At 46.8% G+C, this 143,327-nt stretch overlaps 1 protein-coding gene, 3 long non-coding RNA genes and 1 pseudogene across 5 annotated transcripts; 2 read left to right on the top strand and 3 right to left on the bottom strand.

The window, feature by feature from the left end:
* The first annotated feature begins 5,560 nt into the window (after positions 1-5,560).
* LOC116478981 (uncharacterized) lies at positions 5,561-71,018 on the top strand. Of its 2 annotated transcripts, XR_009212574.1 has the most exons (4): positions 5,561-5,828; positions 67,819-68,016; positions 68,248-68,358; positions 69,957-71,018. It is a non-coding gene; the product is annotated as an uncharacterized LOC116478981 (long non-coding RNA). The 2 variants fall into 2 exon arrangements; XR_004250906.1 differs by having other exon boundaries at positions 67,819-68,358.
* A 20,989-nt stretch (positions 71,019-92,007) lies between these two features.
* Positions 92,008-92,583, bottom strand: LOC116480768 (sperm surface protein Sp17-like; annotated as a pseudogene).
* A 15,583-nt stretch (positions 92,584-108,166) lies between these two features.
* ZNF503 (zinc finger protein 503) lies at positions 108,167-112,140 on the bottom strand. Its single transcript, XM_032140769.2, has 2 exons — positions 111,424-112,140; positions 108,167-110,694 (listed from the first exon to the last, which is right to left on the bottom strand). Exons 1-2 carry the CDS (start codon positions 111,718-111,720, stop codon positions 109,069-109,071), a joined length of 1,923 nt encoding a protein of 640 aa, XP_031996660.1. The 5' UTR covers positions 111,721-112,140; the 3' UTR covers positions 108,167-109,068.
* A 7,366-nt stretch (positions 112,141-119,506) lies between these two features.
* Positions 119,507-121,679, top strand: LOC131382997 (uncharacterized). Its single transcript, XR_009212645.1, has 3 exons — positions 119,507-119,794; positions 120,481-120,535; positions 120,643-121,679. It is a non-coding gene; the product is annotated as an uncharacterized LOC131382997 (long non-coding RNA).
* A 17,177-nt stretch (positions 121,680-138,856) lies between these two features.
* On the bottom strand, positions 138,857-142,498 carry LOC131382946 (uncharacterized). The gene is made up of 3 exons (XR_009212575.1): positions 142,421-142,498; positions 141,544-141,659; positions 138,857-140,416 (listed from the first exon to the last, which is right to left on the bottom strand). It is a non-coding gene; the product is annotated as an uncharacterized LOC131382946 (long non-coding RNA).
* Positions 142,499-143,327: the final 829 nt, after the last annotated feature.

Raw genomic sequence — 143,327 nt, forward strand, 5'->3', positions numbered from 1 at the left:
TCAGTTTAGAGATTCCTTCTATAGCATTTCTGGGAGCTAATCATCCAGCCTCTGCTTGAATATCTGTAGTGATGGGGAGAGCATTACCTTACAAAGGGATCATTTCAATTGTTGCATGGTTGAGATTGTCAAAAAGTTCTTAGATTGTGATAAAAACTGCTTCCCTATAAGCCCCTTTCATTGTCTCTGATTTTGCCTCTGATGAATCAGGACCAGATAAGCTAGAAGGAAACGTCCGCCCTTTAGTGCTAACCATGTGCCAGCCTGTGCCTGGGGGTTTCACAGCCATTTTGTGGAGAACAAGCATGTGTCAGGCCTCTCAGTGTTGATGGAGATGTCACTTTGCCATCCTGAAGTCTTTCTTCTTTTCCTCAAAGACTGAATTTCCTGACTGCTCATCACCTTTGCCTGTGTTACAGTTTCTCAGAATTCCTAAAACATCATTTGGACATGATGCTCTAGTCTAACCTAGCTCATCTTTTTAATTTTATTTTTTAAAGAAGCCACATCATGGCTGGGTGTAGTGGCTCAAGCCTGTAATTCCAGCAGTTTGGGAGGCTGAGGCAGGAGCATCTCTTGAGGCCAGGAGTTCGAGACCAGCCTGGCCAACATGGTGAAACCCCATCTCTACTAAAAATAGAAAAATTAGCCAGGCATGGTGATTTATGCCTGTAGTCCCAGCTACTTGGGAGACTGAGGGGGAAGATTGCTTGAGCCCAGGGGTTCGAGGCTGCAGTGAGCTGTGACTGCACCACCACATTCCAGCCTGGGCAACAAAGTGAGACCCTGTCTCAAAAAAATCCCCAAAAAACCTTATCACACAAGGCTAGCTCATCTTAAACTTGTAGTCAGCTGAAACCCTCCGATCATTTTTCACTGTAACTGCTGCTGCCCTGGTCTCTCCCATTGATCCAGGAATCTTGTCATCATACCAGGAGTAGGATAAGGATGAACATCCAGAGGTCAAGTTTTGGCCCGGAGAACTTCTGAGATTAAAATGTGTCTGAAGATTGGGACCTGTTGTCATGTCCAAGGTAGAGGGAGGAGTCAGCTGCAGCTCTGGCTTTCTGCTTGATGGCAGTGGGGGCAAGACAAACAGCTTCATTCAGAGGCTGTGAGGATCAACAGACACTTGCAGTACCCAGTACCTGTTCCTGTCTTGCTTGGGGATAGGCACAAACCACACGGACAGGGAAGTACCATTACTGACAGACTCAGAAGCTCAAGTGGTTTGGCCCTGGCCTGGAAATAGCTAGATCCATGCAGACTATTCAGACTGACTCCCTGGCATGAGGGGTGAGGTCACAGAGGGGACCATGGGGGAGGAGAGGATCAGAAAAGGCCATCACAGCCTTCCTTGTTCTCTGCCTCAGTGGGTTCTTATTCATGTACATATACATAAAAAGAGGGTAGAATCATGTGTTTATTTTAGGTGAATCCTCCTAAATTGACGTGTTCCCTGAACACAAGTCTGAGGGCTCTCTTTCACTGCAAGAGACAGAAAACAAACTAAACTTAGAGTAAGCAAGAAAGAGAATGCATTGACTCACTTGTTGGGAAGGCCGAGCATGGAGTGGGCTTCAGGTTTGACTAGATCTATGGACTGGAAAAAGGCATTGGGATTTGTCGTCATTTGCTGCTGCGATACATTGGCTTCTTCCAGATAGCAGCAGCCATGCTGCTAGAAGCTCTGGGGTCTTAGCCTTACTATACTCAATCTAAAAGGATTGAAGAGCATATCTCTTTTGGAATCAATATACAAAAATCCCAGAGAAGGACCCTGATTGGTCCGACATGGTTCACATGCCTATTCCTGGGCCAATCATTATTAGCAGGAAGATGGGATAGAATGATTGGCCAGGCCTGGGTCATACGTTTTTCCCAGTGGCCAGTGATTCCGCGGGCACCTAAGAGCAAGAAACAGGATACCCGGACCTCAGGGGACAGGCAAGTCCAGCAGTTTGGGAGGAGAAACAGAAGCTAAGCTGTCTTCTTGTGGTCTCCCTGGGATCTCGTGTCTGCTTCTTTTTGCCTGCCTCCTCGTTCTTCTGTTTCCCTGTGAACATTGGCTTTGGTATTTTTTTCTTCCTCAGCATGTATGTACATGGCTCAAAATGGCTGCCCCAGCCCCGAGCCCTTATGTGACTTTCAAGAGCTCCACACCACCTGTGGCTGAGTTCAGATGTTCAAGGAAGAGAGAATCCGATGGGTTGCAGGGATAGGTGTTAAATACTGGACCCATCAGTTGTGGCAAGGGTTAGGGATTTGTATTATATACACGGCTTCCGAGGTCTTCTTCCCCTTCAGCTGGCCTGTAGGGGCAGTTCGTTGGAGAAGGGGGCTGTGTGTGGGGCAGGCATTTCAGAACAAGATATCTTGCTGGTCCCAGGTGACCCAGAGAACAGCAAAGCATGGCACCATCCTGCCCTCAAGTAGCTTCAAGTCTAGCTGAGCAGGTGAGAGGCTCATCTGGGCCAGGGGTCATAGGACATCAGAGGAGGGCAAGGTCATTGTGGGCCAGGACAGGTGGAACAAGTTACCTGGAGCCAGTGGGAGTGCAGCTGGCCTTTCCAGGTAGGCAGGAAGGAAGGGACATGACCCTGTGCCATGTGGAGGAGACGTTGCCTCAGCAGATGCTCTTTTCTTCACACCTGAGCTAGCCCTGCTGAACAAATATGCAAATGGTTTGAAGTGTCCTGTCCATTAGCTTTTCCTCAGAGCATAAGCACTGGTCTTCCTGAGGCTTCTGTCTAACTTCCCACAACACCCTCTGTCCTTGGATTATCACAGAGTGCCCCCCTGTCCACTCACCATCTGTGTGTGTGTGTGTGTGTGTGTGTGCATGTGTGTGTGTGTAGGTTACGGGGAGTTTTTCATGATGTTTTGGAAAGTCAAGGAGTTTCTTCTCTCCTCAAAAGCCAAGAATGGAAAAAAAAAAATCTCCAAGAATAAAAGGAGGGAAAAATAACCCTTTGCATTTGGAGAATGTAAAGAGATCTGTAAGAACCCTAAGGTGGAGACTTCCGTTGTCATGCTGTGGTCCAGGAAAGTTCTGGACTTGCCCAAATTCTCATGGCTGGGACTAGAACCCTGGCTTTTACTGCCAGCCCAGGGCTCTTCCCTGAGCCCTCGGGGACAGTGGGCAGTGGGCCTGGCAGGGGTGGTCTGTATGTGACAGGACTAGGGGAATGCCTCACCATCACAAGGACTCAGTAGAGGCTCAATCCTAAAAACGCACCCGAAACCAAGTCCAGAGAGGATTTGGAGGCTCCGGGGAGGAGCTAAGAGGTTACCAGCATCTCCTTTGGGAAGGGGGTGAGAGTCCGTCCCACATGCCTTATCTGAGCAGATCTCATTTCCTGGTGGAGGAAAAGGAAGAGATCTTTGTGTTTCTCCTCTGTTTTTTCCCTTTCAGACAGACCAGACATCAGATCTCAGTCAGATAAATCTAGCTGAAACGAAAGGGGCCGAGGCTGGGGCTGGCACAAAGAAAAGGATCCCTTGCCAAAGTCACACAGGAAGACACTCCGAAAGACCCTCGCCCAAAGAAGAGGGCGGACAGGGTTCCCCTGGAGCTCCCTTTCCCTGAGGGACTGGCGTTCGACCTTCGATTCTTGTTCCACATGAGGTTTCATATAAGTGATTGTATTATTATTATTTTTTTGCATAGGTGAAAAGTCACAAATTATTAACGCTGAATTTCAAAGACTGCAGTCTTCTCACTCTGGGGTGGCATCTCTTCACTGTTCAGGCACGGGCAGCCTCACAGAACGGACGTGGCCCAGACCTCACTTGACCTCTGAGAGGCCCTGAAGGCAGTCGCGCAGGGGCAGGGGACAGGGCGGAGGGGGAGGACACTGAGCCGAGCGAGCGGGGAAGGAAGAGAGAGGAGGGGTGGGGAAGGAGAGGAGGGGCGGCGGGGAGCCCGGAGAGAAAGAAAGAGGGGAGACCCGGGAGAGGAAGAAGGGGAGGCCCGGGAGGGCGCGCGGAGGGGGTGTCAGCGAGGGGCCGCCTGTCAGGGTTCTATCTGCGCGATGATTGATGCGGGCCCGGGTTTTTCTGTCAGCCTGTCACGGCGCAGGAATGTTTAATGTTCTCATTATTGGTTACGCTGTTGTGTATATTTCTCTGTCAGCACCGCGGACCCAGCTGAACTGGCAGAGCACTTCAAAGGCCTACGGGTCATTCATCATCCCCATGACGCTCCGGCAAATGCTCAGCTTCAGCCCGCGCCAGGGATTTGTTATGACTTGCGAGCTGCCTGACAGACAGGGCCGCGGCGACCGGGAGGGGACGCGCGGGAGGCGGGCTCCGGGCCCTTCCTGTCACGCCGGGCCCGCGACTCCGACTCGGGGGGCAGGCGGCACGGCGCGGGGCGGGCCCGCCTGGGCGACCCCAGGGAGAGGTGGCGGGAGGAGGCAGGGGCGCGCCCCGTCGTGGGCCCCAGGGCGCCCCCACGCCTCTCCCTGCAGTCCCGCCCTCCTCCTCCCGGCGGGCAGCGGCCTCTCCCAAAGTTGTGCTGCAGACCCAGAGGTTGAGGGGGGGAAAAGCGAAACTTGCAACCGTCCAGGGCCAGGGAGGGGCGGGAGCTGGGAGCGAGAGCAGGAGAGTATCGGAGCTTTGTTTCCTTTCCCAGGCCGTGACATGATTAATCGTTTTCTTCTGATCTAATTTTGGAACATGAAAAACAGCACATTTGTCTTGAAGAAAAATGATGTGCCGAACTGCGCAGATGGAAATTTCGAGCAATGAGAAAGATTAAAGTGAAACCCCACTCCTTAGACCTAATCATGAGTTGTAGATTATTCTGTCGGCCCAGCCAGATGGTAGCTCTGATTCCACAGCCCCTTCTTATATTAATGAATACTCGACTGTTATATTTGACTTAGGTAAGTGAAATGTCTATCAGAGCTAATGGACTGCCAGCCAGCATAACACATGTTGTACCGCTAAGGGTCCTTCTGCATTTTTCATGTTTTATACTAATGTAGAACATTTTGTTTCCTACTGTTTTTCATCATTGTCACTGTTTGCTAAATATTTTCACATGGAAGGGGGGAGAGAGAGAGAGACAAACTCAGGAGGAAAAAGATCCCCCCTCCAAACTTGTGTCCAAAGCTAATTTCTTCCCGTTGGGCTTGGCTATAACTCTGCAAGTAAAACAGTCACCCCGAGCAATGCGTACAGGAACTCAATAGTAATGTGATTAAGTTCCTAGTCAACAAGACTACACTCGACTGTATGTTAACAAACCTAATTGTAGCCCCGTGGTGATAAATTGGGCCAGGGCCCTGGCTGCACATCTCTGAGGTCATGTCTAGGAGCGCTGTTTGACCCTCTTGTCTCAGGGAAGAGAATTGTCCTGGAGCGGGGTCCCTGTCTCAGCATGGTAGAGGGGCTGTTTTCTCCCTGACCTGGTTGTCCAGCCCCTGGGAGGATGGGTAGATGCCAGGAAGCATTTCAGAGCTGAAGGTCATTGGCATGAGAACTGGGCATTAGGATTTGCTGGAGGAGACCGGAAGGGCAGTGGCTTCTGAGCCATTGGCCCCTTTCACGTTGTGAGTGGCATCAGGATGCCTGAGAGGAGAGCATGCTGTTTCTGCTTCATTGGATCCATGCAGGTCTTGGAGGGTGGTGGCTCACTCTTTCTGGGCCAAGTAGAGGGTGGCTCAGACACTTCCCTTCCTCCAGGCTTCTCATCTGTAACTGGTGAAGCCCGGAAGAGCTTGTTGTTCAAGATGAAATCTTGTGTTACTTCTTTATGAAGGACTCCAGCCTGGTGGAGATGAATGAGTCCTGAAGATGGAATCGAAGCTGTTTGGGCACAAGTAAGCTGGAAGGGGTTGAGGGACATTTTCAAGGAGTGATGTCTTGAGAGAAAAATGGAAAGAAATCCACAGGCAGAAAAGAGATATCTAGATATGAAAACATGGGGCAGGGGGAGGGAGAGAGAGAAGAGAATGTGGAGAAAGAGAGAGACATAGAGGAGAGGACGTGTAGATACCAACAGAGGAGATGGCCCATGAACTCAGAGGAGGAACTCTCCTTGCCTCAGCCAAAGTGAGCTTCCTAAAAATGCCAATTTGACCCCTGCTGAAAATTCTCTCCTGGCTGTGATTTCTACGGGAGTCAGTTGCAATGTCTTGGCTGGGAATAGGTGACCCTCTCCATCTATCTCCAGCTTCTCTCTCCAGCCTTATCTCTCACTTATCCTCAACTGTGACCTTGCCCTTCTGCCACATGAGCCTTCTTAGGGTCCCCAAGAATGCCAGCCTCTTTCAGAACAGTGTGATTTTATCTGTGTCTATTTCTGTCTATCCTACTCTCCTGTATTCTTTCCCTGGCAAACTCCTACTCATCCTTCAAGACCCAGCTCTCAGGTCTCCTCCTCTGTGACATTTTCCTGACATTCCCAGGAGGCAGTATTCATCCTCTGACCCCCACCCCTGACTCTGGTCAGGCTGCATTGAAAAATGTCTGTGTTTGCAAGTCTCTTGCTCTACACCTTCCTTCCTCTACAGCTATTCCTCTGCTCATTCGTTTACTCATTCAAGAAATGTAAATTAAGAACCTACTATGTGACAGATATTGTTCTAGACACTGGGGATTTAGCAATGTACAAAATCCCCTGCCCTTCTGGAGGTGTATTTGTGGATTTCATTCATTTCAGTAGCTGTATTTGTGGATGTACTAATGAGGCTCTTTTATAGTAAGAAACAGAAACTTGCTCAGGCTAGCTCTAGAAATGGTTATTACTGTAAAATGGTGGCAATAAGGAAGGCAGAAAATCTCACAGAGACCCAAGAGCAGCTGCACAGCTGAGCTTCTCAGCTTCTGTAACTCGTTAATTGGCTCATTCATGGCCCTTGCTAGGCCCATGTCATTTAAGAAACTTTTTATTGTGATATGAAATACATACACAAAAGTGCATATATCACAAAAGTACAGCTCAATGAATTTTCACAAACTACAGCCCATAAAGAGGTCAAGAAACATAACATTCATTACCCCAGTACCTCCTATCCTCCTTTATTTCATTTTTAAGACAAATTCTCATCCCAGCTTCTCCCCAACTATTTACCATGTGATGTTTTATGTACAAGTTTTTATGTGGCCATGTTTTCAGTTCTTTTGGGTATATATGTAGGAGTGGGATTTCTGGCTCACTGCAACCTCCACCTCCCAGGTTCAAGTGATTCTCCTGTCTCAGGCTCCCAAGTAGCTGGGATTACGGATATGTGCCACCATGCCCAACTAATTTTGTGTTTTTAGTAGGCATGAGGTTTCACCATGTTGGTCAGGCTGGTCTCGAACTCCTGACCTCAGTTGATCCACCTGCCTCAGCCTCCCAAAGTGCTGGGATTACAGTTGTGAGTCACCATGCTCAGCCTTGTTTAACTTTTTGAATGTGATCTATTTGAAGTTAATTTCTGTGTATGGTATGAGGTAAGAGTTTAAGTTTATGTTTTGCATATGGATATCCAGTTGTCCCCCATAACTTTTTTTAAATCATGAATTTGCACAGGATTTTGTCAGGTGTTTTTTCTGCATTTACTGAGTGAGCTATTGAAATCTCTGAGTATTACTGTCGAATTATCTATTTCTCCTTTCAATTTCATGAGTTTTTGCTTTATGTATTTAGGGGTTCTGTTGTTCAGTGCATATATATTTATAATTGGTATTTCCTAATATATTTACAATTTTATGAAACATCCTTTGTCTCTAATTATCGGGGGAAATTCAGCCAGATATCGGGGAGAATTCACCCCCGATATTTCACGTGCTTTCTTTTCTATTTTCCTAAGCACTGGCCAGTTTGAGAAATAAAGGGACAGAGTATAAAAGAGAGAAATTTTAAAGCTGGGCATCCGGGGGAGACATCACATGTCGGTAGGTTCCGTGATGCCCCCCCGAGCAGTGAAACCAGCAAGTTTTTATTAGTGATTTTCAAAAGGGGAGGGAGTGTATGAATAGGGTGTGGGTCACAGAGATCAAGTGCTTCACAAGGTTATAGAATATCACAAGGCAAATGGAGGCAGGGCAAGATCACAGGACCACAGGACCGGGGTGAAATTAAAATTGCTAATGAAGTTTCGGGCACCATTGTCATTGATAACATCTTATCAGGAGACAGGGTTTGAGAGCAACCGGTCTGACCAAAATTTATTAGGCAGGAATTTCCTCATCCTAGTAAGCCTGGGAGTGCTATGGGAGACTGGGGCTTATTTCATCCCTACAGTCTCTAGCATAGAAGATGGCTACACCCAAGGGGCCATTTTAGATGCCCACCCTCAGGGGTGCATTCTCTTTCTCAGGGACATTCCTTGCTGAGAAAAAGAATGCAGCGATATTTCTCCCATTTGCTTTTGAAAGAAGAGAAATATGGCTCTGTTCCTCCTGGCTCACCGGCAGTCAGAGTTTAAGTTTATCTCTCTTGTTCCCTGAAACTTGCTGTTATCCTGTTCTTTATTTTATTTTATTTTATTTTATTTTTTTAAAGAAAATATATGCTTTTATTTTTCCGTGATTACAAACACAACTGAATATCAAATGCACAAAGTAAGAATTATACGGGGAAAAAAAATCAGATACGTTCATATACGTGTCACCATTTCAAGGCTATTTCCATCCAGAATAACCTTGGTTTGCCAGGGCCAATAGCAGAGGCGCTCCTCACATCCCAGACGATGGGCGGCTGGGCAGAGACACTCCTCACTTCCTAGATGGGGTGGCGGCCGGGCAGAGGCTGTAATCTTAGCACTTTGGGAGGTCAAGGCAGGCGGCTGGGAGGTGGAGGTTGTAGCGAGCCGAGATCACGCCACAGCACTCCAGCCTGGGCAACACTGAGCATTGAGTGCGTGAGACTCGATCTGTAATCCCAGCACTTCGGGAGGCCGAGGCGGGCAGATCACTTGAGGTCAGGAGTTGGAGACCAGCCTGGCCAACACGGCGAAACCCCATCTCCACCAAAAATACAAAAACCAGCCAGGCGTGGTGGTGTGCGCCTGCACTCCCAGGTATTCAGCAGGCCCAGGCAGGAGAATCAGGGGAGCCCGAGGCAGGGAGGTTGCAGTGAGCCGAGATCATGCCGCTGCACTCCAGCCTGGCAAGAAGAAGGAAGAAGAAGAAGGAAGAAGAAGAAGAAGAAGAAGGTGGTATTTTTTTTTTTCAAGGTGCCAGTTTCTTTTTCAAACACATTACAATTTGTGCATAAGTGTCCATGAAATCTTCACAATTTACGTTTAGAGATTGCAGTAAAGACAGGCATAAGAAATTATAAAAGTATTAATTTGGGGAACTAATAAATGTCCATGAAATCTTCACAATCCACGTTCTTCTGCCATGGCTTCAGCTGGTCCCTCTGTTCAGGGTCCCTGACTTCCTGCAACATCTAATAACTTTTCTTTCTTTCTTTTTTTTTTTTTTGAGACAGAGTCTCACTCTGTCACCCAGGCTGGAGTGCAATGGTGCGGTCTCAGTTCACTGCAACCTCCACCTCCCGGGTTCAAGTGATTCTCCTGCCTCAGCCTCCCGAGTAGCTGGGACTACAGACGCATGCCACTACACTCTGCTAATTTTTGTATTTTTAGTAGAGATGGGGCTTCATTATGTTGGCCAGGCTGATCTGGAACTCCTGACCTCATGATCCACCCCCCTGGGCCTCCCAAAGTGCTGGGATTAAAGGTGGGAGCCACCACACCTGGCCTCTCTAATAACATTTCTTATATTAAAATCTATTTTGTCTGATAGTAATATAGCCACTCTAGCTCTCTTATGGTTACTGTTTGCTTAGGATATCTCTTCCTATTTTTGTGTCTTGTTGACAGCATTTGGTTGGATCTTGCTTTTTCATCCAGTCTGACAATCTCTGCCTTTTGAATGTATATTTTAGTCTATTCCCTTTTTATGTGATTAATGATGTGGCTGGGTTAACACCTGCCATTTTTCTTTTCTTTTCTTTTTTTGAGACAGAGCCTTGCTCTGTTGCCCAGGATGGAGTGCAGTGGTGTGATCTTGGCTCACTGCGACCTCTGCCTCCTGGGTTGAAGCAATTCTCATGCCTCAGCCTCCTGAGTAGTTGGGACTACAGGCATGTGCTACCACACACAGCTAATTTTTTGTATTTTAGTAGAGATGGGGTTTCACCATGTTACCCAGGTTGGTCTCACACTCCTGAGCTCAGGCAATCCACCCACCTTGGCCTCCCAAAGTGCTGGGGTTACAGGTGTGAGCCACCATGCCTGGCCATTTCTATTTGTTTTGTATTTGCTTAATGTCTTTTTTGTTTCTCTTTTACTGCCTTATTTTATGTTGAATAATCATATTTTTAGTTAAAAAGTAACAATTTCAACTATCTTCATTTTATTTTCTCAGTGGTTGCTCCAGTGATTACAATTGCATTTAATTTATCACGATCTATTTCAGAAAAATGCTACTTTAATTCTGGTGAAATATAGAAACTTTGCTCCAATACATCTCCTTTTCTTCCCTTCTCCTCTATACTGTTGTCATTTATATTACATCTAAATATGTTATAAACCTAATAATACAGTGTTATAATTATTTTTTATTGCAATCTTGCATTTTAAAAAGAAGCTAAGAAAAGAAGTGAGAAAAAATATACAGAAAGAGTCTTTTATATTTACTAACATATATATCATTTCTGGCACTCTTTGTTTCTTTTTGTAGAGTTATCATGTGGGGTCATTTCTGTTTAGCCTAAAGGACTTTACTTAGTATTTCTTGTAAGGCATGCTAGCAACATATAATCTCAGTCTTTGTTTATCTGTGAACATCTTTATTTCCCTTCCATGTTGAAGGATTATTTTAGTTGTATATGGAATTTTTAGTTGAACATTTTTCTTTTCATGTAGCACTTTAAATATGTCATTCCATTGTCTCTGGCCTCCATTGTTTCTGATGAGAAGTTAGCTGTGCATTGTATTGTTGTTCTTCCATACGTGGTGATTTGTTTTTCTATTTCTGCTTTCAAGAGTTTTTCTTTGTCTTAGGCTTTCAAAAGTTTTACTCTGTGGATCTAGGTGTGGATCTCTTTTTATATATCCTACTTGGGGTTTATTGAGTTTCTTAGATGTGTAAAGTTATATTTGGGAAGATTTTGGCCATTTTATCTTCAAATACTTTTTCTGTTTCATTCTCTCTACTCTTCTTCTAGAATGCTAATTACAGATATGTGGGTACCCTTAATATTTCTTTACATCTCCTTTGCACATACGCACAGGCTCTGTTGGCCAGGGATGTGTAGGTACCTTTGGTCCTCTTTGGTGTCTAGTATACATACACACAGCCTCTGGCTAACCCAGGATATGTGAGGAATCCCCTGTGGCTTAAGTTTTACCTTTTAAAACTTCCTGATAAATCCCCTCTAGTCCATCAGTCCTTTGCTTAGCTGAAATGGAACTGCAACCTCAGATTGATGGAGCCACTGGTCCTTCCTGTTTGCTTGCCATTGAGATCACTTATCTGACAGTGCTCTAAACCAAGTGTGTCCTTTCCATTATCAATGGCAAAGCTGCTGGTTGTCATGGTGCTGGAAGGAGCTGGGGTTAGGGACATGGGGTGTGGGCAGCTATTGACTCATATTGTTCTTACCTAAAGTTTAGTAGTCTTCATTAAAAATATTTCTCAGTTTTTGTATCCCTTTGGTAGAATACTAGAGTGCTGAAGTGGTTTTTGACAATTTTGTTCAGCTTCGTCCTTGCTTTCTGGGAAGAAGTTTTGTAGACCTCCAAACTCCATTATGTGAGAAGTCAGAAGGCCCTTGGTGTATTTTCAGAGCCTCTAGTTCTGTTACTTACTAAACACCTTTGTCCTCCATATTTTCAGTTCAAATTTCCAATAGAAAGAATCTGGTCAAAACAGACTTGGGCAATGCCCCTCCTCCAAGCCATTTCATAGGTGGCTGCTTGGCTCTGCCTTGAAAGAGGTGGGAAGGCTAGGGGAGAACTTCAGGTGAGAGAAACAACTGCATGAGTCCAGGGCCAGGTGTATGTCACAATTTGTTTATTGTGGTTTCTGCCCCAGTCTAACTGATCCCACATATAGTTGGAAAGTGGTTCTGGGCAACCTTAGTGATGTAAATAAGGATTGAGTGAGGGTCTGCTTCAGGGAGGATTGGGATAGTGGACAGCAAGGCTGTTGGATCCACATTGTACCATGTAAAGCCAGGATAAGGCGAGCAGAGTGGGCCTGTCCAGGCTGAACTGCTCTTGCCTCACTCTTGCCCTGTCCTGGCCCTGCTCCTGATTCTTTCTTAATTCACGCCTGTCTCTGTCTGGAGTGAGTAGACACTCTAGTGTTGAATGTAGGTTCTACACTTTTCTTCAAGCATTCATTCACTCATTTATCCATGAATGCATTTAAGCAGTATTTGATCACCCACTTGTGTCAGATAGTGTGCTAGAGGGTGAGAATGTTATGGTAAGCAAGGCACAACTGGCCCTTACCCTCCCAAGGTTATAGCCTACTGAAGGCCAAGGATCCTTTCACTATGCTGGATGGCAGTGGCTAAATCTTTTTTTTTTGTTTTGAGACAGGGTCTTGCTCTGTCACCCAGGCTGGAGTGCAGTGGTACAATCTCAGTTCACTGCAGCCTCTGTCTCCTGGGTTCAACCAATTCTCCTGCCTCAGCCTCCTGAGTAGCTGGGATTACAGGCGTGTGCCACCACACCTGGCTAATTTTTGTATTTTTAGTAGAGATGGGGTTTCACCATGTTGGCCAGGCTGGTCTCGAACTCCTGGTCTCAAGTGATCTGCCTGCCTTGGCCTCCTGAAGTGCTGGGATTACAGGCGTGAGCCACCACGCCTTTTGGCCAAAGCAACCTGACTAAATCTTTACAGACAGGTTTGGTTGTTCTTTTTGGTCACTGGTTTGTTTTTTTTTGGTCTTTGTTTATCAGGTGAACAGCATAAACAAGATTGCAGAGAATATATTTAAACTATTTAAAATACCTTACTTTGTCTAAAGCCTCTAATATTTTCTTCAAATTCATCTTGCTAGTTACTAATGTGTATCATTATTCATTAAAGCAGGCCCAGTGAGACTCTCATTTAGTAAACTTAGTTATTAGTGAAAATATCATGATCTCCAAATGTACAGTAGAAGCTCTGTTAATTGACCTCCTTTTAAATATTTCTTCATTCTCTCTGTAAAACATACGGAGTGATGCCTTTAGTACAATAAACACTTGTGACTGGTTTACTACTCTCAATATGTCCACCAGTTGGGCTGGATGCTACTACAAATCAGTTGTGTATGTTCCTAAACCTGCTTATGTCAGTTGTACTTGTCATTTTAATAATTTGTTTAAAGATCATGTAAATAATAAAATTTAACTATATCCAGAAATAAATATTTTCTATGTTAACTAGATACAATGTTTTAGAAAGTCTCAATAAAGACAAGTAGCAAAAATACTATTTTGAATTTAGAGTGCTATGAAAACTAGAAAAGATTGGAGAAAAAAATCACAAATATCCAGAAGGAATTTCCATATGTAAAGGATTCTGCATGAAGATTATTTTTAAATTCTTACTATGCCTTAAAGAATACAAAACCAGAACTCACAGATGACTCATTAAAGGTTTAGTTTTTCTGTAGGAAAAGCTATGTAGAAATCCAAACAGTGGAACTATGAGGGGAGAAAAGGTCTTAGGTCTAGATGAAAAGATGGCTAGATGAATGCATAATTGTATACTTTAACTGAAAATGTGTAAGATTACGCTGCTTTAACTTACTTTAAATATTTAAAAATATTATCATAAATATTATCCGTTTGCTATCACTATCAAAATATTGTTATAAATTTTATCATTCTGAGTAAGCATCTTCCTCATTCCTTTCCCTAAAGGTAGCGAATGATGTCAGTTTCCTATTTATTTTTTCAGAGACTATTCATGTAAAACCAAAAAGGCTCCTTCCCTATTCTGTAACAAATTAACAGACTTTTTTGATAAATCAACCAAATTCAAATCCAAGTTGTATGGAATAAGAAGGCCTTTACTGTATAAAGCACCATTTCACTAAAAAATGTCTTTATACATGTTGTCAAATAAGAAGTGTAACATACTGGTAGAGATCACGTGATCACATTGTGTTTTCTACTTTTATTTTAAAGTATATAATTAATTTCTAGATATTTGAGGATTAACTATCTTTTATTAATACAGGTTTTTTTATTTCGGTAAAATATAAATAACATTAAATTTACCATCTTAACCATTTTAAGTACTATACAGTTAAGTAGTGTTAAGTATTCATATTGTTATGCAGCCATTACTTCCATCCATCTTCAAAGTTCTTTTAAGCTTACAAATCTGAAACTATAAGCTTTAAACAGTAACTTTCCAGTCTCCCCAGCTGTTGACAACCACCTTTCTCCTCTCTGTCTCTATGAATCTGACTACTCTAGGTACTTCATAGAGGGGGAATCATACATTATTTATCATTTTGTGACTTTTTGTGTCTATTCATGGTTTATTTCTGTTAGCATAACATATTCAAAGTTCATCCATGTTGTAGCATGTGTCAGAATTGTCTTCCTTTTTAAGGCTGAATAATATTCCACTGTATGGATATACCACATGTTGTTTATTCATTTATTCATCATAAATGGATAAGTGGACAGTTGGATTGCTTCCATGTTTTAGCTGTTGTGAATAATGTTGCTATTAATATGGGTGTACAGATATCTCTTCAAGATCCTCCTTCTAATTCTTTGGTGCATATATGCAGAAGAATTGCTAGGTCATGTGGTAGTTCTATTTTTAATTTTTTGAGAAACTGCCTTAATGTTTTCCATAGTGGCCCTACCATTTTACTTTTCACCAACAGTGCACAAGGGTTTCAATTTCTCCACATCCTTGCCAAAAATTTTTAATTTTCTGGGTTTTAAAAAATAGCAGCCACCCTAATGGGTGTGAGGGTAGTATCTCATTGTGGTTTTGATCTGCGTTTCCCTAATGATTAGTGGTGTTGAGTGTCATTTCATATACTTATTGACTATTTATATATCTTCTTTTTTGGAAAAATGTCTATTCAAGTCCTCTGTTCATTTTTGAATTGGTTTGTCTGATATTTTTGTTGTTGAGTTTAGTAGTTCTCTACATATTCTGGATATAAATCTCTAATATGATACATGACTTGTAAATATTTTCCCCATTCCATAGGCTACCTTTTTACTTTGTTGATGATGCTGTCTGATGCATAAAAGTTTTTAATTTTCATGATGTTGAATTTGTGTATAGGCATACCTCATTTTATTGCGCTTTGTTTTATTGTGTTTTGAATGTGTTGTGTTTTTTACAAATTGAAAATTTTTGGCAACCCTGCATCAAGCAAGCCTATCAGAACCACGTTTCCAACGGCATGTGTTCATGTGCTCACTTCGTGTCTCTGTGTCACAATTTGGTAATTCTTACAGTATTTCAAACTTCTTCATTCTTATTGTATCTGTTATGGTGATCTGTGATCAATGATCTTAGGTGTTATTATTGTAATTGTTTTAGGCACCGTGAACCACGCACTTGTAAGATGGTGAACTTAATCGATGAATGTTGTGTGCATTCTGACTGCCCCACCAACTGGCCATTCTCCTGTCTCTTTCCCTGTCCTTGGATTTCCCTATTCCCTGTGACACAACAATATTGAAATTAGGCCAATTTCAATATTAGGCCAATTCAAATTAGGCTAATTTCAATATTAGGCCTGAAATTTCACTGGCTTCAAAGTGTCCAAGTGAAAGAAAGAGCCGCACACTTCTCCATTTAAATCAAAAGCTAGAAATGATTTAGCTTAGTGAGGAAGCCACATCAAAAGCCAAGATAGGCTGAAAGCTAGGCCTCTTGCACCAGATAGTTAGCCACATTGTAAATACAAAAGAAAAGTTCCTGAAGGAAATTAAAAGTGCTACTCCAGTGAACATATGAATTATAAGAAAGTGAAACAGCCTTATTGCTGATATGAAGAAAGTTTACTAGTCTGGGTAGAAGATCAAAGAAGCCATGACATTCCCTGAAGCCAAAGCCTAATCCAGAGAAAGGCTCTAACTCCCTTCATTCTATGGAGGTTGAAAGAGGTAAGGAAGCTGCAGAAGAAAAGTTGGAAGCCAGGAGAGTCTGGCTCATGAGGTTTAAGGAAAGAAGCCATCATCTCCAAAACATAGAAGTGCAAGGTGAAGCAGCAAGTCCTGATCAAGAAATTGTAGCAAGTTACTCAGAAGATCAAGCTAAGACAATTGGTGAAAGTGGCTACACTAAACAACAGATTTTCAACATAGATGAAACAGCCTTCTAATGGAAAAAGATGCCATTTAGGACTTTCATAGACAGAGAAGTCAACGTCTGGCTTCAAAGCTTCAAAGGAAAGGCAGGCTGACTCTCTCATTAGGGACTAATGCAGCTGGTGACTTTAAGTTGAAGCCAATGTTCATTTACCTTTCTGAAAATCCTAGAGCCCTTAAGAATTATGCCAGGCCAGGCATGGTGGGATCATGCCTATAATCCCAGCACTTTGGGAGGCTGAGGCGGGAGGATCACTTGAGGTCAGGAGTTCAAGACCAGCCTGGGCAACATAGCAAGACCCCATCTCTACAAAAAATAAAAAAAAATAGCGAGATATGGTGGCACATGCCTGTAGTCCCAGCTACTTGGGAGGCTGAGGCAGGAGGATCACTTGAGCCTAGGAGTTAAGGGGCTGCAGTGAACTATGATAATGCCACTTCACTCCAGTGTGTGCAACATAGCAAGACCCTGTCTTTAAACAAAGGAATTATGCTATGCTGAAGAGAGGCAAGGAAAAAAATGATTTATGTTAAATCTACTCTGCCTGTGCTCTTTAAATGGAAAAACAAATCCTGGGTCACAGCACATCTTTTTTTTTTTGCCTTTATTTTCATTACATGGAAAAGTTGCAAGACAACACATCTGTTTACAGCATAGTTTACTGAATAATTTAAGCCCACTATTGAGACCTACTGCTCAGAAAAAAAGATTTCTTTTAAAAATCACTGTCCATTAACAATGCATCTAGTTACTCAAGAACTCTGATGGAGATGTACAAAGAGACTAATGTTTCCATGCCTGCTAACACAACAACCATTCTTTGGCCAATGAATTAAGGAGCAATTTCAACTTGCAAGTCTTAATAGTCAAGAAATACATTTTGAGACGCTATAGCTGCCAGAGATAGTGATTTTTCTGATGGATCTGGGCAAAGTAAGTGAAAATCTTCTGTCAAGGATTCATCATTCTAGATGCCATTAAGAGCATTTGTGATTCATAGGAGGAGGTAAAAATATCAGCATTAATAGGAGTTTGGAAGAAGTTGATTTCAACCCTCATCTGATCTCATAAATGACTTTGAGGGTGTCAAGACATCAGTGGAGGAAGTAACTGCAGATGTGGTAGAAATAGCAAGAGAACTAGAATTAGAAGTGGAGCCCGAACGTATGACTGAATTGCTGCAATCTCATCATAAAACTTGAACAGATAGGATGAGTAGTTGCTTCTTTCTTTCTTTCTTTCTTTTTGTGAGATGGGGGTCTCACTCTGTCACCCAGGCCAGAGTGCAGTGGTGTGATCTTGGCTTACTGCAACCTCTGCCTCCTGGGCTCAAGTGATCCTCCCACCTCAGCCTCTTGAGTAGCTGGGACCACAGGTGCATGCCACCACACCTGGCTAATTTTTTGCATTTTTGGTAGAGATGCTGTTTCACCATGTTGCCCAGGCTGGTCTCGAACTCCTGAGTTCAAATGATCCGCCTGCCTCAGCCTCTCAGTCTTGGGATTACAGGCATGAGCCACGGTGCCTGGCTGAGTAGTTGCTTCTTATGGATGAGCAAAGAAAGTGGTTTCTTGAGATGGAAACTACTCTCAGTGAAGATGCTGTGAACATTGTTGAAATGACAACAAAGCTTCAGAATATTTCGTAAACTTAGTTGATAAAGCAGGAGCAGGTTTAGAGAGAATTGACTCTAGCTCTGTAAGAAGTTTTACTGTGGGTGAAATGCTATCAAACAGCATTACATGCTACAGATAAATCTTTCATGAATGGAAGAGTCAATTGATGCAGCAAACTTCATTATTATCTTATTTTAAGAAATTGCCACAGCCACTGCATCCTTCAACAACCACTACCTTGATCAGTCACCAGCCATCAACATCGAGGCAAGACCCTCCACCAACAAAAAGATGATGATTCATTGAAGGCTCAGAAGATCATTAACATTTTTTAGCAATAAAGTGTTTTTAAGTTAAGGTATGTACACTGTTTTTAAGACATAATGCTATTGCACACTTAATAGACTACGGTATAATTTGAACATAACTTTTATATGTCTGGGAAACAGAAAATTCATGTGACTTGCTTTATTGTGACGTTTGCTCTATCATGGTGGTCTGGCGCTGAACTCACATTATCTCTGAGAGATGACTATATTTTTTATTTTGTTGCCTATGTCTTTGGTGTCATATCTAATAACTAATTGCCAAATATAATGTCATGAAGCTTTTGTTCTATCTTTTCCTCTAAGAGTTTTATAGTTTTAACTTTTGTCTAGGTCTTTAATTCATTTTGAGTTAACTTTTGTATATAGTGTTAGGTAAGGTACTGGTTATCTTTTTGTTATTGATTTTTAGCTTAATTCCATCATGGTCAAAGGACACATTCCATATGATTTTTATACTTTAAAATTTCTTGGGAGTTGTCTTATAGTCCATCTTGAAAAGAAAATGAATTCTGAAATTTATGAATACAGTGCTCTAAAATATGTCCATTAGATCAAGAGCATTTTGTACTTTAGATCTATATTCTAGAACTTCCACTTAGAGGAATATGAAGTAGGCTTACTTTTCTCTAAGTATAGTTAGAAACCATGGTCATTATATGTAAACAAATATTAGAAAACTCTGAAGGGTGGATAAAAGAAGAAAGACACTCAATGGACTCAAGGGACGTTTGGGACCTGAGAAATGACCTGGTGAGCTCTCTACGTTTGTCTCATATATCCCAGGCTGGGAGCTAAAGAAGCTGGCAACTCAGAAATGCCAAAGAGCATAGACTAAAAACAAAACAAAATAAAACCTCAAAAAAGGCTGCTCTTTCCAGTCAAAGGATCAGGAAAAGGGTAGCCTAGCAAGATAGGAAACTTTCAGACAATAATCATTCTACTCTAGCTAAACACCACAGAAAACATAGGGCTCCACTCCCAGTAGCAAAGGCTAAGTGAGGAGCTTATATTTAATCCTTGGAAGTCTGTAATAAAGTACTCCAAAACCCTACCAGAATGATATCAGAAAATGCTAAGTAAGGAGCAAGGACTTTCATTTTCATCAGCTGGTAATGCAGTATCTTCCTGCAGTCTAGTGCAGACCATGTGAGAAGCTGGAAGTCCCGCCCCTTCCTGTAAATAATGAGGAGCTCTCATCTTCAGGTATCAATGGAGTCTGAGTGGAGAAACTAGACTACTACCTGCACCCAGCAATAATGATGTGGTGTTCCTCCCTCTCCCAACCAGAGCAGTGTCAGAAAAAGTCTGTTAAAACAGAAGGTTTAGAAAAGTCCCATGGTCTCATAACATAATATGAAATGTTCAGGTTTTAATAAAAAACCAAAAAGTCTTCTCAAAAACTAGGAAGATGTCAAACTGAATTTAAAAAGACAATTGTTCTAGTCAGGGTTCTCTAGAGGGACAGAACTAATAGGATAGATGTATATATAAAGGAGAGTTTATTAAGGAGCATTGACTCACACAATCAGAAGGTAAGATCCCACAATAGGCCATCTGCAAGCCAAGGAGCAAGGAAGCCACTCCAAGTCCCAAAGCTGAAGAACTTGGAGTCTGATGTTCGAGGGCAGGAAGCATCCAGCATGGGAGAAAGATGTAGGCTGGAAGACTAAACCAGTCTAGTCTTTCCATGTTCTTCTGCCTGCTTTTATTCTAGCCATGCTGGCAGCTGATTAGATTGTGCCCACCCAGATTGGGGGTGGGTCTGCCTTTCCCAGTCCACTGACTCAAATGTTAATCTCCTTTGGCAACACCCTCACAGACACACCCGGGAACAATACTTTGCATCCTTCAATCCAATCAAATTGACACTCAATATTAACCATTGCAACAATCAATAAATATCCACACCAAGAGGCAGAGATACTAAAATTATCTGACAGATTTGAAAGCAGCCATGATAAACATGCTTCCATAAGCAATTACAAACATTCCTGAAACAGGCTGGGTGCTGTATAATCCCAGCTGTTTGAGAGGCTGAGGCAGGTGGACCACTTGAGGCCAGCCAGGAGTTTGAGAACAGCCTGGCCCATATGCCAAAACCCCATCTCTACTAAAAATACAAAAAAAAAAAAAAAAAAAAAAATAGCTGGATGTGGTGGTGCACGCCTCCCAGCTACTTGGGAGGCTGAGGCCTCCTTTAGAAACCTCTTTCCTTTATAAATTACCCAGTCTCAGGTTTGTCTTTATTAGCAGTGTGAGAACAGATTAATACAGTTGGTTTCTCATCAGAAACCATGGAGGGAGAGGCTTCAGCCTCCCAAGTAGCTGGGACTACAGGTGTGCACCACCACGCCCAGCTAATTTTTTTTTTTTTTTTTGTATTTTTAGTAGAGATGGGGTTTCGCCATATTGGCCAGGCTGTTCTCAAACTTCTGGCCTCAAGTGGTCTGCCTGCCTGAGCCTCCCAAACAGCTGGGATTACACCACACCCAGCCTCTTTCAGGAATATTTGTAATTGCTTATGGAAGCATGTTTATCATGGCTGCTTTCAAATCTGTCAGATAATTTTAGCATCTCTGCCTCCCAGCTACCCAGAAGGTGGAGGCTGCAGTGAGCTGAGATCACACCACTGTACTCTAGCCTGGGTGACAGAGTGAGAGCCTGTCTCAAACAAAACAAAACAAACATTCCTGAAACAAATGACAAACTAGAAAGCCTCAGTCAAGAAATAGGATATAAAAGGAAAAAACAAATGAAAATATTATAACTAAAAATACAATGACTAAAATAAAAAGTCAAGTGGATGGGATCAGAGGGAAGTGGAATGGAAGAGAGAGAAAAGAATCAGCAAACTAGAATATGGAAATATGGATATTACCCAATCTGAACAACACAAATAAAATAGACTAAAAAAATCAAAAATGAGCACAGTTTCAGGGACATGCAGGTATATAACAAAATACCTAACATTCAGGATACCAGAATCCAGGAAGGAAAGGAGAAAGAGAGTGCGGCTAAAAAAGTTTGAAAAGAAATAATGGTGGAAACCTTTCCATCACTATTTGTCAAAAGACATAAACCTACAATTCAAGAAGCTGGGTGAAATCCAAATAGGGTAAACCCAAAGAAATCCATGTTAAGATACATGATAATTAAACTACTGAAGACTAAAGATAATGTAAAAAATCTTGAAAGCAGACAGATCAAAAAAAAAATCACCTTAACTATATGAGAAAACAATTAGAATAGTAGCTGGTGATATGGTTTGGCTCTGTGTCCCAACTCAAATCTCACCTTGAATTGTAGTAATACCCATGTGTCAAGGGTGTGGCCAGGTGGAGATAATTAAATGAGTTTCCCCATACTGTTCTTGTGATAGTGAATAAGTCTCACGAAATCTGATGGTTTTATAAATGAGAGTTCCCCTGCACATATGCTCTTGCCTGACACCATGTAAGATGTGACTTTACTCCTCCTTTGCCCTCTGCCATGATTGTGAGGCCTCCCCAGCCATATGGAACTGTGAATCCATTAAACCTCTTTCCTTTATAAATTACTCAGCCTCGGGTATGTCTTTATTCACAGCATGAGAACAGACTAATACACTTGGTTTCTCATTAGAAACCATGGAGGTAGAGCGATGTCAGCAAGATAGCAGAATAGGGGCTTTTTGCATTTGTCTCCTATCCACAATGAGAATACCTTTGTGGGAGTTCAGAAATCCAATGGACAAGTTCCAGCACACCACTGAGCAACAAATCCAAGAATAGACTCATTCAGAAGGGTAAGAAGAACAGTTGTATTAGACTCATGTCACCCCTCCCACAAGGTGGCACAGCTCAGTCCCAAGAGAGACCCCCATAGGCCTGTGATTTTGTCAGTAAGGAAAAGTGAGAGTGTAGTGAGTGAGCATTTGGTTCCCACAGCCATGTAGGATGATGCTCACTTCTTTTTTGCACAACCAGGATACAGAGGTGATCATCAAAGCTAAGTGGGTGGCAGAGGCTAGGAGTAGGAAAGAGAGTCTGGGGACTCTACTAAACACTGTGGACCTTGTCAAGAAGCTTCCACATGAACCCACTTGGGATGCCTTGCCTGTGGTCCCCACTGGGCTTGTGGGCACCCCAAATGCTCTGCAACTCTTCCCCCAACCTGGATTCCTGGGCATGCCCCTGCAGACAGCAGGTGCAAATATCTCACGTAAACAGCCAGCTCAAATCTGTGGGATTGGGAGAAGGGACATGAACTTGAGCATTTCAGGGCACTGACCTAAGGAAAACAAAGGAGAGACCCTCAGAGTCTTGGATAGCTTTGCAAAATATAGAGAAAGCATGCAATCTTAAGAATCTTGCCACTCCTAAGAGGGAACAAGAGATGTGGAGGAAACACATGAGTGAAGTCATTTCTTTCCCAAAGCCAGCCGGTAAAGAGTGGAGGCTTCTTCAAATGTGAAGATGCCACAACAATGCAAGACTTCAAGGAACATGAAAAATCAAGGAAACGTAACACTGCCAAAGAACACAATAATATTCCAGTAACTAACCTCAGAGAAATGGAGATCTGTGAATTGCTAGACAAATAATTTAAAATAATTGTTTTAAGAAAGCTCAGTGAGATGCAAGAGAACACAGACAACTCAGTGAAATCAGAAAAACAATATAAGAACAAAATTAGAAGTTCAATAAAAAGTAGAAATCATAAAATAAACCAAACAGAAATTCTGAGGCTGAAGAATACAATAAATAAAAAATGCAATAGAGAGCATCAACAGCAGACTTGATCAAGCAGCATAAATAAATCTGTGAACTTGAAGATAGGTCATTTGAAAATATCCAGTCAGAGGAGAAAAAAGAAAATACAATGAGAAAGAATGAAGAAATCCATAGAAATTATGGGACACCATCAAAAGAACTAACATTCACATTATGGGAGTCTTATAAGGTGAACACAGAGAGAAAGATATAGAAAGATTAGGTAATAGGCTGGATGCGGTGGCTCAAGCCTGTAATCCCAGCACTTTGGGAGGCCGAGGCGGGTGGATCACAAGGTCAGGAGATCGAGACCATCCTGGCTAACACGGTGAAACCCCATCTCTACTAAAAATACAAAAAATTAGCCGGGCGTGTTGGTGGGCGCCTGTAGTCCCAGCTACTCAGGAGGCTGAGGCAGGAGAATGGCATGAACCAGGGAGGCGGAGCTTGCAGTGAGCCGAGATCACGCCACTGCACTCCAGCTTGGGGGACAGAGAAAGACTCCGTCTCAAAAAAAAAAAAAAAAAAAAAGAAAGATTAGGTAATAAAATAAGGCTGAAAACTTCGCAAATCTGGGGAGAGATATGTACATCAATGTAGTTATCTATGAGCATCTATCAGCAGATTTCTCAAGAGAAACCTGGCAGGCCAGGCGAGAGTGGAATAATATATTAAAAATTGCCAACCAAGAATACTTTATCTGGTAAAACTATACTTCAGAAATGAAGGAGACATAAAGACTTTTTCAAGCAAAAGCTGAGGGAGTTTATTACTACCAGACCTGCCTTACAGGTGCTAAAGGGAGTTCTTCAAGCTAAATGAAAAGATGCATATTAATAACATGAAAACATGAAAGTATAAAACTCACTGGTATAATTAAGTATATAGTTAATTCAGATTACTCTAATATTGTAATGATGGTGTATAAATTACTTATAACTCTAGTATAAAGGTCAAAAGACAAAAATATTAAAAATAACTATAGCTGGGCATGGTAGCTCATGCTTATAATCCCAGCACTTTGAGAAGTCAAGGCAAGAGGATTGCTTGAGGCCAAGAATTTGAGACCAGCCTGGGCAACATAGCAAGACCCTGTCTCTACAAAAAATTTAAAAATTAGCCAGGCATGGTGGGGTGTACCTGTAGTCCCAGCTACTCAGGAGGCTGAAGTGGGAGGGTTGCTTGAGCCCAGAGGTCAAGGCTGCAGTGAGCTGTGAGAATGCCACTGAATCGCAGCCTGAGTGATAGAGTGAGACCCTGTCTCAAAACAAAAACGAAAACAAGCTATAGCTTTAATATTTTGTTAATGAATACAGAATATAAAAAGATGTAAATTGTGACATGAGGAACTTAAAATATGGGGGTTGGAAGTAAAGTGTGGAGTTTCTATATGTGATTGAAATGGTGGTATTATCATGTTAACATAAACTGTAATAGCTATAAGATTTTATGTAAGTCTTATAGCAGCCAAAAAGCAAAAACCTATAGTAGATACACAAACAATGAAGAAAGGAATCAAAGCATAACACTACAGAAAATTATCAAATCACCAAGGAAGACAACAAAAGAGCAAGAAAAGAACAAAGAATCTACAAAATAGCCAGAAAACAATTAATAACATAGCTATAGTCACTTATCTATCAATAATTATTTTAAATGCAAGTGAATTAAATTCTCCAATCAAAAGACATAGAGGAACCGAACGAATAAAGAAAGATAACTCAACTCTAGGCAGCCTACAAGGAATTCACTTCACCTTTGAGGACACACACAGATTGAAAGTGAAGGGATGAAAAAGATATTCCATGTAAATAGAAACCAAAAGAGAGTGGGGTAGACATAAATAGACTTTATATCAAAAGCTGTATCAAGAGGCAAAGGTCATTATATAATGATAAATGGGTCAACTTATGATGAAGATAGATATAATGGTTATAAATATATATGCAGCCAACATGGAGTACCTAAATATATAAGCAAATATTAACAGAGCTAAAGGGGGAAACAGACAGCAACACAATATTAATAGTGGACTTCAATACCCCACTTTCAACAATGGATAGAATATCCAGACAGAAAATCAATACGGAAACATTGGACTTGAACCACGCTTTAGACCAGATCAACCTCATAGACATATTCAGAACCTTCCATCCAACAGTAGCAGCATACACATTCTTCTCAAGTGCACATGGAGCATTCTCCAGGATAGATGATATGTTAGGCAACAAACAAGCCTTTTCTTTTCTTTTCCTTTTTTTTTCTTTTTCTTTTTTGAGACAGTCTCACTCTGTCACCCAGGCTGGAGTGCAGTGGCACGATCATAGTTCACTGCAGCCTCAACCTTCTGGGCTCAAGTAATCTCCCCACCTCAGCCTTTTGAGTGGCTAAGACTACAGGCACATGCCACTGTGCCTGGCCAACATTATTTTAATTTTTTTGTAGAGACAAGGTCTCTCTATGTTACTCAGACTGGTTTTGAACACATGGGCTCAAACAGTCCTCCTGCCTCAGCCTCCCAAAGTGCTAGATTACAGGCATGTGCTACCATACCTGGTCTCACAAAACAAATCTTAACAAATTTAAGAAGATAAGAATCATATAAAGCATTTTTTATGACCACAGTGATATGAAAATAGTAATAACAGGAAGAAAACTGAAAAATTAAACAACACATTCTTCAACAACCAGTGGGTCAAAGAAGAAATCAAAGGGAAATTTAAAATATCTTGAGACAAATGAAAGTGGAAACACAACGTGCCAAAACTTATGAGATGAAGCAAAAGCAGTTCTTAGAGGGAAGTTTTAAAACATTGTATTTTTATTTTTTTGAGACAGGGTCTTGCTCTGTCACCCAGGCAGGATTACTGCAGCACAGTCATAGCTCACTGCAGCCTCAAACTCCAGGGATCAAGCCATCCTCCCACCTCGGCCTCCCTAGTAGCTGGGACTACAGGTGCACACCACCACTCCTGGCTAACTTTTGTATTTTTTGTAGAGACAGGGCTTTGCCATGCTGGCCAGGCTGGTCTCGAACTCATGAGCTCAAATGATCCATCCACCTTGGCCTCCCAAAGTGCTGGGATTCTAGGTGTGAGCCACCACACCTGGCCCAACATCCCACACATCCCACGTCTTTTTTTTTTTTTTTTTTGAGACACAGTCTCGCTCTTTCGCCCAGGCTGGAGTGCAGTGGCACTATCTCAGCTCACTGCAAGCTCCACCTCTCGGGTTCACGCCATTCTCCTGCCTCAGCCTCCCGAGTAGCTGGGACTACAGGTGCCCACCACCACACCTGGCTAATTTTTTTTTTTTGTATTTTTAGAAGAGACGGGGTTTCACCGTGTTAGCCAGGGTGGTCTCGATCTCTTGACCCCGTGATCCACCTGTCTCAGCCTCCCAAAGTGCTGGGATAACAGGCATGAGCCACCATGCCCGGCCCCCACTTCTTAATATGGTTACAATCGAAATTAAATTTCAACATAAGTTTTGGAGATGACAGAGGTTCAGATCATAGCAAATAAGTTCTGGAGACCTAACACATATCATGGTTATTAAATAATGTCTTGTGGCCAGGTGTGGTGGCTCATACCTGTAATCCCAGCACTTCGGGAGGTCGAGGTGAGCAGATCACTTGAGGTCAGGAGTTTGAGACCAGCCTGACCAACCCCATGATGGCAGGCACCTGTAATCCCAGCTACTCGGGAGGCTGAGGCAGGAGAATCGCTTGAACCCAAGAAGTGGAGGTTGCAGTGAGCCGAGATCGCGCCACTACACTCCAACCTGGGCAACAGAGTGAGACTCTGTCTCAACAAATACATACATATATACATACATAATCTTTTATACTTGAAATTTGTTGAGCGAGTAGATTGTAAGTATTCCTACTACACACATGGAAAGTTAACTATGTGAGGTGATAGATATATTACTTAGTGAGATTGTGGTAATAATTTCACAATGTGTACATGTATCAAAACATCATGTTGTATGCCTTAAATAATTTTTATTTGTCAGTTATACCCCATAAAGCTAAGAAAGAAAAAAAGAAAACCACAGTGGCCAAAAAGGAGTAGCATAATATTTCTAAGAGCTGCAAGTAAAAAACTGCCAACTCAGAATGCTATTCTCAGCAAAAATATTCTGGAATGAAGGAAAAAGTCAAGACAATTGCTGATGATGGAAAAGTAAGAGGCCAGGCATGGTGGCTCACACCTGTAATCCCAGCACTTTGGGCAGCTGAGGCAGGGATCACATGAGCCCAAGAGTTTGATGCCAGCCTGGGCAACATAGTGAGACCCTGTCTCTACAAAAAATAGAAAAATTAGCTGGGTATGGTGGTGCATGCCTGTAGTCCCAGCTACTCAGGAGGCTGAGGCAGGAGGGTCGATTGAGCCTAGGAGTTGGAGGCTGCAGTGAGTTGTTATTGTGCCACTGCACTCCAGCCTGAGTGACACAGCAAGATCCTGTCTCAAAAAAAAAAAAAGTAAGATAATTTGTCACTAGCAGAACTATTCTAAAAAAATAGCTAAAGGAAGTTCTTTAAACAGAAAGGAAATAATAAACTAAAGAAAATTGGAACATTGGGAAGGAAGAAATAACACAGTAAGCAAAAATCTGTAAAAATATAATAGGCTTTCCTCCTCTTTTCAAAATCTTCCCTTCCTTCCTTCCTCCCTTTCTTCTTTCCTTCTTTCCCTCTCTCTCTCGCTCTCTTTCTTATTTCTTTTTCAAGACAGGATCTTGCTCTGTTGCCCAGGTTGGAGTGCAGTGATGCAATCACGGCTTACTGCAGCCTCAACCTCCTGAGGTCAATCAATCCTCCCACCTCACCTTCCTGAGTAGCTGGGACTACAGGTGTGCAGTGCCATGCCTGACTAATTTTTATTTTTTTATTTTTTGTAGAGACAGGGTTTTGCCATGTTTCCCTGGCTGGTCTCAAACTCCTAGAATCAAGCAATCCCTCCCAAAGTGCTGGGATTACGGGCATGAGCCACTGTGCCAGGCCAAATTTTCAAAATAATGTTTGATGATTAAAGTAAAAATTATAACACCATCTTAGTGGTTCTGATGTATATAAAGGAATTATTTAAAACAATTTTGTTGTAAACAGGGGAGAGAAAAGGAACATAAAGGGAGGTAAGTCTCTATACTTCACTTGAACTGGTACAATGACAACATAAGCAGACTGTAGCAAGTTATGTATATATAAGGTAATACCTAGAGCAGCCACTAAAAAAGCTATACAAAGAGTTACTCTCAAACACCCTACAGTTAAGTTAAAAAGGAACTTCTTTTTAAAAAGTCAAGTAACTGCAGGAAGGCAAGACAGAGAAAAGAGATAAAAAATAGAAAGAACAAATGAAAAATAAAGTGGCAGACTTAAGTCCTAAACATATCAATAATTACATTATATATAAATGGTCTAGATATAATTAAAAGACAGAGACTGGCTAAACAGATTTTAAAATATTAGGCAACTATGTGCTATATACAAAAACTCCTTTCAAGTATAATGATATAGTCAAGTTTACAGTAAGAGGCTAGAAAATGATGTATCATGCATACATTAATCACAAGAGAGCAGGTGTAACTTAGATGAAATGAACCAGTTTCGAGGAAAACAATGACCATAACTCACCCAATTATGAAGGAATTAATTTGAAGTCTTGTAACTATTGATATGGTTGAATTTATAATTTTTTAAAATCCCAAATAAGAAATTTCCAGGTTCAGATGGTTTCACTGGAGAATTCCACAAAACTTTAACATTAATTCTAAACAATCTCTTCCAGAAAAATAGAGGAGGAGGGAAAATTTTTCAATTGATTTCATGAGGCTGGTATTATCCTGTTACTAAAACTAGATAAAGACAGTACAAAGAAAGAAAACTATAGACCAATATTCCTCATAAATATCAATGCAAATAAACTTTTAAAAATTAGCAAATAGCGGCTGGGCACGGTGGCTCACACCTGTAATCCCAGCACTTTGGGAGGCTGAGGTAAGCAGATCACCTGAGGTCAGGAGTTTGAGACCAGCCTGGCCAACACAGTGAAACCCTGTCTCTATTAAAAATATAAATTAGCTGGTGTGGTGGATTATGTCTGTAATTCCAGCTAGTTAGGTGGCTGAGACAGGAGAATCACTTGAACCCAGGAGGCGAAGTTTGCAGTGAGCCGAGATCGCACCACTGCACTCCAGCATGGGCAACAGAGTGACACACTGTCTCAAAAAATAAATAATAAAATAAAAATAAAAATTAGCAAATAGATTACAGCAATATATAGGCTGGGCATAGTGGCTTATGCCTGTAATCCTAGCACTTTGGGAGGCCAAGATGGGAGGATCAATTGAGGCCAGGAGTTTGAGACCAGCCTGGTCAACATAGCAAGACCCCATGTCTAAAAAAAATTAAAGATAAGAAAAAGAATACAGCAATATAGAAAAATAATTATATACCACAATAACATAGGTTTTTTCCTCAGGGATGCAAAGTTGTTTTAATATTTGAAAGTCAATTAATCAATGTAATCTACCATATTAACAAGATAAAGAAGAAAATCATAATCTTATAATTCTTGGTGACAGGAATTTGATGAAGAAAAAGCTTTTGATAAAATTTCACACTCATTCATGGTATAGTTTTGCAAGATGTTACCATTTGGGGAAGTTAGATAAAGGGTACTGACATGGTTTGGATCCCAAATGTCATGTCAAATTGTAACCCCCAGTGCAGGAGGTGGGGCCTGGTGGGAGGCAATTGGATGATGGGGGCAGTTTCTCATGAATGGTTTAGCACCATCCCCCTAGTGCCATTCTTGTGATAGAGTTCATGAGATCTGGTTGTTTCAAAGTGTGTAGCACCTCTCCTGTCTCTTTCTTCCTCCTGCTCTGGCAATGTAAAAGGAGCCTGTTTCCCCTTCACCTTCTGCTTTGATTGTAAGTTTCCTGAGGTCTCCCCAGAAGCTGAGTAGATGCCAGAATTATGCTTTCTGTACAGCCTGCAGGACCATGAACCAGTTAAACCTTTTCTTCATCAAACACCCAGTCTCAGGTATTTTCTTGTAGCAATGTGAGAATGGACTAATACAGAAAATTGGTAACAGAAGGGGGATATTGCTATAAAGATACCTGAAAATGTGGAAACAGCTTTGGAACTGGTTAACGGCAGAGGCAGGAACAGTTTGGAAGTCTCAGAAGGAGAAAAGGAACATTAGGGAAAATTTGGAACTTCCTAGAGACTTGTTGAATGGTTATGAGCAGAGTGTTGTTAGTGCTATAGACAATGAAGTCCAGGCTGAGGAGGTCTCATTTGGAAATAAGGAACTTATTGGGAAGTGGAACAAAAGTTGCTTTTGTTATGGGTTAGCAAAGAACTTGGAGGCATTGTGCCCCTGCCTCCAAAGATCTTTGGAACTTTGAACTTGGGAGTGATGATTTAGTGTAGCTGGTGGAAGAAATGTCTAAGCAGTATAGCATATAAGATTTGACCTGCTGCTTCTAACAACCTAAGCTCATATGCATGAGCAAAGAAATGACCTAAAACTAAAGCATATTTAAAAGGGGAGCAGAGAGTAAAAGTTTGGAAAATTTGAAGCATGGTCATCTGGCAGAAAAGAAAAGCCTATTTTCAGGGAGGAATTTAAGGAGGCTATGAAAATTTGTATAACTAATAACAAGTATTTTTCTTATTGTTCTTCTAGTATCTTAATATACATTCTCTTAGAATTATTTCAGTAGTTGCCATGGACCACTCAATATACATCTTTGATTTATTAAAGCCCAATACAAAATAGTACTTTCTTTTACCACTTCTCATTCTATGCAAGCACCTTGGAATACTTTTGGAATACTTTAGCTTTATTTACCACCACCAATTTTTTTTTTTTTTTTTTTTTTTTGAGACAGAGTCTTGCTCTGTCACCAGGCTGGAGTGCAGTGGTCAATTTTGGTTCACTGCAAACTCCGCCTCCTGGGTTCAAGTGATTCCCCTGCCTCATCCTCCTGAGTAGCTGGGTCTACAGGTGTGCACCACCATACCCGGCTAATTTTTTGTATTTCAGTAGAGACAGGGTTTCACCATGTTGGCCAGGATGGTCTCTATCTCCTGACCTCGTGATCCGCCTGCCTCAGCCTCCCAAAGTGCTGGGATTACAGATATGAGCCACCACGCCCGGCCCACTCTCAATTTTTTATGCTTTCATGTATATTAGTTTCATGTTTATTGTTTTCATGTATATTAGTTCTACATATATTTTAAACCACACATGATACAATTTTTCTATGGAAACAATGTTTATTTTTTGGCCAGGCACTGTCACTCATGCTTATAATACCAGCACTTTGGGAGGCTGAGTTGGTAGGCTCACTTGAGGCCAGGAGTTGGAGACCAGCCTGCGCAACATGGTGAGACCCCATCTCTACAAAAAAGAAATTAAAAATAAAAAAATTAGCTGAGCATGGTGGTGCATACCTGTAGTCTCATCTACTCTGGAGGCTGAGGCAGGAGGATTGCTTGAGCCCAGGCATTTGAGGCTGAAGTGAGCTGTGATCAGGCCACTGCACTCTAACCTGGGCAGCAGAGTGAGACCCTGTCTCAAAACCAACTAACCAACCAACCAACCAATATGTAATTTTTTTTTGTTATAATTTGTATTTCATTTTGAGTTTTCCCCACATCCTGGTTGATTTTTAAAAATTTACATACAGTAAATTTTATTCTTTGTTGTGTACTCTTCTACAGGTTTGTGAAATTCACAGAGTTGTACCTCCACCACCAGTCTTGATTTAGAACAATCCATTACTCCAAAATTCCCTTGTTCCATGTTTTCCCCTTGCAATCAACCTCTCTCCAATTCTAACCCCTGAATGTATCTGTTTTCCTGCGTAGCTTTCTGGCTCTGACTTCTTTCACATAGCAAAATGCATTTAAGATTCATCATACATGTTGTATGAATCGATAGTTTGTTCCTTTTATTGCTGAGCAGTGTTGAATTGTATGGTTGCACTATACAATGTTTATCCATTTGCCAGCTGAAAGACCTCTGGGTTACTCCCAGATTTTGGTATTTATAAATAAAGCTCTTTAAAATTATTTATTTTTATAAACATAGGTTTTCATTTCTCTTGGCCAAGTACATAGGAGTGGAATTGTTAGTTTGTATTGTATGTGTATGTTTAATTTTTAAGAAACTGCCAAATTGTTTTCCAAAGTGGCTGTACCACTTTGCATTTCCACCAGCAATATTTGAGGTTTCCAATTGCTCCACACTTTGGTAGTACTTGATATTGTCAGGTTTTGTTTGTTTGTTTTAGTATCTCATGGTGGTTTTAATTTGCATGTCCCTAATGACTAATTGTGTTGAGCACCTTTTCATGTGCTTATTAGCCCTCCATATATTTTCTTTGGTGAAGTGTGTGTTCAGAACTTTTGCCATTTAAAAAATTGGGTTGCGGCCAGGCACGGTGGCTCATGCCTGTAATCCCAGCACTTTGGGAGGCCAAGGCGGACAGATCACCTGAGGTCAGGAGTTCGAGACCAGCCTGGCCAACATGGTGAAACCCTGTCTCTAATAAAAATACAAAAAATTAGCCGGGCGTGGTGGTGTGCACCTGTAATCCCAGCTACTTGGGAGGCTGAGGCAGGAGAATTGCTTAAACTTGCCTCAGCCTTCAAGATTGCACCATTGCACTCTAGCCTGCACAAAAAAGAGCGAAACTCCATCTCAAAAAATAAAAAATGGGTTGCTTGTTTTCTTATTGTTGAATTTTGAGGATTCTTTATACATTTTATATGCAAGTCTTTGTCAGAAATATGATTTGCAAATATTTTCTTGCAATCTATGGTTTGCTTTTGTATTCTCTTAACGATATTATTTGCAAAGCAAAATTTTTTAATTGTAGTAAAGTTAAAATTGTCATTTTTTTCTTTTATGGATAACGCTTTTTTGGATCATGCTTAGGGTCATGATTATTTTCTCCTGTATTTCTTCTAGAAGTACTATAGTTTTACATCGTACATTTAGGTGTATGATCCTCTTTTTTTTGAGACAGGGTCTCGCTCTATCACCCAGGCAACCAGGCTGCAATGCAAAAGTGTGGTCATTGCTTACTTCAGCCTCAAGCTCCTGGGCTCAAAGGATCCTCCCACCTCAGCCTCCCAAGGTAGCTGGACTACAGACACACACCACCACATCTGGCTAATTTTTAATTTTTTTAGAGACAGGGTTTGGCTTTGTTGCCCAGGCTGGTCTCAAACTCCTGGCCTCAAGTGATTCTCCTACCTCCACCTCCTAAATTTTTGGGATTGTAGGCGTGAGCCACTGCATCCAGCCTATGATCCACCTAGAATTAATTATATCTGTATATATATTTGTTTTATTGAGATATAATTCACATACCATAAAATTCACCCCTTTAAATTACATAATTCAGTGGTCTTTAGTATATTCACAAAGTTGTGCAACAATCACCACTATCTAATTCTAGGGCATTTTATTCCCATGCTTATTTGCTGGGATTCCTTGTTTCTCCTCCCCTCAGCCCTAAGCAACTATTAATCTACTTTTTGTCTCTGTAGATCTTTCACTTAGCATAATATTTTCAAGGTTCATCCATTATGTAGCATGTATCAGTACTTCATGACTTTTTATGGCTGAAAAATATTTCATTTTATGGATATACCCATTTTACTTATCCATTTATCATTTGATGGACATTTGGGTTGTTTCCACTTTTTGGCTATTATGAATAATAATTCTATGAATATTCATGTACATGTTTGTGAGTACACATATGCTTTTAATTATCTTGGGTATATATCTAGGAGTGTTGAGTTAATTTTTGTATAAGGTGTGAGGTATAGGTTGAGGTTCATTATTCTAGAACCGTTTGTTGAAATGACTATCTTTTCTCCATTGAATTGCCTCTGCACATTTGTCAAAAATCAGCTGACTCTATTTGTCCGGGTCTATTTCTAGACTCTCTTCTGTTTCATTGATCTACATATCTATCTTTATGCCAATACCATACTTTTTTTTTTTTTTGAGACAGGGTCTTGCTTTGTTGCCCATGCCAGAGTGTAGTGGCACAATCAGCTCACTCATTGCAGCCTTGAACTCTCAAGCTCAAGTGATCCTCTTGCCTTAGCCTTTTAAGTAGCTGGGATTGCAGGTGCAAGGCACAGCACCCAGCTCCACATTGCCTTGATTACTGTAGCTTTAGAGTAAGTCTTGAAATTGGGTGGTTTGAGTTCTTTAACGTTATTTCTACATTTTCAAATTGTTTTGGCTATTCTAGATCTTGTGCCTTTCTCATATACATTTTAGAATCAATTCGTTGTTAGTGATAATAAAAAGTATATGGAGATTTTGATTGGGGTTGCAATGAATCTTCAGATCAATTTGGGGGGAATTGTCATCTTAATATTTGATTCTTTTAATCCATAAACATGGCATATCTTTCCATTTATTTAGTTCTTCTTTGATTTCTTTTGTCAGTATTTTGTAGTTTTCAACATACAGATCCTGCACATATTTTGGGGGTGCTGTTGTAAATGGTATTGCTTTTCTTTCTTTCTCTTTTTCTTTTTCTTTTTTTTTTTTTTGAGGTAGAGTCTCACTCTGTCACCTGGGCTGGAGTGCAGTGGTGTGATCATAGCTCACTACAGTCTCCAACTCCTGGATTCAAGTGATCCTCCCGCCTTGGCCTCCCTCAGTGCTGGGATTGAAGGCATGAGTCACCGTGCCTGACTGCAGTATTGCTTTTGTTAGATTGGTGCAAAAGCGACTGTAGTTTTTGCCATTGAAAGTCATGGCAAAAACATCAATTACTTTTGCATCAACCTAACAAAACTTGGAATTCCAACGTTCATTGCCACTATATAGAAATACAACTGATTTTTTTTGTATATTTGACCTGCATCTTATGACCTTGCTAAAGTCACTTGTTAGTTCTAAGAGTTTTTTGGGTAGATTCTTTGGAATTTTCTATATAGACAACATATTCATTTTGGTTTTACAGACATCTTTACCATTCCTTTAGCTCTTCATTCTTTTCTGAATATCTATGATCTTAATTTGGTTATTTTCCTTCTGCCTGTAGATCTTTCTTTCTTTCTTTCTTTTCTTGATATAAGTGTGCTGGTTATAAATGCTTCAACTTTTGCTTGGCTGGAAATGTCTTTATTTTCCATTTATTTTGGAAAGATATTTTTACAAAATATATAATGATGAGTTGGCAATTATTTTTAACTTAGGACTTTCCAGATATCTTTCACTGTTCTGGCCTTCATTGTTTTTGTTGAGAAGTAAGTTATTGCTACTACTTTGAAGGCAATCTTCCTTTTTTTTCTGTCTGACTTTTAAAATGTTTATTGTTTTATTATTTTTTTCTTGACACATAATTAATTGTACATATTTATGGGGTACAGTGTGATTTTTTTTTTTCAGACAAAGTCTCGCTGTGTGCCATCTCGGCTCACTGCAACCTCTGCCCCCTGGGTTCAAGCGATTCTTGTGCCCCAGCCTCCTGAGTAGCTGGGATTACAGGCTTGTGCCACCACGCCCAGCTAATTTTTATTTATTTATTTTTATTTTTTTAGTAGAGACACGATTTCACCATGTTGGCCAGGCTGGTCTCCAACTCCTGACCTCGGGTGATCCTCCCACCTCGGCTTCCCAAAGTACTGGGATTACAGGCATGAGTCACCACACTCAGCCCAGTGTGGTATTTTTGATACATGTATACGATGTGTGATGATCAAATCATGGTAATTAGCATTCCATCACTTCAAACATTTATTATTTCTTTGTGTTAGGAACATTCAAAATCTGCTTTTCTAGCTATTTGAAAATAGACAACAAATTGTTGTTAATTATAGTTACCCTGTAATGCTTTAGAACGTTAGAACTTATTCCTCCTGTCTAGCTCTACTTTGATACCTGTTAACCAACCTTTGGCTATTCCCACCTACTCTGCCCCTGGCCCCTACCCTTCCCTACCCTTAGGAATTGCTATTCTACTATTCTGCTCTCTACCTCTGTGAAATCAACCCTTTTAGATTTTACAAATGAGTGAAAACATTTAGTATTTGTATTTCTGTGTCTGGCTTATTTCACTTAACATAATGTCCTCCAGGCACATCCATGTTGCCACGAAAGACAGGCTTTTATTCTTTTTACGGCTCAGTAGTATTCCATTATGTAGATGTAACATATTTTCTTTATCCATTCATATGTTGGTAGACACTTAAATAGATTCTATATCTTGGCCATTGTGAATGGTGCTGCAATAAACATGGGAGTGCAGATAATCTCTTTGACATACTGATTTCCTTTTCTTTGGATATACCCAGTAGTGGAATTGCTGGATTACATGGTAGTTCTATTTGTAGTTTTTTGAGGAAGTTACATACTGTTTTCCATAATGGCTGTCCTAGTTTACATTTCCACTAACCGTGTGTAATAGTTCCTTTTCTCCGCATCTTCACCAGCATTTTTTAAAAAACCTTTTTGATAATAGCCATTCTAACTGGGGTGAGATATCTTATTGTGATTTTGATTTGCATTTCTCTGGTAATTAGTGATGCTGAGCATTTATTTTTATTTATTTATTTATTTATTTTGAGACGGAGTCTCGCTCTGTCGCCCGGGCTGGAGTGCAGTGGCGCAATCTCGGCTCACTGCAAGCTCCGCCTCCCAGATTCACACCATTCTCCTGCCTCAGCCTCCTGAGTAGCTGGGACTACAGGCGCCCGCCACCACGCCCGGCTAATTTTTTGTTTTTTTAGTAGAGGCAGGGTTTCACTGTGTTAGCCGGGATGGTCTCGATCTCCTGACCTCGTGATCCGCCCGCCTCGGCCTCCCAAAGTGCTGGGATTACAGGCGTGAGCCACCGCCCCCGGCAGATGCTGAGCATTTAAAAAATATACCTGTTGACCATTTGTATTCTGTCTTTTGAGAGATGTCTATTCAGCTCATTTGCCCATTTAAAAATCAAATAATAATAATTATTATTTTGCTGTTCAGTTGTTTGAGTTCCTTGTGTATTCTAGATATCTTGTCAGATAATAGTTTGAAAATGTTTTCTACAATTCTTCAAGTTGTCTCTTCACGCTGTTAATTGTTTCCTTTGCTGTGCAGGGGCTTTTTAGTTTGATGTAATATCATTTGTCTATTTTTGCTTGTTGCTTATGCTTTTGAGATCTTCTCCATAAAAACTTTGCCCAGACCAATGTCTGGAAGCATTTCCTTTATGTTTTCTTCTAGTAGTTTCATCATTTTGGGTCTTACATGTAAGTCTTTAATTTATTTTAATTTTTTATATGGTGAGAGATAAGTGTCTAGTTTCATTTATTCTGCATGTGGATATCTAGTTTTCCTAACACCATTTATTGAAGAAACTCTCCCTTCCCCAGTGAGTGTTCTTGGCACCTGTGTTGAAAATCAGTTGGCTGTAAACACATAGATTTATTTCTGGGTTCTTATTCTGTTCCATTGACCTATATGTTTGTTTTCTGTTGTTATGCCAGTACCATGCTGTTTTGGTTGCTATAGCTTTGTAGGATATTTTGAATTCTGGTATTATGATGCCTCCAGCTTTGTTCTTTTTGTTCAGGATTGTTTTAGCTATTTGGGGTCTTCTGCGGTTCCATACAAGTTTTAGGATTTTTTTTTCTATTTCTGTGGAGAATGTTATTGAGATTTTGAGAGGGATTGCATTAAATCTGTAGATTGCTTTTGGTAGTACGGTCATTATCACAATATTAATTCTCCCAATCCGTGAACATGAAATGTCTTTTCATTTTTTTTTTTTTTTTTTTGAGATGAAGTCTTGCTCTTGTCCCCCAGGCTGGAGTGCAGTGGTGCAATCTCGGCTCACTGCAACCTCCGCCTCCCGAGTTCAAGAGATTCTCCTGCCTCAGCCTCCTGAGTACCTGGGATTACAGGCACATGTCACCACACTCAGCTAATTTTTGTATTTTTAGTAAAGACGGGGTTTCACCATGTTTGCCAGGCTGGTCTAGAACTCCTGACCTCAGGTGATCCACCTGCCTCAGCCTGCCAAAGTGCTGGGATTATAGGCGTGAGCCATCGTCTCGGCCTGTCTTTCCATTTTTTAATATCCTCTTAAATTTTTTTCATCAGTGTTTTATAGTAAAAGATCATAGAGATCTTTTACCTCCTTGGTTAAATTTATTCCTAGGTGTTTGATTGTTTTGTGTAGCTATTGTGAATGGGATTGCTTTCTTAATTTCTTTCTTGGCTAGTGTATTATTGGTGTATGGAAACACTACTGATTTTTGTGTGTTGATTTTGTATCCTGCAGCTTTGCTGAATTCATTTATCTGTTCTAAGAGTTTTTTTGGTGGCACATTCAGGGTTTTCTTTTCTTTTTTCTCTTTTTCATTGAGACTATCATAAAACAGCATCTTTCTTTCTTTTTTTCATTACAGAGACAGAGTTTAGCTCTGTTGCCCAGGCTGGAGTGCAGTGGCATGCTCTTAGCTGTCTAATAGCCTTGACCTCCTGCAATCAAGTGATCCTCCTGCATCAGCTTCCCAAGTAGCTGGAACTACAGGCATGCACCACCACACCCAGCCAATTTAAACCATTTTTTTTTTTTTTTTAATAGAGATGGAGTCTTTCTTTGTTGCCCAGGCTGGTCTCAAACTCCTTGCCTCATGCAATCCTCCTGCCTCTGCCTCCCAAAGTGCTGGGATTACAGGCATGAGCCACGATGCCTGGCCAAGCTTTTCTATATATAAGATCATGTCTGCAAACAGGGACAGTTTGACTTCCTCCATTCCAATTTGGATATCCTTTATTTTTTTTTATCTTGCTTAATTGCCCTGTTTAGGACTTCCAGTACTATCCTGAATAGAAGTGGTGCAAGTGGGCATCCTTGTCTTGTTCCAGATCTTAGAGGATCTTTTCCCTGTTCGGTATGATGTTGGCTGTGGGTTTGTGATTTATGGTCTTTATTCATTAAGGTATGTTCCTTCTATACCTAACTTATTGAGAGCTTTAATTATGAATGAATGTTGAGTTTTATCAAATGCTTTCTCTGCATCTATTGAGATGATCATATGGTTTTTGTCCTTCATTCTGTTGATGCGATGTACCACATTTATTGACCTGCTTGTATCAAATCATCCTTGCATCCAGGGGTTGCATGGTCACTTGATCATGGTAAATGATCTTTTTACTGGGCTGCTGGATTTGGCTTGCTAATGTTTTATTGAGTATTTTGCATCTGTCTTCATCAGGGAGATTGGCTGAGAGCTTTGGTTGTTGTGTCTTTGTCTGGTTTTGGTATCAGGGTAATCTTGGCCTCATAGAATGAGTTTGGAAGAATTCCTTCCTCTTCCATTTTCTGGAAGAGGTTAAGAAGAATTAGTATCAGTTCTTCTTTACATGTTTGGTAGAATTCTGCTGTTAAGTCATTGGGTCCTGGGCCTTTCTTTGATGGGAGGCTTTTATTACAGATTGAATCTTGTTACTTGTAATTGGTCTGTTCAGGCTTTTTATTTCTTCTTGAGTCAGTCTTGGTAGGTTGTATGTGTCCAGGAATTTATCCACTTGCACTAGGTTTTCTAATTTGTTGGCATATAGTTGTTTGTAATAGTCTCTAATGATCCTTTGTATTTCTGTGGTATCGGTTGTAATACCTTTTTCATTTTTGATTTTATTTATTTGAATCTTTTCCTTTTTTTTCTTGGTTTGTTTAGCTAATGGTTTGTCCATTCAATTTATGTTTTTAAAAAACAAATTTTCATTTTGTTAATATATTGTATTTTTTGGCCTTAATTTCATTTATTTCTGCTCTGACCTTTATTATTTCTTTGCTTCTACTAATTTTGGGGTTGGTTTATGCTTGCTTTTCTAGTTCCTTGAGGTGCATTGTTAGGTTTTTTAATTGAACTTTTTCTACTTTTTTGATGTTGGGATGTATTGCTATTAAATTCCCTCAGCACTTCTTTTGCTGTATCCTGTAGGTTTTGATATATTGTGTTCTTAAAACTTTCTTCTTAATTTCTTCATTGACCTATGTTGTTTAATTTTCAGATATTTGTACAGTTTCAAATATTCCTCTTGTTATTGATTTTTAGTTTATTTCATTGCAGTCAGAAAAGACACTTGATATGATTTCAGTTGTTTTACATTTGTTGAGACTTGCTTTGTGGCCAAACATGTGGTCTATCCTGGAGAATGTTCCATGTGCTGATGAAAAGAATATGCATTCTGCAGCTGTTGGATGAAATGTTCTGTAAATGTCTGTTAGGTCCATTTGGCCTAAAGTGCAGTTAAAATCCAGTGTTTCTTTGTTGGCTTTCTGTCTAGATGATTTGTCCAATGCTAAGAGTGGGATGTTGAAGTCCCCAACTATTTTGTATTGGAGTCTATCTCTCCCTTTATTTTATTTTATTTTTTTTTTTTAGAGACAGAATCTCACTTTGTCACCAGGTGGGAATGCAGTACCATGATCATGGCTCACTGCAGCCTTGAATTCCTGGGCTCAAGTGATTCTCCTGTCTCAGTCTCCCAAGTAGCTGGGACTACAGGTGGGTGCCGCCATGCATGGCTCAAAAAAATTTGTTTTTAGAGATGGGGTCTCATTTGCTTCTTGGCCTTTTGGCTAAGATCAAATGTAGAGATGAAGTCTTGCTATATTGCCCAGGCTGGTCTTGAACACCTGGACTTAAGTGATCCTCCTGCCTCAGACTCCCAAGTAGCTGAGATTATAGGCACAAGCCTTGGTGCCTTGCTACTGTATCTTCCTTTATATCTAATAATATTTGCTTGATATAGCAGGTGCTCCAGTGTTGGGTGCATGTATATTAACAATTGTTATACCCTATTATTGGATTGATCCCTTTATCCTTATATAATGATACTTTTGTCTCTTTTTACTGTCTTTGACTTAAAGTTTATTTTATCTAAGTATAGCTACTTCTGCTTGCTTCTGGTTTCTGTTTTTTTTTGGAATATCTTTTTCTAGCCCTTCACCTTCAGTCTATGTTCCTGACTGTTTTTAAAGGTTTTTCTTTGTCTTTGAGCGTTTTACTCTGATGTGCCAAAAGTGTGGGTGTAGTTTTCTTGTATTTATTCTACTTGGATGTCTTAGCATTTTTTGAATAAGTGGCTCGATGTTTTTTGTTTTTGGAAAATTCGTAGTCAATAATCTCTTTAAATATTACTTTTGCTCTATTTTCTCTCTCCTCACCTTCTGAGACTTCAATTACACATATATTATGCCTTTTCACTCTGTTCCAAATCTTTAATTTTGTTTTCTTTTTTCTCCTTTTGTTTCCACTTGTATGTTTCCCACTGATACTTTTTAGCTTTCTAATTCTCTCCTCAGCTGTGTCTACTTTGCTGTTAAGCCTATCTATCCATTTCTTAATGTCAGTTATTGTGTTTTTCAGTTTAAATTTTTCATTTGATTATTTTTAACAACATATTTAAGTTCTCTGTTGAAATTCTCCACTTGGAATTAATTTTCTTTAATGTATTAATGACATTTTAAAAAACTGTATCTGAGAACTCCCATATATAAGTCACCTATAAGTCTATTTTTATTATTTAGTCTTTCTCTGGTTTTTGGTCGCTTGATCTTGTCTCCTGGTAAGTCTTATAATTTCTTTTTTTTAATTTTATTATTATTATACTTTAAGTTTTAGGGTACATATGCACAATGTGCAGGTTTGTTACATATGTATACATGTGCCATGTTGGTATGCTATAATTTCTTATTAAATGCTAGACATTGTGGATAAGAAATTATAGTGCAGATTTGAGGCTCTAGATAACACTTTCTTCCTCCAGTGAGGATTTTCTTTTGTCTCATGTCAGGGTCAAATCATCTTACTCTCATCTTGGATTGGGCTGGTTTAAATCTGTGCTTCAGCTTTTGCAATGGCTGATTTATTTATATATTCTAGAAATAAGGTTAGGCCTTATTTTAAAACTATATCCCATTAGGAGTCCCAGTGGAAAGCTGGAGATGCTTTCTAGGTTCCTATGCTTATGCCAGCCCAGAAGTCTTTTTTGTTTTTTCTAACCCTGAGTCCCAAGAGACTGCTGAAATCTCTGCTCAGCTTCTGGATCCTTCAACTGTTTGTGTGCAAATCTGCAAATTACTTCTGGAGAAAAATGCAGTCAGATGTCTGCTTCACATGAATGATCTCATTTTTCTTCATGATCTTTGTCTTCATCTCCCCGTTAACTTTTCTTCATTTTCAAACCAGATTTCCTAGTTGGTTATGGCAAGGAGGCTGGTCTGATATGAGTCAATCCACCATATCCAGAAGCAAAATTAAAAGTATGGACTTCGGAATCAAATTTCCAGGATTCAAATCTCAGTTCCATCATTTACTTGCATTGTGATCATGAGCAAGATATTAACTTTTCTGAGCCTCAGTTTTCGTATCTCTAAAATGTGGATAATACAGTAGCTACCTTATAGGGTTGTTGTTGTAATTTAGAATGTGTGTGTGTGTGTGTGTGTGTGTGTGTGTGTGTGTGTGTGTGTTGTGTGTGTGTGTGTGTGTGTGTGTGTGTGTGTGTGTGTGTGTGTAAACTTAGAAAAGTGCCCAGAACACTGAGATGCAAAAAATGCTATATTGGCATTTTCTATCATTACTTTTATTTGACTAAATTTTCTTTCCAATTGTTTTCCATTGTATAATTTCAGTGACACATCCTTAATAGGCCTCCACTGGCTACTGGATAAAGTCCAAACTCTACATCTGCTGTTCTCAGCCCTGGTAGAATAGCAGGGTAATCTGTGGTGCTTTTAAAACTCTTGAGAACCCAGCCAAACCAGGCCAATTACATTAGAATTTCTGAGATAGGATCTAGATATCAGTAGTTCTAAGAGATCCCCAGGTGATTTCAATGTTCAGCCAAGATTGAAAACCTCTGGCTTTCAAGATCACTAACAGTCTAGCCCCAACCTATCTTTCTAACCATAATTCTCCTTTATCCCAACATGGACATTTCCTTGTAGCAAGCCTATCTATTCAAGGTCCAGACTTGCACCTATATGATCTCCTGGTGGCTCATGCAAGGCTCAGAAGCTGATGATTTATCTCTTCTCCCTCCCTTCCATGGTTGTGTGGGTGGGGACACAGGCATGAACCTCTGTCTTTGTCCCTCCCTCCTGGCCTTCATTTCCGGTTCACCATAACTTGAATCTGTTTCATAGCAATGTTTCCCATGTGTTCTTTTGCTTTCTGTTCTTCTTCTACTCATCCTTCCAGACCTTTTGCTGAAGACTTTTAACCTTTCTCTGTCCAAGACTAAGACATCTCCCATTCCTCACTAGAAACACACTTTTCATCTATTTCCCTGACATTATCAACTGGCAGCATGGCATGGTAGCTAGTTTCCAATCATAAGGCTGGAGAAACCTGGCCTGCCCTCAGGAACTGACTTTGGCCAACATCATTCTCATTTCTACTTCAGTTTCTTTGGGCTACCTCGTTGGCCTAGAATATCTCTACTCCTTCCCGTCTCTCTGCTAATTTGCGGTCTCTTCCATCTCAAAGTTTCACTTCTTCTATTACGCCTACTAAGCATCTCCAATGCAAACTGTTCTTCCGCTTTTCCCATGCTTCTACTCACCCTGTCTCTTCACAATTTTAGGTCCAAATTATATGTTCCAGTGGAGGACTTGGAAACACATTAGGAACTCAATATTTAATACTTCCTTGTTAGACCTACACAGAATTGTCAAAAAAAAAAGCCTAAGCTGAAAATTCCCTAAACTGATTTTCAAATCATCGTTATTATTATTATTTGCCTTAGAAATGAGGCACATGTTGCTAAATGTTAGGGAGCTCTGGGGAGGAGCATGGGTTGGTAGGAATAGGATAGGGAATTGCACTCACTTTTTTCTGCTGCATAACAGATGACCACAACCACAGCAGCTGAAAACACCAGTTTATTATGTCTCAGCTCTGTGAGTCAGAAGTCCAGGTGGCTTGTCTGATTTCTCTGTTTTGGATCTCACAAGGCCAAAATCAAGATGTTGGCCAGGCTGGGATCTTCTTGGAGGCTCTGGGGAAGAATCCACTTCCAAACTCATTCAGGTTGTTGGCAGATTCCGTTCCTGGTAACTGTGGGACTGAGGTCACCATCTTCTTGCTGGCTAGGGGGTCACTCTCAGCCTATTGAGGCCACTCTCAGATCCTTCCATGTGGCCCCCTTAATCTCAGCAACAGAGAATTCCCGTGCGTTGAATTCTCCTGCCTTATTTTTCTGCTACCAGCTGGAGAAAACTCTCTGCTTTTAAAAGGCTTGACTTACTGGGTTAAGCCCACCCAGCTAATCTCTGTATCTTAAGGCCAACTGACTTGGGTCTTAATTATATCTGAAAAATTCTGGCAGGGTGTGATGGCTCACACCTGTAATCCCAGCATTTTGGGAGGCCAAGGCGGGTGAATTGCTTGAGCCCAGGGGTTTGAGACCAGCCTGGGTAACATGGCGAAACCCCATTTATACAAAAAATACAACAATTAGTTGGGCGTGGTGGTACGCGCCTGTAGTCCCAGCTACTCGAGAGGTTGGCTTAAGGTAGGAGGATGGCTTGAGCCCAGGAGGCCAAGGTTGCAGTGAGCCGAGATTGTACTACTGCCCTCCAGCATGGGCAACAAAGTGAAACCCTGTCATAAAAAAAAATTCTCAGTGGGCGCGGTGGCTCACACTTGTAATCTCAGCACTTTGGGAGGCCGAGGTGGGCAGATCACGAGTTCAGGAGTTCGAGACCAGCCTGGCCAACATGGTGAAACACCGTCTCTACTAAAAATACAAAAATTAGAGTGGTGGCAGGCACCTGTAATCCTAGCTACTCAAGAGGCTGAGGCAGGAGAATCGCTTGAACCCAGGAGGTGGAGGTTGCAGTGAGCCAAGATCATGCCACTGCCCTCCAGCCTGGGTGAAAGAGCTAGACTCCGTCTCAAAAAAAAAAAAAAAAAAAAAAATTCTCCACAGCAGTACCTAGATTAGTGTTTGGTTGAATAACCAGGGTATGGGAGTCTTGGGTAATCATCTTTAGAATTTTGCCAACCACAGAACTGATGAAGCAGAAAGCCAGAGAACTTGTAAGGAAAGGACCACTTAGGTTCAGTGGACCAGTGGCTTGCAGAGCAAAAGCACCCTTCAGGATCACCTAATCTAGCCCTTTTATTCTCTGGATTGGAACACCAATACCTAGAAAGGGGAAGGGAATTTATAATTAATCTTCTACATATTCACCCTGGGCCAGATGTTGTACTAAATGCTTATGGAGAATATAGAGATAAATAAGACCCAGCATCTGCCCTTAGGATTTTGTTACCTATGCATCCAAGGTCCATGGAAGTTTATCTTAAGAAAATAGCTACTTAATCCTTGGAAATTATAGAATTGTGTGCTAGAAATGGACCTCAGAGATCAAATGTTCCAGTGTTTCTTAAGAATAGAAACAGTGACTTTAGATGACATGTAGACCAACATTTTAAATTGTAATCATAATGTCTTTATGTTAATGTTACCTTCTACTTATGGCAAATGATGCTGTATTCCCTGCATTACAATGACATAAAGTTTCCTTCTGCCCTCTTTCCCTCACTCTCTCTTTTTTCCTTTTTTCACCTTGCATTTATGGAATGCTTGCTGTAGGAGACAACAGAAGATGGTACTTAAGGCTTTGGCTCTGGAAAAAGAGATACCTGGATTCTGATCCTGAAGTCTCTCACTTAAACTCTACAAGTCTCACTTTCTCATCAGATAAGTAAGGAGAAATATATTATTTAAATGACATCATGTGTGTAAAGTGCTTAACAGAGGGCCCATAACATTGTAAGGATCTAATAGATGTTAGCAATTATAAAATTAACCCTTTTCTGGTCCAAGGGGAGAAGGGATTTCTGCTAAGGGGAGCTGGGCCTTGTTTCCCTGACCTCTCTGGGGAGTGGCAGCAGTGCTCAGGGCCCTTATCCCTCTCCTCCCCTCTCCTGGGACTTTTGAGAGTCTGGGAAGGTGCCTGAGATCTGGAACTTTCTGGAGAGAGAGCAAATGGATACAGAAAGTAAAGGAAATAATGGAAGGTGTCGCCATAGGGACACGCCTGTGGGAATCATCCATTCTTTGGAGAAGCAACAAACACAGATTGGGCACCAGCGGTGTGCCCTGCTTCGAGAATCTTGCAGGGAGTGAGGCAGCTGCAATAGTTCCCATTCTGTCTCTACCCTAAGCCTCCTCCCAAGTCACTCCCTCTCTTTGCCTCCCTCTCTTTATTGAAAGAGCTGTTGTTTTCCAGTTTCATCCATGTCCCTACAAAGGACATGAACTCATCATTTTTTATGGCTGCATAGTATTCCATGGTGTATATGTGCCACATTTTCTTAATCCAGTCTATTGTTGTTGGACATTTGGGTTGGTTCCAAGTCTTTGCTATTGTGAATAGTGCTGCAATAAACATACGTGTGCATGTGTCTTTATAGCAGCATGATTTATACTCCTTTGGGTATATACCCAGTAATGGGATGGCTGGGTCAAATGGTATTTCTAGTTCTAGATCCCTGAGGAATCGCCACACTGACTTCCACAATGGTTGAACTAGTTTACAGTCCCACCAACAGTGTAAAAGTGTTCCTATTTCTCCACATCCTCTCCAGCACCTGTTGTTTCCTGATTTTTTAATGATGGCCATTCTAACTGGTGTGAGATGGTATCTCACTGTGGTTTTGATTTGCATTTCTCTGATGGCCAGTGATGATGAGCATTTCTTCATGTGTTTTCTGGCTGCATAAATGTCTTCTTTTGAGAAGTGTCTGTTCATGTCCTTTGCCCACTTTTTGATGGGGTTGTTTGTTTTTTTCTTGTAAATTTGTTTGAGTTCATTGTAGATTCTGGATATTAGCCCTTTGTCAGATGAGTAGGTTGCAAAAATTTTCTCCCATTCTGTAGGTTGCCTGTTCACTCTGATGGTAGTTTCTTTTGCTGTGCAGAAGCTCTTTAGTTTAATGAGATCCCATTTGTCAATTTTGGCTTTTGTTGCCATTGCTTTTGGTGTTTTAGACATGAAGTCCTTGCCCACGCCTATGGCCTGAATGGTATTGCCTAGGTTTTCTTGTAGGATTTTAATGGTTTTAGATCTAACATTTAAGTCTTTAATCCATCTTGAATTAATTTTTGTATAAGGTGTAAGGAAGGGATCCAGTTTCAGCTTTCTACATATGGCTAGCCAGTTTTCCCAGCACCATTTATTAAATAGGGAATCCTTTCCCCATTTCTTGTTTTTGTCAGGTTTGTCAAAGATCAGATGGTTGTAGATATGCGGCATCATTTCTGAGGGCTCTGTTCTGTTCCATTGATCTATATCTCTGTTGTGGTACCAGTACCATGCTGTTTTGGTTACTGTAGCCTTGTAGTATAGTTTGAAGTCAGGTAGCGTGATGCCTCCAGCTTTGTTCTTTTGGCTTAGGATTGACTTGGCAATGCGGGCTCTTTTTTGGTTCCATATGAACTTTAAAGTAGTTTTTTCCAATTCTGTGAAGAAAGTCAATGGTAGCTTGATGGGGATGGCATTGAATCTATAAATTACTTTGGGCAGTATGGCCATTTTCACGATATTGATTCTTCCAACCCATGAGCATGGAATGTTCTTCCATTTGTTTGTATCCTCTTTGATTTCATTGAGCAGTGGTTTGTAGTTCTCCTTGAAGAGGTCCTTCACATCCCTTGTAAGTTGGATTCCTAGGTATTTTATTCTCTTTGAAGCAATTGTGAATGGGAGTTCACCCATGATTTGGCTCTCTGTTTGTCTGTGATTGGTGTACAAGAATGCTTGTGATTTTTGTACATTGATTTTGTATCCTGAGACTTTGCTGAAGTTGCTAATCAGCTTAAGGAGATTTTGGGCTGAGACAGTGGGGTTTTCTAGTAAACTATCGCAAGGACAAAAAACCAAACACCGCATGTTCTCACTCATAGGTGGGAATTGAACAATGAGAACTCATGGACACAGGAAGGGGAACATCACATTCCGGGTACTGTTGTAGGGTGGGGGGTGGGGGGGGCGGGGACAGCATTAGGAGATATACCTAATGCTAAATGACGAGCTAATGGGTGCAGGAAATCAACATGGCACATGGATACATATGTAACAAACATGCACATTGTGCACATGTACCCTAAAACCTAAAGTATAATAAAAAAAAATAAACAAATAAAAAAAAAAAAAAAAAAGAAAGAGCTGTTGAAGGCCAGGCGCAGTGGCGCAGTGGCTCACGCCTGTAATCCTAGCACTTTGGGAGGCCGAGGCAGGTGGATTGCTTGAGCTTAGGAGCTCGAGACCAGCCTGGGCAACATGGTGAAACCCCATCTCTACTAAAATACAAAAAATTAGCCGGGCATGATGGTACACGCCTGTAATCCCACCTACTAGGGAGGCTGAGACAAGAGAATCGCTTGAACCTGGGAGGTGGAGGTTGCAGTGAGCCAAGATCGTGCCATTGCACTCCAGCCTGGGTGACAGAGCGAGACTCCGTCTCAAAAAAAAAAGAAAAGAAAGAGTTGTTGAACTATCTCCTCTCTCTAAAAAATCTTCTTGCTCTGTTTGGAGAAGGAAGGTGTTTATCTCATTTATAAAAAAAAAAGGACTTCAGGTGGCAGTCAGAAGAGGAAAAAGGGGGCTAGAGTCAGGCATTCAGATGGCCAAAGGTACCGGGTCACTTGGCAGTAGGTGAGAGGGGAGCTTCAGAAAGAAGATGGGAGAGCCTCCAAAACATTTATTAGCTCATAAAATGTCACCTGAGATAACCTCTAAATATTTAGAAAACTGCTTGGTGTATGCCACCAGTGGTAGACATTCAAGGTGCTGTGACATGCTGGTGGGGGAGATATTTTGTCAAGAGCTAAGAGAGAGCCCAATGATAGGTGCCTATTCTGCCAACACACAGGCGGGTGTCCACCAGCGAGGAGCCAAGCCACTTGTGCCTTGGTGATGCCCTAAAGAGGCAGAGTCCCTGGGAGGAAAGGAGATTGTAGGGCAAAGGCGAATGGTATGGTAGAAAATGGTTTCATACATCTTGATGCTATTTAAGTTATGAAGACATAGCCTATAGGTCTTCTGCCAACCAACCATTGGTTCATCATGGGAAATGGGTTGTGAGACTCTCTGGTTCAGAATGTTTTTCTGGGCCACCTCTCTGCTTAGACTAGGGAGTGAAAACAAGTGACATAGATTTAAAATAATAATAATCAACTGGGTGCAGTGGCTCACGCCTGTAATCCCAGCACTTTGGGAAGTAAAGCAAGTGGATTACTTGAGCCCAGGAGTTTGAGACCAGCCTGGGCAACATGGCAAAACCCTGTCTCTACAAAAAATACAAAAATTAGCTGGTGTGGTGGTGTGCGCCTGTAGTCGCAGCTACTCAGGACACTGAGGTAGGAGGATCACCTGAATGGGGCCTGGGAGGTGGCGGTGGGGGGGGAGGTGCGGCGGGGGAGGGGGCAGGGGGTCGAGGCTGCAGTGAGCCGTGATCACACCACTGCACTCCAGCCTGGGCAACAGTGAGACCCTGTCTCAAAATAACGACTATAATAATAATAGTCACACACAGTACAGTGAAACAAGTCTTTCAACTCTACTGGTGGGAGTGTAAATTTGTCTGGTCTTTCTTGAGGCATTTGGGCAGTATCAAAGTCTTAAAAATGTTCATACACTTTATCCCAGCAATTCCACTTCTAGGAATGTGTTCTAAGAAAATAGTTGGACAAGTGCACAAAGATCAGCATATAATGATATCCATGATAGTTTTGTTCACATTTGTGAACAACTGAAAGCAACCAAAATATCCAGCAATTAGAGATTGGATAATAAATGAAGGTAACTTCATAGAATGCCATGCATCTATTGAAAAGGACACTGCTGCTCTCTCTTTTTTTTTTTTGAGAGAGAGTTTCGCTCTTCTTGCCCAGGCTGGAGTGCGATGGCACGATTTCAGCTCACTGCAACCTCCACTTCCCAGGTTCAAGCGATTCTCCTGCTTCAGCCTCCCAAGTAGCTGGGATTACAGGCATGCACCACCATGCCGGGCTAATTTTTTGGTATTTTTAGTAGAGATGTGGTTTCACCATGTTGGTCAGGCTGGTCTCGGACTCCTGACCTCGTGATCCACCCACCTCAGCCTCCCAAAGTGCTGGGATTACAGGTGTGAGCCGCCACACTCCACCTCATATTTATTGATAAGGAAAGATGGTTGTAATATTTTACATGAGAAGAGCAGATCCCAGGACAATATATTCATTCTGATCCTATTTTTATAGATAAAAGTAGATAAATTCCTCTATTTCAGTCATTATTTCATTGAAGGTGACTTTTTGCTGAGACTGCACCATGTGGACACCCAGTTTTACACAGGTTACTGCTCTAGATTAGTTTATATTGCCATGTTGTGAAGGTTACAGTTAGACTGTGTACATTACTTTGCATAGTGTCTGATACATAGTAGTGCTTAGAGGTAGAAAAAATATTACTTTCAGAAACTCCCTTAAAGTTGTAAAGAAGCTGCCCCTCTAGAACAGTTTGATATTTTAATAGGATAGAAACTATAATATAAAAATTGGCGAAGTTTGGTATCCTGAATACATGTAGTTGATATGATCTCAACCTTGAAAAAATAGTATATGCACCCGTAGGAAAAGTCTGTGAAAATATAAATACAAATGTTAACAGTGTTTGAGTAATGTTGGATCATGAGTGACTTGTCTCTTTTTTTTTGCTGTAACACACCAGCCTCGTGTGAATAGAACAGACAAGTCTTCATTTATGTCTTTCTCTTCACTCAAAGTTTTTTAAAAAAGACTCCAATTACTGATATAAAGTAAAACAATTACTTGTGGGTTGGCTGAGAATTGCTAGAAATTAATAAATAGTTTGGAAATATTTAGTAAATTCTAATTACTTAGCAAAAGTAATTAAAATATTTATAAGCGAACACCCATAAAACACCACCAAGCAAATACATTACTCAATAAATGGTTGAATTAGTATTTCATTACTAGAAATTAATCTCAGTAACGAAACATTACTACAAATTACATGTAGGATAGACAACTTATTTTACTGCTATTAATGATTTCAATTACTAAGTTTGTGCAAGCCTAATTTCTTCCTGCTTCCCCCACTCCCTTCTCCCGCTCCCACCCAGGCAAGTTCCCACACACTGGGTCTGAATTAGGATGTTTGGGGCTGGTCTGGAACTGCATTGTTGGGAATCCCTGGCACACAGGTTAACAATTTCCCTTGGCTTATTTCTTGGTTGTCTTGCTGAAATACAGGCCCTGGGTGCCTCTTAATCAGCTAGAATCAAACTCCAGGGGCTGGTGGGCTTCTTACTGCAGATATACTCTCCTCTGGAGTCTTCTAAATCACTTGGCTGCAAGGATCTATTCCTTCCCCTCTCCTGTGCCAAGGCCTTTCTGGCACTGGTTTGTATCCCTGGTCCACCTTCCAGGCTGGGTGGGGTGGGGTGGGCCGGGCTACTATCAAGTCATCAGAGGACATTGTCATGCAGTTTAGAAAAAGGAGTCCCTTCCTCCAGACAGATGCGGTCACACACCAGGGTGGATTTCAGCTCCCACTTGTTTTTTTGGTCAGGTTCCCCAAGAAACAGATTTGCATGCAGGAGTCTTATTGGGGAACGCTTTCAGAACTACCACCCTGTATAGGAGCGAGAGAAGCAGGACTATGCAGAAGGAGAAGTTGAACAACTCCATGGAAAGTTCTGAAGCTGGGATCATCCTTCCAGAATGTCTTGGATTGAGACAAAGGGTGGGGATTGTTATTCAAATTGTTAACCACACAGCGATGGGTTCCATCGCTTGGCAGGTAACAGCCCAGTGACCACAGCCAAGGAGGATTTAATAGGGGATTTCATTACTAGTAACAAGTAAAGCCGATACTGGGGATAGTTCTCAAAGCAGTGCTTCCCGGGTGGCAGGGCGCCGGGGCGCCGGGGCGCCGGGGGGGGGGGGGGGGGGGGGGGGGGGGGGGCTTGTGGGTGTGGTTTGCTCCTGGCTTTGATAGCTTTGATACACGAGTTGTCCCAATGTTCTGCTGGCACCGGGGGAAGTGTTGCTTTTGGTGTTAGAGTGAACCCTTGCTGAGACTTCTGCCTAGACCATAAGCTCCAGAAGGGCAGGCTCATGTCTCATGGTATCCCCAGACCTTAGCCCAGTTCACAGCTCCATTAATATTTGCTGATTGAATATATAAGACTAAAGACAAACTGTTACTTAAATGCATTAATGTGAACTTGATACACTTGACAAAGGGAAATAGAGAATCTGATCTAATCTGAGGGATCGGGGAGGCTTCTCCAAAGAAGTGACGCTTGAGCTGAGACACAAGGACTGGTTAAGAGTGAACCAGGCAAAATGGGGGAAGGGGGTGCTTCCCAAGCCTCCCCTGGACAGGCGTTCAGCTTTGCCACCTCCTGTGTGTGTCTCCTGGGAGGAAACAGAACTGAGAAGGCATGTTCACTGAATGTATCCTGTTATCTGTTGCTGAAATGTATCCTTTGTCTGTATCACAGCCTTATCTTGTACAAGATTCATGTGTCCGTGAGCTCATTTCCACCAGAACTCAGCCCAGGCTGCTGTGGGATGGAATCACCCACACCTGGATGTGCTTTCTGGGCTGGTACATACAGGAAAGGCATCACGGCTGGAGGTGGCGGGGAGCCTAACCCGGGATTGCCCAGGGAGGGGTTTGCACATGGCTGCGGCATGTTGTGGAGCAACTGAGGGTGGAAACAGCTGGGCCACCCCACACCTAAGCCCGTGTTTCTCATCTGTTCTTATCTACTCTGCGCCCATCCTTACCCCCTCTGGGCCTGTCTCTACTCCCCACTGCCCGAGGACTGTGGCCTGTACATTTCATTTCTCCTCCACACCTGTTCAGGGGGCCTCCCATTTCTGCAGTGTCCCTCTTGATGCACAAAATCCACCCAAATCCCCTCCATGGAGCCCTGCCCAGTGACTCCAGGTCCTGCTATGCTCAGCCCTCCCTGGATTTCTGCGGCCCTAGCTGCAGGTTCTTTAGGGCAGAGAACTTGGTTTGTTTGAGAAATCCCGTGCTTGGTCCCAGGCCTGCTCCAGAGCACAGAGATTGGGAAAAGGCTGCAGGAGAAGTTGAGCCCTGAAAGAAAACCCAGCATGCCCACCCCTGTTACATGATGCCCCTGTGGGTGCCAGGCCTTGTGAATTGTGCCGGGGGTGACATCTGCTGGGCCTCCCATGCAGGGGCCCACAGGCTTGGCTTCAGCTGGTGGTGGCAGAACTGGGTGTGGAAGGGAAAGGAAGATGGAAAGTTCACATTTATCATGTCTGGGACTTTGCCTGCCTTGTCCTTAATCAGTCTGTAGCTAATTAGCTGCCTCCTCAGCTTGGCAGAGCACCATTAATCACCAAAGGAGAAAGCCAGCAGCAGTGCCTTGGGGCTCAGGGGAAATCAGCCTCCTTGGGTGGGCTCTTCTTGTCTGTAGCACTGAGAAGGCCACAGGGGCTCCTCTATGAGGGTCCCTCGGGTGGCTGGGAAGGGGCTCTGGGGCCCTGTGGCAGTTGAGATGTCAGAGGAAAGGTATGGCATCTCCTCTTCCTCCTTGCTTCAACATTCCACTTACGTTCATGGTGAAAATGTGCCTAGCCCCAGACAAGAAATTCCAGGCTCCCTTGCAGCTAAGGAAGACCAGATGGCACAACTCGGACCAATAAGGCATAAGCTGAAACCTTCAGCCTGGCTCTAGGAAGTCTTTTCCTTTCCTCACAGAAGACATTGGATGCCGCTGGTCCTACCCCTTCTTGCCCTTTCTCCTTGCTGCCTTGAATGAAGACTTGAAGGCTGGAGTTCCTGCAGCCATCAGCCTCTATGAAGGAAAGACCAAGAGAACTGTAGTGACACCAGCCCTGACATTGTTGCTGATAAACCAATGCCAGTAACCATTCTACCTCTAGATTTCGTTATGTGAAAAGAATACATCTCTATTTGTTTAGGCCACTGTTGGCTGGGTATTCTGTTACCTGTAGCCAAAGACATTTCTAATATAGAGGGAATTCTGGTTGGTGCCAGCCTCATTGCAGAGATGCCTAAGGTCCATAGAGGACTTCAGACATCCCCAAGCTTCGCCAGTCCATGGGGCATGAGAGAGGCTATAGTGGTAACAGTAACCCAGTGTCACCAGCTCTGCCCCTCCAATCATGCAGCCTCTGCACTTCTTTGTCCTTTAAAGTCTCATTATCCAACCCCTTTAAGCTACCCATGTCATGAAGAAAGTTTCAGAAAGTATCTGGTGTGACATTGATATATCAGTGATGTTAAACTCTATGCAATGGAGTTCCTGGTAAGGCAAAACTAGATTTTCTGGCAGATAAACAATGTTTCCTCTCTTACTTGTGTGACTTTGAGGTGAGTAGGAAATGCATTGCTCTGGGAAAGGGGTGTGACAAGGAATGCTGTGATGCTGAGCAGGTTTGGGTGTGCAGAGCTGGTCACAGAGGTTGGGATATTTCATAGGGGCCAGGCAGTCTCCTGGCAGGACTGAGAACAAGACCCTGACTGATCCTTCCCTGTTGGGGTATAAGGTTACTAGAGCCTTTCTGATGAACTGAGTCAGTCTCTCTAAGACCCTTTGGCATGAAAGGGTAGAAAGGACCCCGTGGTGGCTCACATCTGTAATCCCAGTACTTTGGGAGGCCGAGGCAGGTGGATCATGAGGTCAGGAGTTCGAGACCAGACTGGCCAACATGGTGAAACCCCGTCTCTACTAAAAATACAAAAATTAGTCAGGCATGGTGATGGGTGCCTGTAATCCCAGCTACTCAGGAGGCTGAGGCAGGAGAATCGCTTGAACCGGGGAGGCGAATGTTGCAGTGAACCAAGATCATGCCACTGAACTCCAGCCTGGGCGACAGAGAGAGACTCTGTCTCAAAAAAAAAAAAAAAAAAAAAAAAAAAGAAAGGACCCCAGAGGGGAGCTCACCATCAGGAAATGGGGAGTGGGAATAGGTGAGTCAAGTAGATATCAGGCTTGGATGCTTGTTATGGGGGCTGGTGCCAGCCCAGCATGTAGCAGGGTAGAGATGATCCTGGACCCAAGCGTTCTGTGCTGTGGGAACAATGGCTGCACATAGGAGTGTGAAATAAAGGAATGGTAGACTGGAGTGCACGGTAGGGCTCCACTATGCTGTGTGCATCCAGCCATCTGGAGCACAAAAGCGTCACTTGCTGGTGGATATGGAGGGGGGTCAAACTGTGCGCGATCAGTGTTCAACAGTAACCTCTTGTGGCAGCCGACTGATAAGACTGTTCAGTTCTGTCTGCATCTGGCTTTTAGAAACAGCAGATCCTGATGAAAAGAGTAAGCGTCTCTTGTTCTTGGACAGTTTGGAGGAAGTGAGGTGAGGGGAGGGAGATCCTGAGAGGTAGAGGTAATATAGCCCAGTGGTTAGGAGAATGGGCTCTGGAGCCAGATGGCTTCGGTTTGTGTTCCTGCTCTGCTACTTACTGGTTTACCTTGTGTACAGGTCTGGCTTCACAGATGTGCAGACCTGTGCAGTCTCACAGGGCTCTGTCCTTAAATAGATCCCTATGCTTGGCTTGAAGTTTGGTGTCTCGGAAATCTTAGTAATTTTTGAACAAGGGCTCCCTATTTTCTCTTTTCTTTTCTTTTCCTTTTCTTTTCTTTTCTTTCTTTTCTTCTTTTCTTTTCTTTTCTTTTTTTCCTTTCTTTTCTCTTCTTTTCCTTTTCTTTCTTTCCTTTCTCTCTTTCTCTATCTTTTTTCTTTTCTTTTCTTTTCTTTTTTTCAGGGTCTTGCTCTGTCTTGGCTCACTGCAGCCTCAACTTCCTGCGTTCAGGCAATCCTCCTGCCTCAGCCCCCTCCAAAGTAGCTGAGACTATAGGCACGTGCCATCAGGCCCAGCTAATTTTTTGTATTTTTTTGTAGAAATGGGGTTTTGACCTTTTGCCCAGGCTGGTCTCAAACTCCTGAGCTCAAGTGATCTGCCCGGCTCGGCCGGCCTCCCAAAGTGCTGGGATTACAGATGTGAGCCACCACACCCAGCAACCTCAGCCGCTTTGAGTAACTGAGCCTACAGGCATGCACCACCACACTCGGCTAATTAAAAAGAATTTTTTTTTTTTGTAGAGACAGGGTCTCCCTATATTGCCCAGGCTGGTCTCAAACTCCTGGACTCAAGCAATCCTCCTGCCTCAGCCTCCCAAAGTGTTGGGATTGGGATTACAGGCATTAGCTGCCGCACCTGGCCAGGCCCCCCATTTTCATTTTGCATTGAGCCCTGCAAATTACATAGCCAGTCATGTCTGGGCAAACCATTTACTTCTCTTATGCCTCTGTTTTCCTATTTCTAAAACGGATTTTTAAAATATTATCTGCCTCGGAGAGTTGTTGTGAATATTAAATGAGTTACATACACACAAAATACTTAGAGTAGGGTATGGCATGTAGTAAGCTCCATGTAAGTGTTAGCAATTGCTATCATGCCTGTTAACTGAGGCAAGTGAGGACTCCGGCAATTAATTTGCAAAATACAGGGATGTGACTACGTTCATGTCTCCAGCTAGTGAAGCAGATCAGATCAAGTACATAGGGAAACAATGAAGGAGAGGAAAATGTGACCCCTCGACTTATTTCTCACACGAGAAGACATGCCTCATTAATCCCACATCCATCTGGGCCCGCAGGGCTGACAAGAGAGGAGAACGTGGAAGCCCGAGAAGTGTGGAGTCAAGGCCAACCTCCTGCCGGAGGGGCTGGCAGCAGAAGTCAGGCATGGCTCTGAGGGGTGGGATAGGGCACCTCCTGGAAGCAGCCTGCATCATCCCCAAGGGGCCAGCCTAGGGGGCAGGCTGTCCTTAACTCAGGCCTCATTGCCCTTCCCTGAGATGGCACTGCAGTCAAAATGGGGGGCCCAGCCCCAGCCTTCTCTCCCTCTGAGCCTGTCTCACATTTCCAGACGGAGATCAGAGGATAGGATATTGTGAAGGATGGTTTATTATGATGATTATTCCAAAAAAGCTTTTTGTTGACACCTAACATACACACACAAAAGAGGAGAAATAATAGGTTCCCACCTCAAAAATCCTCCCAAATAATGAGGTCAAGAAATAGGACATCCTGGAAGTCCCCAGCGAGCTTTCCGCCCAGTTACGCCCTTCTTCCCAAATTCACCACTACCTTGCCTGTTATTATTATTATTTTCGAGATGGAGTCTTCCTCTGTCCCATCTTGAGTGCAGTGGAGTGCTGTGGCATGATCTCGGCTCACTGCAACCTCCACCTCCTGGGTTCAAGTGATTCTCTTGCCTTAGCCTCTGAATAGCTGGGATTACAGGCACCCGCCACCACACCTGGCTAATTTTTGTTTCCCTTGGTTTTTTTTTTTTTTTTTTTGAGACAGTCTTGCTCTGTTGTCCAGGCTGGAGTGCGGTGGCACGATTTCGGCTCACTGCAACCTCTACCTCCCAGGTTCAAGCGATTCTCCTGCTTCAGCCTCACCAGTAGCTGGGATTACAGTCATGTGCCACCACACCTGGCTAATTTTTATATTTTAGTAGAGATGGGGTTTCACCATATTGGCCAGGCTGGTCTTGAATGCCTGACCTCAAGTGATCCGCCTGCCTCGGCCTCCCAAAGTGCTGGGATTACAGACATGGGCCACCGTGCCTGGCCTAATTTTTGAAATTTTTGGAGAGACAAGTTTTCACCATGTTGGCCAGGCTGGTCTTGAACTCCTCACCTCAAGTGATCTGCCCACCTCGGTCTCCCAAAGTGTTAGGATTACAGGCGTGAGCCACCACGGCTGGCCCCTATTACTTTTTTTTTTTTTTTTGAGACAGAGTCTTGCTCTGTTGCCCAGGCTGGAGTGCAGTGGCACAATCTTGGCTCACTGCAAGCTCTGCCTCCCGGGTTCACACCGTTCTCCTGCCTCAGCCTCCCCAGCAGCTGGGACTACAGGCGCCTGCCACCACACCCGGCTAATTTTTCTGTATTTTTAGTAGAGACAGGGTTTCACTGTGTTAGCCAGGACGGTCTCGATCTCCTGACCTCGTGATCCACCCGCCTCAGCCTCCCAAAGTGCTGGGATTACAGGCGTCAACCACCGCGCCTGGCCGCCCCTATTACTTTTTAAAAACCATTAGATTTCACTTTTCCTAATTTTTTAATTTTTAAAATTTCAAATCTATAAACTAAATTGTAAGGCTAGACTAGGAACACCTATATATTCACCTAATATACCAGTTGTTAACATTTTGCTGTATACTCTCTCTCCCTTCCTGTTTCTCTTTTCTCTCTCCCACCACTACACATTTTTTGAATCATTTGTGAGTTACTTGTAGACATTATGACACCTTATTTCTAAATATTTCAGCACACATCTCCTAAGAACAAGGGCATTTGCAGAGTGCAATTACCACGCTCAAGAAATTTAACCTTGCTACAATGTAACATAAGTTTATACACATCTCCCCAGTTATCCCAATAATGTTCTTTATGGATATATATATTTTTAAAATCAATAATCCAATCTTGGGACACACTTTGCATTTAGTCAGATGTCTCTTCAGTGTTTTTTAATGTAGAACAGTTCTACATTTACAAAAAATCTTTTATGACATTGACATTTTTGAAGCATATAGGCCAGTTTTGGGGAATGTCTTTGAGTTTGGATTTGTCTGTTTCTTCATGATTGAACTCAATTTAAACATTTTCGGCAAGAATGCCACATGAGTTTTAATGTTAACCTTATTTATTAGTTATAATTAATTTATTATTTATAATAGTAGCTGCAACTTATTGAGTGTCCATCATGTGATGTGGGGATTATTGTGTCCATTGTGCAGATGAGGTAACTGAGGCAGAGAGTGGCTAAGTACTTTTCCCAAAGTCACATAGAAAGAGGACAGGCCGGGATTAGGTCTGTCTGACTCCAGTGCCCATGCCCATAACCATTGCATCCGACTACTGTAGTGGCAATCACTACTGCCAGTGACGGCTGGTCCCACTGGAAGAAGATCTGAGGCTGTGCCCGGAGGCAGGGCCTCCACTCTGTTTTCTGCAGAGTGCCAAGCTTAGCCAGGGCCAAACCCAGAACCAGGGTCCAAATTGTTTATTGAACAAAAAAAATGAATGTTTGTTCTGTGGACAGAAGTTAACGTGGAGTCCATGGACCAGTGTCACCAGAGTCACCCAGAAAGCCTGTCAGAAATATACATCTGTGGGCCCTGCTGCCAACCCACTGAATCTGCACCTCAGTTGGTGGACCCTGAGGATCTAGTGAATTAGGTTTGCCTGATGATCCTCATACAGACAACATTAAGTGAAAAGAGCAAGTTTTAGAACAGTGCATACTGCGTAATCACATATGTCTCTTTCTCCGTTTGAAGCTTATGTGGTTATATATGGGTTTACAGTTTCAGGAAGGACACTAGAAAACTGTTACCAATATTCACCTCTGAGGAATGGGGCTGGGAGCCTGGGGGGCTGGAGGAGGACTTTACCTTCTACCTTATGCATTATTAGACATGACATAAGTGATAAATTAATACATTCTTAGTGTAAAAAATTAAACATTGCAGATAAGTAGGGTCTATGTAATTTATCACTGAAACTGAACGCTTTGGGGAGTGAAAGGCAGTGCTGTTGTTAGTTTCACCAGCAACAGAGAAAACAGAAGCCATCCTGGGCGAAACTGGACAGGTGGTCACCCTGCGAAACCTGAAGGACCCTTCGATCCTCCCATCTGGTTACAACCACCCCCAATCAGAGGTAACCACTGTTATCAGCTTGATGTGTATTTTGCAGACCCTTTAAGTACAATATGTAGCCATTGAAAGTGCTTTGGCCATTTCTGTTTTCCTTGTTTTTTTTTGAGACAGGTACTCTGTTGCAGGCTGGAGTGTGGTGGTATGGTCATAGCTCACTGTAATCTGGAGCTCCTGGGCTCAAGTGATCCTCCTGCCTCAGCCTCCTAAGTAGCTGGGACTATAAGCACACACCACCAGGACTGGCTGTTTTTTTTTTTTTTTTTCTAGAGACAGGGTTTCACTATGTTGCCCAGGCTAGCCTTGAACTCCTGGCCTCAAGTGATCCAGGAGTCCCACCTCAGCTACCCAAAGTGCTAGGATTACAGGCATGAGCCACCACGTCCAGCCTGGCACTTTTTCTTTTTACATAAATAATATCACACGCAAGTTGTCTTTTTTCACTCAGCCACATGGAGCTACTTCATTTCTTTGAGGAATGCATGCTGTATAGCATTCTACATATTCCACAGATGAATCATCTACATCCTCTTGTGGATGGGTATTCAGGTTGTTTCCAATTCTTTGGAATGATTAATAGTGCTAATGATCATGATGATGGGGATCTTGTCTCAACAGTGGAACAACCTAGTATCCATCAGAAGTCAGCCTAATGTTAAAATATTATCAGGAGGTGGCATTATTTTTTTCTTTTTTGAGATGGAGTCTCACCCTGTCATCAAGGGTGGGGTGCAATGGCGTGATCTTAGCTCCTGCAACCTCTGCCTCCCAGGTTCAAGTGATTCTTTTGCCTCAGCCTCCTGAGTAGCTGGGATTACAGGCATGCACCACCACACCTGGCTAATTTTTGTATTTTTAGTAGAGACGGGGTTTCACCATGTTGGCCAGGCTGGTCTCAAACTCCTGACCTTTAGTGATCTGCCCATCTCGGCCTCCCAAAGTGCTGGGATTACTGGTGTGAGTCACCATGCCCAGCCAGGAGTTGGCAGTTTTGAGGCACAACTGAATTTATGCACATGGTCCCTCACTAGGCCTGAGGACTCTCCACTTCTCATATCCAGGGGAGATACAGATGGAGTTCAGAAGTGGGGCTCTCCCCAGCTTCACCATCAGAAGATCCTCAGAAGGTCTTTGGCCTCTCCAAATCTTTCCTGCAGTTGAGGTTTAGCAGAGGCTCCCAGGAGAGTCGACTCCTCCATTCTTACTCTTTATTCCTCATCTTCCCTTTCCTCTACTATTCATGAGCCTCTTTTACTTATCCAAGGTGGCATTTGGATATGGTGGAAAGAGCCTGGACTTTAGAACGGGATAGACTGTTTGATTCCCAGTTCCACCACCAACCGGCTATGTGACTTTGAGTGAATTGCTTTACCTCTCTGGGCCTCCAGTTCTTCCCCATTTTACAAATAGGGAAATATTATCCACCTCCCAGGATTATGAGTTTATATGTTGGATAACACAACAGGTCATGTATATGCCCCTTGTCGCCACAAGGTGAGCGCTCCCTAAGTGTTCATCACTCTAGTCCCCTTCCCTCTCTCGCCATTGCTCTGTGTGGATTAGTGCCACTCCAATCTTGAAATGCCTATGGGTACTCCAGAGAGCAGGGATTGTCCTTCTTCCCATCTGCCACTAACTCTCATCTTCCCAAGCCCTGGCACAAGTTTGGGGCACATTTGGAGCCCCCAAAAGGAGGTAGAGATGCAAAGGGGCTGCTGTAGGGGTCAGGCTTTGTCTTTATGCAGGGTGCTGGGAGGGCTACCCAGCAAAGGACAGAGAGGCAAGGCCCTGCCCTCGGATAGATCTCTGCCTTATGGGATTTTCAATCTGATAGGAGCAATAGTTCCTAACCCTAGGGTCTAGAGACCTGGTCTTTTTCCCCAGATCTCCTAGCCTGTTGGGAAGGGCCTAGTCAATATCCTCTGAAGCACCTTGCCTGATGAGGGAGACTTGATTTGATATCAATTCTCAGGAAGTTTCCAGGCTGATGGAGGAAACACACTGTCATCTGGAAAGCCTTCCCAAGTTTCGGTGAAGACTTCCACTTGACGTGAACCTCTCTTCAGGCAGCACTTCCCTACGTATAAATGCATGCTGGTCTCCGCTGGACTGAGCTGCCTGAATGCAGGCATATTATCTTACTTTTGGGATCTCTGGTCTCAGCTTGTTGCTGGCCATCTTGAAGAATGCTTGCAGATTGGGCACATTCTCATGGGCTCCCTATTTAAAGAAGAGCCAGGGTCCTTAAATAACTCAAGGGCACAGACAAAGCAATTCAGAGCGTGAGAGTGAGTGAGTCATCAAGGACAGCTGAGAGTACGGGATGGACCAGGAGGGGCTGCCTGGGCCTAGGGCAGAAGGACCACACGGGAGCCAGGCCTCCGCCTCCCCCAACTGTACCTATCTGTACTGCCTTCTGGAAACTGCTACAGGTCTGTAGGTGGTGTTTTAGAGGAGCACCCACACAACCTCTCCCCATGGGAGCTGTGTGCCGAGGGGGGGCAACTCTGTCCTCGTAGGAGGGGAGAAAACACGTCAGACCCTGAGTTGACGGGCAAGTCAAAACTGCTGGTTAAATGGCTTTAAAGTAGTGGCCATTTATAAGTTAATGAAAGAGAAAATAGGCACATTATACATACAGATTTGTCCTTAATGAGGGGAAAAGGCATTGTTTACTGATGTTCAGTTCTAATTATCCATGCACAGGGCTAGCTTTATTCCAGCAGTGCCGCGTGCCTCCATTCTCCCATTTTCCACCACGTTCTTTTAACCCCTTCAGTGCCCACCCAGGCTCTCACCCATCCCCCAGAGCATCAGTTTCCAGTGCTGGCTGAGCGGCCAATTCCTGGCTGACCCTGTGGAGACCTTTGACCCTGGCAGACAGCACAGCGGCTGCTTGTGTCCTGTGCTCTCCTCAGCTGAGCAGCCAGATGGAGGGCAGTGCGGCCAGGACCCTCAGGGCAGCCACCCTCGGAAGGAGGCAGAGCTCAGGGGGGTGCCAGGGAAAACCCAACTGAGGAGGCAGGTGGAGTCTGAAGACTGCAAGCCAGGGACTCCCCAAAAAGCCAGGGCTCGGTAGAACCACTCACCAGTCCCATCCTTTGCAGTTTTTCTGAAACTGTCAAGAAGGGAGGGGGCTCCCCTGGAAAAGGCAAACAGCAGGGTACCTCCCAAACGGGCAGCTCACTGAACCATTGCTAAGGTGACACCTGTCCATCCTCACTTCAGCATGAGCAAATGGGAGATCACTCTGGGATAAACAGATAACCCCTTGCTACCCCATAAGCTCTCCTCTCACCCCAAGATCCCAGCCTGCTAGATGCTGCTTGTCCTCAGTGGAGAATAAATAAGCAATAGATGCGAGAGTGGAACATGCATGACCACTCCTGCCAAAGTGAGCTCAGCGTTGGCTCAGCTTGGGAAATCAGCAAGGAGGAAAGGAGCTACTTGCTGAAAGTGGGGTAGGGAAGATTGCTTGGTCTGCCCCAAACCCTAATCATCCAGTGGCACATTTGAGCTGTCTTCAGGAGTCTATGCTGAGAAGGGATTTGGCTTTTCCTTGAACTTTCTGGGTGAACAGCAGTTCTAACTTGCTGATGCTCAGAATGCATTCTCTACTCTGCCTTGGGAAGCCCAGGAAAATGCAGTGGGTGGTTGCAAGTGGTGGTGGCAAAACCACTACCTCCATGGCCACTAGACAAGAGAACACGGGGCTACCCCACAACACAATTTTGGAGGTTTGATCAAAGAGGGAACTTCCTGATTGATTAAAAAGGCAGTTGGGCAACATTATGCCAATAAATGTGAAAATTTAGACAAAATGGACAAAGTCGTAGAAAAATACAGATTAGCAAAACTGACAAAAGAATAGAAAGCCTGAATAATCCTATAACAATGAAAGAACTTGAATCCTGCTGAGCTTGGTAGGTCATGCCTATAATCCTAGCACTTTGGGAGGCTGAGGCAGGAGGATTGCTTGAGGCCAGGAGTTCAAGACCAACCCACGCAGTATAGTAGGACCCTATCTCTACAAAATTAAAAAGAAAATTTGGCTATGCATGGTGGCACATGCCTGTAGTCCCAGTCCCAGGCTGAGGTGGATCACTTGAGCCCAGGAGGTTGAGGCAGCAGTAAGCTATGATCATGCCACTGTACTCCAGTCTGGGAGACAGAGCAAGACCCTGTCTCTTAAAAAAAAAAAATAAAGAAAATAACTTGAATCTTGAATGAAAGATCGCCACACAGAGAATGCCAGGCTCCAATAGCTGCCCTTCCTTTGTTGTTATTGGGCATCTGCTGCTATTCATTTTCTTTTCTTTTCTTTTCCTTTTTTTTTCTTTTTTTTTTTTTTTTGAGATGGAGTCTCACTCTGTTGCCCAGGCTGGAGTGCAGGGGCACGATCTCGACTCACTGCAACCTCTGCCTCCCAGGTTCAAGCCTGCCTCAGCCTCCCAAGCAGCTGTGACTACAAGCATGTGTCACCACGCCCAGCTAATTTTTTTTTTGTATTTTTAGTAGAGACAGGGTTCCATCGTGTTGGTCAGGTTGGTCTCAAACTCCTGACCTCAAATGATTTGCCTGCCTTGGCCCCCCAAAGTGCTGGGATTACAGGCATGAGCCACAGTGCCCAGCCATCTGCTGCTATTTGTAAAGCCAAAGCTTCAATCCACATCCTCCTCCTTATGCCTATTTTCTACATGTTAAAACCTTGAGACAAGCAGAGTTAGGTTTTAATCTTCCTTCCCCTCCTTAAATCAGAGGAGACATCCTACAGCACCTTTTTTTTAAAATAAAAACCTCCTATTTATTTGCAGATTGGAATGGGTAATCGAAAGACCTTTCATGATATTATTTATTCAGAGTCCTTGAATCAAGCTTGCCACTTATTTAATCTGCATAAGTGTCCTGCAAGAGAGATACTAGGATCCCTGTCTGAAGCCTGTTCTCTTCCCACGATACCTCCCTGCTGCCCCAGAACAAGCCTACTCCTCTCTCAGGAATAGGAGGGTCATGACTGAGTCCTCCCCACCCTCCACTCCCATCTAGCCATCAACATCTAGGTCAGAGTTTCAGGCCCCTCTCCCCTGATGACAGTGCTTGGGAATTTCTTCAGTTGGTCAATGACCTTCTTACACAGCTGTCCCCAGAACTGAACCTGGCATTGAAAGGTACATTTGGCTATCCTGGTTATATATTGCTGGGTTAGAAATTACCCCAAATTTAGTGGTGTAAAACAACCATTTATTATGTTTATAGGTTCTATGGGTCTGGAATTCTGATAGGGTACAGCAGGGAAGCTTTGTCTCTGCTCCACAGCATATGGGCCTCAGCTGGAAGATTCGAAGGCTGAAGGTGACTCAACTTTTGTGGGCTGGCATCATCAGAAGGCTTGTTCACTCATGTGTCTGGTGGGTGGGGCTGGCTGTCAGCTGGGACCTTAGCTGGGACTCTGGGCCAAAATATCTTGTATGTGGCCTCTCCAGATAGCTTGAGCTTCCTCACAGTATGGCAGACAGGTTCCCAGGAGAGAGTGACAAGTGAAAGCCACATTACCTCTTAGGATTTAGCTTTGCCAGTTGTGCAGCATAACATCTGCTACGTTTCATTTGCAAGTTCTGCCCAATTTCAAGGAGTGGGGATGTCAAGATTCTAGAAAAGGGGGTGGCACTGGAGATACTACAGTGAACCTTTTTCAAAATTTTATTTATTTATTTATTTTGAGATGGAGTCTCTCTCTGTTGCCCAGGCTGGAGTGCAGTGGCGCAATCTCGGCTTACTGCAAGCTCTGCCTCCCGGGTTCATGCCATTCTCCTGCCTCAGCCTCCCGAGTAGCTGGGACTACAGGCACCTGCCACCACGCCTGGCTAATTTTTTGTATTTTTAGTAGAGACAGGGTTTCACCATGTTAGCCAGGATGGTCTCGATCTCCTGACCTCGTGATCCACCTGCCTCAGCCTCCCAAAGTGCTGGGATTACGGCTTGAGCCACCGTGTCCAGCCTACAGTGAATATTTTAAGAAAACATCACATAGCTCATCTGCCTAGCTCAGAGGAAGCTCTCCACGTGGGAGGGTCTGGGAGGTGCTCAGGGTGTTGGAACGTCATTCATTCAGTCAGCACAAGTGATCAGAGTCTACCATGTGCCAGCTGCTATCCCCTCACGCCCCTGGTGGTCCATAGCTGCATTGCCTTTCAGCCCCAGCCCCACCCAGGTTCTCCCATTGAGGCCCTGACAGATTTGATCAAGATGAGAGAACTTTGGGCTTAATTCTCTCCAGCCTCTTGGGAAACATTGCTCTGGGTCACTGTGGCTATAGCCCAGAGAATAACTCCTCCCTCTGGGGGCTGCTGTTGAATGGAAGGTTTTTACTCCCATTTCTCAAGGTGTAGGCATGTCGAACAGTTTCTATTTAGTGAAGAAGAAAACAAGTTGTTTTTTTATTTTATATAGCTCTTGTTTTTGTTCATCCCACAAGAAAAAACAGGGTTCCTCAATTGGAAATAGGTTCCTGCCCTTCCGTAAGACTTAGAAATGGGAGAATCCGTGTATGAATTAGGTCACTGTGGTATAAAGAAAGAAGTTGGAAGAACTCCCCTAACCCTTTTTTTTAGCACAGGAGCATGGCTTGTATAGCTGGTTCACTGGCTATTATACTGGAAAGCATAATGAGTGGGTCAAGACAAGTAGAGGTATAGCTAGCATAATGATCACAATAGGGCCGGGCACAGTAGCTCACACTTTGGGAGGCAGAGCTTCGAGGATTGCTTGAGCCCAGGAGTTCAAGATTAGTTTAGGAAACATAGTGAGGCTCCATCTTTACAAAAAAAAAAAAAAAAAAAAAATTAGCTGGGCCATGGTGGTGCACGCCTGTCGTCCCAGCTACTCGGGAGGTTGAGATGGGAGGATTGCTTGAGCCCAGGAGGTTGGGGCTACAGTGAGCCACGATGGCATCACTGCATTCCAGCCTGGGCAACAGAGTGAGACTCTGTCTCAAAAAGAAAGAAAGAAAATGACTAATCACAATAATAACCAATATGTATCATATTCTGGGCTCCGAGCATTTTATACAGCATTGTGAAAATGATATTAGTACCTTTCTGACAGCATTGTTAGCAGATTAAATGGCACAAATGAGGAAAGTAATTTCTCTAAGGCCCAGAGACGTTAAGTAATTTGCCCAAGAGCACACAGCTAAGATGTGGTAGAATTGGGATTTGAATCCAGACCCATGGGCTCCAGAGACTGTCCTCTAATACTGGGCCATGATATGCAGCTAGCAGGCCTGGTAGCTTAAAGGGAGGGGCAGGAACTGGAATATAACAGGCGAGGCGCACAGGCTCTGGGTGTTGGGTCTCTCTTGGTTAGACACCAAAGACTCATTCTGCAGCCTGAGTCTTCTCATCTGGAAATGGGGATAATACCTACCCCAGTGAGTTATGTAAGGCACTAGCACAGGACTCCAGACCCAGTGGGTGCTCAGTGCACCGCTGGAGAGTCCCTTTCCTTTTTTCCTTCCTCCATATTTTGCTGTGGGCCACTCTATGGAGAGGACTTTCCTGCCCAGGGAAGAGGGAGATGGCCAGGTTGACTTTGCTATCTGTGGCAACTCCAAGGGAATCCTGGTTCCCTAAGCTTTTGCTGGATGTCAGAATTCCAGTGCCTCTCTACTGTGCTTTTCATTGGCAGAACTTTAAATGATTTTATAAAACTGCAAATGTACAAGGTAATTGAGTCTTCTATTACCCTGAGCTGCCTGGACCTTGCCTGGCCTCCTCCTCACTCACCGAGCCGCCAGAATAAAGTTGGAAGTGTTTGTGCTGGTAATATATAGGACTTAATTAACCTGGCCTTTTATAGCATTTCCAGTGGAGGGTTGGAACAAACTTCGAGGCAGCTTGAGAAAGGGAAAGGGGGGCCTGGGGTGAGAGTGTGCATGTACATACAACACTTGATGTTGGTTTTTTCTTCCGTTCTTTTCTCCAGTACTTTAATCAGCATTTAATGACCCAGTCGAAAATTCATTGTTTGGACCCAAGCACTGGTGGGAAAGGCAGGAGGGGAGGCCTGCCTTCCTTCCTCCCTCCCGAGCCCTGCAGCAGGCCATGGAGTGGTGAGTGAGTTCGTACAGTGCCAGCCACATTCCCAGAAACTTCCAGCAGAGGTTAATCCTGCTCCTCTCGGGTGGGAGACAATGAATGGATATTAACAAATGGACTCCCTGCATTAGCTAATGCCACTCCCTACTCAACCTAGGATGACTCCAATGGCGCATGTCCCCATTCCCGGGCCCCAAGGCTGCGCTAATGTGCTATCCTGCCTGCCCCTTCATTCTCCACCCCGCAACGTTCCCACTCCTTTCCCCTCCCAACAAGAAGCCATGCCTGAACTGGACACCCTTCCATACCAACCCAGGAAAAAGTGATTCAGCTCCAGTCCACCCTGGGTGCAGCGGTCCTTCTGCCAAGATGCCTTCATATCATACAGCTATTATTTTGGGGAGGATTCCAAGTGAGGGCAGTCAGGGTAAGTGCCTCTCACCAGCTGCCTGCTCAGACCATTGCTTCACATACCCTAGCTCATAAATCCTGCCCCAACGCTGCCGAGTGGTTACATCATCCCCAAACCTCACGCAACAATTCGATTTGGAAATAAAAAGGCAGGTGTTAATTGACTCACTCCCTCTGCCCCTTTGCGGTGCCCCTGACCCTCGATAGCTTTTAACCCCACAGTTAATAAAAGTTTTGGGCCCAGCCCTAGCACAGTTCCTCATTCATTCTTTCATAATGTCAGCAAATTCTTCCTGAGTGACTGTAATGCACAAGTCATTGGCCAGAGCCTGAGGGAAGAGGGTTAGGTGGCTAAAGATGAGCAAGAAGCATTTAAAGCATTTCATGCCTTAGAAAAGCCTACAGAGGAGGCCCACAAATAATGCAGATTTGGGCAGGAGTCCTGTGGGCCTCTGGAGAAGCCAGAGTTTTAGAAGCATCTCCAGCTCTTGAGTTGACTGCTCTTGAGTTTGCCTGTTCAGCACCCATCCCTCCTACAAGAGCACCCAGATTCTCCTTTGGAGAACCCACATCTTCACTAAATCTATGTGGTTCCAAATGTGGTTGGATGTCTGGGGTCCCCAGGAGTCAGCCCATGAGTAGAGCTAACCATTCAGGGCAGGTTAGTCCCCAGCCACAGTGATCGTTTCAGCCATGGGCATGAGACTTGGGCTGGGCCAGTGAAAGCTATTGCTGCAGCTCCTGGGAAGGAGGAGTTCTCTTTCTCCACTGGGACTGGCCAGAAGTAAGCCTGGAGCTGCTAGTAACCCTCTTGCCTTCACTTGGGAGAGGCTTCATGAACCTGAACTCACTCACTGTACAAACTCGCTCACCACTCCATGGCCTGCTTCATTTGCTCCCGAGGGACAGCCTCTGACTTTAGGCCCCTATTGTCTCCTGCCCCGCAATGAGAAGCTCTTGGTTTTTAGGTGTGTTTATTACCCAGGCCCAAGAGACTCTCTGTCTTCCTTCAACTAGTCTGTGCCCAAGCAGAATATCAAGGAAAGCAGAGCTGAGAAACGGAAAGAAAAAGATGGTTAAGGATGTTGGATGGCTGCCAAGGTTTTTTTTGTTTTTTTTGTTTTTTTTTTTTTTTGAGACAGAATCTCGCTCTGTCGCCCAGGCTGGAGTGTAGTGGCTCAATCTCCGCTCACTGCAAGCTCTGCCTCCTGGGTTCACGCCACTCTCCTGCCTCAGCCTCCCTAGTAGATGGGACTACAGGTGCCCGCCACCACGCCTGGCTAATTTTTTGGTATTTTTTTAGTAGAGACGAGGTTTCACCGTGTTAGCCAGGATGGTCTTGATCTCTTGATCTCGTGATCCACCCATCTCGGCCTCCCAAAGTGCTGGGATGACAGGCGTGAGCCACTGTGATCGGCCTGGGGGCCCTTGTTTTTAAGGTTTGCACTTGTGCGACTCTGAGAGTGAGTGCCTCCTTATATTTTGTACCCCAGGTGCCTCTCTCTTCTCCCTATTCCTGGCCCTGCTTAGGCCGCTGGAAGTCCACCCCTATCTGTCCCTGAACCCAGCCTGAAGAATTCAGAGTTGATCGCTACTGTCTTTCTTCCCCCACAGGTGGGCTTGGCCCATTCTCTAGACTTCGGAAGATAATATTCTATAGAGGCCTGTTCTGAAGCTTTACCAGGTCAAACCAGAGAAGAACCCAACAAGTAACTCATCTCAGCCTAACTATTCTTCAAGGGCAATCAACCTACAGTATCCAAGCACAGAGTAATCAAATCCATGGAGAATCTTCAAGTTAGGCTCAGAATCCATTTGGGTCACTGAATTTACTGTTATTAAGATCTTAGTTGTGTTCAACCATGATTTGACATACCTTAGAGTGAGAAGATATTCTTCCTGGCCTCAGACTAGTTGAAGGTAGAGAGAGAGACAGGCCCTTGGGTGTGGGGAGACCTCTCCTGGGATAATACACACAAAAAACCAAGAGGTGCTCACTGTGGTGCAGGAGACAGCAGGGCCTGAAGCCAGAGGCTCTCTCTGTGTCCTTGAATACAATGCTTTACTCCTCTGACCCCTGTTACTGTGATTTGGAGAGGCAGACAATATAGGATAGGCTTTGTAGGCAGGGAGGTCCAGTTATAATCCCAGCTCTTACTAAGTTGGGTAAGACTCACTCTAAGACTTAGTTTCTTCTGTCATCTCTCAATAGAATCATAAAGGTACTTTCCTCTTAGTGTTGTTTTAAAATTCAGTAAAATAATGAAGGCTTAGCACAGGGTCTGATGTAAATTTTCAATGAATTATTGTTGTCAATATTGTTCTGGAAAACAAGAGGGCATATTAGAAGATCAAAAGTACTGCCAAGCATTGAAATGCCAATTCTAGATCCAGTCTCAGCCCTCTGAGAATGGATATCATTGTTTTCAAGCCATTCAGAAACCAATGTGAATTGAACACCTAGTATGAGCTCTCTGAGGGAAGAGCCAAGTCGTGCATTTTTTCTCTTAAGGGGTCTTCAATACCTCTAGCCCCAAACAGTATCTCCATCAGGATTCCTCTCTGATAGTGTTCATTTCTTTTTTCTCAATGGATGCCTTAAAAAAAAAATCCTACAAGGAAACCTGTACTCCTCAAATACACCACTCAGGTGACCATTAAATAATTTACATTGTTAATTTCTTTTCAGATGTGTGTCTTTTTCCCTAGTTACATCATCAGGACCTTGAAGGTAGGGACAGGTCTTAGATTTCTTGATGCCCCCATAAATCTAGGTACAGAGTAGGTCCCTGGACATCAGTACAAGGCCCACGAGCCTGATAGCTCCCCAGGTGGGCGCTGTGTGCCTGGGCGTGGGAAGGACAAAAGAGAGGTCACTAAAGGGGTTTCTGGAAACGAAGAGGCCTTCTGACTTTAAAAGGGAGCCCATACACTTTTTGGACAACTGGAATAATCAGAAAGCTGTTTTTGGGGAAGCAGCAGCCAGAAAAACCTGGGGCATTGGGTCAACCAAAGCCCTTCCCAAGGCTGCAGTGGCCGCAGCTAGTTAGCCCAACTTCCCTACCAGCCCCAGGGCTGCAAATGAACAGTGTTCGCTTCTTAATAAAAACAGCACCAATGCAAAGCCCTAACTTCACTGGAGAAATAGCCCTGCGCCCTTCCATCCATTAACATTTTGCACCTTAATGCGGCCATATTTTCGGAAAGCCAATTCATATTGGCTGAGTAGCTTATTGGTATGCAGCTCTGGTTAGGGGTGGCGGATCCTGGGAGGGGGGCACTCTGCAAAGGGGATGTAATTAAGCCTCAGAATGTTCGGTATATGTCCCAAAAGGGGGGCGGTACTTGGGGGACCTGGAGCAAGAGTGATGGGCTTGTCCAAAAGGTTTGTGTGTATGAAGGCTTGACCATTTCTGGGAAGTCCCACCGTGACTGCTACCCTTGCTCACCCCCAGCCCACACCAGAGCAGGGCCACCCACTCACCCTTTGGGTCTCTAACTTCAAATTTCCCAAGCAGACCCTATCAGGCAGCTCTTCTCAGATAAAATACATCATCATTTGCTCCATTAGAAAATAAATGTATGGCTATATTATGGGATTTGCATTCCATTACCTTGGTTTGCATGCCATAAAACATTTATTACACCCTTGGGCTAAAGTCTTAATAATGACTGGGTGTGAGGCACTAATGTGGTGCTGGTCTTGCTCAGGAACCAGAGATTAATGCCTTTTGATGTCACTCAGCTAATAGTTGTGCTCACCAATTTGTCCCATCAGAAGACATTAGAGTCAGGCCCTGTGCGGGGGTGGGGGAAACACTGCTCAGCTTCGGCTGGGAATCGAGGCTCCCTGTTCCTGCCTTCCTACCTGGGCTTGTTCAAAATGGCCGGAATGAAATCTCAGAGTTCCCGCTCTTCAATCCCCCATTCCACTTCTACCGCCACCCCAGCCTTGGCCAAGTCCCCACCCCTGGGGGTGAAAGCTACAAGGAGGGGTTTAAATGTCTGCCCTCCTATGAGACAGCGGCGGAGGTGGCAGCAGTCCGTGTGTGGGCATGGGTGTGTGTGTGTGCATGCATGCGCACACACACACACACACACACACACACACACACACACACATCCTCTCTCTCTCTTTCTCTCTCCCGTCCCTGTTAAGGAATTGCTTTGCCAGGCCTGCCAGCTATGGAAGCCCAGCAGCCCAGAAGAGGAGGCTCCAGTCCACCTTTACCCCACAGCTAGGCTTAGTCACAGCCCCCAGCCCGGGAGACAGGCCCAGGATGGAGCTGAGCAGACCCTTTGGGGCTGTATTGTGGGTCTTTCTTGTCATCAGCTGACTTGGCTGGAGCAGTCCCTGCAGCCAGGCCTTGGGGAATGTCTTCTTGTGGGTTGTTGTGATTCTCTGTGGGGTCTAGGAGCATCCTTCTCAGAGACTGGAGATGCCGCCGACCTCTTTTGCTCAAAGCTATGGCCAGGAAGCGACCGGTTACTTAACCCTTCTGTCTCTGTTTATCCATGTGGAAATGCTGGCATTTGGCTTATGTGTGTGTGCATGAGTTAAGGGTGCTGTCTAGATCCTGCAATGTGCAGGACAGTCTTGCCCAGCAAATAATTCTCCCGCGTTCCATACAACTTTTGAAATGCCCACCCAGGTCGCTGTGTACTCCTCAGCCCTAGGGGGCACTATTCATTTCCATGATGAAGTAAATGGCTGTGCAGTGCACAACCTGCACAACCATCAGAGAGGTCCTAAGTTTGACAGTCATCCCAGTGGAAAAACCTGTTTACAGTGACCAGAGTTCTAAACCTAGCTGTTTTACATATAAGCACTGAGGATTTTTGCGTGGCTCTAATATACACTGGATTTTCTAGGATTGCAACTTTTGCGACAATTGAGAAGGAAATTGTCCTCTATTCTGCACAGATCCTTACCAAGAGTTGTGCACCATTTCAGAAACCACCATTCATGCAGCCATACTGTGGACCTTGTCACCAGGATGCTGCCCCATGGCAGGTGGCACTGACTACAGTCCCACTGGGAGGATTTGTCTTTAGGTGCAAGCATTCCAGTTTTTCATTATTCCTGAGCATTTACATATTGAAATACATATTTTATTATAACTGACTTTCCTTTGATTTCTCCTTTACCTTACAGCTGGGTCAATATATTGATTTTTTAAAAAATTCCATGGATAGGTTGCTTATGTTATCTCTGCTTTCCATTCTGAGATAGTAAATGGGGCATGACAAACCTGGGAATAAAAGAAAGCTGTGGGTCTGATGGACTGGGCGCTGAAGCCAGAGAATTCCAGTCTCAACGTCTCTAGGAAGCCTCTTCTGACCACTTTTACCCCACGCTCCCCCCAAAGCCTGCTTTCCTTCCTCCCTGAAATGAAGTTCATAATGTCTACTTTCTACTTTTTTTTCCTTGATCATCTCAGGGACAATCATGTCAACTGTGTCCCAAGAAACATGAAAGCTCTCCAAGGACAGCCTTGAGGTGGTCACTGTTCATGGCCCTGACCAGGTCCTGGAGAAAAGGACACTAGCTTGGCGTGCTGATCTGAAATACACAAGTCTGGCAGCGGTAGGGCCCCTGGGAGCAGAAACCAGAGACAGGCACCCACAGCAAAGGAACACAAAGTCCAGAAAGCCCCATCACCCAGCTTGAGAGAGCTGGGGCAAAATAGAGGGCCCCAAGACTCTAGAAGAGACGTTTCATTATCTCATCAAATTAAAGACTAATTAGAAAAACAAATTCATGGGAAATCATTGAAAAACAAGTAAACCACCCAAAGCCTGAGACTGTTTAAAAATAGCTTATTGGAAATCCAAAGACAGGACATGTTGAGGAATGAAAAAAACATCTTGTGTGGTGAGATGGTGACTTTAAAGCGACTTCTGTGGCAAAGAGGCATCCTTTGTAAATGGGCAGATTGGCCAGGCTCAGAGAGCAGGCTTAGGTAAATTAATGGATGATAGCGCCATAAAAGGTTATTAAGGGAAACTTGGCTCCACTTAGGAGCAGCACTTGTGATATCTGGGGGATGACTGCACATTCCTGAGGCAGAGTCCTTGTGTCCCAACCTGAGACAGACCATGGGCCCAGAACCTGGAAGGAAGGAGGCACTGCTGGGTCTTGGGTTATTTCTAGGGGTCCCCCATATGGATGCGATAGTCCATCTCAGTTTTTCTTTTTTTTTCTTTGAGACAGAGTCTCGCTCTGTCGCCCAGGCTGGAGTGCAGTGGCATGATCTCAGCTCACTGCAACCTCTGCCTCCCGAGTTCAAGCAATTCTCTGCCTCAGCCTCCTAAGCAGCTGGGATTACAGGTGTGTGCCACCACGCGCAGCTGATTTTTGTATTTTTAGTAGAGACGGGGTTTCCCCATGTTGGTCAACCTGGTCTCAAACCCCTGACCTTGTGATCCGCCTGCCTTGCCCTCCCAAAGTGCTGGGATTACAGGCATGAGCCACCGTGCCCGGCCCCACTTCAGTTTTTCAAAGAAAGGAAAAAGGAGAAATGATCAGATTCATGCTGCATTTTTGGAAAGTCGGTTTTTAAATGTGTATGTATTTCAGGTCAGAAGAATCATGAAAGAAAACCCAGTAGGAGTATAGTGGGTTGACTTCATCCCTGGGCTCCAGACACTGCTTGAGTTCATGTCCTAGCCCCACCACTGCATAGCTGGGTGACCTTAAGCAAGTTATTTAATCTATCTGTGCTTCAGCTTTCTCCCCTCTGGAATGGGGTTAGTAATATTACTTTACTGGCTTATGAAAATGAAATGAGTTAATATGGTATATGAAAATGCTTAGAATAGTGCATGGCCTATGGTGAGTGCTCAGTAAGTGTCTGCTTAGGTTGTTGTTACTTTCAAGAAAAGGGCCAAGTTGTATTAGTTCCCACTCCCTTCCTGCTGATTAACAAATGAAGGGTGGCTCTGGGAACATAAGGGAGGAATCAGGGCAGGCATATGTGCCTCTTGCTTTCCCAGAGGAACCCCAGTGAGGAGGTCAAGTGCTCTGGTCCTGGTTCTAAATCCACTGTTTAGAGTAGCAAGTACATTTGAAGTGGAGATTACCCCCTTAGCTGCAAAGATTCAGTTAGTAGGTGACAAGGAGTGACTGTGTCACTATATAGTTATCTACATAGGTAATCTGCGCCCCCCCAAAACATTTTGATCAGAGAACATCATGCGTAGGAGGAATATTCCCTCTAGGCCATGGCAGCAAGTAGGTTTGAGCTCTTTTGTATATACCATTGCTTGATAACAGCTGTGGGCTATATCCTATTGGGGATTCTGAATCCACATCTGGATGCCAGGGAAAGGGTGCCAAGATCAAATAATTAGTGATGTCGGCTAGGGACACAAGAGACAAAAGTGTCAGCATTGGCTGGAGAGTAAAAAACACCGTCTGCTCATAATAGCCTGGCTAGAGGTAGCCTGGGTTCTCACATCCCGAGCAATGGTGTGGCAGGATGGTGATTGCCTGCTACCAAAAGGTAGGCGACCTGACTTTTCAGCTCTCCTCCATCAGGTGTGGGGACCCTGGGTGCTTCACCCCACTTAACTGCTCTGCCTCTGTGTCCCCACATGTAAGTGCCTCAGAGGGACATCCAAGGGGTACTGGGGAAATTGTAGGATGTTTGAACTGTACAAGGTCCTGGAGGCTGTAGCAGACACAGTGCCCCAAGGCCTTTGCCCTTACTGTGTCTGTGCTCCGAGCCTGATTCCAGCCGCCAGCATCTGCAGTTCTTTGAGAGCTTTCTCCAGCCTTTGGTCTGCCTTTACAAGGCAGGTTGGAAGCAGTCCTCAACCAGTGACCAATAGGATCATTGTGTAAATATCCTAGCTCCTTCGTCCCGTGGATGAGATACCTCTGAGATGTAGGTTCTACAACGTCTCCCAGAGTTTCCCAATGGGAGACAGCTCCAGGTACCCGCACTGCTAGCTTGCTTAATATATCTCTTACTGGCTACTCCCCTTTCCTGATTCACTTCCCACTCCTGGGGTCACCTCCCAAATCCTCATCTCAGAATCTGCTTCTGCCAAACTAAGGCAGAGGTTAGCTGGCTGCACCACTTTGTGTTACTGAAGCAAGATAATTGCCAACACACTTGCCCACCAGAAGGGCCCCGTGTGCAGGGCGTGATAAGTATCCACCTAGCAGGGCCTACAAACAGCCCAGAAAGAACCAGAACATTTGCATCATTAGGAAGAAGTTCCTTCCCCCAGCTCAGGAAATTGTCTCTCTATCCCCCACCCAGAAAATCTTGTATCCTCTGATGAGACCTCCCTCTCTGGCTTCTCTCTCACCAGCTGTCTGTTCCTAACAACCCCACCCACGCACCGGAGCCTCTCTGACTTGATATTGCAGGATGCTGTCACTTGAAATTAATTGCAACTAATTAAAAATGATCCGGTTAGGACAACTGCACAATGGCGCTCCGGAGACTGCTTCATTCCCAGAGGTTTGGTGGCGTTTGCGGCTGCTGCAGCCCTGGTCTGCCGGACGGGGCCATACATCATCATGTCATTTTACATTGTTATTTCTCTGAAAGCAGCAATTTAAAAGAGTCTCAGATGAACCTTGAGCAACTTCGTGCTAAAAAGAAAAATGTTACTGTCCAAGATATGTAAAATATAACATATAGGCTCAAAGAAGCCTCTTGACATGAAAAGAGGCCTTAAGTTTGTGCTGCGATTTGCATATAATATATAATGTTGTAGTAAAAGGACCCACAAAGCAGAAGGCGGCTGCGGAGCATCGATCCTCATCCCCTTTGTTCAAACTGGGTCACCTACTGTTCCTGGTTATTATTTTATCACAGCCATTCCTCACATAAGGTGACAGGATAGTATCTAACCTACAGGGTTGCGGGGACTGCCACACCTCCCCCTTACTTAGTGGAAGACCCAGGGGTCTTTCTTGGCTCTGATTCTGAAAGCATTTCAAGTCCTGCTTGGCCCTGCCATTTTCCAAGCTGATCCCAGGAGCAGTAATCCTGTTAGGAAGAGCCACTTACTGGGCTTGGGGAAGGCCCAGTAAACCTCGAGTTAGCGCATTGAACCTCGATAAGCATCTGGAATGCCCCCACACGCCACTAGGAGGGAGTTCAGGCAGCTCAAATGAATTTTGACCCCATGTCCTTGAGCTACAAATCATTCCTCTTAGGCTACCCACTGCCCTGTCTAGCTCTGTGGTCTCCATGGTGCCCTTCAAACCTCTCTGCATCAACAATACAGGGGAGAAGCAGGCATTTGAGCAGAAAGGGGTATGTCCCAAAAGCATCTTCCACAAATATTCTTCTAATGCTCTGCAGCTCATTCTGCAAGTCTAAAAAATAAGCGGATTCTCAAGGGTACCAATAAGAATAACAAATCTCTGCAAAATAGAAAGAGAAGGGTTCAAAAATAAAAAATCAAGATCTTTAAAATTAAAGATCCAGGAATAGAAAGGAATAGACAGATAAGACGAAAGGAGGAAGAATAGTAAACAGATATGCAGATAAATCTTATGTAATTACTAAACTTTGGCTCTGGGCTTCCTGGAGGCCAAAGCAAAGAAGGGAAATAAGACATACGATTACTTACAAATGTTACGCAGTTTTTAAAGAAAAAGCAGACCATCTTCTTAGCAGAAACAAGGTTCTTTTGCATGACCTCATGTGGGTCATGTGCCTGGCATCATCCTCCACAAACCCTCATAGTTAAGGCAGGGGTAAGGCTCATGGAGATCCCTGCATTGGAAATGGATGACCTGGCAAAGCCAACTCTCTGGGAAATCCAGGAGATGTGCATCAAATATGTGGTTTACTAATGGATGGTTTCATTCAGGGGTGAGACTTTAATACTGGAAAAGTGCAAGGACTAACTCCAACCTGACCTCCAAATTATTCTCCATACAAAGTGATTCTTCTGGCTCTGCTTTTATTGGAAGCTGAACAGTGGATAGCTTAAGGTTATAGTTTCAATCAAAGACTGGAATGCAGGTATTCCATATGACTGAGAATTGGATTTAGATACATCAATTAGAGCACATCTGTATAGTGGGATACTATGCAAACACCAATAGGAAAAAGGGAGACTTTACACGCACGCTGTTAGGAAAGGTTGTTTAAGATACATTATTAAGTGGGGGGGGGGGGAAAGAAAGTTGCAAAACAGTGGGTATAGTATGATCCCACTTGTATCAAAAATTAATAATAAAACGTTGGTATAGAAAATTTCTAGGATACACAAAAATTGGTAAGTGTTTAACTTTGTGTGAGAATTTCATAGCTTATCTAAGCCCTCCTTACTATAATTATGTATTGTTTTTTGATATGGTTTGGCTCTGTGTCCAGACCCAAATCTCATCTTGAATTGTCATAACCCCCATAGGTTAAGGGTATGACCAGGTGGAGATAATTGAATCATGGGGGCAGTCTCCCCTATGCTGTTCTCATGATAGTGAGTGAGTTCTCATGAGATCTGATGGTTTTATAAGGGGCTTCCCCCTTCACTCGGCTCTCACACTTCTCCCTCCTGGCATTATATGAAGAAGGACATGTTTGCTTCCCCTTCCACCATGATTGTAAGTTTCTTGAGGCCTCCCCAGCCATGCGGAACTGTAAGTCAATTAAATCTCTTTCCTTTACAAATTACCCAGTCTCAGGCAGTTCTTTATAGCAGCATGAGAACAGACAATTACACTTTTAGATTTAAAAAATAGGTTTTGAAAAGCTAATTGAGAAAACAATGCAGTTTTGTTAAAAAGAATGAACCATATTAGTGCTACTGAAGAAGTAAGATATGAAGGGAGAATCTGGATAGATATGAAGTAGTTATCTTGGTGGCCGGGCTAACACCTGTAATCCCAGCACTTTGGGAGGCCGAGGTGGGCGGATCACTTGAGGCCAGGAGTTTGAGACCAGCCTGGCCAACATGGTGAAACCTCGTCTCTACTAAAAATATAAAAATTAGCCTGGTGTGGTGATGTGTGCCTGTAGTCCCAGCTACTCGGGAGGCTGAGATAGGAGAATTGCTTGAACCCAGGAGGTGGAGGTTGCGCTGAGCCAGGATTGCGCCACTGCACTCCAGCCTGGACGAGACTACATGTCAAAATAAATAAATAAATAAAATGAAGTGGTTATCTTGGGGAGGTTAGAGTACAACAGACTTCCACCTTCTAAGTTAATTTCTGTAACATTTTAATAAGTAGGTATTTACGTTTATAATAATTTTAAAAACACTAAGCTAATACTGTTAAGTTGACTGTCTTTTATGACAATGAAGAAGCCTAACCAAGACTTGTGCAAATGAATGGCACCCTACCCCTTCAGGGCAGGGGCCAGGAAAGAATCTGCCGGCAAGACAATAATTTTTCTTTTCTTTTCTTTTTTTTTTTTTTTTTTGAGGCAGAGTCTCGCTGTTGCCCAGGCTGGAGTGCAGTGGCGCAATCTCGGCTCACTGCAGGCTCCGCCCCCCGGGGTTCGCGCCATTCTCCTGCCTCAGCCTCCCGAGTAGCTGGGACTACAGGCGCCCGCCATCTCGCCCGGCTAGTTTTTTGTATTTTTTTTTAGTAGAGACGGGGTTTCACTGTGTTAGCCAGGATGGTCTCGATCTCCTGACCTCGTGATCCGCCCGCCTCGGCCTCCCAAAGTGCTGGGATTACAGGCGTGAGCCACCGCGCCCGGCCTTGACAATAATTTTTCTTAAGAAAATAGTGGGCTGTCTATTCTGGCACACAAATCAATGAATGATCTTGACATTAACATTCTGGCCTCACAAACACGGATGCTCATCTGGGAAGGTGCTTGTGGCCGAATCCTGAGGCTGGGGTGCTTTACATTTAAAAATTCCCAGCCGGGCACGGTGGCTCACGCCTGTAATCCCAGCACTTCGGAAGGTCGAGGCAAGCGGATCGTGAGGTCAGGAGTTTGAGACCAGCCTGACCAACGTGGTGAAATTTGTCTCCACTAAAAATACAAAAATTAGCTAGGCATGGTGGTGCATGCCTGTAATCCTAACTACTCGGGAGGCTAAGGCAGGAGAATCGCTTGAACCTGGGAGGCAGAGGTTGCAGTGAGCCAAGATTGTGCCACTGCACTCCAGCCTAGGCAACAAAGAGAGGCTCCATCTCAAAAAAAAAAACAAAAATCCCATTGTTTTACAGTGGGATACATTGGAACTATTAACTAATTTTTAACAATTCTGGCTGTTTCCTTCTCTGTCTCTCTCCAGCCTGCAACCCCTTCAAGCGAAGCTGTTTTATGCTGGATGCCTCAAGGAAGAGAGGACAGCAGAAAGAGATGTCCTGGCTTTCGACTTTTAAAAACCTAGCTCAAAGTCAGAAAAGTGAGGGGCAGGAAAAAGGGTCCAGGGAAAGAAGTAAAAATGACATAAGAGAATATCTCACTGCCAAGACTAGCAAATGGGGACCTGGGAGGTTCAGAGGTGAAGATCTGAGAGGACCAGGACTGGCCCCGGAGGCATTGTGCCTGGAGCGGAGACAGCATCCAGGGAGCTCTGAAATTCCTCTTAGAGAAGCTGAGTCAGCACCCCTGGTCCACAGAGTCTCCGTGGATCAAGAAAGGCCTGGAAGGCTGCAGGGCTTCAGGAGGGAATACAGGAGGCCACTCAGCCTGGGACAGAATTGTTCAATGGTTTGAACCCAAACACTGGGAGCACTCAATAGAAATCTGTCATGGTTTGGCAAGAGTGGGTTGGTGTTTCCAGAGCTGACTGGATCCCTCTCTACCTCTTCTCTCTCTCTCTGCACCTGCTTCAGCCTTTCCTGTCACTGCCAAAGATCTTTTCCGGCTCCTCAGTCTATATGGCTTACCATGGCTGCTCTCAGACTCATACATCCTTGATTTCACACCCAGAGCCAGACTGACTTCTTTCTCGAGTCTCAGCACCTTATTCCTGAAGCCATTTGTGATTGGCCCAGCTTGGATCAGGTAGGTGCCCATCAGGCATTCATCCCTGGACCAATCTGCTGCACATGGGGGTGGAGTCCATTGTATTAAGTCTGCAGATACTCCAATCTATGATGGGAGTGATGAGGTGGGAGGGGTGGGGTGGTCTCTGAGCAGACCAGGTAATTTCCCCTAGGCTGCTCCTGGGAGACCGTGAATATTCCCCCTGGCTTTCAAGGCTTGCCACACCTACCATCTTACCTCTGCCACTGTCTGCTCAACATGCCTGCCTGTCTCATTCAGTCTATCTTTCAATTAAAAAGAGGGTTTGTTGTTGTTGTTGTTGTTGTTGTTGTTGTTGTTTTTGAGACAGAGTCTCACTCTGTTGCCCAGGCTGGAGTGCAGTGGCACAATCTCTGCTCATTGCAACCTCCGCCTTCTGGGTTCAAGCCATTCTCCCTGCCTCAGCCTCACGAGTAGCTGGGATTACAGGTGCCCGCTACCACTGCCCAGCTAATTTTTGTAGTTTTAGTAGAGACAAGGTTTCACCATATTGGCCAGGCTGGTCTCGAACTGCTGACCTCAGGTGATCAGCCCGCCTTGGCCTCCCAAAGTGCTGGGATTACAGGCATTAGCCACTATGCCTGGCCTAAAAAGTTTTTATTGTGTATTTTTCTTAACACAAAAGCAGCATATGTTCACTGTAGAAAGATAGACTCTTATGTGCCCAGAAGCACAAGTCTCTTGGATTCAGAAAATAAAAAACAATGTGGTCCAGAGAGGGAGGTGAACAAGTAACTCAGTGACATTTGTACTGAGCATCGTGGTTGGACTTGTCTGCTCCACTAAAGGACCAGACACTCAAGAGCAGAGACAGTATCCACTACAGCATCAAAACAGTTCAAAGTAGTGCATAGGTTTTCTGTAAGCACTTGCCTGATTCAATGAACGACTGTACCCCTAGGCTCAGCCTGGCCGGGGTGGCCAGAGTGGCTGGGAAATCCACTCAGCCTGGGACAGGATTGCTTAATGGTTTGAACTCAAACACTGGGAGCATTCAATACAAATCTATTGTGGTTTGATAAGGGTAGCTCGGTGTTTTCAGAGTTGACTGCAAGGTCAGGCTAATGTACTGTGGGCAGCGACCCCCAATCCAAGCCCGAGTTTCCTGGATTGTGTTCAGGTTTGGGAGGGTTCAGGGGGTATTTTCCCAACTGAGCCCTCTTTGGGTCCCCATGGCACCCTGAACCCCTTTCCATTACAGCCTCCTTAGACTCTTGGGGCACTTTCTCATTCACACCTTGGTTTGCCTCTGGCAGAGAGCCAGAGAAGGCAAAGACCTTTTCTTGTTCATCCCTGTATCCTTGAGAACTTCCTTCCTGAGAGACCCAGTGCCTTCCTTCCAGAGGAAGGAAAGAAGGAAGGGAGGCAGGGGGAAGGAAGGGAAGGAGCCAATGTGCTCTTGTACACTGGGAAAAAAGAACCTCTTCTTAAGGCGCACAAGCTCCGCCCCTCTTCGGGGTCGTGCAGGTATTCGCCATCTTCCGCGACTGTCAGCTGTGGACGGCTCACAGCTCAGCCCTTCACTGGGCATTGCGCTTGGCTGCAGGGAACTGCTTTGCCCAAAGTTATGGCTCTGTGTGGCCTGTGGCCAGTGACTGGCAGATGGAGGCATAAAGGCCAGCCCTTCGTCTCAATTAAGGACAACTCTGGAGCATCCTGCAAGACTGGATGAGGTGTCTGCTGCAACCACATTTGGGGTCATTTTCTCTCAACCAATCCTGTCTTCTCAGTTTCCTTACAGATGTATCTCCTGAGAGCACTCCCCAATAAACCTGCATGCACCTCCTCGTCTCAGTGTATCTTTCCAACAGAAGACACTCACCTCGCAGACTCTGGGTACCCGCAGGATATCTGGAGCCTCCATTAAAGGCTGTGGTCACTCACCCACCTGGGACTCCCTTTCCTAGAGACCAAGGGAACTCTGCGCACCGTTCTCAACACCAGACCATGTGAGGCTGAGGGAGAGGCACTGGAATGAGAGAATCTGGAAGCCCTGGGTTCTGCCACTGGTGAGCTGGGTGACTTAGGCAAGTCCATTAACTCCTCTGACCCACAAGGTTCTCAAATGCAAAACAAGGAGAGGAATTTCCTATCTCATAGGATTAATTCAGAATTCATAAGTGAATGGGCTTTGCACAGTGCGGGGCACAAAGTAGAAATACACAAGTGTGAAAGTTTGGCTTTCAGAGTTTCCTGCCCATCTCCAGCTCCTTACCACCCTCTATCCCCACCCTTTTTCCACACATCATTCCAGGACAGGTGTGGCCAGGAGCAGAAGGGCCAAGTGACCCCCACCAGGGGACCTGTGGCTTTGGCTCTCCACAGTGACTTGGCATACTCTGAAATGTAAGTCACTTAAGGTCTATTAAAAGGTAAGTCATGGGCAGGCACGGTGGCTCACGCCTGTAACCCCAGCACTTTGGGAGGCCGAGGCAAGTGGATTACTTGAGGCCAGGAGTTTGATGCCAGCCTGGCCAAAATGTTACAACCCCGTCTACTAAAAATACAACAATTAGCAGGCCATGGTGGTACACAACTGTGGATGCAACTACGAGGTGGGAGAATTGCTTGAACCTGGGAGATGGAGGTTGCAGTGAGCCAAGATCACGCCACTGCACTCTACCCTAGGCCACAGAGTGAGACTCCGTCTCAAAAAAACAAACAACAACAACAACAACAACAAAAAACTAAGTCACGTCCACTGCTCCCATGGCTTCCTGTCTTTCCGACCCTTTTCTGCAACTGAACCTCTTATTTTCTCCAGTCTCATCAGCCTCTAGCTGTGCAGCACGCATACCAGACAGACTCCCACCTGGGGTCTTCGCACTTGCCACCCCCTCGCCCTAGAACAGCTTTCCACCCAGCTCACACTCTCCTCTCCTTCAAATTCTTACCCGAAGGTCAGAGAGGCCTTTCCTGACACCCCTGCCCCATTAAAAATAGCGAAACTCCCGGCCTTGCCTATCCCAACTCTCCACTTCAGCACTCCTCACCATCTAACATGCCATGTGGTTTCTTTATTCACTACTTGTCTTTCTCCATTGGAAGAGAGGACAGTCTACTGTCTCCCAGTACCTACAACAGCATCTGGCATGAAATACATGCACAATATGTTTTGTTAAGTGAATGAATGAGCTTGTTTGTATGCTTCACAGGCAGGTGAAACTGAACAAAGCAAATCCACTAGTGAAACCAGGGCAAATTGATACCAGCCTTTGGAAAAGGAGGGATAAAAGTCCCCAAGCTTGGCTAGAATCTAAAGTTTGTGCCAGGCCAAGGCAGTACCTAGGATCTCTCCTGCCACCCCAACCGGGAGCTTCTTGAGGTCAGGAGCCATTGCCCCACTATCTCTCTATTAGCTGCTCGGTGGCCAGATCGGTCCCTGGCAAGTGGAAAAAAGGCTGTGATCCAATGAGTTTGGGAAGGATTAAGTAAAGTTAAACAGGTTTCCCAACTCCAGGACTTTTCAGAGCCCTTTTTTTTTTTTTTTTTTTGAGATGGAGTCTTGCTGTGTTGCCCAGGCTGGAGTGCAGTGGTGCAATCTCAGCTCACTACAACCTCTGCCTCCCGGGTTCAAGCGATTCTCCTGCCTCAGCCTCCTGAGTAGCTGGGACTACAGGCACATGCCATCACACCTGGCTAATTTTTTTGTATTTTTAGTAAAGAAGGGGTTTCACCGTGTTAGCCAGGATGGTCTCGATCTCCTGACCTCGTGATCCGCCTGTCTCAGCCTCCCAAAGTGCTGGGATTTACAGGCATGAGCCACTGTACCTGGCCCAGAGGCTTTCATATGTAAATATAAGTTATAAGTCCAAGTGGGGGCTTATGTTTTGAAAAGTTTTCCAAACTATCTGACTATGGAATCCATCTTTTTCCTTTTCTTTTTTTTTCTTTTTGAGACAGAGTCTTGCTCTGTCCCCTGGGCTGGAGTGCAGCGGCACAGTCTCAGCTCACTGCAACCTCCACCTCCCGGGTTCAAGAGATTCTCATGCCTCAGCCTCTGTAGTAGCTGAGATTACAGGCCCATGCCACCACACCCAGCTAATTTTTGTATTTTTAGTAGAGACTGGGTTTTGCCATTTTGGCCAGGCTGGTCTTAAACTCCTGGCCTCAAGTGATCTGCCTGCCTCAGCCTTCCAAAGTGCTAGGATTACAGACATGAGCCACTGAGCCTGCAGAACCCATTTTTCAAGGAGAGTAAAGGACCCACAGAGTATGCTTTGGGAAACAGTGGCATAACCTCACATCTATCCAAAATGCAAGGGATTCTGGAGGAAATCTAGTGCTCCACATCCTCTTCACAGAGGAGGAAGTGAGAAGTGAGAGAGGGAACCCCAGAGTGGGAACCGGAGGTACTGCACGTCACAAGGCAGATCAGAAGTGAGGCTGGGGCTAGAATCAGCCATCTCTAGACTCCAGAATACATGCTGCTTTCAGTCCTGACTCTGGGGTTCTGGACCCCAGAGTGCTTTGCTCACTTACTCTTAAGAAGTGCCAGGAACTTAAAAGAGGAAAGGCCCCAGAGATGTGGAAGTCCCACCGCTGACATCACTTGGTGTTCTGGCCTCCGCTTCCTGCCATGACCCAACTCTGGGCTTGTAATCTGTGCCTGGGAGCCCAGTGTTTCCCACCTACACCTCCTTCCTTGCCCTGCTACCCCTCCCTGGCTTAGGTGTCATATTAGTCCATTCCCATGCTGCTATGAAGAAATACCTGAGACTGGGCATGGTGGTTCATGCCTGTAATCCTAGCACTTTGGGAGGCTGAGGCAGGCGGATCACTTGAGGTCAGGAGTTCAAGACCAGCCTGGCCAACGTGGCGAAACCCTGTCTCTACGAAAAGTACAAATATTAGCCAGGTGTGGTGGCACGCACCTGTTTTTCCAGCTAGTTGGGAGGCTGAGGCATGAGAATTGGTTGAACCTGGGAGGTGGAGGATGCAGTGAGTCGAGATGATGCCACTGTACTCCAGCCTGGGTGACAGAGAGGGAGACTGTCTCAAAAAAAAAAAAAAAACCTGAGACTCATTTAATACCTGAGAGAGGTTTAATTGACTCACAATTCTGCGTGGCTGGGGAGGCCTCAGGAATCTTACAATCATGACAGAAGACATCTCTTCACAGAGTGGCAGGAGAGAGAATGCGTGCCTTCACTCAGGCGAAGGGGGAAGCTCCTTATAAAACCATCAGATCTTCAGTGAGAACTCACTATCACCAGAACAGCATGGGGGAACTGCCGCATGATTCAATTATCTCCACCTGGTCCTACCCTTGACATGTGGGGATTATTACAATTCAAAGTGAGATTTGGGTGGGGATACAGAGCCAAACTATATCAGGTGTTCTCAAAGTGTGGTTCTGGGACCAGCAACATCAGCATCACCTGGGTGCTTGCTAGAAATGCAAACCCTCTAGATTCACCCCAGACCTACTGAATAAGAGACTCTGGGGGTGGGCCCAGCAATCTGTGTCTTCACAAGCCCTCAGGACGTTGTGACTCAGGCTAAAGTTTGGGAACCACTGCCCTCAACCACACTAACTCAGACTACGCAGCTCCAGAGAAGGGCCTTTTCTGGGCCTTTCAGGCGCCCAGTGACAAGGTAACCTCCAGGGCTCTTAGGAAGGATCATGGAAAGCCCAGGACACAAAATCTCCAGAGTTTCTTATAGAGCTCAGTGGGTTCCAACCACTTGAACTTGTCACCACCTAAACCCCGAAGTTAATGTACTCTCTGCTTCATTTCATTCGTTGGTCTAATCGATAGCTGCAATTTTATAAAACACAGACCTGGGCTGGGGAGTTTTTCAGGGTCCCATTCTGAAATAAATCATGGCAGTTGGTGGGCGATAGGACACATGCGTGGGGTGTCTGGAAGCATCTGAGTTCTACCTCAGTCCATGTAAGCCGAGGTGGGGTCTTTTTAGTGCATCAAGAGAGGTGCCTCTATTGAGTTCAATAGGTCCTTTTGGGGAATCCATCTGCTTTCCTCATTTCTATCCAGGTTGAAGTGGGCATGTGGGATTTTTGTAAAGAAACTGTAATCCCAGGGTTGCTGCATGGAATAATTGCAGGGAATACCATTGTGCAATGCGAGGTCTGCGTGGCCACACATGGTGGTCCCAGAACACTGTGTTAGTCCATTCTTGCATTGCTATAAAGAAATGCCTGAGAGTGGGTAATGTATAAAGAAAAGAGGTTTCATTGGCTCACAGTTTTGCAGGCTGCACAGGAAGCATAGCAGCTTCTGTTTCTGGGGAGGCCTCAGGAAACTTATGATCATGGTGGAAGTTGAAGGGTAAGCAGGCACATTTTACATGGCCAGAACAAGAGGAAGAGAGAGAGGAGGGAGGTTCCCCACACTTTAAAACAACTGTGTCATGAGATAGTGAGATCTCATGAGAATTCACTATCGCGAGGACAGCACCAGGTAGGGGGGGCCGGCGGGGGATGGTGTTAAGCCATGAGAAACCGCACTCATGATCCTATCACCTCCCACCAGGCCCCACCTCCAGCACTGGGGATTACATTTCAACATGAGATTTGGGTGAGGACACAGATCCAAACCATATCAGACCCCTACCCTCCTTGCTGTCACCCAGAAAAAGGACAACCCCTTCTTTTCCAACCCCTACTCCCAACTGGCTTCACAGATGGGCAGGAAGCTCCTCGAATGTGCCCATCAGAAGGGTGGCTGGGCGAAGGCGGGCCGCTATCTGCTCCCCACCAAGCACTACAGCCCTGGTGGTCTCCAGATTGCATTTCTGGTCACTGTCTCAGCTCCCACAGCTTATGCTTCCTGGGGGAGAGTGTAGATAATCTGGGTACCCACCCACTCTGCACTTATCCATGACCCACTCCCTCCTCCCTCTCTCCCTCAGCCCAGGCAGCAGTGCCCTCTGCTGCAGCAGCCCTCCATCCATCCTCGTCATTCAGAGGCCTCTGAAAGTATGCCTGTCAATATAATGCACGGCCTGTTGAGGGGAAGTGACATTTTGAATAGTGGACACTTTTCCGGGAGCATTCATCCTAGGTCAGCCTCATGATAAATAAATACATTTGGCGTTTGAAGTCAGCAGGCAGGATACAGGGACCAGAACACAAGCACAGATGCATACACTATAATGCTGAGTTGATGGGGTGGATGTAGGATGTGACAGAAAGGGAAAGAGGGAAGGCCCCACAGGCAGATTTTGGGGGCAATTTATTTCCTTTCTTCCTGGCACCTCTAGGGAAAACAGGAAGCAAAAGAAACTGCAATTTCCTTTATTCCTGAACCACAAGAGGGTCCCTGTTTCCTACCACCCTGTCTGTTCCTCACCTGTGCCTCTCCACACCCCCCAAACCCCAGTCCCGATCTTAATTACCCCTAACAGTGCCCTAAACAAAGTATTTATAAGGCTTACTGTGTTTGTCTTCCCGTTCCTATTAATAAAGTCTGGAAATGTAGAAAAGAAATATGGGCGGGTGACAGGGTTTTTAATGGTGCCTCACCTTAAATGCATTTTAAAATATGTAAATCAATAAAAAAATTATTTGTAATAGCAGCCTAAGAGTGCTGGTTAGCCTGGCGCGGAGTGAAATGCATGCTACAAGCCCTATTACCATACATCCTGGGAGCTGTAGTTAGGATTAATCTGTCAAAGGGGATGGTTTAGTGTTGATGAATATGACATGTGACCATTAACGATGTTGATTTTATCTCCCGAGATTAGCATGATTTACTTCGGATGGATAATAATGTCATTTGCTTGATGCAGTAGATCTGTTTACGAGCTGATTAAATTGTAAGGCCTTGCCTCATTTCATGCTATTTGGTTTACAGCTTCATTACCACAATCACAAAAGCTGGGGAAATGTCCCACATTCCATGTCACAATAAATCACTGCTTCACGTCGCTGGGATGGATTTTAGCAGTTCTGCCCAGCACGGACCGTTCTTGGCTCCCCACTAATCTGTGATCCAGAATACATTAGGGGGATCTTCAGGAACACTGGAATGAGAGGGGGCAGGAATCCTCTTGGATCTTTTAATTGAGTGAGATTAAGGAAGTCCTTGAGTAATTAGCTGTAACAAATTACCTTATTATTTAGACAGTGAAGTCACTGTTTTTGTTGCAGGGATGATTACCATAAATATGCAGAAAAGTGACACTCGAGGAACCAGAGGGAAGCGTGGACGCAAATTTCATTTTTGTCCTGTGATCCTTTGTTGCAGGAGAGAGGCCGTCCGAATGCAAGGTGGGCAGGGGGTCCTCATCCTGTGCTTCTTCCAGGCGGGGTGGGAGGGGGTGCACGACACACACCCACAGCATGGCCTGCTCAGCACCTCTGGGTGGGAAGTGGCTGAAGTGGAAGGAAGAGAGTGCCTGGTAACATGGGTTAGAATAGAAGTGTGTGAACCAGACCTGCTCACTCTGTGCCAAACCTGTGCCCAGACTGACCTGGCAGTAGAGACTCTCCCTTCAGTGCATGAGGGAGAGGGAAGAACAACAGAGATGGAAAAGGCAGGGCCACTTACCCCTTGGAAGACTGCAGAGGCAGATTTAAGACAGGCCTGAAATGACTGTCTCCATTTCCAGAATACCTAAGAGGTTTTAGAGCGCTTACCACCTTCCAGGTCCTGTTCTTCCCAGTTACATAACCCTGGGAAGTTGGGACTATTATTCTCATCCTATGTTACAGATGAGGAAACTGAGGCTCAGGGAGCAACGTGCCCAAGGTCACAGAGCCAGCCAGCTACAGAGCTGGAGTTTGAACCCAGGCAATGGGTCCCTGGAGCTCAGCACGGTACCTATAGGCCACTGAAGCAGGCTCTAATGACTTGGGGTGAGGAGGGCATATTTTCAGGATTTTTGCTTCTGACTCCAGAATTAAAGCCCGTAACCCTGAATGGGCCCTGTCTGGGAAGGATTTAAGATCAGCAATAATGAGAAGCACTGAGGCCAGGTCTCGAGTGGAAACTTTAGTAAGGTTTTGCACTGAGCAAAATCAAAGAAGATGTGAAACTGCTTCCTCGAGATTCAGCCTTTGGAAATAGAATGCAATCATTTCAAAGAGCAAAGGTGGCTTCTCTGCATCTCAGCTCAGAATGTCCCTACAATACCAAGGGATAAAGGGGAAAAAATGTGGCCCCTGAAAATTCTGCAGAAGAGGTAATATTGTTTCAAAGTTCCGTGCAATTTTACCTCTGAACTTGAGACTTGGCCCTCAAGTGCCTGCACCCACTAAAAAGAACCCATCATGATCCCCTTATGGCAGTGGCCATACAGACCTCGAATTGCATGATGGCATTCCCTGGAATTATTCAGTGCAGCTGAAATTATAGTTTCTTTATGAAAATCCCACACGCTCACTCCAACCTGGAAAGAAATCCAGGCCCTCCAATCTCCTTTCTTTCTTTTTCCTGTAATGAAACCCTGATTTGTAATTGATTTTAACAAAATAAAGACTATGTTGTCTAGCCTGTCTTGTAGCTAGATGGGTCTTGTGACCAAATTCTGGCCAATAAGATGTAAGAGCAACTGTTGTGGCAACTTCTGGAATGTGCGTGTGTGATTTTTGTTTGTTTGTTTTGTTTTGTTTTGTTTTGAGACAGGGTCTTGCTCTGTTGTCTAGGCTGAAGTGCAGTGGTGCCATCACAGGTCACTGCAGCCTCAACCTCCCAGGATGAAGCAATCCTCGTACTCAACCTCCCCAGTAGCTGGGACTACAGGCACACGCCACCATGCCTGGCTAATTTTTTTTGGTAATGTTTGTAGAGATGAGATCTCACTATGTTGCCCAGGCTGGTGTCAAGCTCCTAGTTTTGAATCCCCCACCTCAGCCTTCCAAAGTTCTGGAATTACAGGCATGAGCCACTGTGCATGGCCTGAGATGTGTTCTTAAAGGGAAGGGGTACACTTTTCTCTTCTTATTCCTGTTGGCTGAGAGGCAGATGTGATAGCTGGCACTCATGCAACCAGTATGGATCATGTGAAGAGGATAGTGGAGCAACAAAATGGAAGAACTTTGAGGCTCTGATAACTTCATGAATTTGCCATGCCAATCCTGGGCTGTCTGCCTCCAGATTTCAATTGTGTGTATATGTGTGTGTGCAGTGGGGGGACAAATGGATAAAGAGAGTTATTTTCATTTTCTGTCACTTGCCACAGAACCTAATTCTTTTTTTTTTTTTTTTTTTTGAGACAGGGTCTCACTTGGTGGCTCAGGCTGGGCACGATCTCTGCTCACTGCAACCTCTGCTCCCTGGGTTCAAGTGATTCTCCCATCTAAGCCTCCCGAGTAGCTGAGACTACAGGCATGAGCCACCATGCTCAACTAATTTTTGTATTTGTTTTGGTAGAGATAGGGTTTTACCATGTTGGCCAGGCTAGTCTTGAACTCTTGACCTCAAGTGATCCACTTGCCTTGGCCTCCCAAAGTGCTGAGATTACAGGTGTGAGCCACCACACCCGGCCTACAGAACCTAATTCTAATAAACAAACCCATAATTCAGTTCAGCCATGAACCAAAATGGTGGTAGTCAAATACTCCCTTAAAGTATGAGGGAGTCATACTTTTTTTTCATGTTTCAGTGGTATGTTTAATTAAACAAATGCTCATGACAGATTTTCACAACAGCAACAAGTGTTATTTCACAACATCAAATCTTCTTTACTAAGGAAAAAATGGCAACAACAACAAGGCTGATGGATTTGGATTAGTTTTCGTGTTTCCTGGAGGTAAAAGCAGTGTCCTCGCTTGTTTTCCTCTGTTTCCTCATGTCGGAGATTATCTGTTTCCATTCTCTTTACCTCCTCTCTGGCTGTGTGTCCCCAGAAGGCAGCTTGGATTTTGACAGCAGCAACCTCTTCTTTTTCCTTATCTTCCTCAGAAGAGTCTAAGATGGTGACTGGTGTCTCTTCCTCCTTCCCAGATATTGGAGAGTTTTCTTATTTAGGATCATATTTCTCAGGTGGTTCTTGCTCCTCGAATGCATGACTGTTCTAGAAGCGGTCTTCTACCTGAGTCCCCCATTCTGCTGGATCAAAAGTGCTTTTCTCTCTTTTCTCTGGAAAGCTCTCAAAATATGCTGCTGCAAAAGCTGTATAGTATCTGGTTGCTCTCTCAGAATCTCGTGGGTCTGCTCTTCAAGAAGACTCCCAAATCCTTGCAGAATTCAGTAGTGGGTGTTGGAGAATGGAATCGACACCCTCTTGGTAAACTGCCTATGGAGCCTCCTCTTTCTCTGGGAGCTGGTGCCACTGGTCCAGCTTACTTCCTCCTCTGACCTCATGTTCTAGGGATGCATGATCTCTCTCTTCCGGGGCAATTCAGGACCAGCACTGTCCAGCCTGCATCCTTCATACTGATATCTGCCTTTCTTCCCCTAGGCTTCCTAACACACTGTTCTGGATTCTCTGGTTGAAGGTTCAGCTGTGGCTGCAGCTCTTGACTTGCTCCTTTTTATTTTTATTTATTTATTTTTTTTGAGACGGAGTCTCGCTCTGTCGCCCAGGCTGGAGTGCAGTGGTGCAATCTCGGCTCACTGCAAACGCCGCCTCCTGGGTTCACGCCATTCTCCTGCCTCAGCCTCTCCGAGTAGCTGGGACTACAGGTGCCCGCCACCACGCCCGGCTAATTTTTTTTGTATTTTTAGTAGAGACGGGGTTTCACCATGGCCTCGATCTCCTGACCTCGTGATCCGCCCGCCTCGGCCTCCCAAAGTGCTGGGATTACAAGCGTGAGTCACCACGCCCGGCCGACTTGCTCTTGATGTCAGGACACTGGGTTGGAAGTCCGAGGGGCCCATGGTCCTCATCATTTAACCTGGGAGAAGGTTGGGCTTTTACACATGAGTCCTCGTGATTTTTCTCAAATGGATTCTTCCCCATCCTAGCACACATCTTGCAGCCTCTTAACAGAGCACCCATCCATCTAGGGCTGGGCAAAAACCAGAACTTTCTGAGCAGCAAACTCTATTCCAGGGTGCTTCTCAGCCCCCATTCCTCCTGATGTCTACCACAGGTCCAATCCTCTTCCTCTAAGGCTCCAGCTCCTCTTGCCTGAGCTTCCCCCAACTTCTGCTTTCTTTTCTGGGATTTTCGGACCTCCAGGGTCCTGGGAGACCAGGGCAGAGGTCATCCCACCAGAGCATGTATTGGTGACTGCGATCTCTGCCCCTCAGACCCCAGCATTTCCTGAGCTCTGTGGGCCGCCCAGTCATACCCTCACCCAGGCAATCTTGGAGTCACTTTGTGACTCAGCCGCTCAGTCTCCTGGTCACTTAGTCACTCAATCAGCTCTTCGGTAGTTAAATCAACTAACCACTCACATGCTTGGGCCCTTGGCCAGGTGCTCAGATACTTCTTACTCCGCTATTTCATTTGCTATCTGTTCATTGATCAGCCGTTCACTGAACATGAATGAGCCAGCCCTGTGCTAAGTTAGTGGGGATAAACAGACAACAGGTACAAACCCTGTCCTCAACCAGGGCGGCTGCCAGTCTGTGTCCATCAGTCATTGGTCTGGCAGTCTGTTGGCTGTTTAATTGATCTATTGGTCAATCAGCATGCCAGCTATTTGATCAATGGCCAGACCCTTGCCCTGGCAGGCACTAGTCTTTGTGCTGAACTCTCAGGGTGTGTAGTCATCAGTCCATTCTTCAAAGGTGATTAGGAGACCTCAAAGCCTCCAGGAGGAGGTGCTCTGGAGCTGTGATGGAAGTTTAGGACGAGTCTGGTTCCTGTGGGGACTGGAAGCCCTGTGGGGCTTGCTCCCAAGGCAGGCCTCAGCTCAGGCACTGGGAGGTGTGGGGCAGGGGATGCGGTCTGCTCTGTGTGGTGGGTGCTCCTGTCTGAGAACACTGAGGGCCCTAGATTCCAGCCCCCCTTTCTCCCACCCTCCTGCTGATGGTGCAGACAGACACACACACACATGCACATACACACACTGATAATCTCACACATGCACACACAGACTCACACAACACACATAAACCCATGAACTCAGATATATGATCACATACAAATTCAGAAACATACACACACACACTCATATACACTTTCCCATATGGACTCACACAGGCACCAGCACACACTCATACACACATAGAGTGTCACTTGGGCTTGTCCAAGAGTAAGTTTGTCCTCCATCACAGGCAGGCCCCCACAGATAGCCCCATGCCACACTCAGAGATAGGTCAAGTAGCACTCTTACATCAAGCCAAGTGCCACATGGACACACCTCCCTTGCCATATCCTCACTCCTAGCCCCTAGCTGGGTAGCTACCCAGCCAGGCCCCTAGCAGGGACACAGCCCTTAGCCCTGCAGCCCAGCACCCAAATGGTGCTCTGGCCATGGAGCCCTGTGCACCTCCCCAAAGCCCCCACCTGTTTGGGGGCATGCTCAGAGTTTGAGGAACCCTGAGTCCCCACACTGGGGCCACATTCCCTCTTGAGCCAGTTTTCCTCTGAGGTCTCTTGTCCCCACAGGAGGTGATGCCTCTGGCCACCTCGCTGTCCCCAGCCCCGTGGGCCTACCCGTTGGTCTGGAGTCTTCCTCGCTGACCTTCATCCCTCTGCCTCTCCAAGTCTGATGTTGTTCCTCACACAGATGCTCAAAGGGAATTCGGACACCTTTCTGTCCTTGGTGCTGAGACCCCATGCTATCCTCCCAGTTCTCTGCTACCAGACCACCCTTCTCGAGATGGAGATAGATGAGGGTTGGGGAGCTGGGAATGTCCTTTTAAGGGGGTTCCCTATGGGGCCACGCCAAGGGCAGAGCCTAGGGGATGGACAAAGAGGTGGCCATCTTTGGGACCCAGAGGCCAGCAAGGCAGTGAGCTGAGAATCAGAAACATGGATGGAGGGACTTGCTATGGCTGGAGAAAGGCCAATCAGGAGACACACAGGAAGGTCACCCAGGTCACCCCTCTTCTGTGTGCCTGGGAGCATTCTCTTGGGATGGGAAAAGGGATTCTGGCCTGTCTCAGTTATCTACTGCTGCAAGAAAAAGAGTCTCAAACCAAGGGGCTTAAAAACAAGCCCAACTTTTATTTGATTCACAAATTGCCAATTTGGGTGAGGCTTAGTGGGGAGGGCTCATCTTGCTCCACTCCATTGTGGTCAGCTGGGGCAGCCCAAAGACTGGGCCAGGAGTTGTCTGAACCTCATTCACTCATGTGGCTGGCATTTGACACTGCTGTTGGCTGGGGCTTCAGCTGGGGCTATTGGCCAGAACACTCCCACATGGTCTGTCCCGTGGCTGCATGGCTTCCTCACAGCATGATGACTGGGTCCCAGGGGTGTGCATTTCCAGAGGAAGCTGTTTCACTGGTTACAATTTAGCCTTGGAAGTCCCATGGCATCACTTCCACTCCAACCACAGTCGAGGAAGGAGTGTCAGCTCCATAGTGTGAGAAGAGTATATGGGGTGGGATATATTGGTGGCACCAATGATTGGAAAACACAACTGGCAGAATGACTGTTCTTTGTAAGCCTTCCTCATGAGTTCCGGCCTCCAACCTTACTCTAAATTTCTTCTTCTGTTTTTTTCTCCTTGGGTACACATCACTCACACCCCAGGTTTCAGCTTTCTCTTCTCTGTATACAATTCACAAATTTACAGCTCCAGCCCTGACCCGATGCAGGCATCAGAAACTCAAGCCATACAAAACACTATCTCCCTGCCAAAGTCTGCTCTCTCTCTAGAATTTCTTCCAGGTACCCAGGCATGGGTTCTACTTCATCCATTCCTCAGTTTCCCCTGGTACATGGAATAATGAGAGACTGGAGATGAAGCCAGAAACTACATTTCACAGCCTCTCTTGCAGCTGGGTGTAGCCACGTGACTATGAACAAATTCTTTCTCACCTGTTTGAAAGGACACTATGCACTCCTTCCTCCCTCTAACCTTCTGTGGCTGGAATATGCCCAGATTTGATCACAAGAATGAGCACAATATCCTAGGGGACAAAGAAGCTCCAAGATGGAAAGAACCTGGGCCCCCGAATGACATCATGAAGCAGAGTAGCCACGGAGACCATTACCTGAGAGAGAAACTTCTTTCTGATTTAAGTCCCTGTATTTGTTTTACCATTGCGTAGCCCAATACCTGAGTCTAAAGGCCTCAGGATCTTCTTCACCGTCCTGCTGTCCATTCCAGCTCAGCCGTTCACCAGGTAGGGTCCATTCATTCTACCTTCTCACTGCTTCCTGGAACTGTCCTTGCTTTGCCTGTCCTGCAGCTTCTCCCTTGTTTCCAGCTCTCACTTTCTCCCTCTTAACTTCAAGACCTCCACATTGGTTTCTTTATATCCAGTCTCTCATTGTTCCATCCCATAATGTTCTCCCTCTGCTCCAAGACCTCCAATGGCTCCCTATTGCTCATTGAAGAACAAGACACCATCTTTCCTGCTTCCATCCCTTTGATCCTGCTGGTCCTTCCTCCTGGATTCCCACATCTGCCATTTTCTAGCCATCAAATGCCTACTCATCATCCAAGCCCAGATCAAGTGCTGCCTCCTCCCTGATGACTTTCACATGTTTCTATTGGAGTTCATCCTGGGCCTCCACTGATTATATCCCTCATCACAGCCCGCCTTAAGGCAACAGTTGTTTCCATGACCCACTAGACTGGACAGTAAGTTATTAGAGGGCAGAGACTCTGTCCTGGTCATCTTCCCATTGCCTCCACGCCTAAGATAATGCTGTGCATGCAGCAGGTGCTCAATATGTGCTTGCCAGTGAACACTCACTTTCCATAGCTGGGGGCTCACAACTCTGTCTGGGCACTGTTCTTGCCACAGGTGATCAGGGTTATCTTCCCTCTGGCCTTGAGGGCTTCCCCAGAGAATCCCGGAGTAACTGAGGGGTGCTGCCCTCCTCACACTTCCCTGGAGCCTGAGGAAGGAGCAGCTGTGAACATTCTGTTTGCTCTGAGTGCAGAATCTGTGAGTGGAAATGCACAGGTTTTATTGGCAAGGGCTTTAGAATGAGACAGACCCAGCTTTGAATTTCAGCCCCACCACTTTTTAGCTGTGGGAGGGACTTCAGGCATATTGCTTAACCTCTCTGAGTCTCAGTTTTCTCTTTTGTAACATGAGGTTACTGTAGCTACTTATCTCCTACAGGTCTTGTGAGGATATAAAAAGATAATGTAGAGAAAGCACTACATACACTATTTGGCACAAATAAAGTGCTCACTAAATGTATCAATAATCATAATCCAATTTCTTTCGTGATACTCCGTCTGGTAAGAGTGCATCAGGGCAGGCTTCACACTAGGCCTGGTCCACTGGAATCCTTGTTGTCAGATGGAGGTTTCTCTGTGGACATGGGTCAGAGGATGTGCCTTGTCACAAATGAGTTGAGTTAGGGCTGGGTTTTGCTGGGTGTTCCCAGAAGGTGGAGGAGAGGGAGCAGGGCTGGTGTCCAATGGGGTGAAGGTGAGGGGCTGGCTGTTTGCTAAGCCCAAAGTGGCTGGGTTAAACCAGATCTGGCTGGCAGGTGCCTATAGCCAAGGGTACAATGTCAGGGGTAAGATGTGGCAAACTTCAGGGGCTTCCAGGCAGCCGAGGGCTCTCTGCATCAGATAGGCTGCCAGAATCATCCCACAGTGCTCAGCTTCCTCTGATGTAAAGGATCTGGATCTATGTGGGAGAAGGGGTCCAGGACCCCACATGAGCAGGCTTGGTTTCCAGCAGTGGAGAGGTACTGAGGGCAGTTGGAAGTGGCCCACATACAGTGGGGTCAGAGAGGAAGATTACACTCACCCTAAATACCCTGCACGCTAATCCTGGGGACAGCAGACCATGTCCAAGTCCTCCTCACTGGCAGGGAGGGGCCACTGATTCGAGGCCTGGACAGCTGAATCTGAAAGTTGCAGCCATTTGGACTAGAACAGGTGGGGCCAGTGGTGAGCTGGTAAATGGTGAACAAACAGCTCTTTGGTGGAGGGGATACTTTCATTTGTAGTACTTGCCCATTGCTGTAGTATAAATACTCCCACCATGGCTGATTTCAAGCCACTAACATAACATCACTGAGTGAGGAGTTGGGAAGAGATGTGCACAAATGGCTGTTGGCAGCCAGTAGGAGCTGATTCCAGCACACCACTGGGTGGGGTCTGACACCTGCATTTGGGGAGAAAGGCAGATATCTGTGGCTTCAGTGTACAGGGAAGTAAAGGTCACTCTGCAGTGTAGCAAAGAGTGAAAGGCGCAAGAATAATAGACCCTGGAGCCTAATACACTATAACAAATCCCAGCTCTGCTACTTCTTGGTTGTATGGTTCTTGGCAAGTCACTTTGCCTCTTTGTGCCTCAGTTTCCCCATCCATAAAGTGGGGCTAATGATAGTGCCTCCTTCATAGAGTTCCAGTGAGGTTGCACAAGTGTACACTGGGCTGTGGTAGGTTGACAGTTATTACAGTTGATCACACAGAGTAGTTGGAATGTCTCATTGGTCAGAATAATTTAGCAAGGAAAACCCAGAGCTCCTCAGGACATGTCCAAAGGCCTTGCTTTTTTATCTTTAAAATCTTGGATTTCCTTCAAGGTCAAGGATTTAAAATCTGCAGGCCCATGAACTACATGAAATTAAGTTTCCCACATTAAGCATGTGGACTCATTTCTGTGAAGAGGGGCCACAGCTTTCATTGTCAAAAAAAGGTTGTCGTTTCTGCATCCTTCCCTCAACCCACAAAAGGCTTAAGAACTGCTGATGTGGAGCGTGTAGAATTCCCACACCCTAGGAATTGCCTAATTGCCCTGGAAGGGTTTTGGAGGAGAGGAGATGTTTGTAAAGTGTACAAAAGAAAAATGGCAGAGATGGAGAGACACACAGAGGGTCAGCCAAGAACTCTGAGATGTCTCTTCCTTGTTGAGACCTAAGGCTGGAGGAAACTTCCAGCAACGGGACAACCAAAAGGCTCACATTCATGCTCAGTGCCCCTCCTGGTTCCTGCATTCTCCTTACTCCCTCTAGTTTCCCAGGGGTCTCCTCTTCTCTTCTTCAAGTCTCCCTCTCCTCCCAGTGCCCTCTTGGACCCAGCATAGGTGTCCCCTGGGCCACCTCTTTGTAGGTGCATAGAGGCAGGGTTAAAAGTCGCTTACATGGGCCAGGCGCAGTGGCTCATGTCTGTAATCCCAGCACTGTGGGAGGCTGAGGTAGGCAGATGACTTGAGATCAGCAGTTCAAGACCAGCTTGGCCGACATGGTGAGACCCCATCTCTACCACAAATACAAAAATTAGCCAGATGTGGTGGTGCATGCCTGTAATCCCATCTACCCAGGAGGCTGAGGCAGGAGAATCGCTGGAACCCGGGAGGCAGAGGTTTCAGTGAGCTGAGATCGTGCCACTGCACTCCAGTCTGGGCGACAAAATGAGACTCCATCTCAAACAAACAAAACAAAACAAAACAAAACAAAACAAAACAAAACAAAACTCGCTCGCATCTTGCTAAGATTCAGTGACACCATTTGTCTTCTTTATGGTTGGATTTTGTTTCTTTCAGGTTTCTGTAGTTACACTATAATTATTTAAGGCAAGGTCTGCCTCCGTTTTGGGTTGGAGGCTGTATTCAGTTTTTTATTTTTATTTTTTGAGATGGAGTCTCGCTCTGTCGCCCAGGCTGGAGTGCAGTGGTGCGATCTTGGCTCACTGCAAGCTCCGCCTTCCAAGTTCGCACCATTCTCTCGCCTCAGCCTCCCGAGTAGCTGGGACTACAGGTGCCTGCCACCACGCCCAGCTAATTTTGTTTTTGTATTTTTAGTGGAGACGGGGTTTCACTGTGTTAGCCAGGATGGTCTCGATCTCCTGACCTCGTGATCTGCCCGCCTCAGCCTCCCAAAGTGCTGGGATTACAGGCATGATTTCTTTTTTTTTTTTTTAAATCAGTAACATGGAAGCAGGTGGCAGATAGGTTTACTATGCTACTGCCTTTTCACCCAGCTTTGCTTTTCTCCTTTTTTCTTCTTCTTCCTCTTTATTTCCATCTCCCTTTCCCAATATTATTCTTCTTCCTCTTCCCCCCTTCCTCCTCCTTCTCCTCTTCCTTCTTCCTCCCTCCTCTTCCTCCCCCTCCTCCTCCTCTTCCTTTTTCTCCTTTCTTCTTCCCTCCTCCCCCTGCCCCTCCTCCTCCTCCTTCTCATCCTCTTCTTCCTCCTCCTCCTCCTCCTCTTCCTCCTCAAGGCCAATCCCACTCTACATCATTGCATTGTACATTGATAGGCACCTAAAAGTCAACTGAATTGTACCAACTCTGAATTACAACTTCTGAGGGCTTCTCCAGTAGCACCCCTGCCCACTTTATCAACAAGAATTTGTGTTTAAAAGGCAGAAGTCGCCATCCTGTGACCCACCGAAGGTCGGCAACAAGAGGGCTGTCTCTTAACTCTGGTTCTGGGCAACACCACTCATGGGGTGCAGTGGAGTCTGCCAATATTCTATTCCTACTCCCTCCCCTCTTAGTAACAAAGTCCTTTGTGTTAGTCAACTTGGACTGCCAGACAAAATACCACAGACTGAGAGGCTTAAACAACAGAAATTTATTCTCACAGTTCTGGAGGCTAGAAGTCCAAGATCAAGGTGCCGGCTGATTCTATTTCTGGTGAGGGCTCTCTTCCTGGCTTTTAGACAGCTGCCTTCTTACATGGCCTGTCTTCTATGCATTGGTTGGGGGTGGGAGGTTAGTGGTGTCTCTTCCTTTTCTTAGAAGGCCACAAATCCTCCCAGATTAGGCTCTACCTTTATGACTTCATTTAACTTTACCTTCCTAACAGCCCTATTTCCAAATACAGTTACATTGGGGTGTAGAGCTTCAAATGAATTTTTTTGGGGACATACTTCAGTCCATAGCAGCCTTGAGTTTATCTGAGGTGGCAGTGTACCCAACTAAACATGACATTTCCCAGCCTCTCTTACAGCTATATGTGGCCAAGTGACTCAACTGTACACAGTGAGGTGCAGGCTGAGGAGCGGTGTGGTTTCCAGGAAGACCTATTCAAAGGGAGAGGGTCCCTTTTACCTCTTGTTCCTTTTCCTGTGGTTTGGAATGAGCTGATGGTGCCTGAGCTCAAGCAGCCATCTCGGACTCAGAGATGACGTAAGGAAGAAAGCTTCCTGGGTTGGCAGAACTGAAGACAGAAGGACTCTGGGTTCCTGGTGACTGAGGGCTCCCCCAAGCTTGGACTGCCTACCTCCAGTCTGGGAGAATATCTGTCTTCCATAAGCCACTATTTAGGAGTCTTTGTTATTGTCAGCAAATGCTATTTCCAGCTGATGCATGGAAGCTCACCTGGCCCTGAGTTTTGAGCTTCAGGCAAAGACATTCAAAGTTCCTCTAAGGCCACTGCTACTTTTCCTCCTACCCTCCCTTCTTTGGAAGCATAATTTTATCCAAGAGTTCCCGATTCATGCACATTTGTCCTCCTTCTGTCTTTTGTTTTTTTTTCTTTCCTCTGCTTTCTCCTCTCTCCCTCCCTTTTTTTTTTTTTTTTTTTTTTTTGAGATGGAGTCTCACTCTGTCGCCCAGGCTGGAGTGCAGTGGCACAATCTCGGCTCACTGCAAGCTCCGCCTCCCGAGTTCACGCCATTCTCCTGCCTCAGCCTCTCCGAGTAGCTGGGACTACAGGCGCCCGCCACCACGCCCGGCTAATTTTTTTGTATTTTTAGTAGAGACGGGGTTTCACCGTGGTATCGATCTCCTGACCTCATGGTCTGCCCGTCTCGGCCTCCCAAAATGCTGGGATTACAAGCGTGAGCCACTGCGCCCGGCCTCCCTCCCTCTCTTCTTTCCTTCCTTTTCCTTCCCTCCTTCTAATATTTATTGAGCACCTACTATGTTCCAGGTACCATGCTAGCTGCCATGATTAGAAGTAGGTATAGGAGATAATCCCTTCTCCCCAGTAACCCAGAATCCAGGCCTTCTGGACAACATGAAGAGAATACGATGGCAGGATAGAGCAAAGGAAAGGGCATTAAATCTGATAAAAAAAGGGCCTGGGGCGTTCCAGAAGGAGGTCACACTTGGCCTGAGATCTAAAGTAGAACTTCTGTGTTGCTGGTAATAAGGAAAAGAGGGTGGAGGACAAAATCCCAGGCATAGGGACCAGCACAGTGTTACTTTATTCGGCTTCGTCATCTGTAAAATGGGGACAGTAATAGTAACATGAATAAGTGAATGGATGGACTAGTAAGTGTACAGTTGAGCTACTTTTTTAATATTATTCTTGTTGGCAATGTGCTGTTCACCCTGGTAGGCACAGCCCTGTATCAGTTTTGGAGACAAGCTTCACAGAGGACATGTGACTTCCTTGTCCATGGTCACACAACTATAAAGAGGCACTGCTCAAAACCAAGTGTCCTGGTCCCTGGTACAGTGACCTTTATATCTTTACCCTCTGCCTTTGCATTGAGTGCTGAGGGAATGCAAAGTGAGGGAAAGATCAGTGTGTGGTGGGGGAAAAATCTAGAGGGCTTCCTGGAAGAGGAGAGTATTGAGAGCATTTTGGTAGAAAGGGAAAAAGGAAGGCATTTCAGGGAAGGAATGTATGATGGGTGCCATCCACCAGGGTGTTGGAGGATGGGCTGGGGGGCTAGCTGGCTGGCAGAGGATTTGAACTCTGAAGATTGGTGAGACATGAGGTAGAGCAGGCAAACAGAGGCAAGATCAGAGGATGAACCATGATTACAGGCACCCTGATGGCCAGGTAGTGGAGTGAAGCTCTAAGCCAGTGGGCCACAGGGAGCCACAGGAAGTTCTTGAGCAAGAAGCCTGGTCAAAATGAAATGAGACTTTGGGGAGAAAGGAAAGAAAGAAACAAACTTGTCTTTACTAAGAACCAGTATGAACTAGGCAGTAGGTTGGCCATTTTCAAATTTATTACTTAATTTGAGCCTCACTACAGCCCCATTAGGTTGGTACCAATGTCCCCATTTCATAGATGAGAAAACTGAGGTCAAGAGAGACTTAGCCTTAAATATGAGTCAGTGGTGGAGCTAAAAGATAGGTTAGACTGAACCTAAATCTGTGCTTTTTCCACTGCACCATGTGGCTTTATAATGGTCTCACTCTAGGAATATCTCTTGTACTGTGAGTGTCCCAACTAAGGCATTTCCTAGCCAGGGCTCGAGTCTTTTAATAGCCCAGATACCCTCTGGGCTCACTCTGGGTCACACTGGGCATAGAGGCCTTAGTACCCTTGGGAGTTTTGGGGACTCCCAGCATGGGGTAGGATTAAGTGCTTGGCTTCCAGGTCTGAAAGAAGTAGGTTCAAATCCCAGCTATACTGTGCACGAACTGGAGAGTAATATGCTTTAGCTCACCGAGCCTCAACCCAGGTGGGGCAGCGGGATGAGCCCTGGATCGGGAGCCAACCCAAGCATAGGTTGAAACCCTAGCTGGAAGCGACAAGCACTGAGGAGGTGAAATGGTGTCTTTATTATTTCAAAATAATGAGTTGGAGGGGGTAGCGAGGAAATAAACTTGCCTCATTGTTGAGGCTGGGTGATGGGTTTATGGGGGTTCATTACACTATTCATTCTACTGCTCTGTTTGAAAAATTTCCATTAATAAATAGGCTGGGCACAGTGGCTCACGCCTGTAATCCCAGCACTTTAAGAGGCTGAGGTGGGTGGATCACTTGAGGTCAGGAGTTTGAGACCAGCCTGGCCAACATGGTGAAACCCTGTCTCTACTAAAAATACAAAAAATTTAGCTGGGCATGGTGGTGCATGTCTGCAATTTTAGCTACTCAGGAGACTGAGGTGGGAGAATCACTTGAACCCAGGAGGCAGAGGTTGCAATGAGCTGAGATCAAGCCACAGCACTCCAGCCTGGGCGACAGAGTGAGACTGTCTCAAAAAAATAAAATAAAATAAAAAGAAAAAAGAAAATCTCCATTAAAAAATAAAATAATAACAATAACACCAAAAACCTTTTTGAAAACCCAGCTATGTTCACCACACCCTCCTCTAGCTGGAAGAGCATCTCTGGCTCCTAGGCACTGTTCTGCTTTAAAACTTCATCAGGCGAGAGCAGCCAAGATGAGAATCCCTGCTTATAGCCATCTCTCACTAGCTGTGTCCCTCAAGCCAGTGTCTTTCCCCTGCTGAGCCTCAGTCTCCTCATCTGAAAAACGAGGTGAAGATTCTTTTAAGTTCAGGGGTACAAGTGCACGTTTGTTACATGGGTAAACTTGTGTCGTGGAGGTGTGTTGTACAGATTATTTCATCATCCAGGTATTAAGTCTAGTAATGGGGTGAAGATTCTAATGACCTCATGGAACTGTTGTGAAGTTTAAGTGGAACGATATAGGATCCCATGGGCTGGGCATAGCCCTTAACAGATATGAGCAGGTCAGCCTGGGTTTTCCAGTCACTCTAAGCACCACCAGGCCGCTCGCCACATTCAGCGAGGAACCCTAAGCTGAACGTATTTTTAGTAGAGACGTGCAGCAGAGGCCAGCCGACGACCTGGCAGGGGATAGGTCCCACCTTCTGGGCAACCTTTACGAGTTTTCTGTGTAAGTACTGTGTGCTAACCGATTGCGCCGCTGGAGCTGCAGCCTTATGAGTTTTCTAAAGCACAAGAAGTTCATCACCTAGCGGGGCTTTTTTATCTGCCTTTCCTCACTGCTTAAAGACCAAGCCCACATCTTTCCTTCTCCTATCTGCTGTCGGAGCATAAGTGTGTGCCACACGTAACCAGGTGTGCCAGAGTCAGAGCAGGGGGTGGCTTCTGTGGAAGTAGGAGTGCAAGTGTGGAAACAAGTGAGTGCGTGTGCTGACAGGCATCTGCATTTGTGTTGGTTGTGCTTACTCAGAGGCCCACAGGCTTGTGGCAGATTTCAGAAGCTGGTCCTTCTTCAGCAGCTCTCTCGGAGGCACACCTCCCTGATCTGCATCTATGCGGAGTTACCCAGCACAAGGACACCAGGGTCACTGTGTCACCACCAGAGGGACAGGTAGGGGGATAAGATTGGATGGTGGAGGAAAGGCCTGGGCTTTATCCGCCAGCCCTGCCACTGGCCTCCAGGACTTAGCCTCGGTTTCTCAAACTGTGTCAGGGACGAGTAAATGGGATGAGCAGCCCTTGGCAAGGGGTAGGCGCTAGGAAATCATCAGTGAAGGAGGGAGTGAATGAATGCAGGCCTGTGTGGGGACTGCTTCAGCATGGCAGACAAGGTGACGTGTCAGAGCCTTGACGGTGGGAGCTCCCCAGGTTGGGAAGGGACGGACACCTGGGCCAATCCTCCTGACAGGAATAGAGAACGAGGAGGAAACAAGGGCAGAAGCTGGAGCTGGTGGAGAAGAGCAGGGGAGACGGTTCGCAGCAGGAGAAAAGAAGCGAGGAGCCACAGGGAGGGGCCCTCTGGACAACGCTCCCAAAGCCACGCGAAAGTGGAAGCGCGGGGCCTCGGGATGCTCATCCAGCCGGCTGCCCGCGCGCTGGCCAGGGTTCCAGGGCTCCTTCCTGCTCCGCCGGGCTCTGCAGCGCCGCCTGGTGGACACGCGGCGCCCCGCCCGGGCTCCAGCCGCCCGCTGGCGCGCCGAGGATTCCGCAGCTGTTCCGCAGAAAGCTGGAGAGAGTCGGGGGGCGCGCCTTGGGGAGGGGCATTTGTCCCTCCGAGGAGGCTCGCACCTCGGCCTGGACACGCAGCAGATACTGGCACCCACCCTTCACTTACCGCGCGCCCGGGGTGACTCGGATCCGTCCAACACGTCGGGGAATCCTTTCTGCCCTCACCCCCGGGCGCCCCAGCGCCGGAACGCTGCTGCCTCTGTGTAGCTGCTCCCGGCAAGGGTCTCATCAAACTTTTAAGGGGCTTTGGTTTTGGGTTGCGTTGATAAAATACCAAGAAGGGGCACGAAGGCACGAACGTCCCGGGTTCGTCTCCCTGTTGGTCCCAAGCCTGAATCCTAGGGCGGGAGAATGTCTAGGTCCTTCCGGGCCGGCAAGGTGTGGTGGCTCAGGGACCCCTGTCCGAAGACGCTAGGGAAAAGAGGCACAGCTTGTGGGTCGCAGTGGCCAGGAGAGCGTGGCTGCTGCTGGTGAGAGAGTGGTAGACGCCTGGCTTTCAGGTCCTGAGCTGCGGGCACTGGAGCGTGGGACCCCGGCTGCAGCACCGCCACGCGCGCTCGCCCTCCCACATGCAGGGCGGGGGATGTCTGTCCGAGAGGCCGGGGCGACAAGCCCGCCGGCCAGGATTCTCAGCGAACCAGGCCCAGCCCAGCCTCTCTCGGCCGGACCAGAGTGGGAGCGGGGCTGCGGCGTCCAAGGACGCTGCGGGCCAGGGGTCCTCCTCGGCGCCAGCTCCGTTTCCTGGGGTCTCTCGACGTCCGGACATCAGGGTCGGGGGTGCGGAGACGGCGGCGGAGCCAGAGTCCCCACCAAGTCAGTTCCAGGCGGCGGCCCGCGCGCTCCCCGCAGCGTCCGGGAGGTCGCTGGGGGTGGCTTTGCGTGCAACCCGGGTAAAGGCCCTGCAGCCGTGAGGCTGGCGCTGGGAGGAGGGTGGAAAATCTCAAAGTCACCAATCCCGGTGCAAATGGCGGCAGGGGCCGCGGGCTGTCCGACGCTGGCGAGAGGCCAAAGGCTGACTCCGCGCGGCCGTGAGTCCCCAGAGGCAACGGGGGTACCTGAGCGCCGAGGGGATCCCGATACTCGGAGAACCCAGAAGAGCCTGACCCCAGGGAGCCGGGAGTTTGGGGTGCGCTCTCAGCCGCGACTCCAAGGTCCCGGAATCCCCGGAAAGGGCGCTCTGGGCTCAGAGCTCCCAACCAGCCGGAGGACCAGGGCTAGCGCCCAGGCCTGGAGCGTCTGGGAGGGGGCGCTGGGTCTCGGGCCCCCTACCCCTCAAAGGGACTGGGACTTTTTTCTGCGTGCTTCCTTCGGCGCTTTGGGCAGCTCTGTCCTGAGGCCCCAGCTGGGGAGAAGACAGCGGCCCGCGCCACAGGGAGCTGCGCCTGGACCCAGACTCCCGTCGCGCTTCTGCAGAGCGGAGCCCTGGGTGCCCACCTGGTAGCCCCAGAGAGGCCGGGCTTGGGCGCCGGGACGCTCGTGGGGCCGCACTTGGAGGGGCTTTCCGGGTCCCTGGCCGGGCGCGCTCTCCTGCGGCGCGGACTGGAATAGAGCGCCGGCCGCAGAGCCACCCGGACGGGGAAAAGCAGCAGTGGCGCCGGCCAGCCCCGGGTCCCGACTCTGGAGGGAGGAAGGAGCCGGCGGGTGGGGGTGGGGGTGAGGGCGAGGGTTGGGGGGAGCGTTTAGAAGGCCCTGGGAAGCCAGAAGAAAAGAAAAGAGGACGCACTCTCCCCTAGGGACCAGAGGGTCCCTGCGTACTCTCTACAGGCCCGGGACACAGGTTCCCCAAGCGCCGCTCCGCCTCCCAGTCTATTCGGCTTGCCTGCCGCGGGCAGGGGAGGCTTGGAAGCCAACGCAGGGGCAGCGCGCTGCCCCACGTCCCCGAGGCCCCGGCCCAGGCCCAGCTGGCGAGTCTCGGCCTGCTCCACTCTGCACAAAACGAAACCCAAACGCCCAAAAAGCTCAGGAGGGAAATTTAACAAAAACCCTGTCCCCCGCCACACACCCCCTTTCACTTTTAACAAGCCAGCTGCCAAGAGAAAATTGAAATAAAAACGAAATGATAGCTAGCGGAGGACACTATCTTTCCAAATGGTGAAATATCCTCTAAAAATATGTTCCCCAAGGCCAACTTCGCGGCTGGTCGCCCCTTCCGACGCCTTTGCCTCCCAGAAAATCACAACAAAGGGATCAGAAATTCGGCCACGGTCCCGGGAAGAAGGAGTAGCAGTGAGGCCCCGGAACCCACTGCGGCCGAAACTGCCATGCTCTCTTTAACCAAAATAAAAAAGATAAGAAGAAGTAAAACCCTTTAATACATCAAATATACGGAATTTTAATCTTTAAAGCGATACATTGTCTATTATTTTAGTACATGACGTAAACCTTGTCCCCTTCTCAGCGGGTGGACTTAAAAATTAAAAATAGTTAAGTGTTCCTTTTAAAGAACAAAATAAGGCAAATGAGGTTTTGGAATAGAATTTTTTCTTTTTCTTTTTGTTGTTTTCTTCCAGAATACATACAAAAAAATACCCATTCTCTTCGATGGTATACACCTTAAAAATAATTGCAATTTGAAATCAGAGCTGACAAATTGTGACTTTTTTTCATTTTTTGTAACAAACATGCATGTAAATTTCTGTTTCAATCAGACATTAAATAACGTACAATACAATCATAGCAATTTTAAAGTAACATTAAAGAGAAGACCTCTAGTTCTGTGGCGGTTTTGCTTTTATTTATAATCTACAAGGGATGGGAGGGTTTGTTTTCCACATTTTTACCCTCAAGTTTTAAATTTTTTCCCTCCTCTTTACCTACAGAGCTCAAACTAAATAATGCACTTTTGAACCACGGGTCCGCTTGGAGCTAACATAAATAAATACCAGTGTCCACCGATGCAGTCCTCAGATGAACACTTTCTCAATTATTTTTTCCTTTTTTCTATAAAAAGTCAAATGGTATTTTTTCAACTTTTATAAAGTTTGGGTGGGGAGGTGAGAGTGGGGAGAAGGGGAGTGTCCCACTGGGTCTCGGTCGCTGCTGTCGGGTAGATAGATACGGTATATATTTCTTTCCTTTCGTGGCCCGAGTCCTCCCCACGCGCGGGTGTCAGCAACCTGGGCCGTGATCCCGCCCCTCCCTGGGCTCCTCCCCTCCCCCATCCTTCCTCTCCCTCGCTCGCCCTCCCGGCCGCCCTCACTGATACCCCAGCGCCGAGGCGGTGGTCAGTCTCTGTCCGTAGAGGGCGTAGGGGGAGTAGTAGGGTCCGGTGGCGGCGGGCACCGGCACGGGGGCGCCAGGCGTGGGAAGCGGGCTCTTGGAATAGGGGTGGTAGCGGCTGCTGAGTCCCAGCGCGTGGTGGGGGCTGCGCAGCGCCAGCGTCCCAGGGCTGCCTGGTGCGCCCGAGGTGGGGATGTGCATGTGGCAAGCCATGGCGGCCGCGGCGGCGCTGGCCAGAGATGACGAGCTGGGGTAGCCCGACAGCAGTTTGTCTGTCCCGGGGAATGCAGTATGGGTCCGCAAGTGGCTCAGCAGCTCTTCGGACGTGGCGAAGCGCTTGTCGCACGGCCCGTTGGCCGACACCCAATTGCAGATGTGGGGGAGCGGGTCGTTAGGGAGCATAAAGCCGTAGGGGTAGAGAGGGTGGCCGGCCAGGGAGGGCGGTGTGGCACCAGCAGCCGCGGCGGCCGTTAGCGAGGAGTGCACACCGTGCAGCGGGTGCGTGGGGTACACCAGCGGGTATCCGGACTTCAGCGCCGCGGCCGCAGCGGCCGGATCATGTGCGCAAGAAGCGCTGGCGGCCGCCGCCCCTGCCAGGTGACTAGCGCAGTGGTAGCTGAGGCAGTACGGGTCCCGGCACAAACTGGCTGTCATCACGGACGGCGGAGACGCTCCGGCCAAGGGGCTGGAGCCGGCCGGCTTACTGCAGCCCAGAGACCCGGCCGCGGCCGCCGCCAGCTGCGCCCCCACCAGGCTGCCTGGCTTGGTGGGGTCAAGTGCCACGCCGTGTGGCAGGAACTGGGGCGGGTAGCCGGCGTAGGCACCGGCCAGGCTGCCTGGGTAGGTCATGCCCGCGGGAGGCAGAGGGAACACTGTCTGGCCCGGTTTGTAGGGTGACACGGGAGCCACCAGCCCAGAGCCCAGCACTGAAGAGGAGGTGGGCGCGCTGGGGCCGGAGCCGGAGCTGGAGCCCGATGAACCGCCGCAGTCCGAGCCCAGAGCCTTGCCTCCCGGGCCCCCATCCGGATGCTGGTTCACATCCACATTAATCCCGCCGCCGCAACTAATCCGGCCGTGTGCCAGCCCCGTGGGTCCCCCTTCGGCCGAGGCGCCCCCGGTGCCCTTGCCGCCGCCGCCCACGTCGGTGTCTTTCTTGTCGTCCTTGCCCTCCGGGGCACCCCCGGCCGAGGACAGCATACCTCCCGGCGAGCAGGCCGAGGCGCTGGAGCTCGGGCTGCCTGTCCTGGGCGTGAATGGCTGGCAGGTGGCGCTCGGTACCCGGAATCCCGACTTCTCCGACGAAACACCCCCGCCGCCGCCCCCGCCACCGCCACCGCCTCCACCGCCGCCTCCCGGCTCCTTCTTATCCGAGCCAGGTTTGGAGTACGGCTTGAAACTCGACTTGTCTTCCACGCCGATATCGCTCAGCTTCAGGGGGCCCGATTTGGTGTCCTTGTCGCCCGCAGCGCCGCCGCCGGCACCGCCCGCGCCGCCCCCGTTGGAGGCAACCGAGGAGAGTTTGGAGGAGGGCGAGGGGTCGGGCTTCCCGATCTGCGAACATGTTTGCGCCAACAGCGCCAGCGGGCTCTTCTTGGCATCGAGCTGCGGGGTCAGACGATGGGGGGGAGGGTCACACAGAGAAAGAAGTGGAAACCCTTTAGAATCCTGGCTTCTGAGGTTTAAATGCCTCTCCGCAACAGCCCACGAAGATCCTCCCAGCCCTGAGGCGTAATTCTAGGCGGCACCCCCTCTTCAACACCCACTCACAAACATTCTCGCCCTTGGGAAAGGCAGCAGATTGCTCCCCCCGCCCAACCACCACTCCCAGCAGCATCTTTCCTGCCCTCTCTCAGCGCTAACTAGATTTTTGAAAAGCAAAATGTTTTGGTTTTCGGTTCCCAGACCCAGAACTGTACCCCCTCCCCACAAACACTCCTTAATTCTTCAGAGTAAGGGCTCGGGCGGCTGGCGCCTCAGAGGCTGTGTGCACACACTGGCTTCTGGGGATCCGAAGGACGGCGACTTTGGAACCGTATTTCAGACCTCCGCCTGCCTTCGGTGCCGAGTGAAGGGGCCTGGGTCGGGGTAGGGGCTTTCATATCAAAAGGAGAAACAAGTATTGGCAGCCTTGCTCCCTAGCATTCACGCCCCATTCCACTTCCTCCCCCTTTTCCGCCCTAGTTTTGAGGTACGGAAGCAGTAGCCTCTTCCCCCATTCGGGAGCTGAATCACACCGACCCCCCCACCTCCGCCCAGATCCCGAGAAAAAGAAAGCCCTAGGGTGGCAGCCAGGGTAGTGGTCCCAGTGCGATCCAGAGAGAGGGTCCTTACCTCGATGGGGCTGACGGGCGTGGAAGGCAGGGGCTGCAGGTACTCGGGGTGCAAAATGTGGCCAGTTCGTGCCGTCAGCATCTTCAGCACCTTGATTGGCAGGCGGTTGGCCTGGCGCAGGGGGTCAGAGGGGGGCACGGCGTGCACAAAAGGCTTGGTGCTGCCGGCCGGGGACGAGCCTGGGCCGGGGCCGGAGCTATTTCCAGAGAGCGCGCTGGTCCAGGCAGGGTCTGCACCGCCGCCGCCGCCGCTGTGCTTACTGCTTCTTAGGGCAGAAAGCGAGGGCGCTGTGCTCATGACCCACCCGCGCGCATGGGAGCAGCGGGGGGGAGGGCTCCGGGAGGCGCGGGGCGGGCTCGGGGCTGCGCGCTCGCCCGGGGAGCAGCAGCAGCGGGAGGAGGAGGAGCTGGCGCGGCGGCCACGGGCGCCCAGCGCGCCTTCTGGGCTCCTGGAACCAGACGCGAGTAATCCTGGGTGGCCCGCAGCGGAGCCGTGGCCGGGCTAGAGGAGCCGGCTGGACTGCGGGAGTGCCGGGCGGCTCGCGGTGTCCGCCTCGGGCTGCTCCCCTGCGCTGCGTTTTCGCGGCCCCGCGCCGGCGCTGCGCTCTGCGATGTGAGCCGCTGCGTGTCCAGCCGGGGCTCTGGCGAGGAAACTCACTTCAAAAGCAGCTGCACCAAGGGGGAGATTAAAGCCTTTGCCGCCTTCCAATCAAATGGGAGCCCGAGGTGATTGGAGGGTCAAGGGGATGTGACGCGTCCCGCGCCGCCGCCGCCGCCGCCGCCGCCAGGACTCTCAGAGCTGGTTTTAATGGGCAGCTCCCTCTTCGCCGCCTCCCTGTGTGTCTCCTCCCTCGATTTCGCTCCGAGGACGAGATGGACATTTATTCTACGTTTGCCATCCGCCGCCTCCCTCTTTTTTCCTCCTCGTCGTTCTTCCTTTCCCCAGCTCGAAAATAAACTGAAACCTTCTTTTGGAGGCGGGTGCGCGTGAGGAATAGACTGCGGGGGTGTCCAGAAAGAGCACCGGTGGGAGTGTGGACACCGGCTGGACTGTCAACTCCAGGGGCGAAGGGAACCTGCACACCCAGTGTTTTTTCCTTCGCAGTAATCGAGATCCCGCGCGGCGCAGCGCAGCCACCAGGGTAAGAAGGCAAGGTGGGGAGCCGGAGCTGGAAGAAGCCCGCCCGCCCGCTCTGATTTCCTCAGATTCCGCGGCGGAGAAACCAGAAGCTAGATGGGCAGTCGCAGCGGCGGCGGCTCAACACCGCGAGGAGCGCTGGGCTCTCCGCCCTTCTCGGCCACGTGACGCCCGGGGACGCGTAGATTGGGGCAGCAGCGGGGGTCACATGTTTCCTCTGTTTCACACTCAATCTCTCCCCCCAACCCCCCATTCTTACTCTCCCCTTCCACCCTCTTTTCCTCCCTCCCCCACTTCTTTGGGCATCTCCACCCCTCCATCAATTGTCAATGTTTCTCGACCGCAATCAATCAGTTATTTGTCAGCGCTTGTCAATCCTCCCGTGATTTATGTCAGCTTTTGTTGCTGATTACAAGGCGGGTGCGACTTGAAGGGAAAAAGAGAGAGGGAGAGAGAGACGGAGAGGAAGGAGGAGATCGAGAGGGAACTGGAGGAGGGGAAAAGAGGAGCGGCCTCTTGGGATGGCGGTGGGGTGTGGTGGGGGCTCTAAGAAAAAGAATGAAAGAGAGGAAAGAGGCGCACGGTGTCAGGAAAATGAATAGCGAGAGTAAAGTGCGCAGGTGCGCCCAGGGCGCCGAGAGGGGCGCCCAGGCCTGGAGTGTGCGCCTGCCCTCTCGGTGTCGGAGAGACGCCCTTCCACCTCTGGGGGCTTCGGTCTGTTGGGGTCGCGGAGTTCGGGCGCGGCTCCGGGTACCCGAGACCAGCGGCGGCAATGTCTAACATGGGAGATTTCCCCTCACCCCACCCCGCCGCCGCGAGTCCCCGCGGGGCGTGTAGCGTGCGGAGGTCAGGCTGCCACCCTCCGTAGTTCCCTAACCCCAAACTCGGAGACTTCTAAGAGCCACACCACCAAGGAACCTCGAGTCCTGGAGGTCAATGGTGGGGTAAACCTCGCCTCAATTCTTTGACCCCCTCGGGTCGTAAGCAGGGCTGAGAGGCTACGAAGAAGAGGCCTGGCCATGGGTGTATGGGGGAAGAAACATCTCAGGCTCACTCAAGCCCCCTCCCCGACCTTCTCCCACCTGCCGCCATTCCCGCAGGCTGGGGAGCCAGGGTCACTCGGAGCTGCTCTCTCAAATTTATTGGAACGCCGAGTCGGAACGACCTGCGCTGGGACGCCGAGGGAAGGAGCGAGAGAGGGAGGGGGCGGCTGCCTGTGGGAACGCGGGTTTTTCCAGGGAAGCGGAGCGAGACTGCAGCGTTCCCCTCGATTTGCACCGTCACTCGGGTTGTTTGGGAAGAAAAGGGGAAGGGCTGTGCGTGCCACCGGGTACCTGGACCTGGGTGCCCAGTGTGTATGCATGCCTGTGGCGCTGCGTGAGTTATCGGGACTCTGATAGCGTCCGGAGCGGGTTCGAGGGTCTCCTCCAGAAACTCGCAGAAATTACAGGGGGTGGGTGGGGAGGAGGACACACCCCCTTCCTCGGAACGACTTGGAAGACTTTGAATCTCCCCTCCTCCGCTTTTCCGCCCCGGCTCTTCTTTTGTTGTCAAGTCCTTTTGATAAATGGTGGGCCTGGGAGCTCTGGGAGTCGGGAGCCAGTCTGTGCCCGCGTGGGGGGCGGGGGCCGAGTCTGGAGACCCGGTTTCGACCGGCGCGCACCTGGGGCTGAGCCGGGTGCGCGCGGGGGTCGGGTCTGGAACCTGCCCTCGGCGTGCTCGCCCTCTCCTCTTGGCCCATCTCACTCCCCTCCCCCACCTCACTCCCCTCCCCCGCTTCTTTCTCTGTCTCCCACTCCGCACGGGTACCGAGAACTTTCCGGGGTGAGTTTTAGAATTTGCTCCTAGGCATTCTTTTTCTGCGTTTGGATTCTATCCCTTGATTCTTTGGGTGGGTAAACTTTATGAGATGGTAACTTGACTGAAAGCTCATTTGGAGAGAAGAGGGGACTGAGGCGGTGTGTGCTTGGGGCTGGTGTTTGTCAGTGTATGTGTAAGAGCACACCTGCATTCAAGGGGGGTTGTAGTGTCCGTGCGACATCTGAGGAAGGTGAGTCGGCGAGCGGGTGGCGAGGCCCCACGCTGAGGGAGGCGGTTGTCTGGTCTCTAGGGAGCGAGTCCCAGTTGCGCGTTTCGGAGGGCAGGACAGTCCTACGCTGTCTCTGCGGGGCAGCGCGTCTGTGAAGCACTCTTATCCTTCGGGTGTGTCCATGTGTGCCTGGTCATTGAGTGCGCGGCCGTCTAGGTGTCGACCCAACCAATGGTAGTGCTCCTAACGCCGCGAGCCCACCTTTGGGCCGCTATCGCCGCGGCCTCCCCGCGAGGCCCGGGCACTGAAATTCTGGGGGCTGCGGCAGGGCTGCGGGTGACGCAGCCAAGGGCGTCCCTCCCCAGCCTCCAGACTCAACTCTTCCCCCTCTCCTCTAATTCCAGCAGCTTATTACGCCGGCGGCTCAGGGGAGGCAGCCTCAGCACCTGAAGCCTGGGGGAGCCGTGGAGTGGCTCCCGCGTCCCCCGGTGTGGCCGCACACGCTCGTGGGGCTGCGCTGTGCTGCGTGGGTGCGGATCGTGGCCAGCGTGCGTTCGCTTTTCTCAAAACTCCACTCCGAGGGTCCGAGCGCATGGGGGCGCCTGGGGGCCTGCGCGCCCGGGGCTTTTGGGAGGCGCCAGCGTCCGAGCCTGCGCACGCTCGCGCAGGAGGCCAAACCCCCGAAGGCTGCGCGGGCCCAGGGGTGGGGGTCATTAATTACTCTGCGCCAGGCCTAAAGCCTCCAACCCCCAGCAGCAGTTGGCGTGGATGTCCTGCGGATTTTATTTGCACACAATGGAAATAATTTGTTTTCTCTAAAAAAGGAGTGGGCAAGGCAGATATTGGAGGAGAGGGTGGGAGGAAGAGAAGGAAGGGGAAAGAGCTGAGGAAAAAAGTTTGAAAATGCCTTGAACTGTTCACTGTCGAGATGGCTAATCAGTATTGAGGCCGGAGGGCAGGCGGGCCGCCTTTCACCGCCGCTTCCCTTTCATCTCGGGCTCGGCGGAGGCGCTCAATTAAAAGCCTATCAGTTTGTAAGTAAATCAACGCCTATCAGAGTTGTCACATCAAACAAAACGATTATTATTGCAGCCCGCCTCCCCTATTAATCTCCCTCGAAGATAATCCGCCTGACAGGTCAGGCCCGGCAAGCTGGAAAGCCTGGCCCAGAGCACCCAAAGAGTCCCGGACTGGCGCGCACCCCCGGGGGCCTCCCCACCCCAGTCCTGCTCCGCCTCGCGGTCCTTGGGAGCGGGGAGAGAAAGCGCGCGCGGAGGCCTCTGCACCCAGGTCCGCCCCACCAGACTGGGAGCAAGGCCCAGATTCGCGGGGCCAGTAGGGGACAGTTCCCGTGTGGCCCTCGCCGCTGCTCGGGGCAGGGGAGAAGCCTGGCGTGCAGGAGCCGCGGCCCGGCCTTGTCCCGGGTTCTCGCCACGGCCTGCGCTCTCCTCGCGCGCCTCTCCTGGCTCTCATTTCTTTTCTTCCTCCCTTTTTATTTTCCCTCCCGCGTCTTTCTGGGCTCCCCCATCTCTTTCCTTCATTTCCTTTTCCCTTTTCTTACTTGCCAGGGAGTATTTCCCATTCTGGCTCCCTCTTCTCGGTGTGCCGTATAAACCTTTCGTGCGCAGCCACACTGCCTGGAGTAGGACGTTCTCAAGGCCGGGGTTAGTTCTCCCGCGGCAGGGTTGCCCCAGGAGTGTGCAGTTCCCAGAAACTCATGGCAAAGTCCTCTATAATCTCTTTCCGAGCAGGGGCTCTGAGAAGCTCTGCGCCTGTTTAAGGGTTGGGTGGGTTTGGAGGGGTGAAGAGGAAGAAGAGGGAGAGAGACTGGTGGACAGTTGTCCTATTCTGGAATTAGTGTTTGGCCTTGGAATTTCACAGCTGCAACGTTGCCGACCTCGCTGTTGGCGTTGCCCGGGCTTTTCACATATGTAGATAAGACTCACGGGGGCATCCGGGCCTTAGTAGTGACTGTGTGTGTGTGTGTGTGCCTGATATAAGTAAATACACCCAGATAACTGCCTCTGTGGCCTCAATTTAGTGTCCCAAGAGTTTGGGTGGGGCCTGGCTTCTAGAAGGCGCAAAAATCGTGGCCTTCTTCCCAGTGGCCTCCGGCTTCCTGCTTTGGGATGCCTCGGAATCGAGCCGGACCCGCCTTTTTCTGCGCTGTTCCTCCACATCTGTAGACCCAAACGGCCACTGCCGGAGCCAGGTGGAGCCAGGATTGAGGGGTAGCTGAAGTGTCTGTGAGAAAAGGGCTGCCCGGGGGAGCCCAGGCCTGCCACCTGATAGGTCGGGTTCAGTGCCCCGCGAAGGCTCTCCGCGCCAGTATCTCGGACGACCCCCAGAGCGCTGCAGTATTGGGCGTCAGGGCCGAGCCTCTCGCAGCAGTCACGCCGCAGTCCGAGGCCACAGACATCCAATAGAGCCCACTTCAACTTGCATGGTGCATGGGGTCCAGGACCGGGAGGCCCCCACACAGGGTTTCCGAAAGCCTCTCCATTTGTCTGCACTCTCCACCGCCGACCTTGTAGGAAATTTATTTCCATGCCCAGAAATATTGTTTGGACACAGTGGCTCAGTTATCTTCGCGCCTGCTTTTCTTAAATATATTTCACCTCTGCCACTAAGCAGATATTTAAAGATCTGTAGATACCGTAATCCTCAGCGATGCGGGACTCGCTCTGGTTATAGATAATATTCTCTGGGTGGTTATTTGGACATAAGTTCTATCTCCAGCCCAGATGACACCCAAGCAGGGGCTGTAAAGGACACTTGCTCTAGAATGTTTTCAACTGAAATATATGTCCACACACGGAGAATTTAAGAGTATTTTTATATTTCTCTCTAGATCTAAATATTCAGATGTGTTAATTACATGCCCTGGAAACTGGAAGCGATCAGTGGTGTTCACACTGGACGTGGAGCTGTTTGTATAATTTTCATCTTCCTGCACTTACACATGACTCTCAGTCTAATAAATTCAACCTTGTCATTTTTAGAATCGACGGGATTTCTCTGGCTGTCGTTTGCGCTGCATTTATCCGAATAAATCCAGCTTGCAGGCATCCTGCAAGAAACCGCTCCCGGCTCGCGTGTACGCCGACACCTCGGCTCAACGCGGGACTCGAGGTGGCTTCTAGTGCCCGGGTGGCTGCAAGTCTGGCCTCCGAGTGAGGCTGGACAAGCGGCGCCCCCAGGTCGAGCGGCCTCTCGCTGCCTGGCAGTGCCTGGCAGCCCCCACCTCTGCCGGTGCTTCGGGAACCCGCCTGGCCAGGTTAGCCCGCGGTGAAAAATGAAAGCAAATTCCCCAACAGAGGTAGCCGGAACTTTTCTCGACGAAGGCTCCCTCCTGCGCCTGTGTCTCGGAGAACCCCCAGAGCGCTGCAAGTTAGCAAGAGAGATTCGAAGGGGGCTCTGGAGGGCGCGCGAAGGGTGGGGCGAGGGGGCAAAGAGGCCACTGGGTGATCCAGCCTGGCCCGCGGTGAAACGCTAGAGAAGGCGCCTCGCCTTCCTTATTGCAATGCAACTCCTCGGCCCCAGACGGTAAAAATAGTTTCCAAGCTGCCGCGGACGCCCAGGATGTGTTTGCAGAGATCAAACTGGGGAGGAGGCAGCTTTGTAAAAGTTGCAGAAAGATTAGCCGAGAAGCGTCCGCCCGGCGGGGCTCAAGAAAGCTTGGGGACAGCTCCATGTTCCTTGGGGCGGAATGGCCCGAGAATTGGCCTGGGTAACCCCCTGCCCACTTCTCTGTCCTCACTTCGAGCCAGCGCTTAAATAACTTCCTGCCGCCTGCCCTGCAAACTTCCCGGCGCGGCGCCGGCGAGGCCAGGACACAGCAAAGACTAGCAAAACCCCGCCGCGGCGCGCTCGGCGTCAGCCCTGAGAGGCTGCGCGGGGTGGGAGGACCAGTGTGGTTTCCGCTCCCACTTGGCTGCCCAGACCCTCAAGACCGATCCCCCAACTGCTGGGAGTGGGTGCTTCCCTCTGGGAGCCGAGATCTTGTGGGGCCAGCGAGGGCGCAAAGTGCGCGCGCTAGCCCGCGCGGGGGCGGCCGCGCGTCTCTCCGCGGGGCCTGTCGCCAGGCCGGCTGCGGCGGGTGAGTGATGAGGGCAGAGAAGGGCGCCCATAAATCGCGGGTGTCAGGGCGAAAAACTCTCTTTATTGTCTGCGTGATGGATGGGCCCGGGGACGAGACACCAAATACTTCGTATCGCCTTTAAATGGGAACACATTTTCCGCGGCCATAATTCATGTTTTTTAAATAGAAAGTTTGAAATGTTGCCTATATTTCACCAGCCCTGACATATTTATGAATCGCTCCCTGCATGCAAATATCATTATTTAAAGCGCCGGGGAGAGCGCGGGGGAGGGGAGGAGGCGCGGTTCCCGGGGCGTGCGTGTGGTGAACCGGGGAAATGTCGGTGGAGGGGGGCCATCTCCCTAAAGGGCAGAGGGTGAGGTGCGGCGAATAGCCGTATCCGGAAACCGAGCGTGTCCCGGGGCTTCTCTCCCGCCGCCGGACCCCGCACGGCCGCCCTGTGACGTTTTTCGAGGCTTGGGACCTAAGACAGGCCCCCGGACCCTGCTGGGAAACCAGGGGGCGTTTTTTATCCCTCTCTGAGGCCATTATCCAAGCTGAAACCACGTTTTATAAGAAAAAAGTTTTTTTTTTAAAAAAAACAACAAATTTAACAAACACAAATAATAATAATAACCCAACATGTTTCGCGTTCTTTGCCACTGCATCGATTTTATTGATTTTCATTCTGCAAACCTGGGAATGTGCGCGCTCGGGAGGGGAGGCTGTCAAAACCCAGTCATCGCGGGGACTGGGTGGGGGACAATTCCCCGACGCCGCGGCCTGGACCCGCCCCCACCCAAACGGCGCACCACCTCCCACGCACCACGGAGCCTGCGCAAGCTGTGGGGCCATAAAGGAACCGGCCCCCAATCTCCGGGGGCTTCAGCCCGCCCCTCTCTCTCCCCAGTGCCCTGCAGCGCTCCCGACGTCCGTGTCTGCCCTCCCCAAGCCCCCACTGTCAATACAATCACTGTAAAAAATATATATATATATATTTTTAGAGCCAGGCACGTACCGTCGGCCTCTCCCCTGCCCGCTTGGCCCAGGAGGCGCCCACACGTGCGCCCTCACTTGCCGAGACTTTACCTGTGCAGTCCCCCGCGGCGCCTGCAGCCGCGCAGGTAACCGAGAAATGGAAGGGACGGCTGGGGAGTGAGAGGGACAGAGAGCACCGCCCGACTGAGCCAGACGCGCGGACCCGGGGCCTCCTCTCTGGACCGGTGCTGGGGCCCTGGCAGAACCAGCTCCGGGAGCCGAATTGAGCCAGGAAGAGTGGGCCGAGGGAGGGGCGAGGGGAACAGGCCTCGGGAGGGAGGGGCGGGCCCGGCGGCACTTCCGCTGGGGGTGGGGCTGCGGGCTGACGCGCCGGTCCCGCCCCTTCGCCGCGCGGGCCCGCCCGCTCCAGGCCAGGCTCCGCCCCCACCGCCTCGGAGCTGGATCTCAGCCCACGGCCCCCCCGCATCGCGCCCCCAACCCCGGAGGCCTCAGGCTGAACCGGGTTTCGCGGGAGGGCAGAGGGCGGCTCCCTTTTCCTCACCTGGGGGTACTCTCTTTTTAAGTCATAGGAACAGAAGCATCTGCAGACTAGGATCCCAGGCCCAAACTTGCACGTGAGATTTGTTGAAACTTAGGTCATTTGGTACTCCTGACACCTGCCTGGCCCAGGGGTCCTCACGCTCTCTCTGCGGGTGTGACCAGCCGTCCTCTGGGACAGTCGGGAATATAGTCCGTGCTCATAGGGTCCCACCTATCTTTCAGGAAGAACAAAAACAAAAACTAACACTTTTGATTGTTCATTTTGTGCCAGGTGCCATTTAGAAATTTTGTATGAATTATGTCCTCGCCCACAGCGACTCTCTGAGGTAGGTACCATGAATGCCCTATTTCATAGATAAAGAAATTGAGGCACAGAGAGAAGAAATCTGCCTTGCCTCACCCACATCCCATCCTTATCCCTTCTTTCCTTCAGATCTGGGGCATGCCAACTCCTTACTCTGGGGGAGTATTGGAGGGAGGGGGACTTTTACTTTTCTAATGGGGGAGTACCAGCCTGCTAACCACAACTATTTGCAGCTGAAGCCGGTGCAGACCAGGAGGGGGATCTGCACAGAGGAGAACAGTATAAGTGGCGTGGGGTCATCTTGGCCCCTGGCCAGCTCCCAGCCTAATGGGAAAACCGGACCATTGAGCATTCCTTGCTGTTTCCCTGTAGTCCCAGCCCAAGCCAGCCTGCGCTTTCTTTAAAAAGCAAATCCAACCATGTTTCTTTTCTGCTTAAAGGCATCCGGGTTCCCATTGTTCTTGAGAACAAGTTGCGCTTGCCTCCCCTGGCTGGCGGGTCTACACTGGCCCTGCCCCAGGTTGCCTTTCTGCCTTTGTCTGCCTCCACACCCCCTCACTCGGAACTCCTGCTACCCAAGGCTTCCTTTTAGTTCCTCAAATGTGCCATGCTACTCCCCACCTCAAGGGCTTTGCTCCTGCTCTTCTCTGTCTCTCTGGAATGACCTGTCCTTCTCTTCACCTGGCTTGCACATACTCTTCCTTCAGGTCTCAGCTCACACATCACTTTCCTGCATCCTCCCGCCTCCTGTTACCCTCACTTATAATAGAATTTCCTGTTGAGAGTCTGTCCCCTTCACTGGATGGTAAACTCCCAGGGGGTAGGGACTAGGGCCGTTCCTTCAAGGAACAAATGAAGAAAGAGCATTTGTATAAACCACCAACTGTGATGAACGAATGAAACTGCACTTTTTGGGGCCACCAGTAAGTATTCTCCATGGTCTCACATTCCAAGATGTTCTCAACTTAATGAAGGCGACGATACAAATCTCATGAAAACATACGTTATTTTAAATGCCTTTATTGTAAATGTCAAATAAGGGGATGCTGGAGGAGGTTGGAGAAGAGAAATACGCATGGATTACAGCCATTTATTCAGGGTTTCAAGATGCAAAATGTGTTGGTTGACACAATTTAATGGAAAACCATGCCACCCACAACCATCTCCCAGTGTTGTGCATGTATGTCTCAAGGCTCTAGCCCGCACCCCCTTTCCTCTTCCTTTCTTCACATATTATTGCTATCACAGTTCAGTTCTTACTAGTTTCTTACTGAACTGCTGCTACAAGAACCTTCTAATTGTTCTGCCCATCCTCCACCTCTCCTGCCTGTAATCCATTATACATACTCCTGCTGGGTTAGTTTTCCTGACCACATCATTCCGTTACTCAAAACTCTTCAGTGGCTCCCTGTCATACAATGCAACACTTGACTCTTCATAATCCACTTCCAAACTACTTTTGTAAAGCTTTAAGATGCATTCCAAAATTATGAAAGAAACACACGTTCACCTGAACCAGGAAAACACTCAAAAGATATACAAAGAAAAACATTAGCGATCTTCCTCACCTCCTCTGCATTTCCCACCAAGTCTCCCAAGACATCCATTGTTAAGGACCTGGGGTATAACTTCTACGTCTTTCACCATGCTCCATGCTCATAATAAACTGTATTCATATATGTGGAGCTATTGTGTTATTGCCTATTTATACAAAAAGGATTATATTAGGGGTCTCTGCAACTTACTCATTCATTCTTAACAATAAATGGGTCTATAGATATGGAATGAATATATTCATTTTTTAGCTACATAGTAATTTTATTATTTTTTTTTAATGTATGTATATATGTACGTATTTTAGACAGGGTCTCACTTTGTTGCCCAGGCTGGAGTGCAGTGGCACAAACACGGCTCACTGCTGCCTTGACCTTCCAGACTCAAGCGATCCTCCCACCTCAGCCTCTCAAGTAGATGGGACTACAGGTACACACCACCACACCTGGCTAATTTTTATATTTTTTGTAGAGATGGGGTTTTTCCATGTTGCCTCAGCTGGTCTTGAACTCCTGAGCTCAAGGGATCCACCTGCCTTAGCCTCCCAAAATGTTAGGATTACAGGCGTGAGCCACCATGCCAGCCAGCTACATAATGTTTCATAGGATGTATATACTACACCTATTCAACCATTCCCCTATTAATGGGCACATAGATTGTTACCAGGTTTTTTTTGCTAATAAAATTTCTTATGTCTATATCCTTGCAATTAGTGATTTTACTTCTCTAGGCTAGTTTACCAAAAGTGCAGCTACTTACACATCAGCCAAATTGAATTTCTTTGTTCTCTCCACATGCCCTGTGTTTTCCTTCTGTCTCCTCTCCCTGGAAAGCCCTTGTCCTCCACGCTTGTGGTCTAACTTCCAATCCTGCAATGGTCAAATCTGATACCAGAATTTAGATATATTATCCGATATCCACCTCCCTCCACCTTCCTCATTTGAACACTGTAGTAGTGTACCAGGCCCAGGCAGTGGTTTGCGATTGGCATAGGCCAATCATGACAATCCTGTTTTCATCTTTCCCTTGCATCCCTGTAGCTGGGTGGTCATGCAACCTATTTTGGCAAATGAGGAACAAGTAGAAGTACAGGGGTGGCAAAACAGGAAGTGAGTGTTGAGAAGCACTCTATTTTCATGATCAAAGGGGATGTTGCCTATGATTGGACCCTTCCCTTTCCCCTCCTTCCTTGCGTGAGCTTGGACATAATACCTACAGCTGTAGTAGCCATCTTGTGACCATGAGGGAAAGTCCTAGAAAACAGAAGAAAGAGACTTAATCCTGATGTCATTGGGACACTGAGCCATCACCAACAATCCTCCTTCTCCAAAACTTTTATTTTGTTAGAAAAATCCCTATTCGTTTAAGCCAGTGAAATTGGGGATTTTTATAATTGTAGCCAGACATATTCTTCACCTTCTTTAACAAGAAATACCACCCTCCGTCTCAAAAAAAAAAAAAAAAAAAAAAAATGCCATCACAGTGGTCCAAAACAGTTTTTAGAAACTTATATTAGAGACTTGCCTTCAAGTATAGTTTTTGAAATAGCCTCAGAACCAGGCAAACATTCTTATGGCATGGCTTTGGTATTTTAGAATGGCCAAAAGACACCTGGAGGCAAGTGTGGTAATACCTTTAACCTTCAGTGCTACAGTAAAGTATTGCATGGTGGACATTTAATTTCTTCCTACTCATTTGGTTGCCTAACATCTGAATCCTCTCCTTGTTGGAAAGCAGGGCCTGCGTCTGATTACTGAAGTGGAAGAGGCCACATCCTCCTTCTCTCTGCCCTCTACCAATGGATGCTCCCTACCTGGGTCTCAGACTCAAGGGTTGAGCAGAGGATTGTGGTAGTTTGGAAACTCTTCTCAGTAGCAGCAGTGAGCCCAATGCAATGGCATTGACTAGGAGGGACAGAGAGGACAGTCACTGTCATGTTCACTGTGATCATGGCAGCCACTCAGGCAGTGGACTAACTTGGCTGGTATGGTAGCATAGCCAACCGCATTTCCATTTCCCAGCTGCTGACAGTTCCTGTCCTTTTCCCAAGTGTAGGTCTCCAGTCTCTTCCCACTGATTCTGTGAACTTCCTGATATCCTTCTGATACATTCCTTTTCTGCTTAAGTTAATCAGAGCTAGTTCTGGTCACTCACAACCAACAACGTCAACTGATTTGCCATAGCCTGGCTGTTCAGGTGGCTTCTAAACAGGTCCAATGGGGATTACTTCTTAGTTGTGTCTGTGGGTTCCTATGATGGGTACTTGTGTGGGACCCCAGCACCAAACAGCCTGGCTGAATACCAACCCAACCAGGTAACGACTTCAGCTGAAAAACTGATCAATGCAGTAAAGAGAAGCAGTCATGTCAGCGTTGAGTGAGAGAATCACACTTGGTTTTACTGAGTGCCTACTGTGTCCTGGACACAATTCTAGGTAGCTTACAACATTATCTTACCTCTTACCAAAGCCCGGTGAGAAAATGATTTTTATCTCCATCTGGTTTGAGAATGTACAGAATTTTTTCCCTTCTAGCCCTTCCCTCCCACAAGCCTGGATGACACCCAATATATCTGATGAAGGTGTCTAAGGCATCAAAGGACACTGTCAAGATCAATCGCCTTGGGAAACAGTCAACTTTGCTTCTTCCTAGCAGAGCTTAAGAGCTTAAGAAACTGGCACCTTGGGGTGCTCAAAAATGTTTGTGGAATGCAATCAATGGCACAGAAACATCTCCAGGGGACATTTCCTTGGGAAAGTCCTGGCCTGAAGCATTTGGGGTCTTGTGTGAGTATGGGGGGAGCACCAGGGAAGAGGTAGGTTTTCCCTACTCACTGCACTACACTTTCCCAAACCTTGACCTTGGCTAATATGCTTCATGTCTCTGGGCTTAGTGTTTATTCTTCTTTTCTCTTCTTTTTCTGTCTCTATCCCTACTTTTTCCCTTCATTTCCCCTCACCTTTTCTATTAATCAAGGCATTAATAAGGACACAAATGATGTCATCTTACTTTTATTCCCTACATAGTCCACCATATGCATCAACTGCATTCAATAAATATAGGTTAGGCCAGGTGTGGTGGCTCACGACTGTTATCTGAGCACTTTGGGAGGCTGAGGTGGGAGAATCGCTTGAGGTCAGGAGTTTGAGACCAGCTTGAGCGACATAGTGCGACCCTATATCTACAAAAAATAAAAAAAAAATTAGCTGGGAGCGGTGGTGCATGCCTGTAGTCCCAGCTACTCAAGAGGCTGAGGTGGGAGGACAGCTTGAGCCCAGGAGATGGAGGCTGCAGTGACCTGTGACAGCACCACTGTACTCCAGCCTGGGGGAGCAAGACTCTGTCTCAAAAAAAATTAATATATAGGTTATATAAATACATTTTTAAGGATTTGACTTTCTTAGTCCCCACCTTTGTAACTGAACATGCTGCCCTGCAGTGACTCCTACCAGCTCTTTGACCACATTCTCATATTCACAACGTTTTACTTGAACAGCCAAAGGCTTTATCATGTCCTCAGTCTCCCTGCCCTGCTGCTTCAGAAGAAAAGGGCGACCAGCCCCTTCAGCGGGGGTGGGGGTGTGCAGTGAGAAGTGGCAACAGTGGCCCGGGGAGCTGGCTGGTGTTGGGAGGGTGGGTCTGCCAGGCTGTGGGCAGGGATTGGGGGGATCTAGTGGGGATCAGCTCTGACCACTAGCATCATCTTTGACCTCTTTCCCCCTTAATCATAATTAGCACCCAGACTGTGTTGACTGATTCTCCCTTTGAAATGGGAGATCCACAAGCATTTATGGAAGGAGCAAATGAGTTACTTCCTGCAGAACCCAGGTGTGAAAGGAGTTAGTAAACATGCCAGAATGAGGCCGGCAGTCACGGGAACCAAATGTAGATTAACCCAAAATGTCACAAAGATAAAAAGCAGGGGAATAAGGGCTTTTTAGGAAGGATGGCATTCCATCTTCCCCGAAACGCTTCTGCCTCAACCTCAGTTCTCCTCAGCACCCATCTGAAATCCTCCTACGGTAGCCTCCCGGAGTCCTACCTTCCCAAACACTGCTTTGATTGGATCCCACATTGCTCCAAACCCTCATGGACAATCCATTTTCTGCCAAAAAGCATTTCATGTGCCTTAGCTTCTCTCCTTCAATCTTTTTTTTCTTTTTTTTTGAGATGGAATGTCACCTACTCTGTCACCCAGGCTGGAGTGTAGTGGCATGATCTCAGCTCATTGCAACCTCTGCCTCCCAGGTTCAAGCGATTCTCCTGCCTCAGCCTCCTGAGTATCTGGGATTACAGGCACCCACCACCACGCCTGGCTAATTTTTGTTTTTTTTGGTAGAGATAGGGTTTCACCATGTTGCCCAGGCTGGTCTTGAACTGCTGGCCTCAAATGATCCACCCACCTCGGCCTCCCAAAGTGCTGGGATTACAGGTGTGAGCCACCATGCCTGGCCGCTCTCCTTCAGTCTTACTGTCAAGACTTGCTTTCCACTGTCCCTGAGGACCAGCCATCCAGCCAGCCTGGAATCTTCCCCCTGCACCAACACACCCTTCTCTGTCCCGTCTGTACTCATGAGGCTCCCTCCTGTACCATCCAGCTCAGGACACAGCACTGCCCTGCCCCTTCCTCCATCTGAGTAGAGCATGGTGCTTCAGCATGTGGTGGTCTCTGGGGCACGACTGCTTGGGTCCAAGGAACAGCAGCACCACACTTGCTAGATGTGTGACCTGGGGCAAGCTTCTTCACTTCTCTGAAGTTTCAGTTTTCTCTTCTGCCAAATGGATGTAATAATGATCTCTACTTCATATGGTCGATGGGTAAATTAAATGAGACAATGCATGTGCCTGGCACAGAGAGAGTGCTCAAAGTGGTCATTATTATTATTATCCCGTGTTCTTTCTACCTCTGAATCCCTGGAGTGCTTGCTGTCTGTGCCACTGATCTGGCACTTAATTATCTACTAATTGATTATATCTTTTATTAGCTATTTAAATTCTTATTGTTTAGCTTTTTGTGTATATGTGTGTGTTTAATTTCCAATTAGATCTTAAGCTCCTCCAGGGCTGAACCAGATGCCTTCTTTATACTCTCAACACAGACTAGCAGACAGCTAAGTAACAAGCAGGCACTAATTAATGAACGCTTATTAAAATGGGCAATAAAACATTCAATGCCTGTATATTTTTTTCACAACCAGGATCTCCCTTAATCCTCGCAACAATCCCCATTTTACAGATGAGAAAACTGAGGTTCACAGAGAGAGTCATTTGCTCAAGTTCCAAAAGTAAGGGCTCTCTGTGGCCTCACAACAGCTTCCTTCAGCTTTCAGAAATCCTGGCAATGCCTCCCTCTCATGCTCTAATGACCAAAGCACACCTTCTCTGCTAACCCAGTTAAGCATCCCTGACACCTCTAACATTCTTTCCATGTGCTCATGGGAAGAGATGTTGAAGATATATCATTAAATGGAAAAAGCTGGTTATGAAAGAGCAGGGGTGCACACACACCCACAGCAAATACATATCACCTAGAAAGCTGGCTGCAAGGGCGTCTATGGGACCGATGGTCGTCTTAGGGGGTGGGGTCGTGGGTGATTTTAACCTTTTCTTGCTCACCTGTAGTTTCTACTACAAACATTCATACTTTTATACATTGAGAAAAAAACAATACAAGTTTTGTTTGCTTACTTGTTTAACAGAGACAATGATGCAAGCCTCCTAGTTGCCTTTTACTAACAAATGCTCCTAGTGGAGGCAACCTCTTCCCTCTCCCTTCCTCCCTCCTCACTCTGAGCCAGGTGGGCAGAGACCCATCGCTGGCACTTATTAGTCACAGGTTTGAAATGCAGGGGTGGGTTGGGGAGGTAGAAGTGATTGGTGTGGGGTGGGAATTTGGGGATTCTTTTATCCCTTGCATCTCAAAGGCTGACAGGCTCTTGAGGGGTGGAAATGACTGGTAATTAGTGAACCTTCTCCAGAGTATACACGAAAGACACACTTCACAGTCTCCGTGACCTCTGCAGCCCGGTGAGGCTTTGTTATGTAGATGCTCTTAATTGGGTGAGTCACTTACTGCAAACAGCTTCAGGAGAGAGCACTGTGGGCTGTTTCAGGGAGGCTTCCTACCAGGGCTTCTAACTCAGGAATTAGAGGGGTTGACAGCAATGGCCTCCAGCTAACTCCACTCCTACCCCCATAGAAATGAGAAGTGGTCCCCACGGTTAGAAGTCAACACAGCAAGCTTTTAGGGCATCTTGAGTATGAAGAGTGTTAACTGATGGCCTTCATCCTCCTCCTCCTCCCACTCTCCATCTCCCTCTTCTTTCCAGTTTATTGATTATCCATTCTGGGCAAGGCTGGGAATATTTTGTGATATAAACTGGGTTCCCTTCATTCAAGGAGCTGACCACCTAGTTGGGAAGTCAGGAACAGATATGCGTGGACATAACACCACCAAAAAGCAGGTTTCCATGTCAGGCCCAAGGAATATGCATTAAAATGACATTTCAGACCCCAGAGCAGTCGCTGAAGGCTGGACCATTAGGGAAAACCTGTCCACAGGGACAGCAGGACTTGGAAGGTGTTCTGGGGAGAGGGATTCCCAGGATTCGGAGACTTTACAAACAAAAGCATCTTCAGGTCACTGTCACACCCAGAGCCATGGCCCCCAGCACCCTAAGCATGGTGCAGATGTCAGAGACACACAGTGCAGTGTGGGAATGACTCGCGGGTGCTCGGGCAGGCTGTTGGTCCTACAGAGTCCCATCTGCTGCTCTTCCCAGAGGAGGACACAATGCATGAAGGCTTTCAAATGCATCATGTCCCAAACGGAACTTATCATGTGGTATTTTGGTGAATGACAGCATCTAAGCTCCTTCATCCTTTGCTCCCAAACAGGCATTACGTTAAGGCAGTTGGGCGGCAATCTCTTTGCAACCATCCCTTCCTGTCCCCTTGCATCCCTACTGCTGCATTCTCTCTTCAGGCCCTCGCCACCCTTTCTAGGGGTAGGATACACTTGCAGAGTCTGTGCGGACATTTTCCTACTCTCCCCCTTCTCAGCCATCCTTTCCCAAACTGTCAGATTGATTGCACTAAAATGCCGATGTGCTTAATTTTACTCCCATTGTCCTCAAAGTGAGGCCTAGTCAGCTCTTTCCCATCTGGCCCTTGCCTGCCTCTTTTGCTGTCCAGATCGTCAAGGTCACCAATGACCCACAAATTGTTAAATCCAATGTTAATGCTCAGTCCTCCATTTACTTGGCCTTAACCAGCACTGGACGCAGTTCATCATGCCATCTTCCTTTCAGTCCTTCACATTGTATTTATTTATAACATTTTCAAACATATGAAAAAAATTTAAAGAATAGGACAATGAATGTCCAGTACCCTTCACCTCAACTCACCAGCTGGCAACACTTCGCCACATTGGTTCTCCCTCTCCTCCCCACCCTGCCACACACAATTTTTGGGAACCATTTGAAAGCTGTGGGCATCTTGATGGCTACTCTTAATTTCTTCATGTCCTAAGGAAAAGGATATTCTCTTATGAAACCACAAGACAGCACAATGCAGAAAAGTAATGTTAATTCAATATTGTCAGTAATATTATCAAACAGTTCACATATAAACGTTCCCAGTTGTCCCTATCATGTCTTTTTAGCTGTCCCTCTTCCAGTTCCAGTGTTCAATAAAGGAGCATGCATTTGACTTGGCTGTCATGTCTCCTTGGTCCATTTTTATCTAGAACAGTTCTCCCAGCCTTTTTGGTTTTTCATTATATTATTTTGGACAGTCTAGTGTTATTGTCTTATAAAATATTCCACTTTCTGGATTTGTCTGTTTCCTCACCTGTGGATTCTGGTTAAACTTTTAAAGGCAAGAACAGCATGCAGGTGGTGTTCTTGCTATTAATCACATCAGAATCACATCAGAATTCCCATTGAATCACATCAGAGGCCCATGATGTGAGGTCGTATCACCCTTGGAGATGCTGTCTGAACTATTGGTTAGGGTTGTGACCCCTAGATCTCTCCACTGTAGAGGTACATTTTCCCCTTTGTATGTTCCTCTTTGTCTGTGGGGTGACACTTTGTGTCTATTTTTAATTTAATTTAATTTTATTTTATTTATTTTGAGATGGAGTCTTACTCTGTCGCCCAGGCTGGAGTGCAGTGCCATGATCTCAGCTCACTGTAACCTCGGCCTCCCAGGTTCAAGTGATTCTCCTGCCTCAGCCTCCTGAGTAGCTGGGATTACAGGTGTGCACCACTAGGCCCGGCTAACTTTTGTAATTTTAGTAGAGATGGGGTTTCACCATGTTGGCCAGGCTGGTCTCAAACTCCTGACCTCAAGTGATCAGCCCTCTTCGGCCTCCCAAAGTGCTGAGATTACAGGCATGAGCCACCGCACCCGGCCTGTGAGGTGATACTTTGGAGGCCATGCAAATATCCTATTCATTCCATGCTTTCAACATCCCCTGGTGATCCTTGGCAACATTGGTTGTCACCTTGGAAACCCTGTCTTTTCTGATCACTTTCTTTTCTTGGCTCCCAGGCCCTAACTTGCCTTTGATTCTTCCTTTCCTCTCCAGTTGCTCCTTCTCAATCTCTTTGTGATTCTTCCATTTTCTTTGACCTCTAACTGTTGGAGGGTTCTGGTGCTCAATCTTCAGATCTTTTTCATCCTGTCTTTTGGCTTTCTATGCCACCTGAAAGCTGAAGACTCCCAAATTTCTAACTCTAGTCCAGATCTGTCTCTTAAACTCCACACTCATGTATCCAGTTTCCTTCTTGTCATCTCCACTTATAAGCCTCAAGGTCAAGGCCAGCCACGTGGCTCAAGCCTGTAATCCCAGCACTTTGGGAGGCTGAGGCTGGAGGATCACTTGAGCTCAGGATTTTGAGGTTACAGTAAGCTCTGATTGCACCACTGCACTCCAGCCTGGGTGACAGTGAGACCCTGTCTCTAAAACCCAGCCAACTAAAAATAAGCATCAAAATCATCTTAGGCCGGACTTGGGGGCTCACGCCTGTAATCCCAGCACTTTGGGAGGCCAAGGCAGGTAGATTGCCTGAGCTCAGGAGTTTGAAACCAGCGTGGGCAACATGGTGAAACCCTATCTCTACTAAAAATACAAAAAATTAGCTGGGTGTGGTGGTGGGCACCTGTAATCCCAGCTACTCGGGAGGCTGAGGCAGGAGAATTGCTTGAACCTGGGAGGCAGAGGTTGCAGTGAGCCGAGATCGTGCCACTGCACTCCAGCCTGGGCAACAGAGTGAGACTCTGTCTCAAAATAAATAAATAAATAAAAATAAAAAATCTCAAACTTATCAGGTCTAAAAATGACCCCTGATGCCCTTCACCCTCTAATTTTCTCATCCATTGCAATTCATTTATTCAAAAAATATTTGTTGGGCTGGGTGTGGTGGCTCAGCCTGTAATCATCAACATGTAGGGAGGCCGAGGCAGGCAGATCGCTTGAGCTCAGGAGTTTGAGACTGGCCTGGGCAACATGGTGAAAGCCTGTCTCTACAAAAAATACAAAATTTAGCCGGGCATGGTGGTGTGTGCCTGTGGTCCCAGGTACTCGGGAGGCTGAGGTGGGTGGATTGCTGGAACCCGGGGGCCAGAAGTTGCAGTGAGCCGAGATCTCACCACTGCACTCCAGGCTGGGGGACAGAGCCAGACCCTGTCTCTGTCAAACAAAAAAAAACACAACAAAAAATAAAATCAAACTCTTTGTTGAATGCCTATAATCTGCCTGACATGACTCTACACTTTGGGAACAGAGTAGTTTAAAAAAAAAAAAAAAAAAGAAAGAAATTCCACCCCATGGAGCTTACTTTCAGTAGGGGAATCGAAAATAAATAAGTAAATAGAGAGTAATGAGTGCTGTGGAGAACCATACAGCAGGGAAGGGGGACGGGAGCACCAGGGTGGACAGGGTGATTAGGGAAGGCCTCACTGAGAAAGTGAGATGAAGCCGAGACCGGCAGAAAGTGAGGGATGGAGCGTGACAACTCTATCTTTCTGGCTGCTCAGGCAAACACCTTGGAGCTACGCTTGACTATTGGTTTCTTACACTTTGCATGTCCAATCCATCAGAAAATTCTGTTGATGCCATCTTCAAAATACATCCAGGCACTGTTCACAGTCCACAGGATTCCTGTGACAGCCTGCTGTCTGGCCTCCTGGCCTCTGTCCCTTCTCCATGATCCATTCCCAGCACAGCAGCCAGAGCAGTCTTTTTTTTTTTTTTTTTTTTTTTTTTGAGACAGAGTCTTGCTCTGTCGCCCAGGCTGGAGTGCAATGGCGTGATCTCAGCTCACTGCAACCTCCACCTCCCAGGTTCAAGCGATTCTCCTGCCTCAGCCTCCCAAGTAGCTGGGATTTCAGGCATGAACCACCACACCTGGCTAATTTTTGTACTTTCAGTAGAGACGAGGTTTCATCATGTTAGTCAGGCTGGTCTTGAACTGCTGACCTCGTGATCCGCCCACCTCGGCTTCCTGAAGTGCTGGGATTACAGGCGTGAGCCAGCCACCACGCCCGGCCCAGAGCAGTCTTTTCTTTTCTTTTTCTTTTTTTTTTTTTTTGAGACAGAGTCTCACTTTGTTGCCAGGCTGAAGTGCAGTGGCCCAATTTCGGCTCATTGCAACCTCCACCTCCTGGGTTCAAGCGATTCTCCTGCCTCAGCCTCCTGAGTAGCTGGGACTACAGATGTGCCCCATCACACCCAGTTAATTTTTGTATTTTTCGTAGAGATGGGGTTTCACCATTTTGGCCAGGATGGTCTTGATCTCTTGACCTCGTGATCCGCCGACCTTGGCCTCCCGAAGTGCGGGGATTACAGGTGTGAGCCACCGCACCCAGCCAGCCATAGCAGTCTTTACAAAATGTGAGTCAGATCAGGCCCATCCTCTGCTCAGGACCCCCGATTTAGCCAGGAGTGCTCATGCCTGTAATTCCAGTACTTCGGGAGGCCGAGGTGGGCAGATCCCGCAAGCTTAGGAGTTTGAGATCAGCCTGGGCAACACGGCAAAACCTCATCTCTACAAAGAAATTTAAAAAAACATTAGCCAGGTGTAGTGATGTGCACCTGTAGTCTGAGGTCCTCTGGTGGCTGAGGTGAGAGAATTGCTTGAACCGGGGAGGTTGAGGATGCAGTGAGCTGTGATCATTCCACTGCACTCCAGCCTGGGTGCCAGAGCAAGACCCTCTCTCAAAAACAAAAACAAAACAAACAAAAAACCCTCTCCATCTCAGGTGGAGTACAAACTCAAGTCCTACTCTCAGTCTATTTGGCCCTACATGATCTGTCCCCTTCACACCTGCCCTGTGACTTCACTTACCATTACTCTCCCCCATCACTAACTCCAGCCCACACGAGCGCTTGCTGCCTCAGGGCCTTTGCACTCGCTGTTCCTATTGCTAGGCACATTTTCTCCCTAGAAGTTCACTTGGCTCTCCCCCACTTCCTGCAGATCTCAGCTTCATCTCAGTTTCTCAGTGGGGCCTTCCCTGGTCACCCTGTGTACCCAGCACTCCTGTCCCCCTTCCCTGCTGCATTGTTCTCCACGGGACTCATCACACTCTATTTTCCTTCTCCCCTTCCCCTTCCCTTTCCTTTCTTTTTTTCTTGTGTTGCTCTGTTACCCAGGCTGGAGTGCTGGGATCACAGCTCACTGCATCCTCATCCTCCTGGGTTCAAGTGATCCTCCTACTTCAGCCTCCTGAGTAGCTTGGACTACAGGCGCACACCACCATGCCCAGCTAATTTTTTGGTAGTTTTGTAGAGACAGGCAAAACCACATTTGCCAGGCTGGTCCTGAACTCCTGGGCTCAAGTGATCCACCCATTTTGGCCTCCCAAAGTGCTGGGATTACAGGCGTGTGCCACCACGCCTGACCTCCTTGTTTATTTTCTGTTCTTCTACTGAAAATAAGCTCCACAAGGGTAGAAACTTTCTTTTTCTTTTTTTTACAGCTATGTCTCCAGAGTTTAGATTCCTGTCAGGCAGATAGTAGGTACTCAACTAGTATTTTTTGAATGAATGAACTGAATGAATACATTTCTAGCACCTCAGTATAAGCTATAAATCCTCTCAGGTCTAAGGAAGTACTGGTATCTATAATGTCTGCATTCCCTACTGGCCACTAGTAGCTATTTCAGTGAGATGGGAGACCAGGGCTTGCCTAGGAATGGGGTTCAGGGTTCAGACCATAGCCGTGAGATGGAACACATGGATCCAAGGTTGGCAAGTGTCTCACATGGCTATGTGCTTACATGTATGTTTGTGGGCTTTTTTTTTTTTTTTTGAGACAAAATCTTGCTCTGTCACTCAGGCTGGAGTGCAGTGGTATGATCTCAGCTCACTGCAGTCTCCGCCTCCCTGGTTCAAATGATTCTCTTGCCTCAGACTCCCGAGTAGCTGGGATTATAGGCACCCAGCACCACACCTGCCTAATTTTTGTATTTTTAGTGGAGATGGTGTTTCACCATGTTGGCCATGGTGGTCTAACTACTGACCTTAAGTGATCCACCTGCCTTGGCCTCCCGAAGTGTTGAGATTACAGGTGTGAGCCACTGTGCCCAGCCTGTTTGTGTGCTTTTGTGTGTCGAGGAGATTCTGTGCCAGTGCAAACATGTATAAGGGCCAGCACTCCTTCTGTGTTTCCCTCTTCAAGAAAACCACAGATGCTTTATAGAGCTGTGGAACCTCTGTGTGTCCATGAATGACTCTGCTTCCAGCTGCTGCATCCCGAAGGCTTAGCCTACCTGTGATTTGGAGCTAAGGAGCAAATCAAAGCCAGGTGCAGCTGTACTGGAAGACTCTTCTTTCTGGCTGGGGTGTCACTTTGTCCTTGGAAACACTCAAGTTCAAGTTCACCACTCAAGCATCAGCAAAGTGACTACATGAGACTAAGAGAATGTGTTTGCTATTCCCTCTGCAAACCCTTCTCCCAAGGCCTTCCCATGGCTTGCTCCATCTCATGATTCTGAATTCAGCTCAAATGTCACTCCCTTGAGAGAGGCCTTCCCAGAACATTCCACAGCTGTCTGAGGCCATGCAGTTTGTGCATCACAATAGCATTGTGCAGAGGGGGTAAGTGGGGCCAAAATCCAGCCTGTGATCCACTCCTCAAGGATTTCATAAGAAAAAGGCTTTGGAGGGTGAGCAAAGACCTTGGACACTGTGTCTAGGTTAGCACCCCCATCTCCCATACCCTGTCTCACATTGCCACTTTTGTCTTCATAGTATGGATGACTGCTATCTGAAATGAGGTATTTTGCCTACTTGAAATCATGTTTCAACTTGTTAGCCCTCTTCTCCCACCATAATGGAAGCCTCACAGGAGTAAGGACTGTATCTGTCCTGTTACTATTTGTCCTCCCAGTGCTCGACACATAGTAGGTGCTCAATAAATATCTACTAGTGAATGTATTGTCTTTTAGTTTTATTTTTATTGATACATAATAGATGTATATATCTTGGGAGTACATATAATACATTCATATAATTTGTAAAGATCAGATCAATGTAATTTTTTTTTTTTTTGAGATGGAGTCTTGCTCTGTTGCCTATGCTGGAGTGCAGTGGTGCAACTGCAGCTCACTGCAACCTCCAACTCCTGGACTCAAGGGATCCTCTTGCCTCAGCCTCTCAAATAGCTGGGATCACGGGTGTGTGCCACCATGCCCAGCTAATTAAAAATTTTTTTTTGTAGAGATGGCAATCTCATCATCTTGCCCAGGCTTGTCTCAAATTCCTGAGCTCAACTGATCCTCCCACCTCAGCTTCCCAAAGTGCTGTGATTACAGGTGTAAGCCACTGTGCCCAGCCTCAATGTAGTTCAGCTATATATAACTTTAAATATTTGTCTTTTTGCTAGGAACATTCAAATTATTCTCTCCTAGTATTTTGAAATATACAATAGATTTGGGGAGATGTGCATTTTTATCTAAGTAATCAACAGCTCCTTAGATCAGTAAGTTTGCATTTGAGGAAAGTGAGGAACTTAGGAGTGGAAGGATTCATTTATGAGCACCCAGCGAGTTAGTAGCAAAGCTAGCTCCTGAACCCAGCTCTCCTAGGCCAGGGCACTGCCCACCATAAGGCTCCAGCAGTATCAACCTTCATCTGGCCCTCAGAATCTGGCACTGGTGGTGCCAGGCGCACTTGACACTTGCTTTGCCCTGGGTTCACAGCTGCGAAGAGAGCCTGGGCTTCTTTCGGAGAAGTGGGAAGAGACTCAGAATTAACATCGGTAAGTCACACCAGAACCCTCATGTGTACATTATTATTATTGCCCCCCCATATATTCTAAAATAATCCCTGTAAATAATTATGAAAATAAATCTCGGTGACAAATTTTTTATTTTATTTCCAGGAACACATTTATTCATCATAATCTCTTCAGGGGTAGGACAAATTGGATCACTGAGTAGTGAATACAATTTGCAAATAGGCAATATAAGTAGAGAGAAAATTAATATGTATTCCTTGGTGCTCTAAAAGGAGAGGAAGAACATTAATAGCCATTTCCTTGCAGATATAACTTTCAACATGTTATTTCTGATCTATCAGCGTGAGGCTCCATATGAGGAAAATGGTTGCAACGTGACAAGAAGCGATTAGATGTGAAATGGCATCTTTCAGCTGCTCCTCTCAGCCTCCTTATCCTATTTTTAGTGGGACATAGGAGGAGTCCTGTTTTCTTTTCTGGCCTGGGGTTGCCTGCTTATTTGCTGGGTGACCTTGGGCAAGTCCCTTCTGCCCTTTAAGCCTCAGTTTCCCTCATCAGTAATTGGAGTAGATGATTTCTAAAGCAGTGAGTTTTGGATGATCATAAATCCAAATTATTTTGGGAGTACTTGAGAAAAATACAGATACCAGGGGACCACCTTAATGAACTGACTACCAAGTTCCATGTATTTTAATTGAGGGTGGGAGGAACCCTTCCCCAACTTCCAAGTGGCAGAACCTCTCCAAGTCAAGTCGGGGATTCTGGAAAGGTGCTCCCATTGGAAATAGACAGTTGGGTGGGTTCTCTTTCCCTCTTGAAGGTCCAATGTGAGCCCCCCTCCTCCAATCAGCGATGACCTGCCTCCCACGCCCAGCCAAGGACTTAGGGTTGCGGCGAGTTCCAGGTAAAATGGGAAATAAGATTTGTTTCTCATTGCTGTTTTCAGGATTTGTTAAAATAGTACTAAGAGATTAGCAGATAGTAGTTTTCATGGTAAATTCTCTATTCTATGCCAATCTCCTCCTTTTTTGTTTTTAATTATAAAAGTAGTATATGCATGTTACCAAAACCACAGAAGAAATGGAGTGAAAGGCAGAAGCTCCTTTCCCACTTCCACCTTCCTCAAACCCACTCCATTTTCCACAGCCACCTAATGTTTGCATTTTACTTTTTTTTTTTTTTGAGACGGAGTCTCGCTCTGTCGCCCAGGCTGGAGTGCAGTGGCGCAATCTCGGCTCACTGCAAGCTCCGCCTCCCGGGTTCACGCCATTCTCCTGCCTCAGCCTCTCCGAGTAGCTGGGACTACAGGCGCCCGCCAACACGCCCGGCTAATTTTTTTTGTAGTTTTAGTAGAGACGGGGTTTCACCGTGGTCTCGATCTCCTGACCTCGTGATCCGCCCGCCTCGGCCTCCCAAAGTGCTGGGATTACAAGCGTGAGCCACCGCGCCCGGCCCTGCATTTTACTTTATTTTTATTTTTCTAGCAAGAGAATCTTACTATGTTGCCCAGGCTGGTCTCAGTGCTGGATTACAGGTATGAGCCACCACGCTCAGTCCTATTGTTTGCATTTTCACAGAGAAACAATGACAAAACCTTTTAAGACCTAAAGAGAAGGAAAACAGCCATGTGCGGTGACTCATGCCTGTAACCCCAGTACTTTGGGAGGCTGAGGTGGGTGAGTCGCTTGATCCCAGGAATTCAAGACCAGCCTGGCCAACATGACAAAATCCTGTCTCTACAAAAAATACAAAAAAATTAGCCAGGCATGGTGGTGAGTGCCTGTAGTCCCAGCTACTTGGGAGGGTGAGGCAGGAGGATCACCTGAGCCCTGGAGTCGAGGCTGTGGTGAGCTATGATTGCGGCACTACCCTCCAGCCTGGGAAGGCCGGGCGCGGTGGCTCACGCTTGTAATCCCAGCACTTTGGGAGGCCGAGGCGGGCGGATCACGAGGTCAGGAGATCGAGACCATGGTGAAACCCCGTCTCTACTAAAACTACAAAAAAAAATAGCCGGGCGTGGTGGCGGGCGCCTGTAGTCCCAGCTACTTGGAGGCTGAGGCAGGAGAATGGCGTGAACCCGGGAGGCGGAGCTTGCAGTGAGCCGAGATTGCGCCACTGCACTCCAGCCTGGGCGACAGAGCGAGACTCCATCTCAAAAAAAAAAAAAAAAAAAAAAAAAAAATTAAAAAGAGAAGGAAAACTAGAGGCACTGAGAATAATAAATTAACATTTGTGGAATGAACACTCATGCTAGATATTATGATGATATTTAATATATATTTTTAAAAATTCAGTTTGTTCTGATTGGGAAATACTGGAGGGGCTTTGGAGCACAGATCATCCTCAGTCCCCTCACATATGTGCAATACTTTGAAGAGGGCCCTGGAAACCTCTCTTCTTTCCTGCACTTCCTAGACTTTCTCCTTTAGGCTGAAAGGGGGCTGCTTCAGCAACAAACAGCATTTCATAAGCAGAGCATTTCTTAAGCAGACACCCCGCCTTTTTTTTTTTTTTTTTTAATTGAACTCTGAATGTGGTGAGTCTGAATTAGGGCCCAGGGCATGATTAATTACAACAACCATCTTAACCTGCCCGGGGGCTGGGCCTGAAAGAAATGAGGCCAGGCTGAAGAGAAATACAGCTAAGGATAGTTAGGAATGCTAACAAAACTTGGTTAACTGGCCCTGTTCTTTTCTCAGCTGCTAATGCACAGTTGGAAGATTTAAGGAATCAGTTCCTGTTTCGCTGGTTCTGGCCGACCCCAGAATCAACTCCCTTGATTGGAAATAAACAGGATCTTCCTTTTTGTCCCCAGGAATGTGATGGAGGAAGGACTCTAAGGCAAAGGGCCTCTTCTGCCAAAACAGAATAATAATAACAATGATGACAATAGGAATAAAATATTGCCCTCTTCATCAAGGGCGATAAGAGAATGTCCAGTTGTATGAGTTGAACCTTGTTGTTCTCTATGTGCCTGTCAGAGCTCCAGAATTCACAGGCTCAGGGTGGTCAGCATAGGTTGGATTTGAACTTTGTTTTGTGGTCCTCCTGAGTGCACTTGTACAAGCTGGGCTACGTGCTTCAATTTGGGGTTCAGAAAACAGGATCACAATGACAGCACTTCTTGTTGACACAGTGTTGTGAATGTCTGTGCACAAGTCTGAGCGTCTCTCCTGAACAGTATTAGTCATGGATGTCCCTAGTGCCTAGCACAAGGCCAGAAGCTGGGGTACAGTGGCTGTGAAGTAAGATGGGGCAGGATAGGAAGCTTGCAGCTCACTTTCAATGAGTCATGGAATGGGGTGAGAGGACTGTGACTGCGTGAGCCCATATTTTACCTCGTGCTCCTGGGGCTGGGGCAGAAAGAGCTGTGTTCAGGACGAAGCCCCTACAGGACTTGTCTGCTATGTTCACCCTTGTAAACTCTTTGTATTCTGGAGGAATTATTTGTCTAACTCCTAGGCCAGTCTTATCTCAGTGTTTTGTTTTGTTTTTTTGCTCTCTCCCCTCCATGAGGGAGGGCTACATTATGGAGGAACTTTACTATTTCTGTTTAATCTTCCTTTTTGTTGGAAACAGTGATGAGGAGGTAGAACTCCCAGCTTCCAATCTTCCTTGGTCCAGGGACACAGATTCTTTTTCTTTTCCTTTTACCTCTCTCCCTTCCCCACTTCCTCCTTCTGTTCCTTCTATTCTCCTTTCCCCTCCTCCTTCTCATTGTTCTTCTATTCTGAAGACTAACTCCAAAAGCTGAGGAGTAAGGACAGGTGAATCCAGTTTGTTTCTGCTGGTGTCCTCCCCCAACAACATTCAGGAAATTACTTCTGCTATGGTCTGAACGTTTGTGTCCCTCCCAAATTCATATGTTGAAATCATAACCTCCAAGGTCTTAGGTGGAGCCTTGGGGGGGTGATTAGATCATTGGCGTTCAGCCCTCAGGAATGGGAGTAGTGCCTTACAAATGAGGCCCACAGGAGCTAGCTTGTCCCTCCTACCATCTGAGGACACAGGAAGAAGGCCGTTGTCTAGGAACCAGAAAATGGGCCCTCACCACACACCAAATCGTGGGTGCCGTGATCTTCAGCTTCCCAGCCTCCAGAACTGTGAAAAATAAATTTCTATTGTTTATAAGCACCCAGTTTATCGCATTTTGTTATAGCAGTCCTAGTAGACTAAGACAACTACTTTGCTCAAGAACTTTCAGTAGCTCCCTATTGTTATCAGTTTACAGTTCCAACACTAAAGCCCCCTCCAACAGAGCTATCCTGATCTTAATTTTTGTGATTTCTGCACATGATCCTTCCCCACACCATCAACTGGACTTCTTTATGTGTTCACCAGAGACAGCAGTGGGTGGGGAAGCATTTCCAGCTGAAACTAACAGCTTCTATGAAGCCAATCAGAGGCCGGGAGAGCTGCGACAGGTGGCTGAAAAGGTAAGAGTTGATGGGATTATAAGAGATCTTCAGGGACATACTAAAGATTCTGGACTGTATTAATTATTAGTTGATTAGGAGCCATTGAAAGATTTTAGGTAGGATCAAATTGGGCTTTTAAAATGGTTGCCCTGGGGCTATGTGGAGGAGGCAACAGTAGTGAGAGGGTGTGGAAAGGGGGAAAGATGCCTGCCCACTTTGGTGACACTGGTAGTGTTTGCAGAACAGCCTATGCTCAGATGACCCAGCTGTGTATGGAGGCAGGGGGATGGATGAGATGACCTTCAGTAACCCCCTTCTGGTGGGGGAAGGGAGAGCCGGTCTCCAGTCTCATCTCTGAGTCAGCTTGGGCCTGTTTCCACAAGTCCTCTTCCATCTGTCAAAGCCCTTCTAGGAAAGCTGAGCTGAAAGGCAGCTGCGGAGGGCAGAGTGCTGGCTGGGCCCGGGCTCACTTCCTCCTTTTCAGGCAGGAAAAGCAGACAAAAGTGGACAATGGACCAGAGAGGGCGCGTCCAGCAGAGAAGGAGGGAAGAGGCGGGGGAGCTGGTCCTTGGGGCAGCAGGCCTGGGAAGGTTCCCTTTGATCTCCTTATCTCTGGAGGGTAAGCTTTCTTTTTTGGCCTGCAGGACCTTTTGTTGCAGCATTTCCTGGAATCCCCCAAAGTAAACACAGTCAAGACTGCATTCTTACTGCTCCACTCTTCTGAGCCTGCTCCTCCCAGCTGAGAGAGAGGCAGGAAGGTCAACCCTCCGAGATCAACACCCGCTCATCAAAATGCTGACAAGGGCCTACCTATGTGTTAGGACCAGGGCTGTCTGAGAGACGATGCCAGTTAAGGCTGGGCTGGCTCTTAGCTGCAGCAGGAGTGGAAGATGACAACCAGTTGATATCTGGTAGCTCTGTGCATCCTGGACTTGGAGGCAAGAATAGGCAAGGAGAAAATCTGGATCCTTCCAGAGAATTCCAGAGAAAAACAGGCATGGGTTTAGGGAGTTACCTGCCCACTGGGCCTACTTTCATCCAGACAGGAGGCCCATGGCCAGCTCTTCCAGATGGGGATGGGGTCGATGGGGAACAGCGAATGACCCCACTGATGACTTTAAGCCTCACAAATCTCTTGCCCTCTGAGGAGCAGGAGAAGAGAAGAAGCCTGAAATTTGGGGTCACCAGCCAATTATCCTTCCCCAGGGTTTATTGTTGTCAACTCTTAGAGGCCACAGGGAAAGGGTGGGGTGGTCTTAACCAAGCCAGCGTTTTATTTATAGGGAAATTCAACCCCCCCAATCCCCTTCCCCTTCTACAAATGGAAGCTCCGCCGCACCAGGAGTCCTTCAACCTTCTAACTTTCTCTCTCCCCAGCTTTGGTGGGGAGGAGAGTTCAGCCAAGACGCCCCTCCTCGCTGCAGTTGAGGGCCGTTATGTAACCCAGCTTGCGAAATGCAGGAAAGGCCCCGCTGGCTACAGCCCGGCTAACGACTCAGAAGGGGCGCCCCTGATAGGAATCCCCCCACCTCAGGCCTGGCCCAGACAAACGCGATAAAGTTGTGGGCATGGAATTTTGGGCATTGGGACATCCGGGGGAGGGAGGGGCGTAGGGAGTCGGGGTCAGGCCGCCGTCGGGGCTCGGGGCGCTCCGGACCATCTGTTGCAGTGGGCGGCCAGGGCTCACCTGCGCGGAGACCGGGCCGAGAGGCGGCGGCGGCGAGCTGTGGAGCTGAGGTCCCCTCGGCTGGCCCGCGCCTCCGGCTTCCGCCGGGTCAGCTGACTGCCCAGTGCGGAACTGTGCGCTCGCCGCGCTCCCCTGCCGCGCTCCCCGCTGCCGCTGCCGCGCCCCCGCGCTCCGTGCCGCGCGCCCGCAGCGTCCTGGCCGCCATGGCCGGGCTCGTGGTCCGTGGAACTCAAGTAAGTCCCGGCCAGCCCCGCCTCCGCCCGGGGCGCAGTCCGCGTGGGGAGGGACGGCGGGGCACAGAGGCTCCCCAGGGCCTAGACACCTCTGTCCCCGCCTCAGGGGGCTGCGTCTGCAGGGGGTGAGCGTCAGGTGCTCAGGCTCGCCCTGGTGGGGCGAGGACAGACCCCGTTTCGGGCCTGGCACATCCCCTGGATGTGCGGGAAGAACACCCCCAAGGTCTCCCGTTCTCCCCACTTCCCTCTGCCCTTAGCGCCTCACTGAGCAGGCCCAGCGGACACGGTGCTGACGGCCCCTACTACTTTTGGGGGCCCACAGAAAATGTTCCAATTTCATAATCTGAATTTTAAAAACTTTTGGTCAAAGAATCCATTTTGATAAATCACATTGATATAGTCATCTTTATACCAATGCAGTTGTAATATATAGATTTACTTATTTGTAAATGGAGGAAGGGGTTTATGAAGGCAAAAGTGTCTAGGGTACCCAAAGTCCCAGCACATCCCTGGAGATGAGGGTGCTGGTGGGCCCTGCGCTGAACGGGCTGGCTACGCCATAGCCAAAGGCTGATGGAAGGCCACCGACCTCCAGTTCTCTTTCCACACTCAGTTTCTTGAACAGGAGTCTGTGATGAATGGCAACACGCCAGTTTCAATCCTGGGTGCCAGAC

This window comes from Hylobates moloch, unplaced genomic scaffold, assembly GCF_009828535.3.
Source record: "Hylobates moloch isolate HMO894 unplaced genomic scaffold, HMol_V3 SCAFFOLD_3, whole genome shotgun sequence".
Taxonomy (NCBI): Eukaryota; Metazoa; Chordata; class Mammalia; order Primates; family Hylobatidae; genus Hylobates; species Hylobates moloch.

Coding starts and splice junctions, on each gene's coding strand:
- ZNF503 (XM_032140769.2), bottom strand. CDS start 111,720: ATGAGCACAGCGCCCTCGCTTTCTGCCCTAAGAAGCAGTAAGCACAGC. Junction 110,695..111,423: donor CGCCCGTCAGCCCCATCGAG/GTAAGGACCCTC, acceptor CTGACCCCGCAG/CTCGATGCCAAGAAGAGCCC.